The sequence below is a fragment of the Pleurodeles waltl genome, chromosome 11, assembly GCF_031143425.1.
Source record: "Pleurodeles waltl isolate 20211129_DDA chromosome 11, aPleWal1.hap1.20221129, whole genome shotgun sequence".
In the NCBI taxonomy this organism is placed as follows: Eukaryota; Metazoa; Chordata; class Amphibia; order Caudata; family Salamandridae; genus Pleurodeles; species Pleurodeles waltl.
The window spans coordinates 268,491,774-268,635,952 of record NC_090450.1 but is presented as its reverse complement, the minus strand read 5'-3'; the positions used below and the strand labels follow the sequence as shown (position 1 = coordinate 268,635,952).

The following is a 144,179-nucleotide window of genomic DNA, read 5'->3' as shown; positions in this document are numbered from 1 at the left end:
AGCCGGCTCCCTACATCCTGCGGGAGCCAGAATTGTTCCCGCAAGCAGGGAGCCGCTTGAAATAGCAGCTCCCTGCCTGGGGGAACAATGTTTTCATCGGTTTCCCTGCACCTATATTTGCATGCAGGGAAACGGATGAAAACTCCGCTTTTTGCAAGGAGGAACTGTTTGACAGCTCCCACTTGCAAAAAGTGGAGTTATATTTGGTTTTGCTTGGTGTGAGAAGCAAAAACAAATAGCTATGTTCCTAGGATGGGTACCCCGGGACAGAGCAGGAGCTGACTTTGGTGGGTGGTGGTCCCCAGGACCATCTATGGCTCCATGAGGGGAGCTGCGCAACCCCCTCCAACATTGTATTTGCCCTGGGGAGGTGGTGGTCCCCGGGTCCACAATAGACCCCTTCATTCTATTATTTTAGCCCCGGTGAGGTGGTGGTCCCTGGGGCTGCAATTTAATATTTGCCCTGGGGAGGTGGTGGTCACCATTACTTTAGGGAGCAGCATGGCTCCCTCACATACAATTCTATCTTTGCCCCAGGGAGGTGGTGATCCCTGGGGCTGCCGGTGGGCCATGCACCCCCTGCTACAGATTTTATTTAGCCCGGGGACGTGTAGGAGGCCATAGGACCTCCCCCACATCAAAACACTGTTTTGCTTGGGGGCGGTGGCAGTCCCCAAGGCTAATAGAAGCCTTAGGAGGAGGCCCCATGGGCCCCTATCCTTTTATAATGCCCCTGGGACCTGGCCTACCCAAGGGCTTCATTAAAACAAGCATGGGAGCCCACACTTGTTTTTTCTTGTTGATTTTTGACGGGTCCGCTGTGAAAACTAAAAAAAATGTTTTTTCCCTTTGGACCTTATGGGTCCCCAGGACCAGAGCTAACTGGTCAGGGTGTCCCTATCCAACCCATTTCTTATTTTTTTACCATTTTTTCTGGGAATCAGCTGAAGCTAAGTTCCAAGATGGCTGCCTACACTATTCTTGTTGAAGTGTTGGCAGTCAATCAGAACTCAGCACAAGATCGGTTGGCAGAGCCTTTGCATCCCTATATATATAAATTTATTATTTTTAAAAAATTCTCAAATGCTACTGAACAGATTTACACCAAATAAAAAAATGGTCACTTTCAGGGCCAAGAGCTGTCTTTCTGCCAAATTTGGTGTAAATCCATCCAGTGGTTCGGCCTCTATTCATGTTCAAAATCCTTATGGAAAAATTCATGGGGACCCTCCTTTTTTCTCAGCCCTAGCTTGACTGATCACCCTGAATTTTTCCAGACAGCAGCTGAAGTGATCATCATATTTTTTGTGACGATTTATCCACCAGTGCTTAGTTATTAGCAAAACAAAAAATGCTTTCTCTATAGAAACTATTTTCTAACTAGAGGCGACTGCCACTAGGTAAAATATATATACCCTGGCTCCTTTTGTTTTTTTCATCTTTTTTTCTGGGACTCGGCTGAAGCTGAGTCCCAACATGGCTGCCGACACTTCCTAGTTGAAGTGTTGGCCACCAATCAGATGTCAGCACAAGGGGGCTGCAAGTCTTTTGCATCTCTATTTACGCAAATTTGGATTTTCTTTAATTTCTCTAAAACTAGGGCTCATTCTGGACCAAGAGATACCTTTCTGTCAAATGTGCTGTAACTCCGACAAGTGGTTTGGGCGCTATAGCTGTTCAAAGCCCCAATGGAAAAATGCATAGGGAAAAGTTGTTTTGGGACTTTTTTCTCGGCCCCTGCTTGACGGATCACTTTGAAACTTTCCAGACAGATGTAGAAGTGAGAGTCGTACTTTTTTGGCAAAGTTTGTGAAGATTCAACAAATGGTGTCAAAGTTATTAGCGAAACAAAAAACAAAATTTTCTATGGAAACTAGGTCCTAACTCCTAGTCACGACCACTGACTTGTTTGGAACTATGCCTCAGGCATTCGCTCTATGGGCTGTCAATCATACTTCATCCAGACCACAGCATTTTACAAATGTTTAAGTGAAGCACTCTCCATAAAAAGATCATTATTGTACTTTTGAATATGGGCCAATATAAATAAAAATTGTCCTGTCTTTAAGCCACCACGCTTGCTGCATGAGGAGGACCAGTGTAGTGTGTCCCTCTCCTGCTGCTTCATTAGGCTGCTACTACTGCCGCCACTATTCTCACAGGACCTTCTGGCTGCTGCTGACTCCACACCATAGAAGACCAATGCAAGATGGCTTATAGACAGCAGTACACATGACTGGTAGATGTCTTGAAAACTCTTGACCCAAATCTAGCTACCCTCGGTAAACCTGCTATTGTTAAATGTGTTGTTCACTGAAGCTGTGCTCCCCCTTTCTGCCACTGCCATTGCAGCAGACGTCATAAAGCCTCTGGCTTCTAGTGGCAGGCTCAACAGTGTTGGTGGCAGTGATGTAGTTGTAATCTGAGTGCTGACCCTCATGTCACAGAAGTCGTCCATATGTGACAATTTATGCATTATCTTAAATCGAAGTGCTACTGGTTTGAAAGCAGAAAATGCACTGACATGTAATTCAAATGTGCATTCTTTTAAACCGTGGAGTTCGGCATAGGTGGTATTTGCATTAAATCAAATGGTAGAACGATTAGGGTGATGTTGTAATGCAGTTTTAGACTCAAAACCAATATTCTGTATTGAAACAATATTAAATTTCTAATGATTAATGATTTAAATATGTGTGCGGAAATAGGGAAAATTTTGTTCTACGTAATATTGACTGAAAAGTATTAACAGAGTTGTTCCATTTAAAGTTGCTGAAATGCATATACCAATGAAGAATTATTAATGTAGAAATTATAGTTTTCATATTTAAATGTATTTTATTTGATGTATTAATACGCTGTATTAAATCCACTTGTGTTAGCCTAATGAGGCCTGCTAATCCTGAATTTCGTGACCGTGTAGAGAATGCTGATTCATTTCTTCAGCATGATCTTTGTATCAGACTTTGTTCCCATGAGAAGACTAGCTTTGGTAATTGACCCCTATTGTTTTAGACACAGAGAGAAGTGCAACAATATTCTTGAATGTAGAACATCTTGAATCATGGACTGATATTATATACAATTGTTTCAAACTCATGTGGAGCCTCATGGATAGAAGATGTTATGACAGGCTTGGGAAAATATTTTTTCTGTTGCAGTTTGGAGTCATGTAATCGAATCCTAATGGATGATGCCCGTTCAGCATAATGTAGACTGTCACCTTTTGGGAATCAGAAAAGGTAAGTATGAACTTTGACATACCGATGACCATTCTGATGACCAGTTGGACTTTGGTCAGAGATTTCCAGAACCCTTGCAGATGAAGAACCCCGCTTGTTGCGCCCCTTGGAGAGGTAGTTTCCTCTCTGTTTTGCCCCTTGAATTGCCTTATTGAGACTTAGGGACGTTCTTCTTACCGCCTGCAGAAGACTCTAGATCAAGCTTCTGTCATGCTAATGCTTTCTCTTTTTACCTACCTTTTGCCCACCTTAGTTAGTAGCTTGTTGTCCGAGACTACCTTTTATCAAACCTTTTTTTGTCCTTTTTAGTTTTTTGCCTGCATTCTCCCCCCCCCCCCCCCCCCCACACATGTATTTCCCTGATCTGGAAAGCTGTAGTGTTTCCCCTGTGCCCAGCTAAATTATAACTCTGCTAAATTGAAATTGGGCTTGATGATTGTTAAACCTGAGCTACACTTGATTTCTGTATCTCAAATAATCTTCTCAATGTTTTGTACTCTTCTTATTGAATGTGTAGTTTTATTAATTTTAATTTGGCTGAACTTATTTCATTGTCTTGGGCAACCCTTGGTGATCCTTTACCTTTATAATTTTGTCTTGAGAATTGTCTACATGACTTTGAGCTTGAGTTTGTAATAAATAACTTAACTTTATTCCTGACTGAAGATTTCCTTCCATGGCCACATTGGTCATGGTGTGTAACTTAATTGGGTTTGTATTGAAATTTTGTTAGTGGGTCTACCACCCTATGCTGGGTCCAAAGATCCGTTGACTTTGAAGGGCATTAATTCCTGAGCAGCAGTTTCAGCATAACTGCCCAACATGTGGGCCTTGTCAGCACCAACAATATGGATGATCATGTTGGAATTGTGGTATTATTGTTGATTGATAGGTTATTTGGGGGATAATCATTTTTCTTTGGAACAAATTATGTTTTTGGCAATATTTGCTCTATCTACATTGTAAATTCAAATCATGACAAGTGTGCCATCCAAAAAATCTAAATTCACCTATATCCAGGACAGACGCCAAGATGCATGTGTGAAGGCTGCATGGCTATGTAAACACAGGTGTGTGTGGTTGTATTGGGAGTGTCACTCTTCACAGTGATAAGGAAAGAAACCTTGTGTGCACCCAGGCTTCCAGCATGAGGCCACTTTGTTGGTCACCGCTGGCTTAATTCTGCCATTCCCAATGCTCCTGGTGTTACTAATTTCCCTGTGTGCACTGCCTTACTATCTTTTAATATATTTCCAGCCTGCCAGGGTCAAAGATGAGTGGCTTGGGTCGAGCATCGGCAGCAGTTCTTGCCAAACAACTCAAAGCAGCTCTAATGGCACTTGCACGCACCAGTGATCAGCAACTTAAGATCTCAGGATGACTGCCCCTCCAACTTCTTGCATTCCACAAGGTGAGGGCAGTGCTTCATTTTGGTCCCTTCACGCAGATCAGCCATTCACCTATCGGGGCATTCTTAAGAGCCCCTTGCGCCACCAGAGCATCACTTTTAGTGACGCTCCCTCATGCTATGCACTGCACTGTATTTACACGTTGGTGTTAAGCCACTTTTTGTGGCTTAACACCACCTTGTAAATATGGCCCCTTCACACGCAGCACTTTGCGTAGAAGGGGAGTGCACTGGGTGTTGCCTTAGGGGTGAACTATGGTGCAAGGGTGATTGTGTTGGCGTGCGGCAGCAAATTTTGAGCTGGAGCAGGGAAAGACAGGAGTGCGCCGTATTATTGTAAATACAGTACATTCTGCGTTTTGAAAATGACGGTGTGCAACACTGCCAAATTTGGCACAGCCAGGTGCACCGTCATTTGCACTTCAATCTGGCCCATTGTGTTTTGAAATATACTTGTATATTTGTTTTAGTAATATGTGTTTTTAAACTCTGCCTTCACGTTCAGAGCCAATAATACCTTATATTTATGCTAATAAAATACTATTTTCATGTGATGTGGGTTAAATCTTAAACGCGATTCTAGACATGTTATGGGTTCGCCTGCATTCTAGAAAGCACACACAACATTCTATTAAAAGTATATATCAAAGTAAATTATTGTATAAGTGTCATTTTCTATTGGGAGCATACATTCCTCGTTTTTTGGTGGCAGAGTGTTGTTTTCTTCTTTTTATTTTTGTGAATGTACGTGCAATAAAAATATATTTAAAAAAAACAACTTTACACTTGCTATGGCTAGACCTACTGGCTTTGCCACTGTTTGGTAAGTTTAACATTTATAGTGCTGTACACCAAATGGAGGCAAATATTATGGCTTTGTTTTTCCTAAAACGCCTCTGGCAAGCCAAAAAGCTGAATAAGGTAATTTTCACTGTAAAAAAAACCCTTTGCTAAGCTTAGAGAAAGAGAAATACCCTACCGGTTGTAAAAATATACCGAGCCCAAGGCTTTTGAGTTACTTTGTAAGACACAGAACTGTGGGAAAACTGCAATCTATCCAAATTAGTCAAATCTGAAAATAAATGTATAAGATAGGTACTAAACATGCCAAAAAGTGCTCCCCTGATTCTCTTACGTTTGGAAGTTGGGTTGAAGAATTTAGCACGTCACTAATTTGCGCCCACTGTTGAATTGATGAGATTGTGGATTAATAACCAGTTCGAGCCTTACAAGAAGTTCTTCCTGTGTGGAACTTTGAGTTTTGTATAGTGATTGTAAACTACCTTGGTTTAGTTATGTAAAATCTTGGTTTTATCAATGAAACCTACAGGATGTTTGGGAAGTACTGAAACTATTACCAAGAAGTCAATAGCATTGGTAAATTCCAGATACTGGTCCCTGATAAATCGATCATGGGTCATTAACGGGCATCGTGGTGGGGAAGATTGTCATGAATAAAATTAGGCTGATGTTTGAACCCTTCCTCAATCTAATTGAGCCTGTGGCGGCAAGAACCTTATATATAACATTAGGGATCTTGCCAATAAACAGTTTTCGAAGAACATTGAGGGCTTTTCCAAAACATCGCATATGAGTGAGTTCTATCTGCAAGTAAGAAATCGGAAAAGAGACTCACTCGCTCTTCTCTTGCAATACATACCATCACATCAGGAGGAAACGGTTACTACCAATCTGTCGAAATGTGGCTATAAGATAGTATGAAAGTGTATACAGAATTTTAAAAACCGATAATAATTAATTGATTGTCTTTACAGTATCGTCATTTGTACACTCTGGTTGAGGGTTAAAACACTCCTAAGTAGACCATCTTAAGGGAAGTCTGTTTTATATTGTTTTGTCAAAAGTACTGTGATTTTATTGACTGTGTTTTACATGAATGCTGCAATGTGATTGGGGTAATTTTATATATGTGTGATGTTTACTGATCCATCTGTGAATCTCTGATTTTAATGTGATTGAATATATATTCATATATTGACGGATGCTTAAAATTTATAATGTTATTTATGTGAGCTGATTGTATGTTTTATGGGCTTTCACCCAGAAATATACATTTACTACTACCCTCCCACTGGCATTGCAATCCAAAAAGATAGCCCCTCTGCTAGCATTGCAGCACAGAGGACAAAGCAGAGAAAAAGAAATCCTCGACTAGAATTTCATGAGTGGAAGATGCACACAGAGCCAGTAATTCACAGGAATTGCGTCATCTGTAATGGAGAAGCGGGTTTCCCACAAGAGACAAGCACAATCCATAGTACACACGTGGCCAGTATGGATCCTACTTTCAGATGGCTTGGTAGTGCAGAAGCAGGTGATAGCATTGTCACACCAGTTGTGCTCTGAAGTGCTAACTCGAGTGCCCTACCAAGTAAACCACCCATGTTAGCCAGATCAGCAGGTCTTTCATGCCTTAGCCAGATCAGCAGGTCTTTCATGCCTCATCCCATTAGAAGTAAAGACGGGGATTTGGTGTGAGGGGTTGACTGCCATTGTCTCACTGCTGCATATGCAGCTGGACGTTTTTGATTTACTGAATCATGATAAAAAGAAAGAGGAGAAAAAAACAAAGGAAGTGGTTTGGAAAAGAAAGAAGTACAGAGCACTACCTGGATGCCCTCAGGGTCTTGGCTTGTTTTATTGTGGAATAGTTAATGTACTGTGAAGAAATTATTTGGGTGTGTGCATTCAAAATCTATGAGGTGCAAAGAACGTACACATATTATGCATGGCTATTTAATGTCTGAGGTATTTGCTTAAAAGTGCGGACTTGTTTGCAACAAGAATAAAATGGTGGCAGCCAGAGAGGGGATGCACCAAACCCACCCTTTCGGTAGAGTTTTTACAAGAACTGGTGACAACACCAAGCTATTTACCAATCAGAAAACCTAAAGGGGACAAAAGAAATATGCTGGAGGTTTGACAGAGGGAATGGTACATGGGGACCAGCCTGCAAATTCAAGCAGGTCTGAAGTTTTTGCGGGGCAGGTCAACTACTCATAAGTGATGGAAATTTAAGGTCAGAACATGCAAAAAAGAACATAGCAAACAACACACAACAGATCTTTGGCACCGAATGATGCTCTGCCCCATATGCACATCTAAGCTAAGGCAGTTATTGCATAAATATCATACTACGAAAGAGAGAAGCAGTCAATGGCTAGATAAACCGGAAATACTGCTCAGTGTCGTACAGCTCCTTTGATAAATCTGCTAAGTGCATCTGACTAATGTGCACTTTTTCCGAAGGAAGACATAGCATCCACCTTCTGACTGCTGCCTCTTCACCCGAATAACTTCCAATTGCTTGGACTGCAGTTTGAAAGGCAATACTTATTTGGCAAGTGCATGCCACTGAGTTGCTCAGTGTCATGCATACTTTGAAATGTTCAGCATCTCCGAGAGTGCACCGGGCTAATATTTCTTGGCTTAGAGTTAGACTCTGTTGCTGGGGCTTTTAGGCTTCTGCAGGATAAAGTCCGTGCTTTGAGCTCAGACGTAGACACAAAGGCCCTGATTACAATTTTGGCGGATGGACAACTCTGTCACAAAAGTGGCGGATATCCTGCCCACGGTTTTACATGTTCCATAGGATATAATGTAACTTGTAATACGGCAGACGGGATATCCGTCACTTTTGTGACATAGGCGGTCATTCTGACCACGGCGGGCGGCGGTCACCGCCTGCCATGCGGTCACCGGCAAATGGCCGCTCCGCGGTCAGGAGACCGCGGATGCCATTCTGGCTTTCCCGCTGGGCCGGCGGGCGACCGCCAAAAGGGCACCCGCCGGCCCAGCGGGAAAGACCCTGCAACAAGGAAGCCGGCTCCGAATGGAGCCGGCGGAGTTGCAGGGGTGCGACGGGTGCAGTGGCACCCGTCGCGATTTTCACTGTCTGCAAAGCAGACAGTGAAAATCTTTATGGGGCCCTGCTAGGGGGCCCCTGCACTGCCCATTCCAGTGGCATGGGCAGTGCAGGGGCCCCCAGGGGCCCCACGAGACCCGTTCCCGCCATCCTGGTTCTGGCGGTGAAAACCGCCAGAAACAGGCTGGCGGGAAGGGGGTCGGAATCCCCATGGCGGCGCTGCAAGCAGCGCCGCCATGGAGGATTCCCTGGGCCAGGGGAAAACCGGTGGGAAACCGCTGGTTCCCCTTTTCTGACCGCAGCTTTACAGCCGCGGTCAGAATGGCCCTGGAAGCACTGCCAGCCTGTTGGCGGTGCTTCCGTGGTCCCCGGCCCTGGCGGTCATGGACCGCCAGGGTCGGAATGACCCCCATAGTGTCCTATCCGCCAAGGTCATAATCAGGACCCATGTGCCAGGGGGAGAAGGTGACATTGAGGGAGGTGCAAGAGCTTTTGGGCAGGCTCAGCTTTGCCACCAAGGTCATCCTTACTGCCATGGTATTTCCAGAAGGCTGTGGCAGGGAGCTGCCAAGGAACACCACCAAATAAGGTTGGGCACGCGTGCGCCATGAGTCACTTGCATGGCAGACATTCTTAGCATAATTTAATGGCATATTCATATGGAAAAAACATGCTGGAGCTGTGCATAGAGGCAACAGGAAGAATGGAATTAAGGGTTTTGTTGGGCTCTGTTTGGTAAACCATGAGGGCCCGGTTGGATGGAAGGCTAGTGGCCTAACAAAGAACAGCACCATAGACGAGCTGGACCCTATTTTAGCTGCATTGAACATATTTACAATATTATGTACATAGCAAGATTTCAACTTGGAATAGGGCTTACTGAGTTAAGACAAGAAATGTAATGACAAACAAAGGTATAACAATTTATAGGTTGGTCCCATAATAGGTCAAAAAGCAAGTAATTGGTGCAGGATCACCTGACAGCCCTTGCACACCTTACATAAGTTAATCTGGGGTTTCAACCTATCTGAAAGCGGTCACGAAGGAACGGGGATGCATAGAGGCAACAAAAAAAGTTGAAAGGCGGCTCATTGAGTTTAGTAGTCATGTTGGTACCACAGGGAAGGAATTTTAAAACAGGTTTTGAAGTAGCCTCAATTAAGGCAACCTTCAGCACAGCATTTTTCCTGACCCTTAGGGTGTCTACACTGGTGCCCCTAACAAAAACAACAGAATGGGGCTCTTCCTTAAGGGCACTTGAGGTCTAAATGGGGGACAGTTGGGTGGTCCTACGAAACAGAACTTTCTAAGAAATAGCGAGGCATATTTAAGAGCCCCTAGCACCTCCTTGCACCACATTAGCATCATTTTTGTAAGCTAATGTAGCCCAACAAGGCCCAAATTGCTGCACCAGATTTACAAAGTGGCACAATGCATGCGCACGCCACTTTGTAACCCTTTGCGCCACTTTATGCCTGCTTCAGGGGGGGCGTTCCCTTGTTAGGGGGGCGAAGAAATGGAGCAAAGCAATCTTAAAGATTTCTTTGCATCATTGTTTTCTGCACTTTTAACACCTGCTTAGAGCAGGTGTTAAAGGGGCCATGCCATTGTTTTTAATGGGCTGCTTTTTACTGTTCATGGTTAGCACCAAAATTTTGGCGCTAACCCTTAACAGTACATCAATAGCGTCAGAAATTCTGACTCTATTGCCCCCTACCATGTGCCATGGTGCACTGTATTGTAAATACAGCGCCTGCATGGTGGCAGTAGGGGTGAGTAATGGGCTGCAACAAAAGTGGTGCTACATGTAATATAGCACCACTTTTCTCAAATCTGGCCCAGAACATCTAAGACAGATCAAGAAGGGGTGGACAAAATGACTAACCTGGTCATCCTTGCAACTCATGAGGACTACTAAATATGCCATCTTAAAGGACAGCTCAAGCCCCCGACTATTGTTGCATGAGGACAAAGAGATCATTAGAAGGCTCCAGTTCAGTTTCATCATTCACAGAGTGCTGCAATTTGATACCCGTTCTTTTAAGATAGGTGCCACAATTGCAGCAGTACAGCACAGGGACTCATGAATTTGAACTGTTGGAAAACTCTCAGAACACCTTTTGAAGGGCCACGGGGCATGCAGGGGTTACTGGGCCCAACTGTGGTGGTGAGGCCTTTTACTCCTGATGCCCCGGGTCCTGACCTATAAGCATCCTGATCATTACATACAACAATGCCCTAACGGGCAAGATCGACAAATTATTTATACATCATAAGGCAACATTGGTGAAAGCAAAAAAACTATTTATTCATATAAATATATATATATTCATTTATTTACTTATACATAAATATCAATTTAATATATTCATCCTATATGGACAGCCCATCTACTAAAACAACACACCGAAGGACAGATAGTGTGAGAAAAAGTGCTCAATTTTATAATAAAAATACATACTTTATTTCTAACACTACACATTCAAAGGCAGGGTAAGACATTTATAGACAACAACACATTCATCCCTTGAAGTCAGGGCTCTAGTGTTTGACTACAAACCCTGACTCACCTGCTCCTCGCGGTGTGGTCAGGGTAATTTTACATTCACTGGTGGCTGCATTAAGGGCGTGCTGACTAGTAAGGTGTTAGAAATGGGGTCTGTAGTCAGTAGTGGTTTGCACCCTGCCCAAGTAGGGACCCTCACTCTAGTCAGGGTAATGGCACACAGGGTAAGGGTACATAGCTAACCCCCTCAGTAGCTTAGCACGAGCATCCAAGCTTCTGTCAGAGGCAATGTGTTAAGTATTTGTACACACGCAGTAACACAGTGAAAACACCACAAAAGTACTCCACACCAGTTTAGAATAATAGCCAATATTTGTCCGAGTAAAACAAGACAGAAACGACAAAAATCCAACATCCACAATTAAAGATATCACTTTTTAAAGGTTAAAATGAGTCTTGGTCCATAGGAATCAATGGATATATGATTTTAGCACAAAGTACCGGAGATGCGTCAAAAACAAAGACGATGCAGGCCGCGGGGGAGGTGAGGTACCAAAAAAACAAAGTTATGTGTTGGTTCCCTACTGCCAGTGGTGGTGATTCATCGATTCTTTCCTCGCAGGTGAGGCGATGTGTTGGTTCCTTACTGGCAGGGGAGGTGATGCGTTGATTCTTTCCTCACAGGAAAGGTGATTCGTTGATTTCCGGACAAGCAGCCTCAGTTCCTTACTGTGATGCGTAGTCAATGAGAAATTGGTGCCTAGGGACGATGTATGGAAAATCCAGATGCGCTGTGAGAATGGAATTGCAGTAAAACAGGCGCTCATCCATTTTGCAGCCATGAGACAGGCTCTGCGTCGATTCTCCAGCTGCAGGACAGGTGCTGAGTCAGTTTTTCAGCATGGCGCAATGGTGCATGAATTGTCTCCTACAGGGCACCAGCTTACGCTTCCAAGGGCCCTTGGACTTGAGTTGGCCCACATGGCAAGTCAAGGTTCTCAGCAGAAGAGCCTAAGCATTTGCAAATTAAGTATTTGATGTCCCTGAGACTTCTAAACAGAAGGCAGGCTCTAATCAAGCTCTTGGAGAACCTTGGAAAGCAGGATGTAGAAAGCAAAGTCCAGTCCTTTAACTCCCAGGACAGAAGCAGCAGGCCAGTACAACAAAGCAACAGGCAGAGTGGTAGTCCCTCCTATAGCTTCCAGCTTTTCTTTCTGGCAGAATGTCCTCAGTCTAGAAGTGTTCTCACTCTATGGTGTCAGAGGTCCAGTACGCATACACATTTCTGTTTTTGAAATAGGCAAACCTCAAAGAGAAGTCTTTGTAGTACACACGACCCTGCCTTGGCACCAGTCACACTCGAGGGGTTTGGAGATTACTTTGTGTAAGAACAGGCACAGCCCTATTCAGGTGCAAGTGTCAGCTCCTCCCACCACTCTAGTTCAGGAAGACCCATCAGGAAATACAGGGCACTCCTCAGCTCCCTCTGTGTGACTGTCTAGAGTGAATTCATTCTAACTGTCATCATGAACCAGACGTGTATTCCACAGGCAGACAAAGGCGCAGAATGGTTAAGCAAGAAAATGCCCACTTTCTAAAAGTGGCATTTTCAAACTTACAATTCAAAAAACAACTTCACCAAAAGATGCATTTTAGATTGTGAGTTCAGGGACCCCAAACACCAGATCTCTATCTGCGCCCAATGGGAAATTACACTTAAAAGATATTTCAAGGCAATCTCAATGTTACCCTGTGGAAGAAATAGTCCTTGCAGTAGTGGAAAACTGTTAGAAATGGGGTCTTTGATTGGCAGTCAGGTTACCCCCTGTCAAAGCAAGGACCCTCACTCTACTTAGGGTAAGAGAATCACCTTCAGCTGACCCCCGCTCACCCCCTTGGTAGCTTGGCACGAGCAGTAGGCTTAACTTCAGAGTGCTAGGTGTAAAGTATTTGTACCAACACACACAGTAACTTAATGAAAATACTACAAAATGACACAACACAAGTTTAGAACAATAGAAAATATTTATCTAAACAAAACAAGACCAAAATGACAAAAATCCACCATACACAAATCAAGTTATCAATTAAAAAGCAAAACGAGTATTCATGTAGTTTTAAACACACACTAACACTGTTAGCATGAAAATGTACCTTGGGTGCTTCACAAATAACCTTGCACGGGCAAGTGTGCGTCAAAAAGGGCTTGCGATGCGTCAATTTCACTCACAAGCAAGACCTTGCGTTGTTTCTCCTTTCGTCGGGTCAGGTTGCGTCGTTTCTTCTCTCCGCAGGAAATCGATGCATCGATCCGGTCAGCACTCTCGGGTCTGGGCAGGCCTTGCGTTGTTTTTACACTCCCTGCGGTGCTTGCGTCAGAAATCCAGCCACACTATGATCCAAAAACCACGCAGCGCGGGTTGTGATCTCACCAGCCTCCGTCAGTGATGCTGCACGTTGTTTTTCCAGCTCCATGCATCGATTCTTCAGTCGCGTTGAAGGTGAGCATCAATTTTCAGCTGCGAAGCTGGGGGCATGTCGATTTTTCAGCCGCAGAACAGAGTTGCGTCGATCTTTTCCCCGCACGGCGTTCTGTGCATGGATTTCTTCCTCTTAGGCTCCCAGCTTCGCCTTTCAGGGTCCCAGGAACCGGATGGGCACCACTTGGCAGAGTAGGAGTCTCTCCAGAGGCTCCAGGTGCTGGCAGAGAGAAGTCTTTGCTGTCCCTGAGACTTCAAACAACAGGAGACAAGCTCTAAATCAAGCCCTTGGAGATCTTCATAAGAGGGAAGGCACACAAAGTACAGTCTTTGCCCTCATACTCTGGCGGAAGCAGCAACTGCAGGATAGCTCCACAAAGCACAGTCACAGGCAGGGCAGCTCTTCTTCCTCAGCTCTTCTCCAGGCAGAGGTTCCTCTTGGTTTCCAGAAGTGTTCTAAAGTCTGTGGTTTTGGGTGCCCTTCTTATACCCAATTTACCCTTTGAATTAGGCCTACTTCAAAGCAAAGTCTCTCTTGAATGTGAAATCCTGCCTTGCCCAGGCCAGGCCCCAGACACTCACCAGACACTCACCTGTGTGAGGGCAGACACAGCCCTTTCAGGTGTGAGTGACCACTCCTCCCCTCCCTCCCAGCCCAGATGGCTGATCAGGAAATGGAGACTACATCCCAGCTCCCTTTATGTCACTGTCTAGTGTGAGGTGCAACCAGCCCACATGTCAAACTGACTCAGACAGGGAATCCACAAACAGGCAGAGTCGCAGAAATGGTATAAGCAAGAAAATGCTCACTTTCTAAAAGTGCCATTTTCAAACACACAATCTTAAAATCAACTTTACTAAAAGATGTATTTTTAAATTGTGAGCTCAGAGACCCCAAACTCCACATGTCCATCCGCTCCCAAAGGGAATTTACACTTTAATCAGGTTTAAAGGTAGCCCCCATGTTAACCTATGAGAGGGACACGCCTTGCAAGAGTGAAAAGCGAATTTAGCAATATTTCACTGTTAGGAAATATAAAACACATTACTATATGTCCTACTATAACCATACACTGCACCCTGCCCTTGGTGCTACCTAGGGCCTACCTTAGGGGTGTCTTACATGTAAGAAAAGGGAAGGTTTAGGCCTGGCAGTTGGGTACACTTGCCAAGTTGAATTTACAGTTAAAACTGCACACACAGACACTGAAGTGGCAGGTCTGAGACATGATTACAGTGCTACTGATGTGGGTGGCACAACCAGTGCTGCAGGCCCACTAGTAGCATTTGATTTACAGGCCCTGGCACCTCTAGTGCACTTTACAAGGGACTTACTAGTAAATCAAATATGCCAATCATGGATAAACCAATCAACCATACAATTTACACAGAGATCATAGGCACTTTAGCATTGGTTAGCAGTTGTAAAGTGCTCAGAGTTGAAAAGCCAACAGAAACAGGTCAGAGAAAATAGGAGGCTGGAGGCAAAAAGATTGGGGATGACCCTGCATAAACATAAACGTCTAACAAAAACAAATTTAGCAGTATTTCAGTATCAGCACACCAGTACATGTCCTACCTTTTGCTTACACAACATCCTGCCCATGGGGCTGCCTTCGACCTATTTTAGGGATGACTTACGTGTAGCAAAAGGGAAGGTTTGAGCCTTGCAAGTGTGTGCACTTGCCAGGTTGAAATGGCAGTATACAACTGTCCACATAAACACTGCAGTGGTAGGCCTGAGACATGTTTACAGGGCTACTTGTGGGTGGCACAATCAGTGCTGCAGGCCCACTAGCACCATTTGATTTACATGTCCTGGGCACACATGGTGCACTATATACTGAGGACTTACTAGTAAATCTAATATGCCAATCATGGACAAACCAATCACCAATAAAATGTCGACAGAGAGCACTTGCACTTTAGCACTGGTCAGTAGTGGTAAAGTTCTCAGAGTCCTAAAGCCATCAAAAACAGGTCAGAAACAAAATAGAAGGAAGAAGGCAAACATTTGGGCATAACCCTGCAAAAAGTGCCAGGTCCAAGATAAATCTTAACTCAAGAATCCACTCTGACTTTTAGCAGTGAGTCCCCCGGGCCTGGTAGGCCCGTTGACAGCCTTAGCTGCTCCATCAGTCAGAACATTGGCAGTGTCACAGCAGGTGCCCTGTCTGTGGGTACTAACAAGGCTCCAGTCCTGCTCTGGAAGTGTAGCAGCACCCGACAAGCGCAGACTCTCTTCTGAGCCTGTGTGTCATCTCCAGCAACAATCAAAGGTGTTTCCATGCACATCCTGCATGGTAGGTTCTACACAAACAGGGAATGGGGGGCTGATGCCTATTGTCCTGATTTGGATCTCAGTGATGTGGTGATATCACCACAGCCTTCTTACTCAATCTATGGGGTCACATCAGGTGCAGTCCTCAATGCTCCTAATGACCTAGGAGTCATCAAGGATTCACAGTTTGTGGGCTTTGGCCTGATTCTCACAGCACAATTATTTATGGCTGCCTCTCCTAACATACAAGATTGCCAAACCACTGCCACCCAAGTGACTGCCACACCGCACGGCATTCTGTACCATGGCGGCCCATCGTGGCACAAGCGTTTGCTTCTTTGACCTAGCACAGGCTTTGACTCTCTTTATCAGGCAGTAACTACCACAGCAGCCCCTTCCGGTATAGAAGGTCACTGCAATAATGCAGCACCAGCTTTGATCTCAGCATATGGCACACTTTTCACAGCGTCTTCACAGCTTCCCTCTTCTAGAATGCTACGGGGTTGTCAGCTTGAATATGCACATGAGCTATGACCTGATCAGTGCAGCAGCTGTATCTTCACACCATGTACTGGGTGTCCACTCGGCAGAGCTTCCCATTGGAGATTGCTCCCTCCAACGCTCTCCTCTTCCTCACAGGGCACACTGGTCTTGGCAAGCAGGCAAGTGCAGGTGCTCCAGTCTCCAGATCAGGTGGTCTTTGTTTCCATGGGTGTTGTTCTCCTCTCAGCACTCAGCCTTGGCCTCCAGTCGTGGACTCAGTCCAAAGTCTGGCAGCACTTTCCCTCCTCACACAGCCCATCTGAATGCTTGGCAGATTAACATTTTTGGTCTCTCAACCTCCCCTGCTTATGGCCCATTTCCAGACCCCAAAAGTGATCTAGGGTCTTTGAAGTTTTACATTGGGGTTCTGCTTCTTTCGAATTACACACTCCTCTCCCTCTTCCTCTTGAAAAGCCATCGCTCACAGCATGCGAGATTGAAGCTGATAGTCTCATGACACAGGCCATGAAAGTGACTAGAGTTCACATCTGGATGTCAGCCCCAATGATATGTGCATCAAAAGGCTAATCTGGGGTTCCCAGCCCTATTTTGTATGATAGCCATATCAGCCCCATCTCCATCTTGAGATGTTTCCGGGCATCTTCCTCATGATCTCTCACTGAATCACATAACACCCTTTGAAGTCTACAGGGGGGCCTCACTCTCCCTCATCCAGTGTGTCCCCATCAGCTCACAGAAATGCAGCAATACAACAGTCTGTCTAGGGTGATTCCTCTACTTCCTCATGTCTTCACCAGGCAGGCCTGGTCTTCCCAAAATAGAACACAGGGTCCTCTTTTTATGTACTATTACAGGCACACTTGCACTCACTGTATGTACACAGCATGCACACTGCTCATCACTGTTACCTCCATGTATTGTGCCACCACAGACACTCCTACATTCAGTACACACATTTGTTCTGCACACAATGCTCAGTTCTGTAGCATTTCTGTGTTGCCACTTGCAGACGCACACTTGCAGCCAGCACACACATTCATCATGCATGGTGCACAACACCACACCTTTCATGTATTGTACTGCTAGCAGGTGCACATACACGAGTACATGCATTCACCTTAAACGCACTGCCCAGCACTACATCTGTCATGTACTGCACTCCTTGCTGGTACAGATATACCTAGCACATGCCTTTGCCATGCACGCACTGCACAGCACTGCTCTAAACCTCTACTGCACCCTTCCCTGACACAATACAATCAGTGCAAAATTTCCACCCCTGCACTGTGCAGCACTCTAAATCTATTGAAGTGGACCAAGGGTGAGTTAAGGACACAGCAGTGGACCTTTACAAAGTGAGTGTGTCTGTAGACCTCACTCCAGTGACACAGGTTAATGTGACCAGTTCATTCCTACTGATCACTACATGGTATGCTGCCATCACCATGCTTGTGCTGCCTCACTGCCGGTGAAGAAGGCAGCCTTACTCCACTATCAAGGTAGAATTTTAAGCACCCCTCCTGGCCCATCAAGACAGCAATTCATGAGACAGGCCTATGTCATGGTGCACACACACAAGATCCGTATTTGCCTATAACAACAGAAATCAGTATTAGGGATCAAAACAGCAGTATAGTTGGGCACTCAGGGCAGGGGTACATGTCCATTACCATGCAGAGGACTTTTCCATCCCAACACTAAAGTTTACACATCAGATCAGAAAATCGACATGCTTTAAGAAAGGGAATGTTTGCTAAGGCAGGACATGATTTACCTTAGGAGGTAAAGAAAATTGCAGGGAAAAGTCTGGTTTATCAGTCACTACTATATGTGTCGAAACATGACAATGGATAATGGAAGGACAGGCCTCTCTTACGCTGCCACAGACTTGATCTGGATGAGCTCACCAGGCATGAGAAAATCACAGTAAGTGGTTGAGGTGACAAATCAAGCAAAGAAGTGAACAAGGCCGGAGATCACCAGTATTCATTTAGGGACAATTAATTGGCTACTCTGGTTTGAAGATAGCCCTCAACAGAAGTGAAAAAACTGTCTCACAGCTGTAGCATATCTATTGGGTGCAGAAAAGTTAATATGGAAATCATCCTCAGGCAAGTTGGAGGGAGATGGTATCTCACGATGCAGTGGAATGGTCCAGAAGAAAATTAAAAATATTGCCATGGACAAACACTGCAGGAACATGGCCTTCAATGTCATCAGGGATGTACTCATTAATCTGAAAGCCCCACAGGACTATAGGAGAGGTGGGGTCCATCTGTCAGATAATGGCATGCAAAGGTACATCTGTAATACAGGGGGTGCCCTGGAACTTGGAGGTTGCAACTAGGTCAGTGCAGGAGCAGACTGTATAAGGGAATCCATAGATGGTTGACACTGCTCGGTGGCATGGAGGAAAAGACCGTAACCCTCTCCTAACCACAGACATCCTGGGAACAAATGATGGATTGTAGAGCACACCTTCAGCCTTAGCAGGCCTTGGGGTGCCAGAAAGAGGGCCAGCTCGGATGGAGGCTGTGAGCACCTCCTAAGGCACATACAGCCAAAGCAGGCCATAGGCCAGTCACCATGGACAAGCAATCAATTAGCAAGTTAAGTCAAGAACGAGTGAGGGAGTACCTAAAAAAAGGCCCTATAGTAGCCTCAAATTAGGGACGTGGAATGACCAACACTCCAAACTGGTAGAAAAATATTAAATTGTAAAGTATGACTCATTATTTTTTTTTAAGTGTGATAATCATTCACCTGCAAGCGAAATGCTAGTTTTTGTGTGTGAACCTATAATTCTAGGACCATGATAATCCAAAACAGTCCAACTAAGGTCCGTTGTCTCGTTAAAAAGGGGTTTATGCCCCGTGTGGCCTTAATGCAGGTCCATCATTTCTTATTGGAGACGCAAAGATATGGTGAGAACCTCACGTGGGAAGGGAGGGTGGTGCCTGTGAATAGTCTTTGTGGCGTTGCTCATTTTAAAGATGAAGGGGCGAACTGGTGTCAATGCTGATCAATTCTGCGCTGTCTCTAAGTTCGTTGTCGCGGGTTCTGAGGTGAACATGGTGCAAATCTGTAGTTGTGTCTTTGCCTTAAAGATTGTTAAGTGGAAGATGAAGTGCACATCTATGGTTGTTGCCTCTTTCGTATTAGAATGATAGGTCATAGTATGTTATCTTCCTTTTATGGTGATATTCCGTTTTATTATGGTATGCTATACCATGTTGCTATTTCTAAACTGTAACGATTGCCATTTCCTGTGTCTCTTTTGGTATCAGGGATGTATTTGTGTTTTAACTTTTGTTTATATGTGTTTTCTCTTTTTCTTGTCTCACTTCTGTATCTCTGCGTTTCTGCTTTACCTTGCAGTAGGAGGAAGGCCACTTTTCTGGACCTTTACTGTGAGAAATCCATCATGGTTTATGCTAGAATTGTACTCCCTCGTTACAAATGTTTCAGATTCGCAACGATTGATAAGAGTGAACCTGGGAACCAGTGAAAGCTGCAGAGGGTACCGCTGCACCAGAACCTAAACTCCTGCCACACGACTTCTAGTTTCTGTGTCACTGGAGAATCGTGAATAAAATATTTCTGAAACAATTACCCCGGTGCATCAGCTAATAACAAACAGCAAGTGTATCTAAAGAGGATCGGTTCGCACAGACGCTATGCAATGTTGAAATAAAACCTCCTTAATTCACCTAAGAACTATTATCAGACCTGCCAGCTCTCACATTGCCACCGTTTGTCACACGAAATCAGCTCCCTTGACACAGTAACACGAGGATATTACACAATAGAACACAAGGTAGGTTGGAAACGGGCGTTTTCTGTGTGTGTCTGTATATATATATATATATATATTTAAATATATATGTGTTTAATTTTTCATATATATGTGTGTGTGTGTGTGTGTGTGTGTGTGTGTGTGTGTGTGTTTATGTATATATATATATGTGTTTATATTATTTTTACATTTTAGAGTCGGTATACTTTTTGGGTGGTAAGGGGATTTGTAGGGTTTAGGGTGGGTATAGGTTTTTATATGGTAAGGTAATATGTAGGGTTTAAGGTAGGTATAGGTTTTTAGGTGGGAAGGGAAATTGTAGGGTTTAGAATGGGTATGGGTGTTTGGGAGGTAGGGGAAATTTTAGGGTTTAGGGTGGGTATGTGTTTTGGGGTGATAAAGGACATTTAGGTTTTAGGTTGGAAATGGGTTTCTGAGTGGCAAAGGATTTTTTTGGGTTTAATGTGAGTATTATTTTTTGGGTAGTAAGGGCATTTTTGGGATTTAGTGTGAATATAGGTTTTTGGGCGATAAGGGGATTTTTAGGGTTTAGAGTGGGTATAGGGTTTTGGGAGGTAACAGAATTTTTAGGGATTAGGGGAAGTATATGTTTTTGGGTGGTAAGGGAAATTTATGTTTTACGATGGGTATGGGTTTTTGGGTGGAAAGTGATTATGTAGGGTTTAGAGTGGGTATGAGGTTTTTGGGAGTAAGGGAATTTATAGGGTTTAGGGAGAGTATAGGTTTTTGGCTGGTAAGGGAATTTGTTGAGTTTGTGGTGGGTATGGATTTGGAGGTAGTAAGGGAAGTTTTAGGGTTTAGGGTTGTTATGGGTTTTTGTGGGTGTTGAGGGAATTTTGGGGTGGGAAAGGATATTTTTTAGGGTTCAGGGGTTATTGGTTAAAAGATGATTGTGTGTGTCTGTGTATATATATATATATATATATATATATATATATATATTTATATTGTTGAAATATATACATATCTTTACAACAGTTGCCTTTCCACAAAAAATTTAAGTATTTTACAAGTAAAAATAAACCCATTATATATGTGCGTGTCTGTGTGTGCATGTGTATACATAGGTTTACACTTACTTGTTAAATACTTACATTCCGTGCTAAAGGCTTTCGTTCCAAAGGCATATTCGTTTAAAAAAATCTTGTTGTAAAAGCCTTTCATTGTAAAGGCATTTTCGTTACAACGCTTGCGCTATAAAGCTATTCGTACTAATGGAATTCTGTATTACGTCATACATCCGCTAGAAATTCCAACACAGAGAGGGTTTCCAGCTCCCCTTCGGAGGTTCAGCAGAACCAGTATTTATTACGGATGTCGTAACCTCCAAAGGGCATTTGCCTTGTTATGGTGCAGGGGAGAAGTGTTGAAGCCCTGCCTCCTCTCCATGGAAATGTCTGCTCCGAAGCTCTTCTACAATTCATTAGATAATTCATGCCCAAGCCACTACCTATTCTTCTCACGTGGTGAAGTGTTTTTTGAAGTTGGCAGGTCTATAGTATTCACATTAAAAGTCCAGAATATTAATTTGTATTTGTCTTATATTTACAGCGTGAAATATAATTGCTTAGAAATCTAGGTTATTTGACTGCTTACTATAGAAAGGTGGCTTTCTTCTAGCCTGGTTACCCCCGTTTTTGACCTGTTTGTCAGTGTGTTTTTACTGCCTCACTTGGATCCTGCTGGTCAGGAGCCCAGTTCTCATAGTTTGTGGCCTATATGTAATTGTAATTGTAATTGTAATCGTATTTATATAGCGCTTACTACCCCTGACGAGGCGTCGAAGCGCTTTTCGATGAGTAGCACGCTACTCCGGTCCCCAACAAGAATTAGTGATGGATTAGTATAATTTAATAAGGAGTACAGTTTTAGTATTATTATGAGTTAATTTGAGTTGCGGATATGAGAGTTTGTTAGTTAGATTGACTGGAGTAATGGAGGGGTGGAGGAGGAAAGAAATCCAGAAGTGTTAATTGGGAGTTTATCCTTCATTTGCTCAATCCAAAGGCTTGAGATGAATAAAAGGGGGGCGGAGGGGAAAGAGGATGTGGAAGGGTTAGGGAGAGCATAGTAGCAGGGTGAGATGAATGCAGGAGAATTTAGTAGGGTTGTGTGGGAGGTCACAGAGGTAGAGTGAGGTTTGGTGAGTTAGATGTGGGGGTGGAGGGATGAGCTTAGGCAGAGATATTTAGGAGATGGAAGTGGTCGAAGGGATTTGGGATGAGTCCGAGTGAGAATGGAGGATAGTTTGATAGAGACATGACATAAGAGCGATGAGTAGATAAGTGTGATAAAAAGAGAGCAGAAATTCATAGAAACATGCCAGGCACAGAAACAACATATACACACACACACATGACTATACACACACATCTGCACATACAATACATAATTAGAAACATGGGTAAAAAATACTTAGTCGTCCATCCATCATCCTGGTAAAAAGGCGGGAACTCCCCCACCTACCTCGAGGGTGGACGGGGCGTGGCCCAGCGGGCGGAGCCCACAGGTGCTCCACAAAGGGAGAAACCCTCCACTCTGTGTCTCCAGCAGAGGAAGACAGAAACCGCGCGTCCCAGTCAGACACAGACCACGCTCCAGCACATCATCAGCTCACCTCCAGGAAGGATTCCAGATCCCCTCCGCCATGGGATCTCTGAGCGCACAGCCCCGCCCCGCCCCATCCCTGCTAAGCCCAAGAGCCAGGGTGGGCCGTCCTTTCCAGAAGGTGAGCTTCAACCGTGGCATCTGCCGCGTCCACATTGTACACTAGGGTACGTGATGGGCCACGGGGGCAAAACGTCTTCAGCAACCTTGTGTGCCCCCGGCAATGTCATTGCCACTAGTGCGTCCCCGCGGAGATGTCCTCGCGCCACTGCGCATCAACAACGCACCACGCGAGTCTGCGGCAAACGCAGTGGGGTCGCCTTGGAAAGCTGTCCATCATTCTGGCAAGAGGCGGGAATTCCCCTACCTACTTCGAGGGTTGACGGGGGGTGGCTCAGCGGGCGGAGCTTACAGGTGCTTCATAAAGGGAGAACCTTCTACTCTGTGTCTCCAGGAGAGGAAGATAGAAACCGCGCGTCACAGTCAGATACAGATTACGCTCCAGTACATCATCAGTTCACCTCCAGGAAGGATTCTGGATCTTCCTCTGCTATGGGATCTCTGAGCGCAAAGCCTTGCTTTATCTTTGCCAAGCCCGAGAGTTAGGGTGGCTTGTCCTTTCCAGAAGCTGATCTTCGACTGCGGCACCTGCTACGTTTATATTGGTAAGTGCTTCCTTTGAGGTTTAGTTTCTGTAAAATGAGCATCGTGGCCTACACAACCGGAGTATTTTCTACAAGTATGTCAGTAAGCGTTACCTAGCATGTTTTATATACCCTGTTTATATTGTACACTAGGGGTACGTGATGGGCCACGGGGTAAACGTCTCCAGCAACCTTGTGTGCCTTTGGCAATGTTATTGTTACTAGTGCGTCTTTGTGGAGATGTCCTCGTGCTTCTGCGCATCAACAACGCACCACCGGAATCGGCGGTAAACGCAGTGGGGTCGTTTTGGAAAGCTGTCCGTCATCCTGGCAAGAGGCGGGAATTCCCTACCTACTTCGAGGGTGGACGGGGCGTGGCTCAGCGGGCGGAGCTTACAGGTGCTTCATAAAGGGAGAACCTTCTACTCTGTGTCTCCAGGAGAGGAAGATAGAACCCGCGCGTCACAGTCAGATACAGACCACGCTCCAGTACACCATCAGTTCACCTCCAGGAAGGATTCTACATCTTTTTCTGCTATGGGATCTCTGAGCGCACAGCCTTGCTTTATCTTTGCCAAGCCCGAGAGTTAGGGTGGCTTGTCCTTTCCAGAAGCTGAGCTTCAACTGGGGCACCTGCTACGTTTATATTTGTAAGTGCTTCCTGTTGAGGTTTAGTTTCTGTAAAATGAGCATCGTGGCCTACACAACCGGAGTATTTTCTACGAGTATGTCAGTAAGCGTTACCTAGCATGTTTTATACACCCTGTTTATATTGTACACTAGGGGTACCTGATGGGCCACGGGGTAAAACGTCTCCAGCAACCTTGTGTGCCTTTGGCAATGTTATTGTTACTAGTGCGTCTTTGTGGAGATGTCCTCGTGCTTCTGCGCATCAACAACGCACCACCGGAAACGGCGGTAAAACGTAGTGGGGTCGTTTTGGAAAGCTGTCCATCATCCTGGTAAAAGGCGGGAATTCCTTTACCTACTTCGAGGGTGGACGGGGCGTGGCTCAGCGGGCGGAGCTTACAGGTGCTTCATAAAGGGAGAACCTTCTACTCTGTGTCTCCAGGATAGGAAGATAGAACCCACGCGTCACAGTCAGATACAGATTACGCTCCAGTACATCATCAGTTCACCTCCAGGAAGGACTCCAGATCTTCCTCTGCTATGGGATCTCTGAGCGCACAGCCGTGCTACATCCTTGCCAAGCCCAAGAGCCAGGGTGGCTTGTCCTTTCCAGAAGCTGAGCTTCGACTGCGGCACCTGCTACGTTTATATTGGTAAGTGCTTCCTTTGAGGTTTAGTTTCTGTAAAATGAGCATCGTGGCCTACACAACCGGAGTATTTTCTACGAGTATGTCAGTAAGCGTTACCTAGCATGTTTTATACACCCTGTTTATATTGTACACTAGGGGTACGTGATGGGCCACGGGGTAAACGTCTCCAGCAACCTTGTGTGCCTTTGGCAATGTTATTGTTACTAGTGCGTCTTTGTGGAGATGTCCTCGTGCTTCTGCGCATCAACAAACGCACCACCGGAATCGGCGGTAAACGCAGTGGGGTCGTTTTGGAAAGCTGTCCATCATCCTGGTAAAAGGCGGGAATTCCTTTACCTACTTCGAGGGTGGACGGGGCGTGGCTCAGCGGGCAGAGCTTACAGGTGCTTCATAAAGGGAGAACCTTCTACTCTGTGCCTCCAGGAGAGGAAGATAGAACCCGCGCGTCACAGTCAGATACAGATTACTCTCCAGTACATCATCAGTTCACCTCCAGGAAGGATTCTGGATCTTTTTTTGCTATGGGATCTCTGAGCGTACAGCCTTGCTTTATCTTTGCCAAGCCCGAGAGTTAGGGTGGCTTGTCCTTTCCAGAAGCTGAGCTTCAACTGGGGCACCTGCTACGTTTATATTGGTAAGTGTTTCCTGTTGAGGTTTAGTTTCTGTAAAAATGAGCATCGTGACCGAACCAACCGGAGTATTTTCTACGAGTATGTCAGTAAGCGTTACCTAGCATGTTTTATACGCCCCGTTTATATTGTACACTAGGGGTACCTGATGGGCCACGTGGTAAACGTCTCCAGCAACCTTGTGTGCCTTTGGCAATGTTATTGCTACAAGTGTGTCTCTGTGGAGATGTCCTCGTGCTTCTGTGCATCAACAACGCACCACCGGAATCGGCGGTAAACGCAGTGGGGTCGTTTTGGAAAGCTGTCCATCATCCTGGTAAAAGGCGGGAATTCCTTTACCTACTTCGATGGTGGACGGGCGTGGCTCAGCGGGCGGAGCTTACAGGTGCTTCATAAAGGGAGAACCTTCTACTGTGTGCCTCTAGGGGAGGAAGATAGAACCCGCGCGTCACAGTCAGATACTGATTACGCTCCAGTACATCATCAGTTCACCCCCAGGAAGGATTCTAGATCTTTTCTGCTATGGGATCTCTGAGCGCAGAGCCTTCCTTCATCTTTGCCCAGCCCAAGAGTTACGGTGGCTTGTCCTTTCCAGAAGCTGAGCTTCAACTGCGGCACCTGCTACGTTTATATTTGGAAGTGCTTCTTTTGAGGTTTAGTTTCTGTAAAAAATGCGCATCGTCGCCTACCCAACCGGGGTATTTTCTACGAGTATGTCAGTAAGCGTTACCTAGCATGTTTTATACGCCCCGTTTATATTGTACACTAAGGTTACGTGATGGGCCACGGGGTAAACGTCTCCAGCAATCTTGTGTGCCTTTGGCAATGTGATTGTTACTAGTGCGTTTTTGTGGAGATGTCCTCGTGCTTCTGCGCATCTACAACGCACCACCGGAATCGGCGGTAAACGCAGTGGGGTCGTTTTGGGAAAGCTGTCCATCATCCTGGTAAGAGGCGGGAATTCCTTTACCTACTTCGAGGGTGGACGGGGCGTGGCTCTGCGGGCGGATATTATAGGTGCTTTATGAAGGGAGAACCTTCTACTCTGTGTCTCCAGGAGAGGAAGATAGAACCCGCGCGTCACAGTCAGATACTGATTACGCTCCAGTACATCATCAGTTCACCTCCAGGAAGGATTCTAGATCATTTCTGTTATGGGATCTCTGAGCGCACAGCCGTGCTTTATCTTTGCCAAGCCCAAGAGTTAGGGTGGCTTGTCCTTTCCTGAAGCTGAGCTTCAACTGCGGCACCTGCTACGATTATAATTGCAAGTGCTTCCTTTGAGGTTTAGCCTCTGTAAAAGAGCATTGTGGCCTACCCAACCAGAGTATTTTCTACGAGTATGTTAGTAAGCGTAACCTAGCATGTTTTATACGCCCAGTTTATATTGTACACTAAGGGTACGTGATGGGCCACGGGGAAAAACGTCTCCATCAACCTTGTGTTCCTTTGGCAATGTGATTGTTACTAGTGCGTCTTTGTGGAGATGTCCTCGTGCTTCTGAGCATTAACAACGCACCACCGGAAACGGCGGTAAACGCATTGGGGTCGTTTTGGAAAAGCTGTCCATCATCCTGGTAAAAGGCGGGAAATTCCTTTACCTACTTCGAAGGTGGACGGGCGAGGCTCAGCGGGCGGAGCTTACAGGTGCTTTATAAAGGGAGAACCTTCTACTCTGTGTCTCCAGGAGAGGGAGATAGAACCTGCGCGTCACAGTCAGATACAGATTACGCTCTAGTACATCATCAGTTCACCTCCAGGAAGGATTCTAGATCTTTTTCTGCTATGGGATCTCTGGGCGCACAGCCTTGCTTTAGTTTCCAAAGAAACTATAAATCAATAGAAATATACATATAATCTGAAAAAAATAATTATCCCCATAGGCATATGCAGTTCATAGTTGTTTGAAAAAGGTGGTTATGAAGGAAAGAGCCAACTCTTGAGTAGTTTCCTGAAAACAAGAAAGTTATCTGTGGCTCTTATAGTTGGGGGTAATGAATTACATAGTTTGGCTGCTTGGACGGAGAAGGATGTACCACCTACAGTCTTTTTCTTGTATGGTGGTGTTCTAAGGCGGGGTGCCAGTCTTGAGCGGAGGGTTCTTTGTTGGATGTATTTGGTAATTTTCTTTCAGATGAAAAGCGGTCCTGTTCCATGTATAGCTTTGTGGGTGATACAAAGCAGCTTGAAAGTGCATCTTCTGGCAACGGGTAGCCAGTGTAGTGCTCTCACGGCAGGGGAGATGTGGGCTTGCGGCTTTATATGTAGTAGTAGCCTGGCTGCGGAATTCTGGATACGTTGTAGTTTTTTCATAACAGATAGAGATGATCCATGGTAGAGGCTATTGGCATAATCCAGTTTGGATAATACAAGTGAGATAGTAGCTTGCACCTTGTGTGGAAATCCGAGGTGAGGGAAAATGCGTCGTAAAGTCTTTAAGGTGATGAAGCTTGTGCGTGCTAATTTGTCTACTTGGGCATTCATAGTTAGTTTGGAATCCATGGTGATTCCTAGGTTTTTCACTTCCTTGGATAATTGAGGAGGTGGTCCGAGATCGTCAGGCCAGCCGCACAGAGGGTCATAATGTTTCCAGTCACCACATGTGAGTATTTCAGTTTTGGAGGTATTTAGTTTGAGATGGCTCCAGGTCATCCACTGATCAACGGCTCTGAGGCAACTGAAGATTTGAGAGTTTTCAATGTTTTTGGGGTCTTCTAATTGAAGTAGTATTTGTGTGTCATCTGCATAGTTGTAGCATGTGAGATGGAAATCATTGATCAGTTCTGGTAAAGATATCATGTAGATGTTAAAAAGCAAAGGTGAGATGATTGACCCTTGGGGGACCCCTGTTTTTGTGAGGTAGGGTTCGGATGAGAAGGGGGGTGAGTGGATGATATTTGTTCTTTTTTGGAGATAGGAAGTAATCCAGTCGAGCGCAATCCCTTGTATGCCGGCTTCGTGGAGTCTTTGAGTTAGGGTGTCATGGTCAACTGTATCAAAGGCAGCTGAGAGGTCCAAGAGAAGTAGTGCAGCAACTCCATTTCGGTCAACTGTGTTTTTAAGATCGTCCCAGATTGCCATGAGTGCCGATTCAGTACTTCTTCCTGGGCGGAATCCAGTTTGGAAGTCTGAAAGTATAGAGTTGTCTTCAATGAATTGTGACATCTGGGCGAATGCTGCTCTTTCTATCAATTTGCCCAGGAAAGGTCCATTTGTGATAGGTCTGTAGTTGTTTGGGTCTTGCGGGTCTAGATTTGTTTTCTTTAATAATGGTCGTATGTATGCCTTTTTCAGGTCTGTAGGAAAAGTTCCTGAAGTTAAAGAGTTGTTGATGATTCTTCTTACAGGTGTGGCAGCGGAAGTAGATAGCAGGATGTTCTTGAAGATCTGTGGTGGGCAAGGGTCAGAAGGGCAACCAGAAGGTCTGCTTGCTTTGACCAAATCCATAAATTCATCCTGGGATATTTGTTTGAAGGACTGTAGAGGTTGGGATGGTTTATTCTTAAAGGGTATTTTAGTAAAGGGGTTGGTGCTGATGGTTTTCTTCTGTTTTAAATAGGAGTCCAGTGTGTCTGCCTTGGTTGTGTAGTGAGTTGCCAATTTGTTTGTGAAATCTTGAGTGGTGGGATGACTTCCTTCCATGCATGTGGGTTTTCGAAATTCATTGAGAATTTTGTAAAATTCCTTGGTTGTAGATTGAGCATTTAGAATTCTGTCTGAGTAGTATCTTTTTTTAGCTTTTTTGATTGATGATTTGTATATCCTGTTAAGTTTGTGTAGCTGCAGTTTGTCTTGACTGTTGTTTGTTTTGAGCCAGGTCCGCTGCAACTTTCTGATTTGTTTTTTAATCTTTTTAAGTTCTGTGTTTCTCCAAGGTGTTGGTTTTCTTTTGTCATGTTTAGTTTTTCTAAGTGGTATTAGGACATCAAAAGCTTCCTGTAGCCACTCATAAAGTTTAGGTACAGAATTGATTGTATCTAGATCTGTCTTTGCTGTTAGTTGTGTTTCTAAGTGATCCAAATTGAGTTTTCTCCATGGTCGATAGGTGTATGTATGTAGGTGGTTGTGGGGTGTGTTGATTTGTGGAGTTGTCTGTCGTAAAGTTATCAGATGGTGGTCTGACCAGGTGGTTGGTGTGATGCTATGAATAGTAACAAGTTCAGGCTTAGCAAAAATGACATCTAGGATGTGACCAGCGATGTGTGTGGGATTGTGTACAATCTGATGTAGATTCAATGCGAGTAGGCCAGTGGTGATAGCTTTTGGATGGGGCATATTGGGTTTGTCAAACCAAATGTTTAGATCCCCAAGAATGCATAGATTGGAGTATAGTGTAATAAGCTTTGAGACTATGTCAAGAAAGGCATCTGGGAAAGTGGAGTTGTTAGGTGGAGGTCTGTAAAGGAGGAGAAAGTTACAGGTGGAAGTTGGAGTAGGGTGGCATCTGGTAAGGAGGGCTTCACAACCTTGTATGGAGATGTTGTCTGTTTTACTGAGGTTTATTGCCTGTTTGAATATAATAGCTAGTCCACCTCCTCTCTTGCCTATACGGTTTTGCGTGATGGTTTGATAGCCTGGAGGAAGGGCTTTGTGCAATACTGGTGCCATGTCATCTCCCAACCAGGTTTCCGTAATGAATAGTAAGTCAGGTTGTGTGTCTGTGAGCAGGTCGTAGATGTGGTGCTTGTTTTTTGAGAGTGATCGAGCATTTATGAGCTGGCAGTTTAGATAGGGTGTGTTAGTGGTAGTGTTGTTTTGTTTAGTAGAAGGGTAAGTAGTATAATGTGAGCTTGAAGCAGGAGTGTTGCTAGTTGTGTTGACTGTTTGAGGCTCACAATAGTCTTGCTTTTCAACATAGTGTTCCTCTTCCAGCAGGTTAAGGAGGCATTTTGTTGGGTCTGTGTGTGTGGGTGGTGAACTTGGTGGCTGAGAGAGCCATGAGGAGTGTAGTGTTTTTTGTAGGGTAGTTTTATTATGAAACAAACAAGGGGATGCGAGGTTGCTATGAGTGGCATGTTTTTTATTATGTTTGCGTTTGTTTAGTGTGGAAGGAGTATGGGTTAGGGGTGGGGGAGGAGCATGTGGATCATGATGTAAGGCTCTAAATTGTGCAATGGAGGAGAGGCGACTGAAAGAAGGTTGCTGGGATGGGGTGCTTGTGGTAGGTGTTTGTGAAGAGTGGGGGGGTAGGGGTGGAGATAGGGTGGAATTTGTATCCTGTGTGTAGTCTTGGGGGTGAGAGTGGGTATGATGAAGAGTGTAATGTAAGTTTGTGTTGCTTTGATGTGCTGATGTTTGTGGTTGGTATTGTTTTTGTGGAATGATGAGAGGGGTTATTGGTGTAGTTGTTTTTGGTGAGGGACTTGTATGCGAGTTAGTGCTGTTAAGTGCAATTTGAGTGTTAGATGGGGTGTTGATGTGTTTTGGAGATGAATGTATGAGGTGTATATGAGGTGATGGATGTGTGTCAGGGAGATAAGTATTAGTTGAGATTACTGGAAGAGGTAATATGTGTGGTGGAGTGAAATGTGGGAATTGTATGGTTGTGTGTAATTGGTGAGCAGAGGGGAAGAGTGTGTGTAGATGATGTGTTTGAAGGCAGGGTTTGGGCATTGTTATGAGTTCAGGCGGTCTGTGTGAAGCGAACAGCGGATAGTGTTTTTGGTTAGTATGTGTAGAGAGTGTGTATCTGGGAGACTGAAACTGAGAGAGTTGTATGTTGTAGTTTTGTATTGTGTGGGCGGTGGCAGGTAGTGTTAGTGGGAGGGGATAGAGTAGTGTTTGCTGTGAGTATGAAGGTGTTTGACTGTAATAGTTATGGGGTGTATGTGTATATGTGTTGTATGTAGGGTATTGTGTTGGGTGGTGGGGCAATGCATTATGTCTGTAATCAGTTTGTGATGCATGAGTTGGATAACTTTGCAGATAATGTGTTTGCATGTTGAGGGATGTGTTGGGGCAGAAACCATTTCTGGTGGAATGAGAATGGGAATTGGGCAGCATTTCTGGCCCTAGGCCCTAGTCCCTACCTGTCCCGAACAGACCCAAACAGACAGTTGCCCTTGTCCTCTCCGCCCTTTGCCTCGACGCCCGGGCTCAGACGCCCTGAATCCTAGCCTTTTATATCCCTACTGGCCAATAAGAAGCTGGTCCTAACCCTAGCCAATCCGATTTTTAAACCCTAATTTAGCCAATTAGTGGGAGACCCAGCCCTAATCACCAGTCACAGCCCTATTTCCTGACCCCCAATCACAGCCCCAGCCCTAGAACCAACAGCCAATCAGAATCCTAGCCCTATCCACCAATCATAAATGCATCCCTGGAGCTAGCAACCAATGAAACACCATCTCCCAAAAGAACCTATCATAACAGCATATGCAACAACCACGAGGAACCTATATAAGGAGCAAGTTAACTAAAGTCCAGTCCCTGGGGCCTGGGGGAGGCTACTGGTGCTCTATTCAGTATCTCCTTGGATACAGACAGGCTGAATCCACACTTTCAAGCTAGCAGAGTCTACTTTTCAGGTAAGGGGGAGATTGTTTAAGAGACAAACACTGCAATAGTTCTGGGCGCACACTCTAAAAATCGGGCTTTTTAAGGCAAAAAAGACAGGGGGGCAGACAGCTTTTAAGCACAATTTAAATCACACAAACAGATTAAAAAACAGTCTCCTAAAACCACACTCTGAAATATCTATGTAGTCTTTTTACTAAGAATAGGGGTGAAAAAAAGGGGGGCAGGGGGGGGGGGGGGAAGCCACTAAACTAGCAAGGGAATTCACACAGTCACAGCAAAAAACGATTTTGAAACAAACACCACTTTAAAAGAGGCCAAGCTGCCTGAAAAACACAGAGAGTCCACAGTAAAACAAACACTGTTTGAACAATTAATACTATTTGACTAGAAAATATCTTTGGGCTCCTTACCTAGGTTTCTTTGCAATCCTTGAACACTGGGCTGTATCAGGACACAGGAGAGAATGCACAGAGGAACACAAAATGAGTGTGTTTTACTGTGTTGTCAGTATGCTTGACTGTGTCACTGGAATTCTGCTAGCCAGAATTCCAGTGCTTATGCTCTCTTTGTTTAGTTTAGTGACCCCATATTCCAATTCAGATTGGCACACAGGATCCCCCTTATAAGTCCCTAGTATATGGTACCTAGGTACCTAGGGCATTGGGGTTCCAGGAAATCCTTATGGACTGCAGCATTTCTTTTGCCAACCATAAGGAGCTCATACAAACAGTCCTTCAGAACTGCCACTGCAGCCTGAGTGAAATAGTGCACACATTATTTCACAGCCATTTTCACTGCACCAGGTAACTTATAAATCACCTATATGTCTAACCTTCAGTTACTGAAGGCTAGGTGCAAAGTTACTGTGTGTGAGTGCACCGTTGTCCAGGGCCAATTTCCCAGACTTTGTGAGTGCGGGGACACCATTATAAGCGTGCACTACATATATGTCAATACATAAATGTAGCTTCACAATGGTAACTCCGAATATGGCCTTGTGAGCTGTCTAAGATTGTGAAATTGAACCACCAATCCAAATCTGGTATTGGGGGGCAATTCCATGCACCCTGCGGGCTCCACCATAGGCCCCCAGTACTGCCAATCCAGCTCTCTGAGGTTTCCAGTGCAGCCCCAACTGTTTCCACCTCACAGACAGGTTTCTGGCCTCCTGGGGGTTGAGCAGCTCAATTCCAGGAAGGCAGAACAATGCATTTACTTTAGGAGAGGGGTGTTACACCCTCTCCCATTGGAAATAGGTATTACTGGCATGGGAGGGGTATCCTCCCAGAGCCTCTGGAAATGCTTTGAAGAGCACAAACAGTGCCCTCCTTGCATAATCCAGTCTACATCGGTTCAGGGACCCCCAGTCCCTGCTCTGGCACTAAACTGGGCAAAGGAAAGGGGAGTGGGCCAGTCCCCTGTCCATCACCACCCCAGGGGTGGTACCCAGAGCTCCTCCTGAGTGTCCCTGGTGCTAGCCATCTTGGATTCCAAGGTGTGGCGACCCTGGGAGAATCTGAGTATGCTGGGCCAGCAGGTGACATCAGAGACCCCTCCTGATAGGTGCATACCTGGGTAGGTAGCCAGTCCCCCTCTCAGGGCTTTTTAGGGCCTCTCCTCTTGTTGTTTCCTCATATTCGGTTTGCAAGACTTTACCAGGACTACTCTCCATCCTCTGACCATCGGATCAACCGCACGCTGCTCGAGGAACCACTGTAACTGCAACAAAGTATCCAGGAAGGCTAGTGTGACATGAAACTTCAGCTTCAGCCAGCAACTGCAACAGTTTCCATGTTGTACACGCTCTGAAGACTGCCTATCTTCACCCTGCACCAGAAGAACTGAAGGAATCTCCCGTGGAGTGACGGAGTCACTTCCCTGCTTCAACAACGAACGGTAATCTGGGACTCCTCTCCTGGTAATGAGCGTGATCCTTGGAACACAGGTGGTGGACTGAAGTGATCGTGACTGTCCAAAGATCCAGCTGTCCAAATTTAGTGGAGGTAAGGGCTTGCCTTCCGGTGCCAGACAGTACCCCTGTGAGTTGTGTCCTCTGCAGCTTCTTGGGCTTCTGTGCACTTCTTCCAAAAGTTCTTCATGCACAGCGTAGCTCAGGTCCCCAGCACTCCATCGTCCGACGCTCATCTCCCTGAGTTGTTCTCTGGTATTGTGGAATCCCTCTGTGTAGTGCTGCACTTTGCAACTCCTTTGGCCCTGTGTCCTGGGAGTCCAGTGGGTGCTACCTGGTCTTCTGAGGGCTCTCTGAAGTGCTGAGAGCCCCCTCTGTCTCCTCAGTCTGTGTTGAGACCCCCAGGTCCCTCCTGGGTCCGGGAAGCTCCTCTTTGACGCAAAACGCGTTCTTGATTGAAGCAAGGCTGGTTGGCAGAATCAAGCGATGCAAACAGCCTGCATCCAACATCTCATCGTGAGACATCCCTTGCACTAGGCAGGACCCTGCAGCTATCTTCATTGGTGCATTTCTGTACTTTTATTCCAACCGGAGAATCCACTTTTGTACCTTCATCCAGGTTGGCAGGGGCTCCTGTTCTTCCTGGACTCTTCATCGGCTTCTGGACTTGGTCTCCTCTCTTCACAGGTCTTCAGGTCCAGGAATCCATCCTTGTTTTCTTTCAGTTTTGCTCGGTTCTTGTATAATCCTTTGACGCGACTTCTAGTGTGTGCTGAGGAAACCTGCTGTACTTTACTTGTGTCTTCCTGGGCTCTGGGATGTGGTACTTTACTTACCTTTGGGGTTTTCTTACACTCCAAGTGCCCCTCTACACACTACACTCTGGGGGGAATCCGACTTTCGAATTACACTATTTTAGTATATGGTTTGTGTTGCCCGGGACGGTTGCAATCTATTGTGTTTTTCACTGTTTGCACTATTCTATAACTGTTTACTTACCTGATTTTGGTTACTAGTGTATATATTGTGTAAGAATACTTACCTCCAGAAGGAGTTTTGCCTCAAAGATATTTTTGGCCTTGTGTCACTAAAATAAAGTACCTTTATTTTTGGTAACACTGAGTATTGTCTTTTATTGTGTATAAGTACTGTGTGACTATAGTGGTATTGCAAGTGCTTTGCATTTCTCTAGTTCAGCCTTGGCTGAACTACTACAACTACCCCTAGACAGCCAACGCTGCTAGACACTGCCCACATTTCACTAAGGTGGATCACTGGACCTGGTATAAGGTGTACAAACCAGGCCAGCTTCTCACACTTGGCTTTTAATGTGGTTTAGGGTTCTAAGGCCATATGCATTTGTCTGTCACCTCCAGGTGCCCCATGTTTATACTGCCAGCTCACCATGCTTCAGAGATGATCTACCAGGAAATGTGAGACGCTGCAGATTACTGCCTTTCGCCATCTATCCCACAGAGACACCAATACCTCTATTTGTCACAGCAGCCAGGCTCATTTTTTATAACCCTCTGTGGGATACTCAAGAGCCAGTGGGGTTGCTAAGAAAGGTTGTGAGGGTGTTAGAAAGGCAAACAGCCTACATTCTGTGGCACAACACAATATAATGCTTCCCTTGCAAATAAGATGAGGGCCCCCAAGTCTCCATAGCTCATAAATATTCTTTGGCCTTGAGCTGAAATGGGCCCTTTCCAAGGATTTGGGGATCCTTGTATGATTGCCTCCCACCCTGCACTGCAGAGGCTTTAGGGGACTGTGTTACACCTCTGGCAACATTCAGCTGTAGTATATATAAAGCTGCTTCCCACAGCTCTCGATGCTGGTCGAAAAAAACACTCAGAAACATTCATGTTCATGTTAATTTTTGTTTTTTATTAAGAAAACAACATATAAGTGGGACATAGCTAGTGCTAGCTTCTGCTCTGAAGCAACATTTAATTCTCAATGTGATAAAATAGCAGAGGGTCACAGTTCACCCATCACAGTGCAAGGCAGAGAAAGGCCAAGTTTTATTCACAGAGGGAAGACGCTTGTGTGGATTTATTTCATCAATGAAATAGTTTTTTTTTTTAGTTATTTACACAGGGGTAATAAGACTGCATAGGGACGAGACTTCACTCACATATGCACTGCATGGTGTTATATGCACTGGGGAAACAGGGCTGCATGGAGTTACTTGCATTGGAGAATGCATTGCATGAAGTTATATGCACAGAGAAAAGAGGACAACATGAAGTTACATGTGCAGGCAGGAAGGTCTGCATGGATTTACATGCACAAGAGAAAGAAGTTGCATGAAGTTATATGCACAGAGGGAAGAGACCTCCGTGGAGTCACCTGCACAGGAGAAAGGGCTTTATATAGTTGCATGCACGAGAAAAGAGGCCTCATTGGAGCAACATGCACAAGAGAAACAGTTGTATGAAGTTATATTCACAGAGGAAAAGGGTCACCATGGAGTTTCATGCACAGGGGAAAGGGCTGCATGATGCTATATGCACAGAGGAAAGAGGCTTCCATGAGTTACATGCACAGGCGAAAGGGCTCCATTGAATTAAATGCACATGGTAAAGAGGACCACATGGAGTTATGTGCATTGAGTAAATAGGGCTGCATGGAGTTGCCTGCACAAGCATGGATTTATATGCACAAGGGAAAGAGGACTGGGTGGAGTTATATGTACTGGGGAAATAGGGCTGTGCGGAGTTGCAGGCACAGGAGAAAAGGCTACATGGAGTTCAATGCACAAGGTAAACAAGGCTGCAATGGGGATGTGTGCAATGGAAAGACGCCTTATTGGAGTTACATGCACAGGCGAGTGCTGCATCATGTTATATGTAGAAGGAAAGAGGCTTCCATGAGTTACATGCATAGGCAAAAGGGCTGCATTAAGTTAAATGCACAAGGGAAAAAGGACTGCAGGGACTTATGAGTACTGGGGAAATAGGGCTGCATGGAATTATGAGTACTGGCAAAATAGGACTGCACAGAGTTATGAGTACTGGCGAAATAGGGCTGTATGGAGTTTCACGCACAGATGAAAGAGGCGTAGGAAGTTCTATGCACAGGGCAAATAGGACTGCATGAAGTTCTATGCACTGGGGAAAAAGAGATGCATGGAGCTACATGCAGAGGAGAAAGGGCTACATGGAGTTAAATGCACAAGTGAACCAGGACTACATAGGGTAATTCCCAAGGGAAAGACGCCTTCTTGAAGTTACATGCACAGTGGAAAGGGCTGCTGGAAGTTATATGCACTGAGGAAAGAGTACTGAAAGGAGCAACATTCACAGAGGAAAGAGGACTGCATGGAGTTACATGCAGAGGAGAGAGGACCCTATGGAATTCTATGCTCAAGAGGAGAACTGGGATACACAGTGGTATGTTCCACAGGATGAGTCTGGGTCTTATCTATTCATGGAGTAAAGGCCAATGTTACCTTAAATACCAAGGCCTTACTGTGACATAAGTCATGTACACAAGGAATGCAAAAATGCATAAAATGGTGTGCAGAGGGAATAGCTGGTTCAATAAAGCAACATAGACGTAGAATAACCTGCTGCCTGGAATAATATGCAAAAGGTACCCAAATCAACAAGAAGTAACAACAGAGAAGGGGTACTGGCATGTTTAGAGCTGCACAGAAAAATACCTGGCTGCATGGAGCCCCACACGCGGTGTATAAACATGTCTAGATAAAGATGTAGGGGCGGCACAGGGTAACATCCAAGGAGAGCCTTGGGTGTCATTTAGTTAATTACAAAGATGTACATTTTCATGGAGTAGAACATTTATAACACACAATGCTGCACTGACTTACATGCACACTGAATATGATCTGAAATTAAGTATTCATGGAGTACATGAAAGCATGTATTACATACACAATGCATATATGGCTAGAGAGAGATGTATACATAAGGCATAGGATTTAGAATTTGGCAGACAGGTATTCCACCACATATGTGACGGATAGCCAGTCTGCTTCATTACATGTGAACACAAATGTGACGGATATCCAATCCACCTTATTAAAATTACATTATTGCCTAATGCACGTGTAATAAGATGTCACATTCGTGACCCTGTAACTGTTCACCAAACTCTAAATCTGGCCATAGTCAAAGCATTCTGTGGGTGATTTGCGCGGTAGCTAGACCCCATCTTCACCTCTCCTACCCAGTAAAACCAAACTGTAACACGGTTGCAGAGTCGTTTTTGGCTTTCAGAAAAAAGCAATAGTTAGGCCCGTTGAGCCCAGGTAAAAGCATTCCCGCTGGTTTTGATGCAGGCAAAAAGCGCACATTCACTGGACTTCAACAGGTGAATTAAATGACGATGCAATGTGGATCAATGTCAGTCGATGCTGCATCTCCTAACGAAAGGTGGAGCTTCTGACGTGTCACAGGCATAGAAGTAATCTACCGAGGGCAGGGTGTTTTAGCCTTGTTTACGGGGTTGGTTTTCCGACTCTTGCCAGGACCTCTCTTCTCCTTACTCTTCTTGTTTCCCTTGCTGTGAGAAGACAAAAATGCAAACGAATATGAGAGGAGTGAGCCACAGTGCTGCAAAGATAATTTCTGCAGTGAATATAGTCTCTCAAACAGGTTTGTCCAAAAAACCCTTGCATGGTCCCCACAGTTGCACCTCGCATCAATCACACTCTGGTACATGGACACGAATACTGAATTCACCAAAACTTCAGTGGCAGCAGAAGTGACGTCACACACCCTTCGGCTGCCATAGCATTATATAGTTGGCTCATATGACCCCATTGTGCCTCCAGTAGAGTAGAAATTACAGAAATTAAATAGGGATCCTAGACCCCTTTCCACTTTCTGTTCTGAGTGCTGCATTCATGGCCACTGAGAACAAGAATAGCACTAGGGGTATCAAATGGCAAGTCTGAGGTAGTAGCCGTAAACCATAGCTATCTTAACTCGATGTTCAAACGACGGTATGGGTTATTTTGTATGGTCTAGGTTAGTTTAAAGGGCAGCACAACATCAGTATGATACAAGGTCCTGAAACAGGTTAATTGCCAATCCAACACTGAAAATCTTGTATGTGACTCATTGTGCCTCCCCCATAAAAGACAATGTGGGCTCCCAATGGATGCATATGTATCCAGGAATAGTTAATCAAAAGAAGTATTCCAATAAAATCGAACGCATTGGTTGGAGCCCTGACACAGGACTCAGATACCTCAAATAAATCAAAAATCTAGCTTCTGCCTCCCATGAAAGTGCAAATGCATCATTCCGTCTGAGTAACTTCCCCTCTGGCTTCATGCAGTGATGGTGGGTAGAATCACCCTTGTCTAGAAACATCAGTTCACAAAATTCCCACCCAACATATATGACTCTCACTTTGGATAGATGAAGAGCATACCCCACAGCGCCTTGAGCCCTGAGGGGTGAGTAGCATGGTATAAAAATTGATTGATTGATTGATTGATTGATACACCCACCCCCTAGGAACTTAATACAGTGTGAGATGCGAAAATGCATGCGTTTAAATGAAGCAGCAAGGGTAGGCCTGCATCCTTGGTACTTCCTCTTGTTGTGCCTTCAAGTCAAAGAGGACCACCTTTTCTACAGGTACAATTCAAAGGCATCTTCACCTGCAGATGTGGTGATTGCCCGACCTAGGAAATGGTCCTAGATTTGGCTGTGATGCTATGCCAGATTTCAGAGGCACCCACATTCAAGGATACATTCCACTAATAAACAAACTGCCACTGATCTTCCTCTTGAAGGTTCTTGATAAGACCTATGCACATTTTTTGTTACACCAGTCTAAATGTGTGCAATTTCCGAACTTTGCATTACCTGAAATGTGCAAAAGGTTCACCATTTCATATTATATGAAAGTTCATATAATTTCTGTACGGATGTTACAGGTCTGAGTAGACTGTAGATCACTGAACACCATGTTCTCCTCTAAACAATACATTTTTCCTCAAATCATTTTTGTGCATCACTACTATTGTGTGAGAAATAACTTTCTTAGAAACGTTATTTGAGATTTCAACGAAATGTATTTCATGTAATACAAGTCATTTTGCTAAAATAACTGCTATTTAACAAAAGAAAATTTGCAGATTCCACACATTCCTATTCCTAATGCCATGCAAAGCGGGGATCAGCACAACATCAGGCTTCTTTACGGTTGGTCTATTTTTCCATGTTGCAAGGTTTCCCATCCTGTGTGCACAGTGAACTGCCTCATAAATTGTTGTAGTTGCTGTGTTAATTATTTTCAACTGAACCTTGGACTTTAGTGCCAGAATGCACTGGCTTCTCAAGGAGAAAACTTCCAACTGGAAACATGGGACCTCATTTACAATAAACTGGTGCGTTGATCACGATGTGCCAGCTTGCTTGCACAACCCTGCACCACCCTAACAAAACTATGTAGCGCTGTATTTACAACACAGTGCACCATAGCGTTTGTTAGCACAGCTGCATCAAAATTTCTGACGCAGTTGTGGCACTTTGCTCCACTAGCATCAAAAATGTTGACAGTAGTCCAGCATAGCTCCGGGAGGCCCATATAAAACAGCCTAGCGTCACTTTAACACCAGCCCTTATGCATTAAAAAATGACGCTAGAATGACTAAGTGAAATCTTGTAGGTTTCATGTGCCATTCCAACGGGCCTCCTCGTGGGGGAACGCCTCCCTTGCATACATTATACGTGATGCAGGTATAATGTGGCTCAAGGGTTTACAGACGGGCACAATGGTCCCATAGAGCCAGTTTGTAAATAAGGCACAGGAGTGGGGGCTGTTCTGTGCACCGCAGTGTTATACAAATGATGCTACGGTGGCGTAAGGGGCTTGTAAATGAGCCCCATGGTATTCATGTGACATGGAACATTGTCACTGTATTGCATTAAACATTTGCAAAGTGGTCATTCTTTTGATAAGTTAAATCCATTATTACACAGCAGAATGGAGAACTGCTTAGAAGGAGCAGAAAAAAAGTTACCATGGTACTAGGAAAAAAATGAACCTAATGAAATCCTGCATTATCAGTAAATTCGTCACTCTAGGCATCTTGATTTGAACAGTGGATCCTCATCAGACATATGCTATTTGCCTTTCAATCTGTCACAATGGATTCTATGGGATATTGAGCCCAGCTACTGGTCGTAGTTCCAATGGTTTATGTATATTAAGAGAATTAATTCACAAGCTTCATTGATAATTAAAAAAGCACGCAATCCATTCCGGTGTTCTGAAGTCAACGAAAGGAGATATGACTCGCTTTATGAAATTTCTAAATAAACACATATTCAAAAGCTGATTTTCCCTGCCGTTATTGCAGCACCCAGGCATCTTCAAAACATGCAAAAATAGCATGCTTAGAAATTTTTGGAGTGGGAGGCCAATGGAGGCCAAAGAGATGAGGTGGGGGATCTCGCTGATGTGAAGAGAAGGCGTCTACACGGGGACATTTTGCGAACAGAAGGATTTGCCATGGCCAGGAGGATCCCACAGGATAACCTTTTGCATTGGGAGGGGACAGCCATTCCTCTGTTTACACATACCTCAAGGCCTTAACAATGCCTTTTACCCATGGCTCTTCTGGGCTGGCACACACATTGAACCGTTTCTTTGTATGAAAGCTGCAAAATAAAAAAATGGATATCAGCTCATGCAAAGCAAATTGCCCTCTTTCCCCAAACACAAACTGTCGATTTAACTTTAGACTCTATCAACCTCTGTGTTGGCTGTCATGAAAGCTGATTGGCTTCACAAACTCACATATCCGCGGCTCAAATTAACTCAATAATACTAAAACTGTACTCATCCTTCCCTATACTAATCCATCACTAATTCTTGTTGGGTTCCGGAGTAGCGTGCTAGTTGCCGAAAAGCGCTTCGACGGCTTGTCAGGGGTAGTAAGCGCTATATAAATACTATTACAATACAATACAATACAGTATATTTTTTCACCACATTCTAAGGTTGCAGGAGGTTGGAGAAAACCTTTCTTAACAGGGAGTGCTGTCCATCTACTCAAATTGGTTGCATGGATTAAAGTCATTTATGGGTCGCCATGGGCCACATCTGCAACCCCTGGCTTGTCCCTTGGGACCCCTAGCACTGCATTTGAAACCCCTTGCCTCAGAAGTGGCAATATCTGTGCCAGGAACACAGGGACAGCTACTTCCTTTTTGACAATGGTTGCATTTGTTGGGGCTAGTTTTTTTGTCAATTCTGTAGTACACTAATAGTGAATAATATAGCATTATTCACTATTAGTATAATAAAAAAAGAAATACAATTAGCTGGAATATGATCCACCCTGGCAGCTGAGATAAGTAAAACATGATTTTAAATGTATGTTGTGTGCATACTTGTGTGCATGAGTGTGCTTATGTGAGAAAGAGTATATCTATGTGTGGGTATGTGTAAGAATGTGTGTGTAACTGTAACAGTCAAATGGCGTGTGATGTCAATACCGCTATCTCTGGCTATTTGGTAAATTGACGTTCATGGTTGTATGTCAAAATATGAACCTCAGTAATTTTGACCTGCACAAATATGTCTCAATAATTTCAACTACCAGGATAACTGACAAAAATATAATGCTTGTCATACCATTGAAAAAGAATTATCCAATGAAGGTAATGATAGTAATTCTAAACTCAAAGGTGTGATCATTTTGTAAATAATAACTAAGCCACAATATTTATGTCAAACAATATTTTTGTTATCAGTATTCTGAATCACAACCATTGTCAAGATAAGCACGAGGAGGTATAGAATTACTATGAAGTTGATATTAGCCCAGAACGATATTAAAAGTGCAATGTTTTGGTAGAGCACTGCTCAGATCAATTACTGAAAAATTCTAAAACCGGCAGAATTTATATCAAAGCCCCTCAGACATCATTGTGCTTGGATCACATTGTAAGCTGTTCTTGAGAAACTGATAGCGCATAATTATAGATCCCCAACAGGGTCAGCATTTGTTAAACATGTTAATGCACTAATGGGTGAGTCTTTCCAATGCTTTATAGTGTGCATCAAAATGGTCTACCGCTCCTTGATGCACATCGATTCATGAAAATTTCAGGGGTATTGGAGATGAGATCATGTTCCCTTTGACACTCCCTCCCCCCACATGAGACCCCAAGACCCCCAGCAGTCTCCAGGCCACAGCTATTTGGCTACGAAATGGACAAGGAGTGCAAAGCACACAAAAAAATAGGTTCTTGAAGTTTGCTTTCTTTCCTTCCATTGCCTCCTTGAATCTGGGACCAGGGGCAGCAAAGGCAGTGCTAGTGATGCCAAATTCCAAGACTTGGGTAGCATCTGCTACGCCTGGCTTGCCCTAATTGACACTCCTTGCTTAAATTATCCTGACCTTTTTACTACAACATGCTTCATAAATCTATAGGAAATCCAGATAATTTGCCAAACTATTGTCTCTTATCTATACTACAGTTTTAGGGATAATGCTGAACTTTTGTGGTCTGGATATCAGTTCTCGGTTGAAGTAAAAACATGCACTGCTGAGAGACTATTGGTATATTTTTCACATTATCTGCAATCACGAATCCTACTATTCTCCACATTTTGGCTGACTCTCTTTGTGTGCTGAGTTAAGGAGGTTCCTGTCTGCTCGTCATTTATGACATTTTGGATATTTTTGACATGACCACAGTGTTCACGGATCTATCTTGTGGCTTTAGTGGGGCTGGGCTCGTTTGGTCTCCCTTCTCGACACCACGATTTCAGATGATGAGTGTGTGGGCAACAGGGTAGCTTTGAAACAGCATGGCACTCGGTTGCCTTCAGTTTTATTCTGACGCCTATGTTGCTAAATCTCTACATTGAGTCACAAGGAGTCTAGATTGGGTGTCTTCATTTACCAACATATGAGTGATACCCAATTATATTTAAAGGTCTGTCCGATTTAGGACAATAGGTACTCTTCCTGTGCATTAAGGACTGAAATTTGAGGCACTTTATTAACTTTGCCTCCATCGTGTGAGTGTTTGCTGCGTTATAGTGTTAGCACTGGGCTCTGGGCCAATTGTTCACACTACATAACAAAAGAACATTATAAAAACATAACTAGATCAGATGTTAACCCATTGTGCTCCCGCGTCCAAAACTTGGTCTGTAGTGGTGCCCTAAGGGAGGAGACCTAACGCATTCAGTGTATAGGAATCTGTAAATGCTCACTCACATGACTGCATCCATGTCACAGACATCGCTTGAGCTCTGGATGGTGACATTGCTGACTACCTTCAGCCGCAGGGGCTTCTTTGAGTAGGAGTCACAGCAATCCAGGTCACCTTGTGCTAAAATAAAATACAGATACATCTAAAATTGAGGTAAAGATAGTTAAACATCCACTTACCACTGACTCACCCTTTCAAACCTCTCACTTTGATTTAGAGTCACAGGATCCCCAGGGGACAGGAACAGCAGCATTGCTGATCATTTACAAGTAACTCTTGGTCAGCTATGCACTATATGTAATTCTTTCAAATACTTTTAGAGTGCTAAAGGCCACCAAGACCCCCTTCAAAGCGCATAAATATGGAAGATGGGAGCCAGCAGGGATAGAAGTGTGGAAAATGGGAGAAACGATGTAAAGGAGGGCAAAGAAATAAAAGGCATAGAAACTTGCAAAGGAGGGTGGGTTGAGGAAAAGTATAATATTGGGGAGACATCTATCTTAAGATCCTTTTTTAATCTACCCATTTATGACATATACCTTGGAATGTTGTACCCTAGAATATGTTTTTGCATTTCAATTAAATAATTTTCCATTTGCATATTTTGTTAAGGGATGCAAAGACACAAAGAGCATGATTTAGAGTCAGGCGTTACTTTATCACACACATGACAGAACTCAATTTTTCGCACAAAGAAGAATGAAAGACTAAGGGGCATATTTACAACCCCCTTGCACCTCCATGTGCCACCCTGAGATCATTTCTTTATGCTAAGGAGGAGTTAAGGAGGCCCCCACCATGCACCATTTTGCAAAGGCATGCACCATGCATTGCACCATTTTGTTACCCCTTGTGCCACATTATACCTGCGCCAGGTATAATGTATGCAAGGAGGGGAGGTTTCCCTGAAGTGAGGCCCAAATAAATTGGTGGGGTGAAATTTACAAGATTTCACAGTGACATTTTTTTTGTCATTTTAACACCTGCTCAGGGCAGGCATTAGCGTGACATTCCCATAATAACCTATGGGCCTCCCTGTGCTTTGCTGGACTAGCAGCACCATTTGACGTAAATCCAGCAAACCGCCACAATAGCATCATAAATTATGAAGCTATTGTGCTAACCCACGCCACGGTGCTCTATATAGTAAATACAGTGCTACCATGGTGATGTTAGGTGGGCGCTGTGCGACGGAAGAAAAGTGGTGCCTCCTAGCTGAGCGCCACTTTCTTGAAAATATGCCTGTGTTTCCCTTGCTAGGATTACAATTTGAGAACTGCAGATTACACCTAAAGTGGACAACAATCACTTAGAAGAAAGCTCAGAAAGGCATTTTTTCAGAAATAAAATTTGTAGTTACAGTGAACAAATCGGCATCTGAACTGGGTTTTCGCCTTCTGCCCCAGAAAATGGCAGTACTTTTAGCACAGTAACCCTTTTTCAGAAATAGTCAACTGAAATCAGAGGGAGGCAAGTTTTCATTTGTTCCAGTGCAGAATTAGTGAACAGCTCATAGTAGATCGGGAGTTAGTTCATGCAAATGGTACTTGTTGTAAAAGTCACATTTCTTTCCACTTTAAGTGTCTCATTGTCCGTGTTCGTCATGTAAGTGAACTATTTCAGTTAAGACTTTCTGTGCCACTTGGCCGAGGCAAATTGTAATCCTACTTCTCTGCGTGTGTGGTGTCCGGGGTTCTCCCCGGAAAAGATTAAGGGGCATATTTATACTCCGTTTGCGCCGAATTTGCGTCAAAAATCTTGACGCACATTCAGCGCAAACGTTGCCCCATATTTAAACCCTGACGCCCGAGCAGGCGCACAAGGAAAATGGCGCTATGTGTGTCAGTTTCTGGAAGCGGCACCCCGCCCTGCGTTAATGACATGCAGGGTAGGCGTTCCCGTCCAAAAACAGACGCACACAGCGGTGCGTCGTATTTATGCTTCCGTGCAAAAATGTCTCCCGCGCAGCAGGCGGGGAAAAAAAATGACGCAAAGCACGAATATCGTGAAATTTTAACGCCTGGGTCAGGGCAGGCGTTAAAATGGGGCAAACACACCTGTACTTAATCAGAACACACAGAACAAACAACAGAGCAGCAGAGCAGCAGAGCAGCAACAGGGAGACATGGAGGTGCTTTTTCTTCAGCGTGCACGTAGACGCAGAGCCCTGCAGCAACAACAGCAGCCACAACATCAACAGCAGGGACCCCAAAGACAGCGCAGAAGGCTGGAGAGGATATTCCGTCCAAGAACAACCCTGCATGGCCTCAGGGAACGAGACATCATCCAGAGGTACCGGTTGAACTGACAGGCCATTCAGCAGCTGCTGACAAATATTGAACAGCAGTTGGCCCCCACTTTAGTGACTCCCCGCACTATCCCAACCGAAACAAAGCTGCTTGCGTACTTCACCTGCTGGCAAGTGGCTCATTTCAGACAACTGGTGCCCTGGTTGGTGGAATATCACAACCATCTTTCTCCGCATTCCTGCCTAAAGTACTGGATGCCATCATTCGCCTGACACCCCGCCACATCTGCTTCCCTAACACACTGCAGATGCAGCAGGAAACTAAACAGGGGTTCTACGCCATCAGTGGCTTCCCGCACGTCCTTGGTGCAATTGACTGCACACACGTACGCCTTGTGCCACCTGCTGCGAGTGAACACCTCTACCGCAACAGGAAGCACACACATTCAATCAACGTGCAGGCCATAGTCGATCACCAAGGACTGATCAGCAACATTGTGGCTAAATATCCTGGGAGTGTACATGACGCATTCATCTTCCGTCACTCCACCATCAACCAACACTTCCAGGATGGACGGTATGGCAATGGACTACTTGTTGGTAAGGACAAAAAACAAAGTCATATACACACTGCTCAGAAACCCTCTAGGATAAACAACACATACACCACAATAGCAACACCTAGCCAGGAACACACTGAGGTACTCACATCACTAGCCATGTATCACAAGTCACCATTGAACCTCTCACACATTGGAATTTACTCTACAGCTTAGTGTGAAGACATTAATGACTGTGGTTGCCTAAATGTCACCTTGCAAATTGGAAGTCTCACAATAACCTGTACACTAATACAATGCATAAGTTTAAAGGTATGGGATGGCCTGGGTATGTTCATATGAACGTTTCTAATACACTTTCATGTTTCAACTCTACATGGAACTATCATCACACCCCTAGTGAGGACACACGGACACCTGTATCACAAGTCACAATGCAAGGGAGGGCACACTGTACTGGAGAAATTGCTAGTTGCATTTTCCAAATTCCTACATCTGGCCCCTAGTGTTGACATTTGATTCTGGCCCATGGGTTCAATCTTAGCACACAACTTATTCCAAATGCCATTGAGTGAGGAGTGTGATTGTTATCACATAGAATGACATATGTAGTGAAGTCAGTATGCAGAAGAGGTGCTGCCATGATGTCAAATGCCTTAGGTATGATTTGGATGAGTAGTTTAGGGTGATGCCATCCATCATGTAGAGACATGGATATGCTAGGTGTGATATGCCCTTATGTATGCATGTTTCACATGTACTTCCTCTGAGCCTTTCCGTGAACTATGTTGTGACAATTGCTGCAACCAATACATTTCTAGTAATGGACAAATGACCCATTGTGGTATTCCACCCAATGCAAATCCAAAACTAAATATTTGCCTTTTCTCTTCACAGCTGCAAACCTGAGTGCCGCAGATCGCAACCATTTTGAGCGCCGTGCGATGAGATACAGGCACATCCTGCAGGTGCAGTGTGGGTATCGGAGGATGGCCCGCAAGTACCATTCAGATCGGGCCTCCGGGGCGTGGTGGGCCACACCACAGGCTCCCCCTACAGTGCCACCAACAACCACCGACACCACATCCACCAGGTCTGCCCAAGTGGACCCAGCAACGGACCAAGCATCTTCCTCCAGACCTGGACCCAGCCGTGTGGTGGTAGCAGCACTGTCCCGTGGCCACACAACTCCTGCCACAACATCCACCTCCGCCGGCCCACAAACCAGCACAGACCCTCCTGTCGACCCAGCTGCCTTCCTGGCATTGTCCCGAAAATTGGACAAGTTGGTTAAAAAGGTGGACAACCTGAGGGAGGACATGAGTTATGTGAAAAAGAAGGTCCACTCCATCAGGCGCACACTACGGAGGGCAAATCTGTAGTACTTTTGCCCTCCTGAACTTTTACCCCTCCCCTCTCACCTATTTCCTATTTTATACTGTTAGATGGGTTTTGGGGGTTAGTTATAGGATAAGTATAGGTAATTAGCTTAGTTAGTGTTAGGGAAGAGGGTGGGGGGTCCTTATTCTTTCTATCTTATATTTTTGTGTGGGTGGGTGGGTGGGGGGCAATGTTGGGATTCCTGTTTTAAAAAAAAAAAAAAGAAATATATAATTATTAAAAAAATATTACCAAAAAAATATATGTTTGTTTAGGATAGTATAGTATGTGTGTAGGTTAGTAAGTGTTGTCCTGCATGTGTCTTGTCTCATAATGGTGGGTGGGGGGTTGATGTTTAGATCGTTTCGTTACATGTGTAGAGTAAGTTTAGCTTAGGTTAGTTAGGGACAGTTGTGGGTTAGTAGTAGTCAGGTTAGATTAGTGTAGGTTTACCTTTCCCTTAGATGCCTCTTTTATTACTTCATTGAAATAAAAATTTAGTTAACCCTTTACGTGATGCGTTAGGTGCTACATTATCATGGCCTTGACATCAGTGTAGCAGAATGTTTTAGTATGACATTTGTGTCCTATGCTCGCTATCCCCAGGATATTGAGGTTTAACATGCCAGCTACCCGTGTGCTAACTTGGTAAGTATCCACCATGTGGGAGACCCACCATTGGTAGTGTGCATTGATCATCAAGGTTTTGGGTTGGCATGTATCCTGCTTCACAAAGAGTGCTTCATGACTTGTTATTGTGGGTAAATAGATAGGTCGGACAGCAGTGTGAAGTTCAGGGAGATCTTTGTAGATGAGGAATTGTTCACACTCTTGTCTTGTTGCTGTCATTGCTGACCTACATCATGTGTGTACTGATTCAGCATGACTTTCCTTCATGGAAGTATACTCCGTAAGGGTGATTGATGCAGTGTAATTTGTTAATGATTCCTTACATTTTACAGCATTATTTCTTATTTAAGTATTGCATGGTGCCTACATTTCTCAGCCACCATTAGTTGTCTAGAATAGCTATAGATGGTGCATCATTCTGTCCAACACAGCATGATTGTGTGTGCTTAGTCCCTTCATCAGTTATTTTCCTCAGTATAGTAAGGCTATGATGCATTCCTGGCCACTGCACAGATGTTTCAGTATACATGAAATCAGGACAGTAGTATAGAGAATCGACATGGTTGCCACACAGCCAATTTGGAGTTATGTACTGCACAGTTGGAGTGTGAAATAACACAGAGACACAATAGGTGTGCAAGTGATATTTATTTATAGGTGCTGTAGTGCAAAATGTCCATTCACAATGTTAGCTGAGTCCGTGCAGGTGCATTCTTACAAGGTGATCCTACAGACGGGGTGTGGATGATGCTCCTGACATGCTGGGGTGATGTCACAGACAGTGCAGAGGAACAGGAATTGACAAATAGTAGGAGAGAGACATTCACTGGCAATGGGGACAAGTCATACAGTGGATTGCCAAACAGTCATTGAGTGTAGTTGTAGTGAGACTGGCATTTGTCAAAACGTAGGACCTTGGTCAGAGTAGGCCATGGTGCAGGGACTAGGGCTTCCGGGTACTCTTGCGTGTGAATGTTATCTGTTCCATGTCTTCTTCTTCTGATGTGTGTGTTGCCTGGTGTGTCCTTGTTGTTGTTGGTTGTGAAGGGGCAACACACACCTCAGTGTTAGAAGACATGGAGGCAGACATCCCGGGGCTGCTCCCTGTCGAGTTATGAAGGGCAGTACTGCAGCAAGGAGGGCCTGCTGGTTTTTCAGAATGTCAGCCACATCACGATGGTAGGCAGCCAGGTCGGCCCTGAGGGGTTCTATGTTGCATTCGTGCACACGTTGACTGGCTTGCAGTTGGAGTTGTTGTGTCAACTGGATGACAGCTGTGCAGATTTCCTTCTGTGTTTTTAAAAGTTCCTCCAAGAGCGATGTTCGGGCTTGCATTGCAGCTGCCTGATCAGCAGTTGACAACATGCACGAACGCACCCCCTCAAGGCTGGCTGCCATAGTTTGCATCCCCACCCGCACCTCCTTGGCCAGCTCCCGCTGGACCCCAACGACAGTTCTTTCAAAGCTGGTGCCAGTGTCGTCAGAGTCCTCAGCTGTGTTGGAGCTGGCAGGTCTTACAATTGGGGTGGCGGGTGGTTCTCCTGTGGTGGCTGCTTCTTCTGTGCCCCTCCTTGTGACTGAAGGTGGGGTTTGGAGGCTTTCAAGGACCATTTGAATGGTCTCTTGTGGGAGGTTTATGGGCTCGTCATCCATGTCATCAGGGAACTCATGGACAGGCATATCGGCAGGAGATCCGTGTTCCTCTGCAATGAAACAGGGTACAATTAGTGTGTCTGTGTTGTGACAATTTTGCACTAAGATACAAGCCCTGGTATGCCTTAACTTTGTGCTCTGTGTTTGTCTTGGTATCTTCTGTCCGTCATAGGGCATTGTTGTAGGCCCACCTGTGTGTCACATGTATGATATGGAGCTATCAGACATGTCTGCCAGATCGCCTCTAGGTGTTGCTTTGTAATTATTTAGGAATAGGCGTCTTTTGGTCCTACTCCTCCCTCGGTGTTTAACTATTGTTATGGAGGGACATTTTGTTGGGTGGGCTCTCATTATCCTACATGTGATTACTGGCTTTCTAGGCAGCAGGATAGCTAATGGTGTGGGGGACTAAGTCTGACCCACTTGTAAATAACTCTGTCACCCTGATATTTCATTTTGCTCAGACTAACTAGCAGTGCCTCTGGTCTCCCACATGAAAGGAATGTTTAGACATCCGAGCGCATGACATCTTTGGAACTTCTCAGGCAAGTCGTGGTCACTCAGATCCTACACTATTATGTCTTTTCCGGTATGTTACCATACACAAATGACAAAGGCAGTATTTGTATAATATGAGGTTTCATTGTATAACTGACTTGTAGAAATTGAGGTGTGAGCCACAATAACCCAAACAATACACACTGTTAGAATTGAAATAGTCTGCAGGAGAGTAATACATTAGTACACAGCTATCATGGTGCCTAACAGTTTCTACTCTCCCTCTGCTTGTTCTATGTATAGCACAGCATGTTAAGTTTGGAGCTTGCCTGTCTGAATCACAGGGGAGACATCATCCCTCATATCAGAGGAATGGGCTGTGATCTGGTTGTGCATCAGCAGCAAGGAAGGCAGCATCTAGTTGTGTTTCTCTGTTTGGAAACTCCCTCTTGCATATCTTGGGACAAGGAAGTGATTTTATAAGTCATATGTCATCGTGATGACAAAGTTTCCCTACGCAGGAATGCCAAACCTTAACCCCTACCACATCTATCAGCAACATACCAGACTGTATCCTTGACTGGGGCACAGAGTGAATATGTTCTGGCAAACTCCAGTGCAGAAGTAGGCAAAACAGTGTGATTTGACTAATTGACAACACCTTAGGACTGGCTATTTGCTAAATTAACTGATAGGAAGGGCAATGAGAATCATTTAGTGCAAAGTGCTCTGAGGCTCTTAGATGTGAGCAAATGAGTATAAGTACATTCAGGGTAAGATGCACAAAGGCCTCCAGCCTGAGGCTAATGCGCAAAGTATACGTTACACTTGCCACAATACACTTTGACTGACTGTGGGTGTTGTGACTGCCCTGCCAGCACACTTGCCTCTCAGGCCCTGCCCCATACACTTTTTATTCACATTGCATGAACTGTACATGTTACGTGGCATTACCTATGCATGTCAATGTTAGGATGTGGTATGGATGTAAACATTGTTGATGTTTGAAGATGATGTTGGGTCATGTGTGTCTTACTGGATTGGCCTGTTTATCGTATGAATGTCCTATTTGTTTGTCAGACTTTGCAGGTGTGTTTCAGTGACCAGTTGCCTGTGTCCCCTCCTCAATGTTGTTGTCTGAGCAGTATGACATTAGTGATGTAGCCTTGTTAGCCAGGCACGCGAGGGACCGTGACGTATGCAGCATGTGTGTGTTGTTAGTGCTGTGTGGCTCCTATTGCTGTTTACTTAGGCTTATGTATGTGTCAGGTATGGACATTCGGCATTTGAGTGTACTGGTGCCTTTGTCTTATTTCTGTGAATAGTTACGGATGTCATCCTCACCCCCTAATTTAGGTATGTATGTTCCATGGGGAGGTTCCTGCCATTTGGTACTATAGCTGCACAGAGTAGAGAGGTGTTATTGTCAACTGTTTTGGCAGTTACATTGCAGTTGTTGTTTTGCCTACTGCATTACTGATAGGGACCTAGTTGATGTAGGATAGATTTTGCAATACAAGTGCCTGGCTGTGGATTTGAGGTAGTGGCCTTCCTACCTGTCGCTGCTTTCCCTTGGCTCTATTGTTGTCATTACAGGATGTCCCCATGGGACTGTTGTTGTTGCTGTATTTTCTCGTGCCCCAGCTTCGGTCTGTGCTGGGCATGCCCCCCTGCCGTGCCCCTTTACCCATGCCACTTCATATATGTGCTGACTTACATGCATTGTGTAGTAGGTATCCCCCCCCCCTGCTTACAGTCCCCATTATTGCATTTGAATTCCCCATGCGACTTACCCTGCATGTGCGTTGTGTCGTGGTAGTCTGCGCTGTCCAGTCCTTGAATCCCTGTGACGATCTCCTCCGGGATGACGGCTGCGACCATCTCCTCCATGTGGTCCAGGTCCTCCTGTTGTGCTGGACTCCCCCCTCCAGTCTGCATTGCTGCCTTCCTGTTCCTGGCCATTTTCTCTTTTGTCCTACGTTTGCAGTCATGCCAGCGTTTCTTACACTCAGTGACTGTGCGGCGTTCTTCAGCCACACTGTTGATCTTGTCCACTAATTGTTTCCATATGGCCTCTCTCCTACTGAGTGGCAATTTAGAGGAGATGAAAAGTTGGTGCTGGTGTTCCGTCACCTCTTTCACCAGGATTTCCTGCTCCTCTTCACTGAAGCGACACTTTCTTTTTTTTTTTAAATGTCCTGGTTCCTGTATGGATCCTCCTGGCTGGTTCCTGGTCTGCTCTCATCCTCCTGGGGTCTGTTGTGGCATCTGGGATCCATTTTGGGTCTCCTCTGCTGACAGGGCAGATTTTGCGCAAAGGTTTAACGCAATAGCGTGAAGAAAACCAGCGCTTTCCGAATTGCGCTGTCGTAAATCGACCCACAGTGATGTGCGTCGCCTCTACGTTGGTTTCCTTTACGACAGACCGACGATGTGCCCGACGAAATAATGACTCCCACCTGTTGGTTGCGCCGCCGTACGTCAAAGTATAAATTTGACGCCCGCACGGCGCTTCAAAATGGCGTTAGACGGCGCAAATTTTTTTGACGCAAAACTGCGTTGGCGCAGTTTTGCGTCAAAAAGTATAAATATGGCCCTCAGCACGCCATCCGTCCCATTCCTCACAGGTACCACCCTCATGTTTATATCAGTAAAATCCAATTTAGGGGAAAATCTCCCTTCTGGCCATCAGAGGGCTGTCACACTAATAATGCAAATATCATCACTCTTATTTATTGAGATATTTACCTGGTACAGTACCTGTCCGAGTTTTGATTTTCAATGGACGCTGTAGTAGAGACCGGCGTGGACGTCTCAAGACAAGTCCATTCAGTTTTGTCGAGGCCACGTATTAGCTTATAGAATTGCTGGGAGGTAAAAGGTTTATTTTTTTCTGCGTGCTTGTCAGTCAGTAATAAGGTTTTTTTGTGTCCAACATGACTTTGACTTTGGAATAAACAAAATGATGTCTTGCGTGAATCTCTCAACTTCACGCACTGTGTGGTTGTAGGCAAAACTGTTTATATCTGAAAACGTACTAAATGAGATTGTATAGCTGGCGAAAGTAAAACATATGACAGTTTGGTCCAAGCGGACAGTTTATTTGCTCCGCTCTTGACACATGCGCAGCCAGTCGTAAACAGCGTTGTGTTGCTGTGTATGCTATTGTAACACGCACAGATTTACTTCTGCAAAACTCCCAGACTGCTTAGCAACAGATGCTTAGCAACCAGCGCTACGGTCAAACGCATCCATACACACGCATGTGTTAGTAAAAAAAGCTCTTAGAGTAAATGTACTCATTATTAAAGTTTTGTGTCCAGTCTGAAGGTCACATGTAGAACCGCTGGGGTCCACAAAGCATTCCACCCTCCACCCTTGAAACCGATAAAGCGAGCAGCGAGTTGGGTAATAATTAACACGTTGCTATTGAGAGAGCGTATTTGATATTACATATTACAGACGTGAAATGCTTATGATTAACAATGCTGCATTAAATAAAATATTCATTGAGACATATACATTAACATAAATGATTTTATGTGTGTAAACTAATGTCAACTATAAGAGATAATCGTTCAAACTGTGCCTACTAAAACGTATAAAACTGCATTCATTAGAACTCGTATATCTTAAAGTTAGCATGAGCCAAGCAAAGCTGTGTAGCTCTCATATTAAAAGCGTATTTTTCTGTCTCTTCAGTGTGCGGACTTGCAAACGACCATGACCCAGCTATTGTTCTTTCTGTATTTTGTTAGTAACATGAAGGAATTTTCTCATCCGCATGCTAGCATCTTTTAGTATAAAATGATGAGCTTCGAAACATTTATGGACACTTCCAAGGACAATGAGACGAGGGAAAGAGAACTTTTAACCTGAGACGTGTGCCAAGATGGTGAAGTAACCCCGGATATGCCACCTACGAAATGCCGATTATGAAGACCAATCAAAAGACAAGTTAATATCAAGAAATGACAAATGCATTCCTTAATGTATAATTTGATAGGTTAACAATGGTGGGGTGTATTGACTGACCAATAGAATTTTGTTGGAACAAATCAAGAGAAAGGGATAAAAACCCATGACAGGGAACAGACGACACAATTAGGTAGGGAATGATATCGATTACATCCCGAAACTCTGTCACACTATTTCGTGACTTGAGACTTAGACAAATCATCCTTGTCCATAGACTGCCCCTTACACTTTTCTCCTTATGAGGATAGTGTCTTGCCTTTAACTTAGATAGACTGACGACGATCTAACTGATGTCCTGAAGACGAAGACTGATCCTGAATGCTGACCTATTCAGAGGAGGGTAATTATAAAATTGCTAATGAAAATTCATTTATTTGCCTTTTCTTTCTAGGTACCAACTGCTGTATGTTTTTATTGGAGACCTTAGTTAGATGTTTTCCAAATTGGTGTTCAAAATTGTTTTGCATGAAGCCCAACATGCTAATGCTAATTAGAGGTTAGACGAGGTATTCATTCTGACTGACAAACTGACGTGACTGACGTGGTGCTATGCTGAACTAGTATTTTAGAAAGTTCGATGTGTTACAATCTGCTTATATCTATCTGATTGTCTATGCTATTGATCTTTGCATTATCGAAAGCTTACTGTGGTTGTCATCTTGTAATTGTGCTTATATGTTTCCTGGCTTTGAGATTGATGCTTTTACTCTTAGATTGTAAACAATAGGGAATAAAATTCATAAAACTCCATTAAGGTGTGGTTATTCGTGACTGAAAGGTCATGATTGCGCCGAAGGTTTATTAATGACTAAAGTAAGATATATTTTGGTGTTAACTATTGATAATGTTATTGACGCATTGATTGATATTTTGATCAGTTATCTCGTCCTACGGTGTCTCACCACTGGGCCCAAAGATTCATCGTCCTAAAACGAGTCCTGATGTGTATAAATTGACATAGACGGACGCGTTAACAGTTCTGGTAGCAGAGTACGGTTTGGCCCTTGGGGGCCCTAGGACGGAGTTTTCATTGTTTAATTGTTTTCTTGTGATAATGCAATCTGGAAAGATGATGAGTTGCTAGATTTGCCATGGGCTTTCCCGGGATCTCGGAGCCTGCCTAAATGAGTTGGGAATATTCTCGGCGCCATAGTATGTGTGGTTAGGGTCTCTTGCGCTTATTAAATCTTATGCACTTTGCAGGTGATTGTGAATATTTGAGTGCGATTAGGCCAAATTAAGTGTTGTTTAGAAGGAGTGGGCGTACTCCACAGCATGAGAGTAGGGAAGTCGGCGTACTTCATGTGAATGCAGCGCTTGTTGCTCAAAAATTATCCACGTGGTTGGTTGTTGTATACGGGCCTATTGAGGTCTAAGACTTCGGAGTATGATGTTAAAATGGTTTATGTTGTAATCTGTGTGGTTTAGTAGGTCAATCGGGCGTGGTTGACAAGTCAAGTTTCGAGTTATGATGCATGTGTGAAAACCTTCGATGGAGATTTGACAAGTTCTAAAGTGCACTAGAAGGAGTCATTGACAAGTCGAGAGTAGAATTTGCAGGTCGAATTCTGCTTGCGTATGAGGGAACTGAGAAGGAGAGAGTAGCGGCCGAGGCTTCAAGTGAAATCTCTGTAAAGTTCTGAAGCGAATGTATTACCCTTCCTGTAGTAAACCGGCAGATTTGTGTTGTCATTGAAGTGCTAGCAATAATTTGCATTAGTTTGTATGAGTTGTGAGGAGTTAGCAAGGTGTGGACAAGCCGCAAGACTTTGTCAGCTGCAGTGTGTGTGAGTGTGACGTCAGTGGTGCCGCGCTGGGATAGGTCAGATGTCGAGAGGGGTCGCGCACGGATTGGTTACTGTCCGTGAGAGACAATAGGTTGAGCAAAGGGTAGGTGAAGAGTGTCCTGGGAACAAAGCAGTTTTCTGAGTAAATATAAAATAAAATGAATTTTGTTAAGGCATTCAAAAGCGCTTTGAAAGGAGATGTGTATATCGTTGCAACTGATGGGGAACCTACACCACCTGAAGGTACACCAGCTTACACGGTTATGGAGGAAAAGGGTGTTGCACCGTGTTTATGGATAAAACAATGGCGCAAGCTAACAGAGAAAGAAGGGTGTCTAGCGTTTCCAGAACATGGAACATTTAATCAAAAGGTGTTAGAAAATTTGAGGTGGATGTTAAGTACGCAGAAACCACCTCCTCGACCGGCACAATATGAGGCTTTGGCAATTTGGGACCTGATGGCTCTTAAACATAGACAAGAAAGATTTCACAGAAGATTGACAAGGGCAGAAAAATCCTATGCAGAGGCTAGGTGGGATAATGAGAACAAAATGTAGAGACGAGGAATAGTGGATGGGTTAAAGCTGTTTCCGGCAATAACCCAGGGAGAGGAAACACAAGGAAAGAAAGCTTCTTGCAAAACTGACAAAGAACCAGGCAAACCCAAAGAGAATAAAAGATCTTGGGAAGAAGAGGACGATTCAGATGATGAGGCATTTATGGATAGATTGTTACATGATCGTCCGCCACCATATGCGGTGAACGACAGTACACCAAGCACTAGCTTGGATCCTGGGAACCAGACGAAAGAGAAGGGTGTTACTGATACAGTGCAGACTAGCGATACAGCTTTGATACAGAATGGTGTCAGTGTACCCACTGCACCAGACTCGCTCATACAGTTACAGCCTCGACCACAGATAAAAATAATTTATCCCGATGTTCCAGTACTCGAGACAACTACGAACTTGGTGGTACAACCAGACCCGATATATACAAAGCCAAGGTTAATGCAGATTGAGTCAACTCCACAGTTAGTGTCACAACCGCCACAACTGATACCTGGGTATAACCCAGTAGCGGGTCCTTTAAAAGAACCTGCACCAGGATTATTAGAGCAGACTTATGGTGTTGAAGCTCCAAGAAGCTTGGGAGCAGGCCAGACACCTGCCGCTATATCACTACCCATTACGGTTGGTCCCCCGGTGCCGTTATATGCACAGGTAGAAAACAAGGACATGTGAACAGGGAGTCATAACTCATGAAACGATAAGAGGAGGGCCTATTATAACTCCACAAATAATAGCCCAGAGAGGACAGGTTTGTGAACAATCAAGACCCTTAATGGACCTTAGTCCAATAGGAGCACCTCTTGAGGCAATGCGACAAGCAGGATTGGGAGTCCTGACTCCCCAAACTATGAGTACAAATACCTCATACACTCCAATGATACATGCAGGGAACATTTCACTGCAGGGTTTTACATTACAACAGTTAAATGAGTGGTTAGAGAAAACTTGCACATCACAAAAGACTACAGCGACTACAATCGAACCTGAGAAAGAAAAACACAATGAATACCTAAATATAGTACGACTAGGAGCAGAAGCTGCTGAATTGGTAGATGGAACAATGGGAGTAAATAGGTTGGAGTCTTACACTGAGGCAGAATTAAGGTACTTATGCCCTAAAATCACCAAAGAGGTAGGCAAAGTACACCAGAAATTAACGAATTTGGCAGACAAATACAATATCGACATTGGAAACACGAAACATTTGAAACGGAGTTACAGATTAGATTTTGACACAAAGGATTTTGAACACATGAGATCTGCAGGCATGAAGACACATTTGAAAGAGTTGCTGCAAAGCGCACAAATTTGGGGTGCACTAGAGAAATGGGAAGGCCGATGGGTAAAGAAGAGAGATAAGGGAAAAAGAGATAGTCCAGGATCTAATGAAACAACAGTCACACCAAATTTAGAGACAGTGAAAATCCTACCTATGAGATAAACAGCTGGTGGTGTTTTGGTGCATGTGCCTTGGTCCAGGGGAGACATTTTGTCCTTTACGAATGATTATCCTAGGTTAAGATAAAAACCGATTGAGTGGTATCAACAGACAGATAGATTCGTGAAGCTTGCGAAATGTCTCTGGGAAGACTTAAATACCTTGTTTGAGATTATTGTTCCTCCAGACTTGTGGCTCGAGTGTAAGAGAGGGGTAGATTGGCCCACAAAGGAACCAGCAAGGGATAAAGTGAATGGAGCACCTTCTGAAGAGGTGATGAAATATTATCATAAAGTAATTGAGTTTTTTAAACAAAAGGTGTCGCCGAAGGTGACCGATTGGCAGAAAATCAACCGGACCTCTCAAGAGGTTAAAGAGTCAATACATGCATATTATGAAAGGTTGTTAAAGGCATTCAAACATTACAGTGGTACTGAAACAATTGAGCCGAAGGACATGAATCATCTTGTGTTCAGATTCGTCGAAGGGCTGAGACCGGAGGTCAGCCAAATGATTAAAAATCATTTGATTTGTTGGCAAGCTAAACCGATTGATGAAGTATTACAGTACGCGAAATACTGTAGTGACGAAATTGAGTTAAAGCAGAAAAAGTTGAAGGAGAAGGTGATGGTGATGCAGATAAGGGCTGCACAGGCTGGAATACAGGGAAATGGTGTTCAGTAAATGATACAGCAACAACCGCATTTGAATGGTGTGTTCCAGGCACAGCCAAGAGGTAGAGGTCGAGGGTTTGTGAACCGTGGTTCGGACATGAATAATGTTGTTGTTCAAGGTGATGGTCAAGGAGTGAAAAAGATGTCACCATGCCATGCGTGCGGGGGCGTGGGACATTGGAAACGGGATTGTCCAAATATAAAGCAGGACGGTACAGTTCAGCAGAGTATTAATGCCGGTACACTGCAAAATCCACGAGGTCCAAGAATGAGACACCAGAATCAAAACTCTCAAAATAATTTGGTGCAAATGTCAGGGGTGCAACCTATGCAGCAAATGCAAATGCCGCGTTTCCAAACAGTGTCAGTACAACCAATACAACAGCAGATCCCCATGGTGCCTAGACAGCAAATGCAGTTACCCCTGGCTCCGATGGGACAGCAACAGGTGACGTTTCCTCAACAGGTCACAGGTCAGATAACAAATCAAAACAACACTGTACAACAATTCCCATTACGAGGTGAAAATGAGATGAATGAGGATTGGTCAGATGATAGCTCAGACAGTGAAGAGTGCAGACTCGCCGCATCCTTAGAGGTAGACCAGAGAGGCCCATATGTGGAGGGAAAAGTAATGGGCTACAAAGTCTCATTTTTAGTCGATACAGGAGCTACACGCTCTACGGTTCGCAGTGCAGAGGTACCAAGATTACCTCTCTCAGGGCGCACCATACGAGTGGTTGGTTTGGCTAATCAGTACCTGACTAATCCAATCACTGACCCAGTGCAGGTTGAAATCGGAAATTTCCAGGGCCTGCATAGATTTGTTGTATGCGACTCAAGCCCAGTATCCTTATTAGGAAGAGACTTATTATGCAAAACCAAATGTTCGATTACCTGTTCCAATGGTGGAATAGAAGTACAGACAAACAGTGATGATGAGGGAGATGAGGGTCAACTCATAGAAGAAGGAGGAGAGATGAATGAAGATTACCCTCTAATTACCCTTTTTCCAGTGTTTACCTTGATCGATCTACCTGCTGATCTGCAAGGATCGGTAACAGAGAAGGTGTGGGATTTGACTGGAAAGGAGGTTGGATTAATAAAGGGAGTAGGTCCAGTCAAGGTGCAGATAAAGCCGAATGCAGTGTTCCCACAAGTGTCACAATATCACATGACTCAGGATGTCCTTATTGAAGTGACACAGATAATTGCAGATTTTCTCAGACAGGGAGTTTTGAAAGAGGTCCTGAGCAGTCCGTGTAACTCTCCAATTATGGGTTTGAGAAAGCCCTGTGGGAAAGTTCGAATTGTGCAGGATTTGAGAAAAATAAACGAAATTGTGATAAAATGCTGCCCTGTGGTTCCCAACCCAGCGGTAATAATGTACCAGGTTCCTTGTGATGCTGAATGGTTTACCGTAGTAGACCTATCACAAGCGTTTTTCTCGATACCACTTCACGAAGACAGCCAGTTTTTGTTCAGTTTCAAATTCCTGGATAAGGTATACAGTTGGTGCAGAATTCCTCAGGGGTTTTCTGAGTCACCATCCATCTTCAATCAGATATTGAAGAAGGATTTGGAACCTCTTGTGCTGCCTTACAATTCGACTCTTGTACAGTACATTGATGATTTGTTGATTGCATCCAAAACCAAAGACAGCTGCAAATATGATACCATTGCCTTATTGAATAATTTAGGGAAAAACTGACATAAGGTGTCACCTAAAAAGCTGCAGTACTGTCAAAAAGAAGTGAAGTATTTGGGGCATCTGATTGAAAAAGGGTCCCGAAGAATATCAAAAGAGAGAATAACAGTTGTTTTACAAATGAATCCCCCAACAACAAAGAGAGATGTCAGGATGTTCTTGGGAATGGTGGGCTACTGTCGCCAGTGGATACCCAACTTCTCGATCATTTCAAAACCATTAACAAAACTGGCAGGAAAGGAAGTTAAGGATGAACCATACACAATCACATTGACAAAAGAAGAACTTGAGTCATTTCTAGAGCTGAAAGAATGCATGTGCAGGGCTCCAGCATTAGGAATGCCTGATTATGAGAAACCATTTTTGTTGTTCTGTCATGAACGTGATGCTTGTTCTTTGTCTGTTTTAACACAGGTCCATGGAGATGCAAATCTCCCTGTAGCATATTTTTCAGCTACTTTGGACCCTGTCGCAGCAGCCTTACCGGGTTGTTTGCGAGCAGTCGCAGCAGTTGGTCAAAGCCTTTCACAATGTGAGGGCATAGTCATGGGATACCCTTTGACAGTATTGGTTCCACATTCTGTTGAAATTCTGCTGACACGAACTAAGACACAACACATGACAAATGCACGACTTACCAAATATGAGACAATTATTCTGGGGTCACCTAATGTCACATTGAAAAGGTCCACTGTGCTGAACCCGGCAACTCTACTTCCCATTGAGAATACAGAAATAAAGGATGGGGAAGAGTTTGAACATGATTGTCTGGAGGTGACTGAGCTCAGTACCAAACCTCGCTCAGATATAAAAGATACCCAGTTAAAGGAAAACGATTACATTATGTTCGTTGATGGGTCCTGTCTAAGAGATTCAACAGGAACCTTGAGAGCTGGTTATGCAGTATGTACCATATCTGGTATAGTCGAGGCCTCCTGGCTCGAGAAAGTGTTTTCTGCACAAGTGGCAGAATTGATAGCTCTCACAAAAGCCTGCCATGCTGCTGTAAATCTGAAAGTCACAATCTATACAGACAGCAGATACGGATTTGGAATTGTACATGATTTTGGTCAACTCTGGTCACAGAGAGGGTTCATGACATCCTCTGGTTCACCAGTGAAAAATGGAGAACAAATAAGAGATTTGTTACATGCGATTCAGTTGCCTCTTGAAATTGCCGTGGTGAAGTGCAGTGCTCACACCAGATCACAAGATTTTGTGTCAATGGGGAATGGTTATGCAGACCAAGTTGCCAGATTTTGTGCATTGAACTGTATATCTTTTAAAGAGCAGTGGGAACTGTTACCACAACCTGAGAATGACACAACCTTAAGTCTAGCATTACGAGTGGTTGATACTTTAGACGAATTAAAGACATTACAAAGCCACGTTGGTAAGGAAGAAAAACGTTCCTGGCAGAAAATGCAGTGTGTACAAAGAGCAGACGATATTTGGGTATCAGGAGAGGGAAAACTAGTTTTGCCAAACAGTCTTCTGTCACAATTTGCCCAATTGTATCATGGGCAGGCACATTTAGGAAGAGATGCCATGATCAGATCATTTAAGATTGATTGGTTCAATCCAAAATTCAGACATGCCGCAGAAATTACTTGTCACAGGTGCGTCATTTGTCAACAGATGAACGCTGGAAAAGGAACTGTGGTAACTTTGAGCCACATTGGGAGAGCTGGTGGTCCATTTAATAAGATACAAATGGATTTCATTGAAATGCCTGTTTGCGGAGGTTTGAGATACGTGTTGGTGATTGCGTGTGTTTTTAGCCATTGGATTGAGGCATATCCCACACGTAGGAATGACAGTCTTACAGTTGCAAAACTACTACTCAGAGAATTAATACCCAGGTTCGGGTTTCCGGTTTCTATAGAATCAGATAGGGGAAGACACTTCGACAATGAGGTAATTAAACTTCTGTGTGCCGCACTCAACATTGAACAAAAGCTGCATTGTAGCTATCGCCCTGAAGCCTCAGGACTAGCCGAGCAGATGAATGGTACTTTTAAATCAAGAATAGCAAAAATGTGTGCAGCAACAAACATGAAGTGGCCAGATGCATTACCTCTAGTGCTGATGTCCATGAGAAACACTCCAGATAAGAAAACGGGATTGTCCCCACATGAAATCCTCATGGGCAGAGCAATGAGGTTACCGGCGGTACCTGCAAATGCACTAGTGAATATTACAGATGATATGGTGTTGGATTACTGCAAAAGTTTGGCTGACGTGATTCGCTCTTTCTCTCACCAGGTGGAAGCTAACACGTTACCACCAATCGGCGAACCAGGACACTCTCTGCAAGCTGGAGATTGGGTGGTTGTCAAGAAGCACGTAAGAAAATCGTGTCTTGAGCTGCGTTGGAAAGGGCCATATCAAGTGATATTGACGACCACTACTGCTGTGAAGTGTGCCGGGGTTCCCAACTGGATACATGCCAGCCATACAAAAAGGGTAGCATGTCCTGTTGAAGAGGAACTTGAAAATTCCGGTACAGCAACTTCAAGAGGAGAAGTCTCAGAGTCAGAGATCAGTCAAGAAAGATCTGAGACTACAGGAGAGCCCGCTGAGAACAGCCGTGTCCCTCAAACTATCAGTGAGTTCGAGAGAGGTGACGAAGTGCCAATCTCAGTGGAGGCAGCAGGAGAACAAAGACAAGGAGAGGTTCTCCCAGAAGCAGACGAATACAATTCAGAATCTGAATACAGTGTTGAACAAGGAGAGAGAGACGAAGAAGTGGCAAATTTAAATCAGAACGAATCAGAATCTCCTGAACAAGTTTCAAGCCTATCAGGAGAAAACACCATACTACAAGAGGAGGGTGCTGTCCAAGGTACTGAAGGGAAACGCCGAAGTAAGACGAACAGAGGTGACAATTGGCCAGACAAATCACACTTTAGAATAAGAGAAATAGCAAACGAAACAATAATAGAGGAAAGCAATACCTCACGAGCAGACGATCTGAGTGAAGAAGAACAGCAAGGAGAACGAAAATTAAAAAGAAAAAGAATAGCAAACAGAAGATATACCGGTCCTGAATGGGCATATGCTACAACCTCTGAATGGCAACAAGAATTCTTAGCATTCTGTTTTGATCGAGAAATACCAGGCCAGTACTACGGTACCTGAAGAATATACAACAAGAAAACTGAAGATAAAAGATCGAAATTGTGAAAGCTGAAAAATAATAATCAAGAATCTTAGAGAGAAAAAAAACTACCGGAAAGTGACATTAAACCTGGATTTGACTTATAGAAACCTGATTACGACAAGCTGCTAACCTGAATTGACGAAAAGGGTCCTGGAGTGAGTGAAGACGCTGCAAATTACGCAGAAAGAGTTTGCTGCCCAGAGTTGATTGTGATTCTGCTATTCTGATTCTATACAAACATGGCTTATAGTAACAAAGGAAGTAAAGTGTGTGGTTGGTTAGGACTTATGATAGGTGTTGTATGCGCAATAATGATTGTGGGAGTGATTGTGGGAATGCCATGGAGAGAGAGTGAAACTATTAATGCAACTTCAAAACCTGAGACTACTACTACAACTAATAAACTATCACCATGGGAGAAATTTGAGCAAGACACAAGACATCTGCATGAGGGAACTAATGCAAAAGGGGAGCTTTCTACTAATGTTTTCTATCGCTTACTAAATGAGTATGTGAAAACTATGAATGCGAAAGACTGTTATGTATGCACTAAAATTCCTTCATCTGTGCAGGAGGGAGTTACTTATCATAGCCTCCCTCTCACGTATGGGATCAGCTGTAGCTTGCTACTAACAAGATTTTATGATCAAGAGCATGTGCAATATTTGTATTCAAATTTAGACGTTGTGTTTTCTTTTGTGCCTGTTATTGCATTTTTAAATAAGCTAGCTAAAGAGCATGATATAAAATTAGTTAGAGGATTCTTTGAGCCAACACTAACATTTGGAACTGCTTATGCACATCGCAATAATTTAACATGCTTACTGTCTCCTGTAGAGAAAAGCTTTTTAGATCATAAGATGATAGACGCAAAGCATTAAAAGAAAGATTAGAAAAAGGTTTAGAAAAACGTACTTATGCAAATGATTATGCTTATACTGAAATCAAAACACAAGGCAAGTTAGCTATAGATGCATTACACGTAGGTAGACTCTGCATATATAGACCGAAATCTGATCAAGATAATTTGTTTGTGGGAACGAGTGAATGTAGGCATGTGTTTTTGTTTCAGAGCAAATGGACCTTTATGTTAAATGGACAAGACCCAGCGATTCCTGGAATCTATTACATCTGTGGGTTAAATGCATATTACCATCTCCCTAAGGGATGGTATGGGACATGTTATTTGGGAATAATATTCCCAAAGATTTACCAGATTGATGACTTAAAACAACTACTTAAAACGTCTGAATTACAACATGCCAGACAAAAACGAGAATCAGTGGCGGCTGTCATTGGTGAGATATTTGGAGCTATAATCCCTTCAGTGGGGGTTATCCTAAATTCTATGAAAATTCAAAAGTTGTCTACTATTGTGGATAACATGCTGACAAACTTTACAGGAGCTATACTTCTGATGGATACTGAACTTGCTGCGGAAAGAGCTATGACTCTTCAAAACCGGCTTGCTTTAGACATTCTTTTAGCAAAGAGTGGAGGTGTGTGCAAAATGCTTAATGAACGTCATTGCTGCTCATATATACCTGACAACAGTAAGAATATTAGAAGCATGCTTACTAACCTGACTAGAGATAGTACAGATTTAAAGGATCTAAAAGAACTTGGTGTTTGGGAGAAATTTGGAAAAGGAATTGCCCGAGTGGGAAGCTGGTTTACCAACATTTGGAATGGGGTACTTGAAAAAATCATGATGGGACTACTAATTGTTCTGATTTGTTTATTGGGATTTTGGGGAATATGCAAAATAAATGATAAAGTGAAAAGAAATTTGACTAAAAGAACCCAAAGAAACGAAGAAAGTGAAAGAGAGAAAATGTTCAATGAAATATGGGAAAGCTCACATAAAGGGCAGGATGTTGAAATGCGTATTATGCGCAAGGTGAAAAATTAAGACCAAAAAGATTTGTGATGACGAGCGTCATCAGAGGAGGGACTGAGAGAGCGTATTTGATATTACATATTACAGACGTGAAATGCTTATGATTAACAATGCTGCATTAAATAAAATATTCATTGAGACATATACATTAACATAAATGATTTTATGTGTGTAAACTAATGTCAACTATAAGAGATAATCGTTCAAACTGTGCCTACTAAAACGTATAAAACTGCATTCATTAGAACTCGTATATCTTAAAGTTAGCATGAGCCAAGCAAAGCTGTGTAGCTCTCATATTAAAAGCATATTTTTCTGTCTCTTCAGTGTGCGGACTTGCAAACGACCATGACCCAGCTATTATTCTTTCTGTATTTTGTTAGTAACATGAAGGAATTTTTTCATCCGCATGCTAGCATCTTTTAGTATAAAATGATGAGCTTCGAAACATTTATGGACACTTCCAAGGACAATGAGACGAGGGAAAGAGAACTTTTAACCTGAGACGTGTGCCAAGATGGTGAAGTAACCCCGGATATGCCACCTACGAAATGCCGATTATGAAGACCAATCAAAAGACAAGTTAATATCAAGAAATGACAAATGCATTACTTAATGTATAATTTGATAGGTTAACAATGTTGGGGTGCATTGACTGACCAATAGAATTTTGTTGGAACAAATCAAGAGAAAGGGATAAAAACCCATGACAGGGAACAGACGACACAATTAGGTAGGGAATGATATCGATTACATCCCGAAACTCTGTCACACTATTTCGTGACTTGAGACTTAGACAAATCATCCAAGTCCATAGACTGCCCCTTACACTTTTCTCCTTATGAGGAGAGTGTCTTGCCTTTAACTTAGATAGACTGACGGCGATCTAACTGATGTCCTGAAGACGAAGACTGATCCTGAATGCTGACCTATTCAGAGGAGGGTAATTATAAAATTGCTAATGAAAATTCATTTATTTGCCTTTTCTTTCTAGGTACCAACTGCTGTATGTTTTTATTAGAGACCTTAGTTAGATGTTTTCCAAATTGGTGTTCAAAATTGTTTTGCATGAAGCCCAACATGCTAATGCTAATTAGAGGTTAGACGAGGTATTCATTCTGACTGACAAACTGACGTGACTGACGTGGTGCTATGCTGAACTAGTATCTTAGAAAGTTCTATGTGTTACAATCTGCTTATATCTATCTGATTGTCTATGCTATTGATCTTTGCATTATCGAAAGCTTACTGTGGTTGTCATCTTGTAATTGTGCTTATATGTTTCCTGGCTTTGAGATTGATGCTTTTACTCTTGGATTGTAAACAATAGGGAATAAAATTCATAAAACTCCATTAAGGTGTGGTTATTCGTGACTGAAAGGTCATGATTGCACCGAAGGTTTATTAATGACTAAAGTAAGATATATTTTGGTGTTAACTATTGATAATGTTATTGACGTATTGATTGATATTTTGATCAGTTATCTCGTCCTACGGTGTCTCACCACTGGGCCCAAAGATTCATCGTCCTAAAACGAGTCCTGATGTGTATAAATTGACATAGACGGACGCGTTAACACTATTAAATCATGTTGCACAACCGCGGCTTTAACTGCTTTATTAAATCAAGTTGTGTTTATAATTACTCTTGCTATTTAATTGCCAATAATATAATTATTGTATTATTATCGTCATCATTACTATTATGGGTCCCCACAAACACATAGGACACTCTCCCCCAGATGTTAAGCTACCGGTATAGTCAAAAGCAACTCGAGGGCAGAGTACAGAGGCCTCACCAGTCATGTGATGTAATAAATAGAACGCACCCAGTTCAGATGAAAGAGAAGCTTTGACTTAACCTTAATACAATCAGTTTAAAAATATCAACTTACCAGCTGAGCCACCACAGTTGAGTTGCAACAACCCTAGAACGGCGCAGGAAGCTAAAACCAGACACCGGCTGTTTAAAGCTGTCATTGTTCGCGCTGGACTTTCGCACGGTCTGCCGAAGGCTGAAGGTCAGTGCTTAATTTGTGCTTGTTGTTTCCGGTGCTGAGCACCGGCACTTATTTGTGAGGGACGGGGCTTATTGTTATGCCTCAAGCATTTGCTGCGAGCACAAGACACATATGTGAAAGACGGAAGAAGGAAAAACTAAAAAGCGTCATAAAGGGAGAAAGTAGAAAGTTGCAGGATGAGCTGAAGGGGCAGGGGTGGCCCAAGGGAAAAGCGACCGCACCGAAGTGGGGGGGCGGGGCCCGTTAGGGGTCGGGGCCTTCAAGGCCCTGGGGCACTCCCCCTCTCTTTTTGCATTCTCGCCAGGTATCCATGGTATCGGCCACTTTTCCGCCCTCGCGCCTCGCGAGGTGTTGGGGGCGGAAGTTAGCTGGGGGCATGTAGTGAGGCCGACGTTCGTCGCTGGGGCTGTATCCGGCCGCCGCAAACCGGTGGGGGGCTATTTAAGAGCCCCCCCAAGAAGGCTAGTCCTTCTTTACCTGTGTGCGGCGGCCGGGACCTGCACAGCGACCCGCGATTGTAGTTGGAGTTGGTCGTACTTCGGCTGGAATTGGTTCCTGTTCCTCCTTTTTTCATCGTGATTGCGCAGGGAGCGGAGCATACCTGGTACAAAAAATCGGCGTTTAGCGAGGTGAGTAGCAACCTAGGCTGCGTAGTGCGCGTTGGAGTGCGAGCGCAGGAGAATCTTGGTAAAGGTGGGCCATCGCGTATTTGCAAGCGGGGTTAAATCAGGTCAGCTGTTAATAGTACACCGGCAAGAGCTTCTGTCTTTGGAGCTGTAGAATGCGGGTTTGTATCTCTGCGTCCGCTCCACATTCCTGTGATTCCGGGCAGGTTGCTGCTAACCATAATAAAATTGTCTTGGGTATTTTAAGCACGTCGCTAAAAATTAGCTTGGCTTAATTACGCGCGTCGTAAAGTAGGAAGATTAGCTCGGTAAGTCAAGCGTTGTGTTGTCTGTGCCTGAGGTCTTGTTAGCGTGGAAAAGCAACGGGGTCCCGGGGGCTGATGTAGCTGAAGCATCGCGCCTTTTTAACATAAGGCGGTTGTTTATTTATACAGCGGGGGTTTGGTTGAGCTTTTTTATTGACTTACGTCAAGGTTTACTGCCAATTTTAGGGGCCAATTGTGGGGGCAGGTATTTGCGCACGTGTTTTAATTTGTTTAGGTTGTTTAAATTTTAACAGTCACCCAGGTGCTTGTAAGCCCAGGGGTCGCGGTGTTTAGCACAGTTCACCGGACTAGGGGGCAAGGTTTCTTGAGAGGCTGAGCAGCTGCCTAGCTGCGCAATCTTGTTGCAGGGCTTGCGCAGATTTAGCCACAGGGCTTGGGGAGCTGCGTGGTGGCAAAATATTGCAAACTGGTTACCGAAAGTTAAGAATTCTCCGATTATTATTCCTTGTTTTGACTATTTGTTGCAATTTGCTTAAATTTACAGGCCCTTCAGGAAATACATTATAGGTAAAATATTTTCACTGGTACCTCAGAATCATTGTCTTCCTTACAGGCCAGCATGCCACCAAAGAGAGCTAGCACACAGAAAGGGTCACGTCGAGACCCCAAGTTATCCCAGCTCCTAAGATTAGTCTTACAGAAATTGGGGAGCGAGGACTCAACTGAGGTCACTGGGTCCCCTGAAGAGGAGGTGGGTAGGGTGAGGGGTACGCGCCCAAAACGATCCCATGTGGCCCCCAGTGCTGCCTTCCCCCCAGTTAAGCGCAGGAGGAATGGGAAGACGCTGGTGCCGGCATCCATCAACCTGACGCCTCCCACAGCAGTTAGTATGCCTGCACAGATTATCTTACCTGATACTCCGGCCCCGCCTGCGGTGCCACCCCCTGCGCTTCCCGCATCTTTCACGGACATCGCGGCTTCACCTGGCATGGGTGTGGAAGGGGTCCTAGCGGATATCCGAAAATCCTTGGCGGCCTTTGTAGGAGGCTGGACTGGCTTGTAGTGAGTACCAAGGGGTACTTGCACCAGGCCCAGTTATCCCTTATTAGTGTATAGGGTGTCTAGCAGCTTAGGCTGATAGATAATGGTAGCTTAGCAGAGCAGCTTAGGCTGAACTAGGAGACGTGTGAAGCTACTACAGTACCACTTAGTGTCATATGCACAATATCATAAGAAAACACAATACACAGTTATACTAAAAATAAAGGTACTTTATTTTTATGACAATATGCCAAAGTATCTTAGAGTGTACCCTCAGTGAGAGGATAGGAAATATACACAAGATATATATACACAATAGCAAAAATATGCAGTATAGTCTTAGAAAACAGTGCAAACCATGTATAGTTACAATAGGATGCAATGGGGAAACATAGGGATAGGGGCAACACAAACCATATACTCCAAAAGTGGAATGCGAACCACGAATGGACCCCAAACCTATGTGACCTTGTAGAGGGTCGCTGGGACTATTAGAAAATAGTGAGAGTTAGAAAAATAACCCTCCCCAAGACCCTGAAAAGTGAGTGCAAAGTGCACTAAAGTTCCCCTAAGGACAAAGAAGTCGTGTTAGAGGAATAATGCAGGAAAGACACAAACCAACAATGCAACAACTGTGGATTTCCAATCTAGGGTACCTGTGGAACAAGGGGACCAAGTCAAAAAGTCACAAGCAAGTCAGAGATGGGCAGATGCCCAGGAAATGCCAGATGTGGGTGCAAAGAAGCTTCTACTGGACAGAAGAAGCTGCGGTTTCTGCAGGAACGAAAAGGGCTAGAGACTTCCCCTTTGGTGGACGGATCCCTCTCGCCGTGGAGAGTCGTGCAAAAGTGTTTTCCCGCCGAAAGAACGCCAACAAGCCTTGCTAGCTGCAAATCGTACGGTTAGCGTTTTTGGACGCTGCTGTGGCCCTGGAGGGACCAGGAGGTCGCAAATTGGACCAGGAGAGAGAGGGGACGTCGAGCAAGACAAGGAGCCCTCTCAGCAGCAGGTAGCACCCGGAGAAGTGCCAGAAACGGGCACTACAAGGATGCGTGAAACGGTGCTCACCCGAAGTCGCACAAAGGAGTCCCACGTCGCCGGAGACCAACTTAGAACGTCGTGCAATGCAGGTTAGAGTGCCGTGGACCCAGGCTTGGCTGTGCACAAAGGATTTACGCCGGAAGTGCACAGGGGCCGGAGTAGCTGCAAAAGTCGCGGTTCCAAGCAATGCAGCCCAGCGAGGTGAGGCAAGGACTTACCTCCACCAAACTTGGACTGAAGAGTCACTGGACTGTGGGGGTCACTTGGACAGAGTCGCTGGATTCGAGGGACCTCGCTCGTCGTGCTGAGAGGAGACCCAAGGGACCGGTAATGCAGCTTTTTGGTGCCTGCGGTTGCAGGGGGAAGATTCCGGCGACCCACAGGAGATTTCTTCGGAGCTTCTGGTGCAGAGAGGAGGCAGACTACCCCCACAGCATGCACAAGCAGGAAAACAGTCGAGAAGGCGGCAGGATCAGCGTTACAGAGTTGCAGTAGTCGTCTTTGCTACTATGTTGCAGGTTTGCAGGCTTCCAGCACGGTCAGCAGTCGATTCCTTGGCAGAAGGTGAAGAGAGAGATGCAGAGGAACTCGGATGAGCTCTTGCATTCGTTATCTAAAGTTTCCCCAGAGACAGAGACCCTAAATAGCCAGAAAAGAGGGTTTGGCTACTTAGGAGAGAGGATAGGCTAGCAACACCTGAAGGAGCCTATCACAAGGAGTCTCTGACGTCACCTGGTGGCACTGGCCACTCAGAGCAGTCCAGTGTGCCAGCAGCACCTCTGTTTCCAAGATGGCAGAGGTCTGGAGCACACTGGAGGAGCTCTGGACACCTCCCAGGGGAGGTGCAGGTCAGGGGAGTGGTCACTCCCCTTTCCTTTGTCCAGTTTCGCGCCAGAGCAGGGCTAAGGGGTCCCCTGAACCGGTGTAGACTGGCTTATGCAGAATTGGGCACATCTGTGCCCAACAAAGCATTTCCAGAGGCTGGGGGAGGCTACTCCTCCCCTGCCTTCACACCATTTTCCAAAGGGAGAGGGTGTCACACCCTCTCTCAGAGGAAGTTCTTTGTTCTGCCATCCTGGGCCAGGCCTGGCTGGACCCCAGGAGGGCAGATGCCTGTCTGAGGGGTTGGCAGCAGCAGCAGCTGCAGTGAAACCCCAGGAAAGGCAGTTTGGCAGTACCAGGGTCTGTGCTACAGACCACTGGGATCATGGGATTGTGCCAACTATGCCAGGATGGCATAGAGGGGGCAATTCCATGATCATAGACATGTTACATGGCCATATTCAGAGTTACCATTGTGAAGCTACATATAGGTAGTGACCTATAGGTAGTGCACGCGTGTAATGGTGTCCCCGCACTCACAAAGTCCGGGGAATTGGCCCTGAACAATGTGGGGGCACCTTGGCTAGTGCCAGGGTGCCCTCACACTAAGTAACTTAGCACCCAACCTTTACCAGGTAAAGGTTAGACATATAGGTGACTTATAAGTTACTTAAGTGCAGTGTAAAATGGCTGTGAAATAACGTGGACGTTATTTCACTCAGGCTGCAGTGGCAGGCCTGTGTAAGAATTGTCAGAGCTCCCTATGGGTGGCAAAAGAAATGCTGCAGCCCATAGGGATCTCCTGGAACCCCAATACCCTGGGTACCTCAGTACCATATACTAGGGAATTATAAGGGTGTTCCAGTAAGCCAATGTAAATTGGTAAAATTGGTCACTAGCCTGTTAGTGACAATTTAGAAAGAAATGAGAGAGCATAACCACTGAGGTTCTGGTTAGCAGAGCCTCAGTGAGACAGTTAGGCACTACACAGGGAACACACACATATAGGCCACAAACTTATGAGCACTGGGGTCCTGACTAGCAGGGTCCCAGTGACACATAACAAACATACTGAAAACATAGGGTTTTCACTATGAGCACTGGGCCCTGGCTAGCAGGATCCCAGTGAGACAGTGAAAACACCCTGGCATACACTCACAAACAGGCCAAAAGTGGGGGTAACAAGGCTAGAAAGAGGCTACTTTCTCACACAACCCCCCCACAAACGAAGGACAATAAGGCTAACCTTGGCCAGTTGAGACTTTATTGTCTAAGTGGTGATAAGTAGAGAGTAGCTCTGCAATAGACTGGTTCCTCCCTTTATCATCCACTATATGGTTACTTCCCTGTGGGGATGTAAACCACCCTGTTTGAAGTTTTTTAGCTAAGCAACAATGTGAAGATGTATTTTCAGAGTTTCTATCAGTAAGTTTTAGTTTAGAGCAGTGGGAATTGTCCACTGAACCTATTTGTAGTGATGGAAATGCCAGACAGGGATGCTGTCTCAGAAAAGCCATAACTGGGCAAAAACTTTGTCCATATGGCTGGAAGAGAGAACAGGGATGCTGTTTTTCCTGGGTTGGAGCAGGGCAGGGATGCTGTCCTATGAGCTCCACACTAGGGCAGGGATGCTGTCCTAAGTGTTGTGAGGCAGTGCAGAGTTTCTGCACTAAAGTTTCTCTGGGAGGGTTGGAGGGATGCTCCATGTTAACTAAAATGGTGCTCTTTTTCTCACCAATGTTAGTTATCCCACAGAGAGGTACTTCTACCTCAGGGGGTACAGCTTTGCCAGCTGATGTTTCCCTTGGAACAGGTGCCACCCCAGGAGAGGTTTCTCCCACCACAGGAATGGTATCCTGAATGCTAGGGTGGTTAGGGGATACTGTGATACCCTTATTACCTGTTGATGGAGAGGGATCCTGAGTTTTCAGGCCTTCTCTCCTTTGCTTTTTCATTTCAGTAGAAATGAGAGGGAACAATTCCTCAGGGATGCCCAGCATGGCTGCATGGGCATAAAACTCTACATCAGCCCAACCTGAGGCCTCTAGGTCATTACCTAAGAGACAGTCTACAGGTAAGCTAGGTGATACCACCACCTGCTTAGGGCCAGTAACTCCACCCCAACTAAACTGAATTATAGCTAAGGGAAGAAACTTAGTGGAGTTATGGACATCCATAATCTTATACTGTTGTCCAATGATGTGTTGATCAGGGTGCACTAGGTTTTCAGTCACCAAGGTGATACTGGCACCTGTGTCCCTGTAGGCCAAGGCCTCAACACCATTTATTGAAACTGTCTGCCTGTACTTATCCATTGTAAGGGGACAAGCAGCCAGTGTGGCAAGGCCAATGCCACTAGGTGTGACAGAAACTGTATTGGGACTGACTACCCCAGTTTCTATGATGGACCCATAAGTGAACCCAACTACACCCTTTGCTTGACTGTTGCCAGCAGTCCCACCACTAGTACCACTACTGCTAGGGGCACTAGAGCTTGATGTATTAGTGGTGGTAGGCTCAGGGGGTTTACCTGGACAGGACTTATCCCCTGGCCTATGGCCTCTGTTTTTACACACAAAGCACCAAGGCTTTTTAAATTGTGTAGGTTGAGAAGAAGAGGAAGAATTTGTTTTATCCCCACCCACTGAACAGTGTTTAAGATTTGAAGTGGAATCTTTGGTTTTACCCTTATCCCCATGCTTATCTTGAGATTTTTCACCATCTTTCTTGTTGTTGTTCTCTTTGTCACCCCCTGTATGAACTTTTCTGTTCACCCTTGTTCTGACCCATTTGTCTGCCTTCTTTCCCAATTCTTGGGGAGAGGTCAGATCAGAGTCCACCAAGTACTGGTGCAACAAATCAGACACACAATTATTAAGAATATGCTCTCTCAGGATTAAGTTATACAGGCTGTCATAATCAGTAACTTTACTGCCATGTAACCACCCCTCCAAGGCCTTCACTGAATGGTCAATGAAATCAACCCAGTCTTGTGAAGACTCCTTTTTGGTCTCTCTGAACTTTATCCTGTATTGTTCAGTGGTTAAGCCATAACCATCCAGGAGTGCATTCTTAAGAACTGTAAAATTATTGGCATCACTTTCTTTCACAGTAAGGAGCCTATCCCTACCTTTTCCACTAAATGATAGCCATAGGATAGCAGCCCACTGCCTTTGAGGGACATCCTGTACAACACAGGCCCTCTCAAGTGCAGCAAACCACTTGTTAATGTCATCCCCCTCCTTATAAGGGGGAACTATCTTGTGCAGATTCCTGGAATCATGCTCTTTTACAGGATGACTATGGGGAATACTGCTGCTGCCACCATGGGTTTCAAAACCCAACTTCTGTCTTTCCTTTTCTAGTTCAAAAGACTGTCTATCGAAATCCAGCTGTTGCTTTTTAAGCTTCAGTCTGGTTTGTTCCACCCTCATCTTATTGAGTTCCCTCTCTAACATTCTGTCATCAGGGTTGGTGGGAGGGACATTCTTAGACACAGAGGTGTGATGGGAATGAACAGAAGGAGACCTGTCCCTTACAGAAGCCACCCTAACAGCTTGGCTAACAGAAACATCACTACCAGTATGGTGAGAATAAATGCTTTTGCTATGATGTGAGACAACACTATTTGTATTGTGTGGCTCTCCATCATTACCAACTATGCTAGACTGTCTAGTAATGGGCAGGCTAGGGAGTTTCTTTCCTACATCTTTTCCTGGGGTAGTCCCTGGATCAGATTGGGAACCATTTGCTACTTTTTCAACAGATGTGGCCCCTATGGCCTTATCTTGTTCTCTAAGCATGTTAAGCAATAATTCCAAGGAAGGATTCTTCCCTACACTCAAACCTCTCTCTATGCAGAGACTCCTTGCTCCTTTCCAGCTAAGGTGATCATATGCAAGTTTGGACAGATCAACATTTTGGCCTGTGCCAGACATTTTTAGAGAGAGTTAAAGTGATAGAAAAAGAGAAAAAAGTTTTCAGAACTTTTTAGAAAGACAGAAAAAAAAACTTTTTAAACTTTTAAGAACTTTTTGAAAGTTTAGAAGTACTTTTCAGCACTTAGAAAAGAGTGAAAAGAGGAAATGCAAAACTTTTTGGCTATGTGTATATACACTGACTTTGTTTTGTATATTTTTCTCTTATGAAAAGTACAATGACAAGAGTGGTAAGTAGTCTCAAAGCACTTATCCCACCGCTGCACAACCAATGTAGGAGGCTGGACTGGCTTGTAGTGAGTACCAAGGGGTACTTGCACCTTGCACCAGGCCCAGTTATCCCTTATTAGTGTATAGGGTGTCTAGCAGCTTAGGCTGATAGATAATGGTAGCTTAGCAGAGCAGCTTAGGCTGAACTAGGAGACGTGTGAAGCTACTACAGTACCACTTAGTGTCATATGCACAATATCATAAGAAAACACAATACACAGTTATACTAAAAATAAAGGTACTTTATTTTTATGACAATATGCCAAAGTATCTTGGAGTGTACCCTCAGTGAGAGGATAGGAAATATACACAAGATATATATACACAATAGCAAAAATATGCAGTATAGTCTTAGAAAACAGTGCAAACAATGTATAGTTACAATAGGATGCAATGGGGAAACATAGGGATAGGGGCAACACAAACCATATACTCCAAAAGTGGAATGCGAACCACGAATGGACCCCAAACCTATGTGACCTTGTAGAGGGTCGCTGGGACTATTAGAAAATAGTGAGAGTTAGAAAAATAACCCTCCCCAAGACCCTGAAAAGTGAGTGCAAAGTGCACTAAAGTTCCCCTAAGGACAAAGAAGTCGTGTTAGAGGAATAATGCAGGAAAGACACAAACCAACAATGCAACAACTGTGGATTTCCAATCTAGGGTACCTGTGGAACAAGGGGACCAAGTCCAAAAGTCACAAGCAAGTCGGAGATTGGCAGATGCCCAGGAAATGCCAGCTGTGGGTGCAAAGAAGCTTTTACTGGACAGAAGAAGCTGCGGTTTCTGCAGGAACGAAAAGGACTAGAGACTTTCCCTTTGGTGGACGGATCCCTCTTGCCGTGGAGAGTCGTGCAGAAGTGTTTTCCCGCCGAAAGAACGCCAACAAGCCTTGCTAGCTGCAAATCGTGCGGTTAGCGTTTTTGGACGCTGCTGTGGCTCTGGAGGGACCAGGAGGTCGCAAATTGGACCAGGAAAGAGAGGGGACGTCGAGCAAGACAAGGAGCCCTCTCAGCAGCAGGTAGCACCCGGAGAAGTGCCAGAAACGGGCACTACAAGGATGCGTGAAACGGTGCTCACCCGAAGTCGCACAAAGGAGTCCCACGTCGCCGGAGACCAACTTAGAACGTCGTGCAATGCAGGTTAGAGTGCCGTGGACCCAGGCTTGGCTGTGCACAAAGGATTTACGCCGGAAGTGCACAGGGGCCGGAGTAGCTGCAAAAGTCGCGGTTCCAAGCAATGCAGCCCAGCGAGGTGAGGCAAGGACTTACCTCCACCAAACTTGGACTGAAGAGTCACTGGACTGTGGGGGTCACTTGGACAGAGTCGCTGGATTCGAGGGACCTCGCTCGTCGTGCTGAGAGGAGACCCAAGGGACCGGTAATGCAGCTTTTTGGTGCCTGCGGTTGCAGGGGGAAGATTCCGGCGACCCACAGGAGATTTCTTCGGAGCTTCTGGTGCAGAGAGGAGGCAGACTACCCCCACAGCATGCACAAGCAGGAAAACAGTCGAGAAGGCGGCAGGATCAGCGTTACAGAGTTGCAGTAGTCGTCTTTGCTACTATGTTGCAGGTTTGCAGGCTTCCAGCACGGTCAGCAGTCGATTCCTTGGCAGAAGGTGAAGAGAGAGATGCAGAGGAACTCGGATGAGCTCTTGCATTCGTTATCTAAAGTTTCCCCAGAGACAGAGACCCTAAATAGCCAGAAAAGAGGGTTTGGCTACTTAGGAGAGAGGATAGGCTAGCAACACCTGAAGGAGCCTATCACAAGGAGTCTCTGACGTCACCTGGTGGCACTGGCCACTCAGAGCAGTCCAGTGTGCTAGCAGCACCTCTGTTTCCAAGATGGCAGAGGTCTGTAGCACACTGGAGGAGCTCTGGACACCTCCCAGGGGAGGTGCAGGTCAGGGGAGTGGTCACTCCCCTTTCCTTTGTCCAGTTTCGTGCCAGAGCAGGGCTAAGGGGTCCCCTGAACCGGTGTAGACTGGCTTATGCAGAATTGGGCACATCTGTGCCCAACAAAGCATTTCCAGAGGCTGGGGGAGGCTACTCCTCCCCTGCCTTCACACCATTTTCCAAAGGGAGAGGGTGTCACACCCTCTCTCAGAGGAAGTTCTTTGTTCTGCCATCCTGGGCCAGGCCTGGCTGGACCCCAGGAGGGCAGATGCCTGTCTGAGGGGTTGGCAGCAGCAGCAGCTGCAGTGAAACCCCAGGAAAGGCAGTTTGGCAGTACCAGGGTCTGTGCTACAGACCACTGGGATCATGGGATTGTGCCAACTATGCCAGGATGGCATAGAGGGGGCAATTCCATGATCATAGACATGTTACATGGCCATATTCAGAGTTACCATTGTGAAGCTACATATAGGTAGTGACCTATAGGTAGTGCACGCGTGTAATGGTGTCCCCGCACTCACAAAGTCCGGGGAATTGGCCCTGAACAATGTGGGGGCACCTTGGCTAGTGCCAGGGTGCCCTCACACTAAGTAACTTAGCACCCAACCTTTACCAGGTAAAGGTTAGACATATAGGTGACTTATAAGTTACTTAAGTGCAGTGTAAAATGGCTGTGAAATAACGTGGACGTTATTTCACTCAGGCTGCAGTGGCAGGCCTGTGTAAGAATTGTCAGAGCTCCCTATGGGTGGCAAAAGAAATGCTGCAGCCCATAGGGATCTCCTGGAACCCCAATACCCTGGGTACCTCAGTACCATATACTAGGGAATTATAAGGGTGTTCCAGTAAGCCAATGTAAATTGGTAAAATTGGTCACTAGCCTGTTAGTGACAATTTAGAAAGAAATGAGAGAGCATAACCACTGAGGTTCTGGTTAGAAGAGCCTCAGTGAGACAGTTAGGCACTACACAGGGAACACACACATATAGGCCACAAACTTATGAGCACTGGGGTCCTGACTAGCAGGGTCCCAGTGACACATAACAAACATATTGAAAACATCGGGTTTTCACTATGAGCACTGGGCCCTGGCTAGCAGGATCCCAGTGAGACAGTGAAAACACCCTGGCATACACTCACAAACAGGCCAAAAGTGGGGGTAACAAGGCTAGAAAGAGGCTACTTTCTCACAGCCTTGGCGCCCACAGCTCAGTCCGGGGCATCTCCCACTCCTTCCTCAGGGTTAGTAGCTCCCACGCCATTGGGTTCCCCGCCAGTGCGCTTGCCCGAACACCAGGCGCAGGACCAGAATCCTTCTAGGGTGGCGCTATTGGAGGTATCTAAGTTATTGGCTGGTATTAATGCGCCTACTATCACCGCACCACCACCTGCAGCACCGTGGGGGTTAAGTGACTCTTGGCAGAATACTGTTTCAGACCTCAAGCGTCAATTGGATTCACTGGTGGCAGCTCAGACTTCGAACCCTTTGCAGGCTTCAAACAGTAGCTCGAGTGCCGCCCCGGCTCCGAGCACTGGTCTCACCTCTCCCCCTGGGGTTCAAAACATCTTGCCCAGCGCCAGCAAGGCTCCAGATCAGGTCAACACTACTAAGGAAGGGGCTACAGACTCGTTACTATCCAGACCAGGTAAGCTGGCCACTCAAGTTAGTGCTGAATTGAAGGAGAAGATCTGGAAGGGGGAATTTGTGGAAATTTTTTCATTGATAAGGGCAAAAAGAAGGGAGGTAGAAGTAAAGGAGAAAGAAACTAAGTCATCCTCCTGTGGGGAAAGGAAGCCCAAAGTTGAGGAGAACATCACAAACTGGCTGTTTGGTTTTAACGTTTTTATGTCCGTCCTGTTAGAGAAAAAAACGGAGTTGGGCACCTCTTTGATTTATTACGCTAATAAGATTTTGAAAGCCCAACACACATATGAGGGAATGGCCTGGTTAGAATACGATAGAGATTTTCGTTGGGCTAAGGTTGAGGATCCATCCATCGGGTGGGATCAGACTGAGGTTAATGTCTGGCTCGAATGCGTTAACAACAAGGTCCCAGGGAAGCTGCCCTTTCGGCCTCAGTTGTCAGGTGAGAAGAAAGGGTCGTGCTGGGCTTTCAACAGAAAGATATGTACGCGTCCCGCAGGAACCTGCAAATTCAGACATAATTATTCCTTTTGCGGCCACCCCTCCCACCCTGAATCAAAGTGTATCAAGAAATCTAAAGAGTGGGAAAAAGACTCTAGTAAACCATCAAATTGAACACCCCCAGCCCTCCCCGATTAGGTTAGAGGCGTTACGCCCCTGGTTGCAGGCGTACCCTTCATTGGACTCAGCACTGGTACTTCTTCACAGTTTTTCCTTCGGCTTCCGTATTCCCGCCCCCAACGTTTCTCCTGTAAATCACTGTAGGAACCTAATATCTGCTTCCCAGAACACTGCAGTGGTAGCCAAAACATTAGAGAAGGAGAGGGCCCTGGGCAGGCTTGCCGGTCCTTTCAAACGCCCACCGCTAGCTGGTTTAGTGTGTTCCCCGTTGGGGGTGGTGCCTAAAAAAGATCCAGGACAGTTCAGACTGATTCACAATTTGTCGGCCCCTCGGGGGTCGTCGGTTAACGATGACATTGATCCCCCAGCTTTGCTCGGTCCGCTATGCATCAGTAGACAACGCGGTAGATAAAGTGAGGGCGTTGGGCCGGGGGGCTTTGTTGGCAAAAACCGACATTGAGTCAGCCTTTCGCCTGCTTCCCGTTCACCCCGACGACTACCACCTCTTGGGTTTCCAATTCCGGGGCAAATATTTTTATGACCAATGCATGCCCATGGGTTGTAATATATCATGCAGTTATTTTGAACAATTCAGCTCCTTTCTTCAATGGGTTTTTCTATGCGTACTGGACACCGCAAGATCATCCATTACTTAGATGACTTCCTGGTTCTGGGCCCCCCAAGTTCTGACAGGTGCAGGTGGGCCCTACGGGCATTGATCACTCTGTTTAAAGAATTTGGGGTACCTCTGGCACCGGATAAGACGGTCGGTCCTTCTACTTGCATCACTTTCCTGGGGATTGTAATCTACTCTATGGCAGGGGAGTGTCGCTTGCCTTTGGATAAGTTGCTGGCTTTTAAAGAGTCCATTCGTGCTGTGTTGTCCCAAGACAAGGTGACCCTGCACCAGTTGCAGGTTTTAGTGGGCCAGCTGAATTTTGCACTGAGAATTATCCCCATGGGCCGCCCCTTTTCCAGGTCAATAGCTCGCTCAATGGCGGGGCTGAGGGAAAAACATCACCACACTCATTTGTCTAGGGAAGTTAGGGACAACCTAAGGTTATGGGGCCTGTTTCTAAGGACTTTCAATGGGTCTGTCATCTGGCCACAAAAAGCAATACCCAACCCCACACTGGGCCTATACACTGATTCTGCAGGTAGCATAGGTTTTGGCGCAATTTTGGGCACATTATGGTGTAGGGCAGATTGGCCTGAAGAGTGGGTCGGGTGGGGGTGGACCAAGAATATAGCCTTCATGGAATTATTTCCAATTGTGGTCGCTGTAAACATCTGGGCAGAGGAATTAAAAAACAGGGTTGTAATTTTCTGGTCCGACAACATGGCTGTAGTAGAAGTTATTAACCGCCAAGGGACGTCATGCCCTTTGTCTTGCACCTGTTGAAACACCTGATTCTGGCTTGCCTTCAGCACAATATTACGTTCAAGGCGAAACATGTGCCCGGGGTCCATAACAATGCAGCTGACGCACTGTCTCGCTCATTAATGCAGGATTTTATGCGGTATCACCCTCAGGCGAGGGATAAGATGACGGAGTTCCCAGAATCTCTGTGGAAGATTGGTGCCCCACCCTCCCTGACCTAGTAGCAACATCCCTGGCGCCATGCACAAGAGCAGCTTATGAGAACAGTTTTTTCCTTTACAGGCAGTTTTTGCGGTCACAGCATATTGCGGATACATTCTCTGAGGCAGCAGTGGGGGTGTTTCTGCAACACTTACGAAATACAGGGCGCCCTGTGTCTTGCGCGAAGGCCTACTTGGCGGCGATACGCTTCTTTGCAAAAATACGCAATTTAGAGAGGCTACTTTAAGATAGGCTCTAGTGGGTTGGGCCTGGGGATCCCCAGGTAGCACAGATGCCAGGCGTCCCGTCACCACCCCTTTGTTGGAAAGAATCTTAAGGGCACTCCACGTAATCTGCTCTTCTCCGGCCGAGGCAGCACTATTCGCCGCGGCATTTGCTTTGGCCTTTTAAGGGGCTTTTCGCATCAGCGAGAAGGTGGGCTCTTCCAGGGGGGACCATTTCGGGGTTTACAGCAGAGAGACGTGCTGGTATGCGCCGGGCCACTATCCATAACGCTGCGCAAATCAAAGACGGACCAGCTCAAAAAAGGGATGCGCATCACGCTCTATGCGGCGCCTGGCTCCCGCTTATGCCCTGTGGCACTTACAAACAGTTATCTTGCGGTCCGTCCTGCTGCAGGCTCTCCGGCTTTGTTCATTCACCCCTGCGGAGACTGCCTTTCACGCTACCAGTTCTCGGAAGTCTTTAAGTTGTCCCTGAAAGCAATCGGGGTGGATCACAAAGGGTACTCATCCCATTAATTTAGAATAGGGGCAGCCACGGTAGCGGCGGCAGCTGGCCTTCCAGCGACCGCGGTAAAAAGCATAGGTCGATGGTCTTCGGAATGTTACAAGCGGTACATCAGGCCAGACTTGGTGTAATGGTAATTCAGATGCTTGGTGGTGATATCTCACACTCCTGTTTCTTTCCTTTCAGTCAAATGTCTCAACGCGTGGTCTGGGTTCTGGGGCATTCATTTGTTCATCGGGCGGCGTACCGGGTGCAAGAGCTCCGTGGGTCGAAGCCGACAGACATGCAGGGCGTGGCATTCCGCTGGTGCGGCATTGGTGGAGGAGGCAACACGCAATTACAGCATCTGGTCGATATGGCGAGAGGATGTGGAGGACTGCAGTCTCCGGATCTAATCATTATTCACTTGGGGGGCAAAGATTTAGTACGTTTAGGTCGTAAGGCCCTGAGGGAGACGGTATTCCTAGAAATCACTAGGGTGGCAAAGCAATTCCCAGGGGCAGCATTTGCCTGGTCACACATATGAACCGCGTCGGAAGTGGGGGCTGGGGATAAGATCTAGGACCATCAATGTGTCAGTACGCCGGCTTAACACTGAGATGGCAAAACTCTGCCCAGGCCCAGGGAGCCTATGGAACATCCCCCACAAACTGTTGAAGGGCACCCACATGTTTCACAAGGACCAGGTGCATCTATCTGATGAGGGAACCGATCAATTTATCCGTGACATGTGGGGTTTTGCCTGCAGCCTCTTTTTGGGGGGGGAGGTCGAAGGACCTTTTGGGCCCTGGTCGCCCTTGTGGCAGAAATTGAGATATAAATGTGACTAGAAACAATAGGAGGGGGTCCCCAAGGTGGGGCCCCCGGGAGGACATCTGGGATGGGATCCTGAAGTTCTGATCCAACCAGCGGATGTATACTCCAGATCAGGAGGTAAGAGACCTCAGATCGCGGGGGGAACATGGGGCTTCAGCTCTTGGCTCCCCCCATTACACCCCAGGGCTGATTGGTGTTTGGAGGGGGGCCGGAACCCGAGACATGAGGACAAGGTACTGTGTAGTCAGGGTAACCGCCCCTCCTACGGATACAGGTGAGACATGGGTCACCTGTGTGGTCCAATGGTAGTTCAGGACAGGAAGGGATCATGTCAGATTGATTTACGGTCACAATAAATTCTCGTTAACATGTAAATAAAATGTTTTCTTCAATGATTAACCTTTGGCACACTTCCTATGAACAGTTTTGCTTGATGAGTTATGAGATGTTTTGAAATATGTCTTTAAAAAATAAAATAACCTCTTCCAACGATAAGAACTTGTCGCTCTGTGTATTCCTGGCGGGGGGTGTGTGGGCTGTTTTGGAGACCACCGGATCCTAGGGAAAAGCGCCTGCACCGAAGTGGGAGGGCGTGGCCCGTTAGGGGTCGGGCCTCCAAGACCCTCGGGCACTCCCCCTCTCTTTTTGCATTCTCGCCAGGTATCCATGGTATCGGCTGCGTTTCCGCCCTCACGCCTCGCGAGGTGTTGGGGCAGAAGTTAGCAGGGGCTAGGTCGTGGGGCCGACGTTCGGGGCTGGGTCCGGCCGCCGCAAACCAGTGGGGGGCCATTTAAGAGCCCCCCCAAGAAGGCTAGTCCATCTTTACCTGTGTGCGGCGGCCGGGACCTGCGCAGCGACCTGCGATTGTCCCACCCACCCTCTCCTTTATATTAGCAGCTTTTGGAAGTAAGGTTTGGGAAATTGAGATATAAATGTGACTAGAAACAATAGGAGGGGGTCCCCAAGGTGGGGCCCCCGGGAGGACATCTGGGATGGGATCCTGAAGTTCTGAGCCAACCAGCGGAGATATACACCAGATCAGGGGGTAAGAGACCTCAGATCGCGGGGGAACATGGGGCTTCAGCTCTTGGCTCCCCCCATTACACCCCAGGGCTGATTGGTGTTTGGAGGGGGGGCGGAACCCGAAACATGAGGACAAGGTACGGTGTAGTCGGGGTAACCGCCCCTCCTACGGATACAGGTGAGACATGGGTCACCTGTGTGGTCCAATGGTGGTTCAGGACAGACAGGGATCCTGTCAGATTGATTTACGGTCACAATAAATTCTCGTTAATATGTAAGTAAAATGTTTTCTTAAATGATTAACCTTTGCCACACTTGCTATTAACAGTTTTGCTTGATGAGTTATGAGATGTTTTGAAATATGTCTTTAAGAAATAAAATAACCTCTTCCAACGATAAGAACTTGTCGCTCTGTGTATTCCTGGCGGGGGGAGTGTGGGCCGTTTTGGAGGCCTCCGGATCCTAATGGATTGAAGAGGCCCGAGATGGCTTCAGGATTACGCTGGCTCAGTATTCAGTGCTGGCAGATTTAATTACAGCAGTCTCGTGTTTAAGAGAAGGGCTTTGAGCACAGGCACCTTTTAATTTACAAATTAAGCACTGCTGAAGGTAGACACAGTTCACTCATGGGGACATTTTATACCTTCCAAAGATGATTTATTTTTCAGAGACTTGCTACGGGCCTTGCCTCCTCCACCAGGAAGAACAACTCTCTGAGGTTTCCCCTCATCGTTTATTCCCGAGTAATTTGTCTCTGGCCTGTGTAACCTGTTGGGATAGTCTTTTAGTCACCTGAAGTTCCTTCGGAGTGGCGTGGCTTGTGGCACTTGAGTACGCTCAGGGGAAGTACACGGCATTCGTCCGGTGGAAGAAATGGGAAGTGCTGTCTGGCTGATGATGATGTCACTCGTGCACCGATTACCACAGCTGGCTGCCATGCCCTTTTCTGCAGACGGGGGAGGTGTGGAAATTCCAAAGGGACTTCAGGACAAAGCTACTTCATTGTGATGTGAATGACCTCCAGATTTCAGAAACTATGCAGTAAGGACTTTGTTTGGGGCCACCTTGCAACATTAATGGAGTGATTACACAAAGTAATGCCTGGTGGTCCCTAGAGCCCCCCTTCAAGCCTCCCATGGTGCACTCTCAGGGGCAAGGTTAGTGTGTACTACTTCCCATGTAGCACACAATCAGTGCACCGGCTGATGGCTTGTTTGCCTTTGCATCTATCTATCTATCTATCTATCTATCTATCTTTACTGAAAAAAAAAAACGTCAAATTAAGTTAGGTGAAAATGTCGGAGCCAACATTAATGTTTTGAAGTTAAAAAATGCAGAAATTCATCATTTAATTAAATCTTGTTCCCTCACAATGAGGTGCTTATGACTTCACATATTACATCACTCATAACATGTTCTATAATATAAGTTATTACATCACTGATGACATCTCAAAAAATATCAATGATGACATCATAGGCCACATTGTTTTCTTATCCCACAGGAGTCCTCTGGGGTTGAAGCAAATATTGACAATTGTTTAAAAATCTTGGCCCTTAGGTGTGTCCCTCTGAGTCCCACTAAGGGGCCTAGGGAGGGCAGGGTATCCCTACTCAGTGCCCTTATAATATTTTTAGGTCGAGCGCCTGAGCACTCTGACGTGTTGAAATCTATCTGTGGGCTTTTAACTACACCCATCACTTTTACTCGTTCATGGGCTTGCCTTTCAAAAATCCTTTGTTATCATTGGTAAATGCTTTACGTTTGTCCCTCCTTGGGGCAGGTTTGTTACCGCCTTGGCCACTGACTCTGTTACATGGATAATTGCACGTGCACCAATATGTTTGACTGCAAGCAAACTTCTTTTTCCTTTTGTGTGTCTCCTTCGTGCTCATGCTCAAGGCGGCTGTGGCGCTTTGAATTGGTTTGCTTATGTCAGCTATTTACTTTCATTTTAAACTTATGTTGCAAGAAAAGTTCAGTTAAGAACAATTCTAATAGCTCTAACTCGAGCAAACGTGACACCCATTGCAGTGCCAATGCTTGTTTTTATTCGCATCAGAACAGGGTACTAATCTCAGAGGTCTGTAATGGCTACCAGCAGCATTTTTCTGCTGTTGCTGCCAGGCAATCAGAGCGCTTGCTCCAGCAGGAGTCTGACTGGCGCTGGAGTGAATTGGACCAAGAGAAATAAAGCTCCCTCAACCAATTAGAAAGCTCAATTTTTAAATTGCCGCTTCCGCAAGAGTTTTTCAAACCTCTTACTGACCAAACCAATCAGAAATACAAATATTTTTGACCCTTCATTTCTAAAAAAATACTGAATGGGTGTAAATCCAATCACAAAATATCAAAATATGTGGACCAAGATCTAGCTTCCTGCCAAATCTGGTGTAAATCCATTCAGCAGTTTTTACTGTAGCCCTACCTAAATAAGTTTATGGACAATGCATAGGGATTTTGCATTCTGGGAGCCCCCTTTTTTTGGCTCCCGCCTGACAGATCACCCCTAAACTTTCCATGGACATACGAAGTAAAAAGAGCACTTGTTAGAAAACGTTTTGCGTACATTAGCCAAACGGTGCCAAGGTTAGTAGCAGCCCAAAAAAAGTATTTCCTATGTAAATGCTGACCTGACCATTACTAACTATCTGTCTGTCTGTCTGTCTTTTTCAACAAAGAGAAACGCTGCACTCCCGGTGGTGAAGCAATTTGGTCTGAAAAGCGGTGAGCGTGTCAGCGTGAGGGGTAATGACCAAAACCATTAATATATATGTTGAACCGCAATTCCCAGTATGCCTCCATGTGAATAAAAGGAGGGCTAAAAGCAAACAATATATGCATGCAGATTATCACGACCTGTGGAAAACAAGAGTTTAAAGGCGTTGTGGTGTGTGTCATTACATCTAGCTGACCTTAACTAAATGAAGTTTGCCTAAAGCAACCACCCGGAGTGCAGCATTTCTCTTTGTTGAAAAATAATTAGGGGTTCTGGTCTTTACTCGTCACACTGGCACCAGCAGACAAGTGCACTGCTTTTCAGACCAAATTGCATCATATATATATATATATATATATATATATATATATAATATAGTCAGTTATCTCAAGTGACTTTAACTCGTGTCCTAAGGTAACTATAACTTGCACCCCTGCCATGCACAGAGATATTATCAATGATGTCAAATAAGATGTCAGGAATGATGTAGTATGTAGGGTAATTTACATAAAGAGTTTTATATAGCCCTGACAAGACCCAAGGTTAACATTGCCAAAGGCAATATTAGTCAACAACTAGCTAAAGTAAATAGAATAGAACCAGAAAATGACATTGAAAGAAAAATAACATATATAAATAGATTGGTGTATATATTCCCTTTAGCTGTCTGCGTTAGAGCCCAGAAGGTTAAGATGTCGATTGATAAGGAGATCCTTTAATTGTCTCTTAAAGCTCATAAAGGAGGGGTTAGTGCTGATATAAACTGGGAGGGAGTTCCAGATCTTGGAGGCATTGCCAGAGAAAGAGCATGCCAGGGCTTTTTGTTTATGCTTTTTGAGGGGAAATGAGAAGAAGGGTGCTGGTGCTGCCTAGATTTCTCACCTGGCCAGCTTTTATGATATTTCCTGCAAGGTTGGCTGGTTTATCAGTGTGAAGGACTTCGTGAGTGAAGCAAGCAGTTTTGTAGCAGCAATGAGCTTCAATCAGGAGCCACTTTAGATCTTTCAGTGAGGGCAGATGTGACTGACTTTAGATTCCGGTGACCATCCTTGCTGCTGCATTCAGTGTGGCTGTCTGGGTGGCAAAGTGAGATTTCACGGTGAGGGCATGGGTGCCCACAAACATTTTTCAGGGGGGGAGTCGCAGCATCCCAGACTGGTTCTGGTGTGCGCCGTGGCCATACTAGTGTAGGCAGCATACCACTGTGGTGGCCATAGTCTTACACTGCAGTGTGAGCCTGCACACCAGGCTGTACCTAAATCCTGGCGGGGGGGGGATGCGCCCCTGCCTTCTCCACCCCCCCCGTCAGACACACATGTGCGAGGGTGGCATTCCCATAATCCAGTCAGGACAGAACCAGAGCTTGCCTGGCAGTTTTGAGGTCATTTGGTTGGAGGAAGGGCTTGATTTTTTCAGGAGTTTTAGCTTGTAGAAGGCACCCTTCACTGTATTCTTTATGTGTGAGTTCATGTTCAGGCCTGGGTCTAGTGTGATCCCAGAGATTTGGCAGACACAACCAAAGACATATTGCAGTTTAGAGAATAGACACTCTTATACCTGGGGACTCTGTCCATTGTTTGACAGGAGAAGAATTTCAGTCTTGTGTTGAGTGTTTCAGTTGGTTGTGTAACAACTAGTTTTGGGCTTTTATGAGGGTGGCATTTCTCTGGTGAACATCATCTAATGAGGACATTTTCAGGTATAGCTGGGTGTCGTCTGCATTGAGGTGGTATGGAATGTCTGCTTGTTCGAGTATGACAGTGATGGGATCCATGTAGATATTGAAAAGTGCAGGTGGAACGACTGAGCGTTTGGTGGACACTCCAGGTTATATCAGTGTTTTTCAACCTTTTTAATGTTGTTCCTCCCTAATGGTGGGAAAAAAGGTAATCAGGCCCCCTCTTAGAATTTTTCACAATTATTCTATAAATTTGCCACTATTTAAACATGTCTAGACTTCTTTCAACATTGCACTTAAGTTCTGTAACCTTTTTAAAAGTGCAATAAAGGTTTTTCTGCTTAAAACAAAGCACTGTTACCTGCAAGATTCTTCTTTTGGCCAGGGTCTGGGTCCCCAGGGTTATATCATAGATTTCTGAAGTCAAGTTTTTTATTTTTATGTGTTAAGACAGTTATGTAGAAATGATGAGAACCATTGAAGAACCACACCGTCTGCTCCAATCAGTTTTTGAGGGAGTTCAGAAGAAGCTTGTGGTCGACAGTTCAAAGGCCTCTGATAGGGCAAGAAGGATAAGCAGGCAGCATTAGTCTGCACCCAGAGATTTGTGTATATCAGATATATTCAGTATAGCTGTTTCTGCGCTGCATCCTTTCCTGAAGCCCGATTGATGTGAGTCCAGTAGATTGTGGTGTCAATGTGTTGGCTGAGTTGGGTGAGAACACATTTCTCATGGATTTTTTCCAAAAATGGAAGGTTGGAGGTGGGCCTGAAGTTGTTGAGGTAATCCGGGTCAGAGTGCATTTTGTTTTTAGCAGTGGCATGACTTGACTTAGTTTGAAACAGTCCGGCATAACTCTGTTACTCAGGGAGCTGTTTATTATCTTGATCTAAAGAGGATTTAAGGCGTGATTGAGATTTTTTACCAGGGATGCTGGAAAGGAGTCTTTGAGGTGCAAAGGGGGCTTTGATTTCACATCTTAGAAATGTCCCCCTCCTTGAGTGAACTGAACACCTTCTAGCGCTTGGGCATTGTGGGGGACCATGGGATTTTGTTGCATCCAGTGATCTCAGAGAGAGTGACCCCTGCTTCGGTGTCTGAAGAGTGTGTAAGGAAATTGATTTTCTCTATTTTGGGGGGTGGATTTCCAGTGGAAGCCAGAGTGTGGCAGACAAGGGAAAGCCCACTCTTCATGATTTCATTTTGAAGAATTTAACACATTTAACAGTGTTATTGGAGACCTGAGTTTTTTTGGTTGGTTTGGAGGTTTATTCTTCGATGATGTTGAAAATCTCTTTTAGTCAGTTATTAGCATTATCTAGTGTGCCGCAGGAGAATGCAGCTTTTTATTTCATGAAGTGATTTTGTATTTCCTGCACTCCATTCTGAGCAGGTTAATATGGGTTATGAATGGATTTGTTGGCCAAAGGCTTTCTGAAGCTCTTAGATGCCTTCTTTCAGTGTTGAGGTCTTTGTTAAACCAAGATCTCAAGGTAGAGTGTATACCCATTTCAGTTTCAGAGGGGCTTCTTAGTCTAGTATAGCTGTCATCGTTGAGTTGTGGTGAGTCATAAGTTCATTCTTTGAGAGGTTATTGTTAGGGGTGGAAGCAGTGCCACCATTCTTTCTTCAAGATCTGACTTATGTTTCTAGACCATCGGAGAGTTTCCTGAGTACAGATTGGGTGTGGTTCCTCTTGGTTAATGTGGAACAGAATGATGTGGTGATCCGACCAGTCGACTGCAAGGATTTCCTCAATGGTTATCGCTGCGTTCCAGCATATAATGGTGTCAATGGTTGATCCTCTGTTATGAGTTTGGCCGTTAAAATGCTGGATAAGGTTTTTGTGGAGTAAGAGTTCATTCAAGAATTGGATTAGTGTGTTTTTCTTGTCACTCCAGTGGAGGTATAAGTCACCTAGGATTATGTTATTGGTGTTGGAGAGCGAACAGTGTGTTATTAGGTTTGATAGGTGTTCACCGAACGAGAGAATGTTGCTGGTCGGTGGTAAAGGAGGTGACATTTCATTATTTTATTGTTTTTCATCTTTATGTTGGTGCTAAGATATTAAAATGTGTTGTAGGTGAAGGTGTCAGCTTCTGCCATAGTGATGCTGTTCTTGTGAACCATGGTTATGCCACCACCGTGGTGATCCCCCCTCTGTTTTTTGATGATTGAAAACCCAGGAGGGGCTAGTAGGTCAAGAATTGGGTATGCAGATTCGTTGAGCCATGTTTCTGTGTTTAACGCAATATCAATGTCATGGTTCAGGATGGCTTCAGCCAGGTCTGTTGCATGCTTGGTTGCAGATCTGTAGTTAACGAGCATGCAGTAAGTATTTCTGCAGCTGTTGAGCTTCTGAGAGGGAGGGTGCTATGGGGATATTGATGTGGGGTGTTGGTGGCCAGGCTGTTCTTGGTGGGATGTGGTCTCTCTAGATTCCCTTGATCACCATGGATCATGGAGGTGGGGTTGTCTCTGTTTGGCATCAGGTCATATATTTTCGCTAGATCCGTTGCCTCACTCAGAGACATTTTGGGCTCGTTCTTTTCGGCCCTGAGCTTGATTGCTGAGAAGCATTGTGATTCAGCTGTATCTTCAACACCCGTAGCGGTTGTCTGGTGAAGCAGGTAGGGGAGAGGTGTGGGAATTGAGCATGCTCAGGATAGGTTTTGGGGTTAATTCGGATTTTGGTGATACCTTGCGTTACTTCCTCAAATTGACTTTCCATGTGAATTAGACGCTTATTTAGATCGATTGTGGACGGTTGGTTCAGCGAGGAGGGTGCAGATGTGTTTGGCTGCTGGTTGTTAGGTGTGGGTGTTCCCAACTTGAGGAGTGCATGTCAATGAGATTGTGATTCAAAATGCCACATGTATCTTTCTTTGTTCGGTCGGGTACAGTGAACTTGTTGTGTGGGCACCATTGTACTTTTCAGTCATCGGTTTGGTGAGGGCTGATGACAAATTATGCTATTCGTACTAATGGCATTCGGTACTCCGTCATACATCCGCTGGAAATTCCTGCACAGAGAGGGTATCCAGCTCCTCTTTGGAGGTTCAGCAGAACCAATATCTATTAAGGATTTTGTAACCTCCAAAGGGAACTAACCTTTTTATGGTGCAGGGAGAAGTGTCTAAGCCCTGCCTCCTCTCCATGGAAATATCTGCTCCGATGCTCTTCTATAACTCATTAGATAATTCATGCCCAAGCCACTACCTACTCTTTTCATGTGGTGAAGTGTTTTTGGAAGTTGGCAGGTCTATATTATTCACATTAAAAGACCAGAATATTAATTTGTGTTTGTCTTATATTTACAGCATGAAATATAATTGCTTAGAAATCTAGGTTATTTGACTGCTTGCTGTAGAAAGGTGGCTTTCTTCTAGCCTGGTTACCCCCATGTTTGACCTGTTTGTCAGTGTGTTTTTACTGTCTCACTGGGATCCTGCTGGGATCCTGCTGGTCAGGAGCCGAGTGCTCATAGTTTGTGGCCTACATGTCAGTGTGTTTTACTGTGTTGTCAGTATGCTTGACTGTGTCACTGGAATTCTGCTAACCAGAATTCTATTGCTTATGCTCTCTCTGCTTAGTTTAGTGACTCCATATTCCAATTCAGATTGGCACATTGGATCCTCCTTATAAGTCCCTAGTATATGGTACCAGGGCATTGGGGTTCCCGGAGATCCTTATGGGCTGCAGCATTTCTTTTGCCAACCATAAGGAGCTCATACAAACACTCCTTCAGAACTGCCACTGCAGCCTGAGTGAAATAGTGCTCACATTATTTCACAGCCATTTTCACTGCACCAGGTAACTTATAAATCACCTATATGTCTAACATTCAGTTACTGAAGGTTAGGTGCAAAGTTACTGTGTGTGAGGGCACCCATGCACTAGCAAAGGTGCCCCCACGTTTTCCAGGGACAATTTACAGGACTTTGTGAGTGCGGGGACACCATTATAAGCGTACACTATATATATGTCAATACACATATGTAGCTTCACAATGGTAGCTCCGAATATGGCCATGTGCGGTGTCTAAGATTGTGGAATTGAACCCCCAATCCAAATCTGGTATTGGGGGGCAATTCCATGCACCTTGGGGGCTCCACTTTAGGCCCCCAGTACTGCCAATCCAGCTCTCTGAGGTTTCCAGTGCATCCCCAGCTGTTGCCACCTCACAGACAGACAGGTTTCTGCCCTCCTGGGGGTTGAGCAGCTCAATCCCAGGAAGGCAGAACAATCCATTTCCTTTAGCAGAGGGGTGTTACACCCTCTCCCATTGAAAATATGTGTTACAGGCATGGGAGGAGTATCGTCCCAGAGCCTCTGGCAATGCTTTTAAAAGCACAAACAGTGCCCTCCTTGCATAATCCAGTCTACATCGGTTCAGGGACCCCCAGTCTCTGCTCTGGCGCTAAACTGGGCAAAGGAAAGGGGAGTGACTACTCCCCTGTCCATCACCACCCCAGGGGCGGGGTCCCAGAGCTCCTTCTGAGTGTCCCTGGGGCTAGCCATCTTGGATTCCAAGGTGTGGCGACCCTGGAAGGCTACTGTGACATGAAACTTCAGCTTCAGCCAGCAACTGCAACAGTTTCCATGTTGTGCACGCTCTGAGGACTGCCTGTCTTCACCCTGCACCAGAGGAACTGAAGGAATCTCCCGTAGAGTGACGGAGTCATTTCCGTTCTTCAGCAACGACTACCAGTACTCTGGGACTCCTCTCCTGTCAACGAGCGTGATCCCTGGAACACAAGTGGTGGACCGAAATGATCTGGACTGTCCAAAGGTCCAGCTGTCCAAATTTAATGGAGGTAAGGGTTTGCTTTCCAGTGCCAGACAGTGCCCCTGTGCGTCGTGTCCTCTGCAGCCTCTTGGGCTTCTGTGCACTTCTTCCAAAAGTTCTTCATGCACAGCGTAGCTCAGGTCCCCAGCACTCCATCCTGCAACGCTCATCTCCCTGAGTTGTTCTCTGGCGTTGTGGAATGCCTGTGTATAGTGCTGCGACTACTGCACTTTGCAACTCCTTTGTCCCTGTGTCCCGGGAGTTCCGTGGGTGCTACCTGGTCTTCTGAGGGCTCTCTGAAGTGCTGAGAGCCCCCTCTGTCTCCTCAGTCTGAGTTGAGACCCCCAGGCCCCTCCTGGGTCCGGGCAGCTCCTCTTTGACGCAAAACGTGTTCTTGCCTGAACCAAGGCTGGTTGGTAGAATCAAGTGATGCAAACAGCCTGCATCCAACGACTCATCGTGAAACATCTCTTGCACCAAGCAGGAACCTGCAGCTATCTTCTTTGGTGCATTTCTGTACTTTTCTTCCAACCGGAGAATCCACTTTTGTACCTTCATCCAGGTTAGCAGGGGCTCCTGTTCTTCCTGGACTCTTCATCGACTTCTGGACTTGGTCTCCTCTCTCCACAGGTCTTCAGGTCCAGGAATCCATCGTTATTTTTTTGCACTTTTGCACAGTTCTTGTATAATCCTTTACCACGACTTCTAGTGTGTGCTAGGGGAAACCTGCTGTACTTTACTCCTGTATTCCTGGGCTCTGAGAGGGGTACTTTAATTACCTTTGGGGTTTTCTTACACTCCAAGTGCCCCTCTACACACTACACTTGCCTGGGTAGAATCTGACTTTCGCATTACACTATTTTAATATATGGTTTGTGTTTCCCCAGGACCATTGCAATCTATTGTGTTTTTCACGGTTTGCACTATTCTATAACTGTTTACTTACCTGATTTTTGTTACTAGGGTATATATTGTGTAAGAATACTTACCTCCAGAAGGAGTTTTGCCTCAAAGATATTTTTGGCCTTGTGCCACTAAAATAAAGTACCTTTATTTTTGGTAACACTGAGTATTGTCTTTTATTGTGTATAAGTACTGTGTGACTATAGTGCTATTGCATGTGCTTTGCATGTCTCCTAGTTCAGCCTTGGCTGCTCTGCTACAGCTACCCCTAGACAGCCTAAGCTGCTAGACACTGCCTACATTTCACTAAGGTAGGTCACTGGACCTGGTATAAGGTGTACAAACCAGGCCAGCTTCTCACACTTGTCTTTTAATGTGATTTAAGGTTCTAAGGCCATATGCGTTTGTCTGTCATCTCCAGGTGCCCCATGTTTATACTGCCAGCCCACCTTGCTTCAGAGATGATCTACCAGGACATGTGAGACGCTGCAGATTACTGCCTTTCACCATCTATCCTATAGAGACACCAATACCTCTACTTGTCACAACAGCCAGGCTCATTTTATATAACCCTCTATGGGATACTCAAGAGCAAGCGGGGTGGCTAAGAAAGGTTGTGAGGGTGTTAGAAAGCCAAACAGCCTACATTCGGTGGCACAACGCAATATAATGCTTCCCTTGCAAATATGATGAGGGCCCCCAAGTCTCCATAGCTTATAGATATTCTTTGGCCTTGAGCTGAATCGGGCCCTATTAAAGGATTTGGGGATCCTTGTATGATTGCCTCCCACCCTGCACTGCAGAGGCTTTGGGGAACTGTGTTACGCCTCTGCCTACATGCAGCTGTAGTATATATAAAGCTGAGAGTGTCTGCTTCCCATACATGGATGCGGGTCGAAAAAAACACTCAGAAACATTAATGTTCATATTAATTTTTGTTTTTATTAGGAAAACAGCACGTAAGTGGGACATAGCTAGTGCTAGATTCTGCTCTGAAGCAACATTTAATTCTCAATGTGAGAAAATAGCAGAGGGTCACAGTTCACCCATCACAGTGCAAGGCAGAGAAAGGCCAAGTTTTATTCACAGAGGGAAGACGCTTGTGTGGATTTTTTTTTTTTTTTTTTTTAGTTATTTGCACAGGGGCAATAAAACTACATGGGACGAGACTTCACTCACATATGCACTGCATGGAGTTATATGCACTGCATGGAGTTACTTGCACTGGAGAATACATTGCATGAAGTTATATGCACAGAGGAAGGAGGACAACTTGAAGTTACATGTGCAGGCAGAAAGGTCTGCATGGATTTACATGCACAAGAGAAACAGTTGCATAAATTTATATGTACAGAGGGAAGAGACCTCCGTGGAGTCACCTGCACAGGAGAAAGGGCTTTATATAGTTATATGCACGAGACAAGAGGCCTCCTTGGAGCAACAGGCACAAGAGAAACAGTTGTATGAAGACATATTCACAGAGGAAAACGGTCACCATGGAGTTTCATGCACAAGAGAAAAGGCTACATGATGCTATATGTACAGAGGAAAGAAGCTTTCATGAGTTACATGCACAGGCGAAAGGGCTCCATTGAGTTAAATGCACATGATAAAGAGGACCACATGGGGTTATGTGCACTGAGTAAATAGGGCTGCATGGAGTTGCCTGCACAAGCATGGATTTATATGCACAAGGGAAAGAGGACTGGGTGGAGTTATATGTACTGGGGAAATAGGGCTGTGCCGAGTTGCAGGCACAGGAGGAAAGGCTACCTGGAGTTGAATGCACGAGGTAAACAGATCTGCAATGGGGATATGTGCAATGGAAAGACGCCTTATTGGAGTTACATGCACAGGCGAGTGCTGCATGATGTTATATGTAAAAGGAAAGAGAGTTCCATAAGTTACATGCACAGGCAAAAGGGCTGCATTGAGTTAAATGCACAAGGGGAAAAGGACTGCAGGGAGTTATGATTACTGGGGAAATAGGGCTGCATAGACGTATGAGTACTGGGGAATTTGGGCTGCATGGAGTTATGAGTACTGGGGAAATAGGGCTGCACAGAGTTATGAGTACGGGGGAAATAGGGCTGCACGGAGTTATGAGTCCTGGGGAAGTAGGGCTGCGTGGAGTTATGAGTACTGGGGAAATAGGGCTGCGTGGAGTTATGAGTACTGGAGAAATAGGGCTGCGTGGAGTTATGAGTACTGGGGAAATAGGGCTGCGTGGAGTTATGAGTACTGGAGAAATAGGGCTGCGTGGAGTTGCACACACAGGAGAAAGGGACATAGGACGTTCTATGCACAGGGCAAATAGGACTGCATAAAATTCCATGCACTGGGGAAATAGAGATGCATGGAGCTGCATGCACAGGAGAAAGGGCTACATGGAGTTAAATGCACAAGTGAAACAGGACTACATGGAGGAATGCCCAATGGAAAGACGCCTTCTTGGAGTTACATGCACAGTGGAAAGGGCTGCTGGAAGTTATATGCACTGAGGAAAGAGTACTGAAAGGAGCTACATTCACAGAGGAAAGAGGACTGCATGGAGTTACACGCACAGGAGAGAGGACCCTATGGAATTCTTTGCTCAAGAGTAGAAACGGGATACACAGAGGTATGTTCCACGGGGTGAGTCTGGGTCTTATCTATTCATGGAGTAAAGGCCAATGTTATCTTAAATACCAAGCGCTTACTGTGACTTAAGTCATGTACACAAGGAATGCAAAAATGCATACAATGGTGTGCAGAGGGAATAGCTGGTTCAATAAAGCAACATAGACGTAGAATAAACTGCTGCATGGAATAATATGCAAAAAGTACCCAAATCAAAAAGAAGTAACAACAGAGAAGGGGTACTGGCATGTTTAAAGCTGCACAGAAAAATACCTGGCTGCATGGAGCCCCACACGCAGTGTGTAAACATGTCTAGATAAAGATGTAGGGGCGGCACAGGGTAACATCCAAGGAGAGCCTTGGGTGTCATTTAGTTAATTACAAAGATGTACATTTTCATGGAGTAGAACATGTATAACACACAATGCTGCACTGACTTACATGTGCACTGAATATGATCTGAAATTAAGTATTCATGGAGTACATGAAAACATATATTACATACACAATGCATATATGGCTAGAGAGAGATGTATACATAAGGCATAGGGTTTAGAATTTGGCAGACAGGTACTCCACCACATATGTGACGAATAGCCAGTCTGCTTCATTACATGTGAACACAAACGTGACGGATATCCAATCCACCTTATTAAAATCACATTATTGCCTAATGCACGTTTAATAAGATGTCACATTCGTGACCCTGTAACTGTTCACCAAACTCTAAATCTGGCCATAGTCAAAGCATTCTGTGGGTGATTTGCGCGGTAGCTAGACCCCATCTTCACCTCTCCTACCCAGTAAAACCAAACTGTAACACGGTTGCAGAGTCGTTTTTGGCTTTCAGAAAAAAAGCAATAGTTAGGCCCGTTGAGCCCAGGTAAAAGCATTCCCGCTGGTTTTGATGCAGGCAAAAAGCGCACATTCACTGGACTTCAACAGGTGAATTAAATGACGATGCAATGTGGATCAATGTCAGTCGATGCTGCATCTCCTAAGGAAAGGTGAAGCTTCTGACGTGTCACAGGCATAGAAGTAATCTACTGAGAGCAGGGTGTTTTAGCCTTGTTTACGGGGGTTGGTTTTCCGACTTTTGCCAGGACCTCTCTTCCCCTTACTCTTCTTGTTTCCCTTGCTGTGAAAAGACAAAACACATGCAAACGAATATGAGAGGAGTGAGCCACAGTGCTGCAAAGATCATTTCTGCAGTTGATTTAGTCTCTCAAACAGGTTTGGTCCAAACACCCCTTGCATGGTCCCCACAGTTTCACCTCGCATCAATCACACTCTGGTACATGGACACGAATACTGAATTCACCAAAACTTCACTGGCAGCAGAAGTGACGTCACACACCCTTCGGCTGCCATAGCATTACATAGTTGGCTCATATGACCCCATTGTGCCTCCAGTAGAGTAGAAATTACAGAAATTAAATAGGGATCCTAGAGCCCTTTCCACTTTCTGTTCTGGGTGCTGCATTCATGGCCACTGAGAACAAGAGTAGCACTAGGGGTATCAAATGGCAAGTCTGAGGTAGTAGCCGTAACCATAGCTATCTTAACTCGATGTTCAAACGACGGTATGGGTTATTTTGTATGGTCTAGGTTAGTTTAAAGGGCAGAACAACATCAGTATGATACAAGGTCCTGAAACAGGTTAATTGCCAATCCAACACTGAAAATCTTGTATGTGACTCATTGTACCTCCCCCAAGAAAGACAATGTGGGCTCCCAATGGATGCATATGTATCCAGGAATAGTTCATCAAAAGAAGTATTCCAATAAAATCGAACGCATTGGTTGGAGCCTTGACACATGACTCAGATACCTCAAATAAATCAAAAATCTAGCTTCTGCCTCCCATGAAAGTGCAAATGCATCATTCCGTCTGAGTACCTTCCCCTCTGGCTTCATGCAGTGATGGTGGGTAGAATCACCTTTGTCTAGAAACATCAGTTCACAAAGTTCCCACCCAACATATATGACTCTCACTTTGGATAGATAAAGAGCATACCCCACAGCGCCTTGAGGGGTGAGTAGCGTGCTGGAAAAATTGATTGATACACCCACCCATTAGGAGCTTAATACAGTGTGAGATGCGAAAATGCATGCGTTTAAATGAAGCAGCAAGGGTAGGCCTGCATCCTTGGTACTTCCTCTTGTTGTGCCTTCAAGTCAAAGAGGACCACCTATTCTACAGGTACAATTCAAAGGCATCTTCATCTGCAGATGTTGTGAGTGCCCGACCTAGGAAATCGTTCTAGATTTGGCTGTGATGCTCTGCCAGATTTCAGAGGCACCCACATTCCACTAATAAACAAACTGCTGCTGATCTTCCTCTTGATGGTTCTTGATAAGACCTATGCACATTTTTTGTTACAACAGTCTAAATGTGTGCAATTTCCGAACTTTGCATTACATGAAATGTGGAAAAGGTTCACCATTTCATATAATATGAAAGTTCATATAATTTCTGTACGGATGTTACAGGTCTGAGTAGACTGTAGATCACTGAACACCATGTTCTCCTCTAAACAATACATTTTCTCCTCAAATCATTACTGTGCATCACTACTATTGTGCTAGAAACGTTATTTGAGATTCAAACGAAATGTGTTTCATGTAATACATGTCATTTTGCTAAAATAACTGCTATTTAACAAAGGAAAATTTGCAGATTCCACACATTCCTATTCCTAATGCCATGCAAAGCGGGGACCAGCACAACATCAGGCTTCTTTAGGGTTTGTCAATTTGTCCATGATGCAAGGTTTCCCGTCCTGTGTGCACAGTGAACTGGCTCATAAATTGTTGTAGTTGCTGTGTTGATTATTTTCAACTGAACCTTGGACTTTAGTGCCAGAATGCACTGGCTTCTCAAGGAGAAAGCTTCCAACTGGAAACATGGGACCTCATTTACAATAAACTGGTGCGTTGATCACGATGTGCCAGCTTGCTTGCGCAACCCTGCACCCCCCTAACGAAACTATGGTAGCGCTGTATTTACAACACAGTGCACCATAGCGTTTGTTAGCACAGCTGCATCAACATTTCTGACGCAGTTGTGGCACTTTGCTCCACTAGCATCAAAAATTTTGAGAGTAGTCCAGCAAAGCTCCGGGAGGCCCATATAAAACAGCCTAGCGGCACTTTAACACCAGCCCTTATGCATTAAAAAATGACGCTAGAATGACTAAGTGAAATCTTGTAGGTTTCATGTGCCATTCCAACGGGCCTCCTCGTGGGGGAACGCCTCCCTTGCATACATTATACCTGATGCAGGTATAATGTGGCTCAAGGGTTTACAAACGGGCACAATGGTCCCATAGAGCCAGTTTGTAAATAAGGAACAGGAGTGAGGGCTGTTCTGTGCACCGCAGTGTTAAACAAATGATGCTACGGTGGCGTATGGGGCTTGTAAATGAGCCCCATGGTGTCCATGTGACATGGAACATTGTCACTGTATTGCATTAAACATTTGCAAAGTGGTCATTCTTTTGATAAGTTAAATCCATTATTACACAGCAGAATGGAGAACTGCTTAGAAGGAGCAGCAAAAAAGTTACCATGGTACTAGGAAAAAAATTAACCTAATGAGATCCTGCATTGTCAGTAAATTCGTCACTCTAGGCGCATCAGACATATGCTGTTTGCCTTTCAATCTGTCACAATAAATTCTATGGCATATTGAACCCAGCTACTGGTCGTAGTTCCAATGGTTTATGTATATTAAGAGAATTAATTCACGAGCTTCATTGATAATTTAAAAAGCACGCAATCCATTCCGGTGTTCTGAAGTCAACGAAAGGAGATATGACTCGCTTTATGAAATTTCTAAATAAACACATATTCAAAAGCTGAATTTCCCTGCCGTTATTGCAGCACCCAAGACATCAAAACATGCAAAAATAGCATGCTTAGAAATTTTTGGAGTGGGAGGTCAATGGAGGCCAAAGAGATGAGGTGGGGGATCTCACTGATGTGATGAGAAGGCGTCTACACTGGGACATTTTGCGAACAGAAGGATTTGCCATGGTCAGGAGGATCCCATGTGATAACCTTTTGCATTGGGAGGGGACAGCCATTCCTCTGTTTACACATACCTCAAGGCCTTTACGATGCCTTTTACCCATGGCTCTTCTGGGTTGGCACACACATTGAACAGTTTCTTTGTATGAAAGCTGCAAAATAAAAAAATGGATATCAGCTCATGCAAAGCAAATTGCCCTCTTTCCCCAAACACAAACTGTTGATTTAACTTTAGACTCTATCAACCTCTGTGTTGGCTGTCATGAAAGCTGATTGGCTTCACAAACTCACATATCCGCGGCTCAAATTAACTCATTATAATACTAAAACTGTACTCATCTTTCCCTATACTAATCCATCACTAATTCTTGTTGGGTTCCGGAGTAGCGTGCTACTCGCCGACAAGCGCTTCAACGCCTCGTCAGGGGTAGTAAGCGCTATATAAATACTATTACAATACAATACAATACAGTATATTTTTTCACCACATTCTAAGGTTGCAGGAGGTTGGAGAAAACCTTTCTTAACAGGGAGTGCTGTCCATCTACTCAAATTGGTTGCATGGATTGAAGTCATTTATGGGTCGCCATGGGCCACATCTGAAACCCCTAGCTTGTCCCTTGGGACCCCTAGCACTGCATTTGAACCCCTTGCCTCAGAAGTGCCAATATCTGTGCCAGGAACACAGGGACAGCTGGTTCTTATTGACAATGGTTGTATTTGTTGGGGCTAGTTTTTTTGTCAATTCTGTAGTACACTAATAGTGAATAATGTAGCATTATTCAATATTAGTATAATAAAAAAGAAATACAATTAGCTGGAATATGATCCACCCCGGCAGCTGAGATAAGTAAAACATGATTTTAAATGTATGTTGTGTGCATACTTGTGTGCGTGAGTGTGCTTATGTGAGAAAGAGTATATCTATGTGTGGGTATGTGTAAGAATGTGTGTGTAACTGTAACAGTCAAATGGCGTGTGATGTCAATTCCGCTACCTCTGGCTATTTGGTAAATTGACGTTCATGGTTGTATGTCAAAATATGAACCTCAGCAATTTTGACCTGCACAAATAAGTCTCAATAATTTCAACTACCAGGATAACTGACAAAAATATTATGCTTGTCATACCATTGAAAAAGAGTTATCCAATGAATGTAATGATAGTAATTCTAAACTCAAAGGTGTGATCATTTTGTAAATAATAACTAGGCCACAATATCTATGTCAAACAATATGTTTGTTATCAGTATTCTGAATCACAACCATTGTCAAGATAAGCACGAGGAGGTATAGAATTACTATGAAGTTGATATTAGCCCAGAACGATATTAAAAGTGCAATGTTTTGGTAGAGCACTGCTCAGATCAATTACTGAAAAATTCTTAAACCGGCAGAATTTATATCAAAGCCCCTCAGACATCATTGTGCTTGGATCACATTGTAAGCTGTTCTTGAGAAACTGATAGTGCATAATTATAGATCCCCAACAGGGTCAGCATGTGTTAAACATGTTAATGCACTAATGGGTAAGTCTTTCCAATGCTTTATAGTGTGCATCAAAATGGTCTACCGCTCCTTGATGCACATTGATTCATGAAAATGTCAGGGGTATTAGAGATGAGATAATGTTCTCTTTGACACTCCCTCCCCCCACATAACACTCCAAGACCCCCAGCAGTCTCCAGGCCACAACTATTTGGCTACGAAATGGACAAGGAGTGCAAAGTACAAAAAAATAGGTTCTTGAAGTTTGCTTTCTTTCCTTCCATTGCCTCCTTGAATCTGGGACCAGGGGCAGCAAAGGCAGTGCTAGTGATGCCAAATTCCAAGACTTGGGTAGCAGCTGCTACGCCTGGCTTGCCCTAATTTACACTCCTTGCTTAAATTATCCTGAACTTTTTACTACAACATGCTTTATAAATCTATAGGAAATCCAGATAATTTGCCAAACTATTGTCTCTTATCTATACTACAGTTTTAGTGATAATGCTAAAGTTTTGTGGTCTGGATATCAGTTCTCGGTTGAAGAAAAAACATGCACTGCTGAGAGACTATTGGTATATTTTTCACATGATCTGCAATCACGAATCCCACTATTCTCCACATTTTGGCTGACTCTCTTTGTGTGCTGAGTTAAGGAGGTGCCTGTCTGCCCGTAATTTATGACCTTTTGGATATTTTTGACATGACCACAGTGCTCGCGGATCTATCTTGTGGCTTTAGTGGGGCTGGGCTCGTTTGGTCTCCCTTTTCAACACAACGATTTCAGATGATGAGGGTGTGGGCAACAGGCTAGCTTTGAAACAGCATGGCACTCGGTTGCCTTCAGTTTTATTCTGACGCCTATGTTGCTAAATCTCTACATTGAGTCACAAGGAGTCTAGATTGGGTGTCTTCATTTACCAACATATGAGTGATACCCAATTATATTTAAAGGTCTGTCCGATTTAGGACAATAGGTACTCTTCCTGTGCATTAAGGACTGAAATTTGAGACACTTTATTAACTTTGCCTCCATCGTGAGAGTTTTTGCTGCGTTATGGTGTTAGCACTGGGCTCTGGGCCAATTGTTCACACTACAAAACACAAGAAAATTATAAAAACATAACTAGATCAGATGTTAACCCATTGTGCTCCCCCGTCCAAAACTTGGTCTGTAGTGGTGCCCTAAGGGAGGAGACCTAACGCATTCAGTGTATAGGAATCTGTAAATGCTCACTCACATGACTGCATCCATGTCACAGACATCACTTGAGCTCTGGATGGTGAAATTGCTGACTACCTTCAGCCGCAGGGGCTTCTTTGAGTAGGAGTAACAGCATTCCAGGTCACCTTGTGCAAAAATAAAATACAGATACATCTAAAATTGAGGTAAAGATAGTTAAACATCCACTTACCACTTACTTACCCTTTCAAACCTCTCACTTTGATTTAGAGTCACAGGATCCCCAGGGGACAGGAACAGCAGCATTGCTGATCATTTAGAAGTAACTCTTGGTCAGCTATGCACTATATGTAATTCTTTCAAATAATTTTATAGTGCTAAAGGCCACCAAGACCCCCCTTCAAAACGCATAAATATGGAAGATGGGAGCCAGCAGGGATAGAAGTGTGGAAAATGGGAGAAACGATGTAAAGGAGGGCAAAGAAATAAAAGGCATAGGAACTTGCAAAGGAGGGTGGGTTGAGGAAAAGTATAATATTGGGGAGACATCTATCTTAAGATCCTTTTTTTAATCTACCCATTTATGGCATATACCTTGGAATGTTGTATCCTAGAATATGTTTTTGCATTTCAATTAAATAATTTTCCATTTGCATATTTTGTTAAGGGATGCAAAGACACAAAGACTATGATTTAGAGTCAGGCGTTACTTTATCACACACATGACAGAACTACATTTTTTGCACAAAGAAGAATGAAAGACTAAGGAGCATATTTACAACCCCCTTGCACTTCCTTGTGCCACCCTGACATCATTTCTTTATGCTAAGGAGGAGTTAAGGAGGCCCCCACCATGCACCATTTTGCAAAGGCATGCACCATGCATTGCACCAGTTTGTTACCACTTGCGCCACATTATACCTGCGCCAGGTATAATGTATGCAAGGAGGGGAGGTTCCCCTGAAGTGAGGCCAAAATAAATTGGTGGGGTGAAATTTCAAGATTTCACTGTGACATTTTATTTGTCATTTTTAACACCTGCTCAGGGCAGGCATTAGCGTGACGTTCCCATAATAACCTATGGGCCTCCCTGTGCTTTGGTGGACCAGCAGCACCTTTTATGACGCAAATCCAGCAAACTGCCACAATAGCATCATAAATTATGAAGCTATTGTGCTAACCCACGCCACGGTGCTCTATATAGTAAATACAGCGCTACCATGGTGATTTTAGGTGGGCGCAGTGCGACGGAAGAAAAGTGGTGCCTCCTAGCTGAGCGCCACTTTCTTGAAAATATGCCCGTGTTTCCCTTGCTAGGATTACAATTTGGGACCTGCAGATTACACCTAAAGTGGACAGCAATCACTTAGAAGAAAGCTCAGAAAAGCATTTTTTCAGAAATAAATGTGTAGTTACAGCGAACAAATCGGCGTCTGAACTGGGTTTTCGCCTTCTGCCCCAGAAAATGGCAGTACTTTTAGCACAGTAACCCTTTTTCAGAAATAGAGGGTGGCAAGTTTTCATTCGTTCCAGTGCAGAATAAGTGAACAGCTCATAGTAGATCGGGAGTTAGTTCATGCAAATGGTACTTGTTGTAAAAGTCACATTTCTTTCCACTTCAAGGCCCGTATTTATACTTTTTTAGCGCCGCAGTTGCGTAATTTTTTTGACGCAAAATCGGAGCAAACTTACAAAATACAATTGGCCCATATTCATACTTTTTGCTGCAAAACTGTGCCGGCGCAGTTTTGCGTCAAAAATAATACCGCCGGCTAACGTCATTTTGGTGCGGGCGTCATATTTATACTTTGATGCACGGCGGCGCAAATAACAGGTGGGAGTCTTTATTTTTGACGCACACCGCAGCGTCAAGTCGTAAAGGAAAACGACGTTAACGCGGCGGAAATGACTGTGGGTCGATTTATGACACCGCAAACCGAATATGCGCCTTTTTTTTACGCTATAGGGTAAAAAAAAAAACAGCAAACACAGCCATTTCACCAGAGGAGATCCAAAATGGATCCCAGACTCCACTAGAGACCCCAGGAAGATGACAGCAGACCAGGAACCAGCCAGGAGGACCCACACAAGAACCAGATCACTTTTAAGAAGAAAAGAAAGGCCCGCTTTAGTGCAGAGGATGCATGAAATTCTGGTTAAAGAGGTGACGGAACACCAGCACCAACTGTTTGTCACATCAAAGTTGCCAATCAGTAGGAGAGAGGCTATATGGCAACAAATTGTCGACAAGATTAACAGTGTGGCTGAAGTACGCAAAAAGTCATTGAGTGCAAGAAACGCTGGCATGACTGCAAACGCAGGACCAAGGAAAAGATGGCCAGGAACAGGAAGGCAGCACTGCAGATTGGAGGGGGGAGTCCAGCACACCAGGAGGCCCTGGACCACATGGAGGAGATGGTCGCAGCCGTCATCCCTGAGGAGATCGTCACAGGGATTCAAGGACAGGACAGTGCAGGCTACCAGGAGACAACACACATGCAGGGTAAGTCGCATGGGGAATTAAAATGCAAAAATGTTAACTGCAAGGAGTGGCATGGGTAAAGGGGCATGGCATTGGGGCATGGCCTGCACAGACAGAAGCTGGGCCAACGATGGAGCAAAGAGAAAGCCACGACAGGAGGGAAGGCCACTACGTCAAACTTACATCCTGGCACTCGTCAGCCAACATACCCCCTACATTAGCTAGGGCCCTATTAGCAATCCTCTAGCCAAACCGATAACTGCAATGTAACTGCGACAACATCTGCCACTACCACCTCTGATCTGTATGCAGCTCAAGTAGCCAATGGCAGTAACCTCCCCATGGATCATACAGACCTAAATTAGGGGGTGAGGATGACATCTGCAACAATCCCCAGAAACAAGACAAAGGCCCCAGTACTCTCAAAGTGCCCATAGTTGTCACAAACATCAGCCAAAGTAAACAACAATAGGAGCGACACAGCACTAAGGACACACCCATGCTGCATATGTCAGGGTCCATCCTGTGCCTGGGTAACAAGGCAACATCCCAAATGTCATACTGCTCAGACAACAGCATTGAGGAGGGGACACATGTAGCTGGTCAATGGAATACACCTGCACAGTCAGAGGAGGAAATAGGACACTGATACGACTATCAGGGCAATAAAATGCAACACACATTACCCAACATCAGCAAGACCCATTAACAATGTCAACATCCATATCGGATCATAACATTGCCATGCATAGGATATGCCACATGTCAATTACATTTAAGTCGATGTGAACGATCAGGGATTGGGGCAGGTCCAGATTGTTAAGTGTGCTGCCAGGGCCATCAGAACACCCACAGCCAGTGAAAGGTCTCACCATGAGAATGGATGTACACGGAGGGTCGAGTAGGAAAAGAAGGTGGCAATTCTCTATTTGGCTAAAATCAACACCTAGAGGCGATGAGGCTGACAAGTCTAATAACTCAATAACATACATGTGACACACAGGTGGGCCATAGGCCTGAAACAATGCCCATCTGAAGGACTGGAGATATTAACACAAAACAAGATCACAAAGTGAATTCATCAAACGGCAGGCAAGTCACATAAAAATTGCCACAACACAGACACACTAATTGTGCCCTGTTTCATTGCAGAGGAAGATGGATCTCCTGCCGATATGCCTGTCCCAGATTTCACTGATGACATGGATGACGAGCCGATAAACATTCCCCAGGAGACTATCCAAAAGGTCCTTGAAACCCTCCAGAACCCACCTTCTGTCACAAGGAGGAGCACAGAACAAGCAGCCATCGCAGAGGAACCACCCACCACCCCAATTGTAAGACCTGCCAGCTCCAATACAGCTGAGGACTCAGACAACACTGGCATCAGCTTTGGACTGTAGTTGGTGTACAGCGGGAGCTGGCCAAGGAGGTGCGGGTGGGGATGCAAAATATGGCAGCCAGTCTTGAGGGGGTGCGTTCGTGCATGATGTCATTTGCAGATCAGGCAGCATCTATGCAAGCCCTAACACCTATCTTGCAGGAACTGCAGAAAACCCAGAAGGAAATCAGCACAGCTGTAATACAGTTGACCCAACACCTACAACAGCAATCTTGGCAACGCTTCCACAAATGCAACATTGAACCCCTCAGGGCCATCGTGATGTGGCTGCTATTCTCAAGAACCAGCAGGCCCTCTTTGCAGCAGTACTGCCCTTAAGACCTTCACAGGGAGCAGCGACCAGGATGTCTGACTCCACGTCTTCTAACACTGAGGTGTGTGTTGCCCCTTCACAACCAACAACAACAAGGACAAAGCAGGCAACACACACATCAGAAGAAGAAAACATGGAACAGATCACATTCACAAGGAAAAGTACCCGGAAGCACTAGTTCCTGCCACATGGCCAACTATTAACAAAGTCCTGCGTTTTGAAACATGACAGTCTTACAACAACTGTACACAAGCACTGTTCTGCTAACCACTGTATATCTTGTCACCCACCCCAGTGATTGTCTCTCTCCTACTCATTGGCTAAGTCTGTCCCTCTGCACTGTCTGAAACAGCAACCCCAGCATGACAAAAGCATTTTGGTAAACCCTTGTGTTGGATCACAATGGAAGATATCACTATAATGGACTCACAATCATGGACAATGTACATATAGCACTACAGCACTTTTCAATAAATAGCACTTACACAACAAATCTGTCTCTGGGTAATGTGACATATCAACTGTGCAGTAGATAACTGAAATGTGCCTACTGTCAAATTACGTAGCTTGTCAACACAACTGTCCTGATATTATGTAGTTGGAGAAATCTGCACAGTGCCCATGATTGCATCATACTCTGCCCATCCTGAGGGAATAATCTGATGAAATGAGAAACCATACACCACCATGCTGTGTAGGACAGAAGAATGCTTCCTCAGGGGATAACTAAGTCATCAAATAGTGGCCGCAAAATGTTGTCACCATGCAAAAATAAAACAATAAACATGCCACACTAATCTAAGTGAATACAAATAAAACTGCACAAATGAAGGTGTCTGAGTTAACATACAAATAGGTAATCATGCCGAACTGTGTCACAAATGATGTATGAGGGTCATGAAGACAAGAATTCAAGATTGGCAATGAGAACTCATCTTATAAGGGTGTGCATGATCATCACACTGCAGTCAGACCTAAAACTGTTTCCCCAATATCAAGTCTAAAAGCACTGTTAGTGACTTTGAAAACACACTTATCAACAGAAACACATTGGGATCTATATTAACTGTGATTGGTGGTTGCAACAAAGGGTAGACACTTTGCAAGGTAGCTCTGGGGTAGCTGCCAATCGTACTGCTCAGTTGGGATTTGTTTGTAGCATAGGACACAGATGTTATAGTACAAAATTGATGTACACTGAACCCAAACCCACAATCAAGTACCATTCAACACATACTATTAAGGAGTAACCAAATATTTATTAAAAGCTAACCATAGATGAGGAAACTGAAGGAAAAATCTTACCTACCCTAATCTACCCTGACTACTCATTACCCACAACTGTCCCTAACTAACCTTAGCTACACTTACTAATCACATGTAACGAAACGTTCTAAACATCTACCCCCACCCCCCTTATGAGACGGGACACATTGAGGACAACACATACTAACCTAAACACATACTATACTATCCTAAATAAATATATATATATTTTTATTTTTTTTGGGGGGGGGGGTATTTTCTTTTTTTTTTTTTTACACACAAGAACCCCAACTTAGCCCCCCACCCACCCACCCACACATGTAATAAGTAAAAAAAGAAACAAGCAGGACCCCCCACCCCACACCCACTAACACTAACTAAACTAACAGCCTATACTAACCTAACACTAAGCCCCCTAAGCCCACTAACTATAAGAACAAGGAAAGAGGAGGGAGGGGAGAGTATCATGTTCATCAAATCAACTGTCTAGAGGTTGGCCCTTCGGAGGGTCCTCTTAATATCCTTGACCCGCCGTTTAATGTGCTGCATGTCCCGGCTCAGGTGGCTCACCTTGCGCAGCACTTTGTCCATCTTATGTTCAAGTCTATTGAAGGCTGCAGGGTCAACAGCTGGAGCAATGGCAGTCTGGGTACCGGTGGAGGAGGTCTGTGTGGGCGCGTCCTGCACCGGTGGCAATGCTGGGGCCAGGAAGTCCAGCAGATGTTGGATCAACAGTGGCAGCTGTGGGTGGGGCCACCTGGCTCTGATTGGTGGTTGTTTCTGTGGTGGCTGTGTTGGGCAAAGTAGGCCCACCCTGTGGGAAGGCTCGCCATGCCCCAGAGGCACGTTCATGGCGATATCGCAGGGCCATCCTCCGGAACCCCGACTCCACCAGCAGGATGTGCTGGTATCGCATGGCCCGGCGCTGAAATTCACGGACCTGGTCTGGAGTCATGTTAGCTGCTGTGAAGACAAATGCAGATATGCTACATTAGTAACTGCATTGTGTGAAACGGCACAGCAAGTTAATCTGACATTACATCTACTGTAACTTGTAACAGCTCATATCACGATACAGAGCATTGAATGTCCCTGAGGAAGTATATGGCAGGCCAGACAACAAAGGTGACATCACACAACGCACATCCATAACCTACAAGATGGGTAACAACTGGCTTTGACTTGCAATCTGAGTTCTGACAGTTATCATCTAAGAATCATGCTACATATCCTCCACCAAGAGCTGGGCTACAAATGTCAGTGTACGGAAAGCAAAACTAAAGCCACATGGTCTGCAAGTTGTAACTGGACTTTCCAGTATGGTACCAAGTGCCAAACCTGAGTGTATATACTAGTATGCAACCAAATCGTCACTTATTCACAGGTATGTGTAACATACTGGTAGCATCAGTACTAGGTACCCCATTCACAAACCCATGGCCGTGTTTGAGGGGGTGCAGTGGATACACAACTATAATTTGCCAACAACATGTACACCGAGGAGTGTATAGGCAACTCCACACATGTTTATCTCTACAGACACACCACAGGTAAGGTCTAGCTACAATTAGGAGTCAGCAAACCCTAGAGCACTCATAGGGTCAGACATGTCAGGAAATGCAGAACTTAGTACACAACATATACTTCCAGTGAGGCCTGACTTACATCAGACACAGAGTTGCTAGAACACCCATGATCATGAATTGCATGCACACCTAGGCCATTACACTCAGGTTCCACAGACTTGATGCACTACATGTGGAAGTACATGCTGCTAGGAGGTTCTACCTACTGTTTCAAACTTACGTAGGTAAATAGGGAAGCAGATGTCTATTGGAAAGCTATTAGCTCTACCAATCTTAGAGAATGTGGGTTTGACAGGCTGACTAAATAGGGGCTGACTTCCATTGCGACTCTTGGTGATACAAGTGTCATACACATGACTATCCCCTGTACTCAAAGTGGGGCCTACAGGGATGTCCTACAATCCCTACATGATACCATTGGATACGCATTGGCAAACTCAAAACATGTGAGAACTGCATTCCCTCTCATGGAACAAGTGAAAAGCTTGCCCAACGCATCACACCTTGCTATGCGTCCAACTCACACGAGTCCATAACCAGCAAACACAACAGATAACAGACATATCAACACTTACTGGAGTGGTCGGGGTCCTCAAATGTTGCCACCTCTCTCACAGAGTAGGGTGCCGGTCCACCTGTAAGGTATGGAAGGAAGAAATGTGCTCAAAATCTGTGCACAGTGCAACAATTTCATAATCATTTACAATGTGTAGGCTGAATAAGGACATGGCATCCATTCAGACATGATGGTACTGCATCTGATATTTCACAGCCAACTTGTACCTAGCATGGGTCTCATGTGACAGTTACACACATATCTGCACACATACATTTTCCCTAACTATCATGTGGTTGCAAACTTGCCCCATAATTGGTGAGCAGTAAAAAATATGGAGTGTAATCGTCTCATCATGTGCATCCAAGAGAAACATCCAACGCCTGGTTACTTGAGGACTGTATTACCAGTCAAACATGCCTTGTGGCCATGACACATTTATTGCACATAGGCCCAATGTACAGAGGGAGGGGCAGGGACTCCTGTAAGCCATCCTGTTGTTACAGTATAGTAAATTGATGTAGCCCAGCTATGGTGATTTGCACCAACCATGGAGATGTGAAGCCATGTGCATACACTTGGACTGCCATCCATATTTGGATTGTGGCTCAACTAATTCCAACAAACATCTTAAGATGTTAGCTGAGGGCACCTTACACCTTTTCACAATGTTTTCAAATTATGAACTGACATGTATCCAAAAAGATCAAGAAACACAATAATCCCACACATTCATAGTACTTCTGTGAACGCTTTCCTTCCACACTCACCAGACTAACATGAGACCAATGTCTGAGCCACTTTGCTATTATCAATTGACGTGAAGGCAGCACTCATTTTCAACATCATATAGTGATTCTAAAGTCAGTCTAGCAAATGCGTCAACATAGTTGGCCTAAATGTTGGTACATCTGTACTTCTCTGTCAATAGTACCCTATATAGACATGATTGGCTCCTATTTTGTTAGCTGTGCTGACAAAAAGGCCGCACCAATTTCCTTCATGGTAAAGTTACCTGTAAGTTTGCTGAGCACGTGCTACCTGACAGCTAGCAATTGTGATCCTTGCCATAGTGCCTCAATGATCCCCTTATATTTCCCCAGCATTACACACAGTCATCAAGTTAGCTGGCAGACATTGCACTAATCCCCTGATGTCACTACAGAGCATTTAATCGTGCACATTAACAATAGTCGTACTCACCAACAGTGCCACCAATCATGATTCCCAGGTGGTCCTGCTCCCTGGTGATGAGGTCAGCCCACCGGTGCTTCAGCTGGTGGTCACTCCTCTGGCTGGCATACACACGCTGCAGGTGATGCAGCACCTTTCCCCACCGGATTCTGCGCGCCTCTGGCGGATACCCCTGTATGACCCTGCCCCCTGCCTGGATCATGAGCGGCAAGAAATGTGTCACCAGCCAGAGGAAGCCCGCCAACTCCTCTTCCCCCATCCTGCCAAGACGTGGCCTACCAGACATGCTCATAGATGAAGATAAGGAATAGGGGTAAAAGAAATAGAAAGGGGAAAAGGGTGAAAGTAGAGGTAAAAAGACAGAAAAAAAGTAAACCTAAACACTAAAAGAGCCCAACTATCCCCAAACTAACACTACCCACAACAGACTCCCAACAAATTAGAAATACACAAGATAAATGGACAAACGTAGACAAAACACAGTACTACAGTATACACAAACAATATTTATTTCACAAAAGGACTTTACAGATAGCACACAGGACAAATACAGCACAAAATCTCTGGACAACACTCTCTACACAGCCACACAGTCTAGAAGGTTCATAGACTGCAAAGTGACCCACTGTACATGATCTGTAAACAGGATATCCTTTTACATCACTTCCTGTATGAAAAGTCCCACCTTTTTCACGTTATGCGTAATTTTTCTTTGCACAAAACTGTATTTGCGTCATTTGTTTTGACGCACAGACGTGAATATTAACCCGCATCCACATAATGATACATGGACTGTACAAATATCTGGATGCGGCTAAATTTCACTCTTGTGCGTCAAAAAAAATGACGCAAATACAGTTTTGGTAAACAAAAAATGACGCACAACATTAGGGATGTCAAAATTACAGTGCATTAACTGGTTTGGGGCATTTTTACTTGTTTTTTGATTATTTTACATTTGGAACACATCAGAGATTGGCTAATTGAAGACAGTATGGTGTTGATTGTGTATGTTCACATGTGTGACATCATACTGCAGCGGAACATCATCCACTACACCCTTCACAGTATTTTTACAGTTGGCTGATGTCATAGATGGTCATAAGTGTGGCCTACATATATGTGTGGCACAAATTGTGCATGTTTGTCATAAGGAGAGGATAGCATTGTGACGCACATATGTACAATACCTAAATTCCTTTGGCTCAAAGTGTGTGCTTTAACAACTAATGTATTGGTTGACCAAGTGTGTGTGTATCACATGAAGCATAATTGTACATATGGTTGTATGAATGTGACGTCCATGTGTCCAATCCTGAGATGCAAGTCAAATTTAAAATGAGAAAGGGCATATGTTAGTCATACATGTAACAACACCTGTAAAGTATACTTCCAAGTTTTAGGGTCACGTAGACACCACATGTGACATAGCATGCACCAGATGGATGGCAGACGCGTGTTCATGTCAATGGTCGACATTTTCTACATCCTATGTCCTAGAGTATTGGTAAGAGCTTCCTAGGCACTAGTTGATGAATCCCACAGTGAGTAATACACATGCATTGAGGAAGTGGGTACCATGCTGTTTGCACAGACAAACAAGGGTCAATCTCATATGTATGATGACACCACAGTTGAGGCCACAGAAGTGACCCTCAACTATCAAGTGGCTGTGGTGGACCAGCATACAAGACAGCACGTGTCCACATATTTCCAGTGATCAATTGCACATAGGTGTCTTGTTCATGTGTGTGGTCCAATGATGATCCTGTAGATTGTTTGGGGTGTAATTTGTTACAGTTCGGACCAGGACTCATCATGAGTCAGTGGCAGCTATTCCTGTAACTACTGAGTATCCTTTGTTGATCAATGTGAGTAAAGTAGATGTGGACATGTGAACCAACATGTGGATGGTCCCACCCTGTCACTAAAGACGTGTGATGAGATAGTCAACAGGGCAACCTTGGTGTGCTGAGTGAGATAATGTCTCAATTGCCATGTTCTGGCAGGTGTCATTACAACATTTGTACACAGGTTGGCCTCTGCACTTCCCACTGCATCTGGGAACATCATAGCCTCTGTGCTGGTTATTCTTGCAGCTATTCACCACACACGACCCATCACTATGTTGTGCGCACTGTGATGCTGTGTGTGAACTGTCATGGTCCTGACATTTGTATTATTCATGGACATTATCAGAGGTTGCTGGTTGTGCTGAAAGCCCCGTACCCAATCCCTGCCTATGACCCTGGGACACTGTCACACTTGGTCATTCATGCATATATGCAACCCAGACAAGGGATGGGCAATGAATTTTGCATTTCCAAGAGGATGTAACTCAAATGGTACAGTTAAAAGGCAGGTGATGCTATACAACGTATTTGGGTATGAATGGAAAAAGCCCATGCCCAATGCCCCCTGATGAATGGGAGGTTTGCTTACACATGTGTGGTACATATGTAGACACAGGGATACTTTAGTGTGACGCACAGACAGTTGCCAGTCATGCTGACAGAATGCAAGGTGATTTAGGAGCCAGCTACTGGACAAGTTACATAATCAGTGGTCTGACTGAGACTGTTTGGAGGACAAAGTAGACAGTTGAAATGTCAAACTGTGTACGTCCTGTGTTTTTGAAGGTGACAAATGAACCCAAGGGCTGTGTTACCAGGCTTAATTAGTATCAATGGTTGACGGTGTATTCGACATAATGGCAGCTCGTATGCTGATCCAGGCATCATCAGGGGCAGTGCTTTTTGAAATGGGTGGTGTGCATAGAGGTGATCACAGGTGTGGGCTGCATCTGTTTCTCACCAGTCCTGTAGGTGAGACTTGCATTCTAAGGGCCAACAGACATTTTCACAAGGGGAAGCAATCTACATGTGCTAACAGGGCTTTGAAACTAGCAGACAGTGTATAAAGTGACCTGACGTCCATGCAGTCAGATGTTATATGACAATGGCATACCTTAGGAAAGGGTGTAGCACACTGGTTTGCTAATGTAGGTCTGTGTGTGTAGAGGAGGTATTTTCAGGGTACATATCTTAGTATTCCAGGGACCTCTTCCGACAGGTGGGTTGTGACCATGTGCATGGGTGTGTCAGGAGTTAGGAAATGGGCTGACGTGCATGGAATGTCATGTGCGCAATGCATGTCATATGTGTGGCAATTGTGCTGTCCATGTTCTGCTTCTATGGAACTCTAGTCACAGATAGTCCTTGCAAATATTGGATGCAGTTGGACTAACTGCTGTCAAGGGTCTGGTCAGACATTCCTGTTAGTGATGCCAAAGCACATTGACTGCCTCATGTATGAGGCTTGTTTTCCCCTTATTGAGTGATGGTGTCATAGTTGTGTGCCATATGCTGCGTTGGACCTTGCTTTCAACATGTTTGTGTGAAATAGTTGTGGTCCTCTGCTATTGGCCTTCAAAGGAGATATGTACATGATATATGTCATTAAGAGTGTGTGTGTATGTGACCATTGTATGTTAGGCATCACAATAGCTCTGGGATGTTCCGTGTCCTACTCAGTATCTCAGCAGTGCTCCATGAGGCAACACTCTTATTCTGATAAGTATAGATGAAGGTGTGCAAAAAGGAATAGCCAGACCATGATATGGTGATAAGAATAGGTGTTTATTTAAATTAGTTAACTAAAGGGGTGAAGGTGATCATATTCAGAAGAAATTATTTACAATCTGTTGCCGCCTGCGTATACCAGCAGCTGTGTTCTGTAGTTCCCCCTCCTGTTACAGGCCAGAATCCTCCTCTTCCTCCTCTTCAGGCATGTGTGGCTCTGGTTCCAGGAGGGGAATGTTTCTTTTGATACAAATGTTGTGCAATATTGCACATGTGAGGATGATCCTACAGACCATCTCGGGGGAATATAGGAGGCTACCACCAGTGATGCAGAGGCAGCGGAACCTTGACTTGAGGATGACGAAGGTCCGCTCGACAATGCTACGTGTCCTCCTATGGGCGTCGTCGTATGCACGCTCTGCAGAAGTACTTGGGTTGCCAAATGGTGTCATAATCCATGGCTGGATGCCATACCCCTGATCAGCTGCAAGAGAAAATGAATGGGATCATGTTGATGTAGCTGGCACTATTGAAAAGACCTTTCATGGCAGTAGTTGTCTTGTGTTGTCTGTGACTCTTTTGTGTACAAATGTGACATCCTGTGCTTGTAGGCTGTACCATCTGCATTGTGTTGTTTCCTTGGCTGAATGAGTGTTTGTCTGCTAACCGTTTGTCAGCAGTATGTTTTGGGATTTGCAGTACAGTGCGCCCTCCCTAGCATTGTGACTTGTGATACAGGTGTCCGTATGTCTTCACTGGGGGTGAGATGATAGTTCCATGCAGAGTTAAAATTGAAAGTGTTGTTAACACGTTCATATCAAAGTACCCTGGACATCCCATACCTTGAAACTTATGCAATGTATTAATGTAAAGGTCATTGGGACACTTACAATTTGCAAGGTGACATTTAGGCAACCACACTCATTGACGTCTTCACATTAGGCTGTACAGTAATTTTCAATGTGTGACAGGTTCAATGGTGACTTAAGAAACATGGCTAGTGATGTCACGACCTCAGTGTGTTCCTGTTGACATGTTGCTGTTGTGTGTATGTGTTGTGTGCGCTAGAGGGTTGCTGTGCAGTGAGTATATAAGCAGGTTTTTGTACTTACCAACAAGTAGTCCATTGCCATACCGTCCATCCTGGAAGTGTTGATTGATGGTGCAGTGACGGAAGATGTATGAGTCATGTACACTCCCAGGATATTTAGCCACGATGTTGGTGATCAATCCCTGGTGATCGACTATGGCCTGCACATTGATGGAATGTGTGTGCTTCCTGTTGCGGTAGAGGTGTTCAGTTGCTGCAGGTGGCACAAGGCGTACATGTGTGCAGTCGATTGCACCAAGGACGTGTGCGAAGCCACTCATTGCGTAGAACCCCTGTTTTGTTTCCTGCTGCTTCTGCAGTGTGTTAGGGAAGCAGATGTAGTAGGGTGTCAGTCGAATGATGGCATCCAGTACTTTGGACAAAAAGGCGGAGAATGATGGTTGTGATATTCCACCAACCAGGGCACCAGTTGTTTGGAAAGAGCCACTTGCCAGCATGTGAAGTACGGCAAGCAGCTTTGTTTCTGTTGGGATGGTGCGGGGTGTCACCAAAGTGGGGGCCAACTGCTGTTCAATGTTGCGCAGCAGCTGCTGAATGGCCTGCCAGTTCAACCGGTACCTCTGTATGATGTCGTGTTCCCTGAGGCCCTGAAGGGTTGTTCTTGGGCGGAATATCCTCTCCTGCCTTCTGCGCTGCCTTTGGGGTCCCTGCTGGTGTTGTTGTAGCTGCTGTTGTTTCTGCTGGGCTCTGCGTCTGCGTGCACGCTGGATTAGAATCACCTCCATGGCTCCCTGTTGCTGCTCTGCTGCTCTGCTGTTTGTTCTGTGTGTTCTGATTAAATACAGGTGTGTTTGCCCCATTTTAAGGCCTGCCCTGACCCAGGCGTTAATTTTTTACGCAAATCGGGCTGTGCGTCATTTTCTGGCTCCGCCTCCCGGCCGTGCGTCATTTTTGCCCAAAAGCATAAATACGACGCACAGCCGTTTAAGCCATTTTTTGGACGGGAACGCCTACCTTGAATATAATTAACGCAAGGCGGGTTGCCGCATCCAAAAAATTACGCATTTTGTCATCCGCAGGCTTGGGCGTCAACGTTTAAATACGGGGCAACGTTTGCGCTGATTGTGCGTCAAAAGTTTTGACGCACAATCGCCACAGACGGAGTATAAATATGCCCCAATTGTATTTTGTAAGTTTGCGCCGATTTTGCGTCAGAAAAAGACGCAAATGCGGCGCTAAAAAAGTATAAATACGGGCCTAAGTGTCTCATTGGCAGTGTTCGCCATGTAAGTGAATTGACTATTTCAATTAAGACTCTCTGTGCCACTTGACCGAGGCAAATTGTAGTCCTACTTCTCTGCTTGTGTGTTGTCCAGGGTTTTCCCCGGAAAAGATTACGCACGCCATCCGTCCCATTCCTCACAGGTATCGCCCTCATGTTTATATCAGTAAAATCCAATTTAGGTGCAAATCTCCCTTCTGACCATCAGAGGGCAGACTGTCACACTAATGATGTAAATATCATCACTCTTGTTTATTGAGATATTTACCCTGTACAGTACCTGTCCGAGTTTTGATTTTCAATGGACGCTGTAGTAGAGACCGGCGTGGAAGTCTCAAGACAAGTCCATTCAGTTTTGTCGAGGTCACGTATTAGCTTATAGAATTGCTGGGAGGTAAAAGGTTTATTTTTTTCTGCGTGCTTGTCAGTCAGTAATAAGGTTTTTTTTGTGGCCAAAATGACTTTGACTTTGGAATAAACAAAATGATGTTTTGCGTGAATCTCTCAACTTCACGCACTGTGTGGTTGTAGCCAAATTGTTTATATCTGAAAACGTACTAAATGAGATCGTATAGCTGGCGAAAGTAAAACATATGACATTTTGGTCCAAGCGGACAGTTTATTTGCTCCGCTCTTGACACATGCGCAGCCAGTCGTAAACAGCGTTGTGTTGCTGTGTATGCTACTGTAACAAGGCAGGCAGAAGCACGCTCAGCCTCCCACACGCACAGATTTACTTCTGCAAAACTCCCAGACTGCTTAGCAACAGATGCTTAGCAACAAGCGCTACGGTCAAACGCATCCATACACACGCATATGTCAATAGAAAAGCTCTTAGAGTAAAGGTACTCACTATTAAATGTTTGTGTCTAGTTTGAAGGTCGCATGTAAAACCTCTGGGGTCCACAAAGCATTCCACCGTCCACCCTTGAAACCGATAAAGCGAGCAGCGAGTTGGGTAATAATTAACACGTTGCTATTACATCATGTTGCACAACAGCGGCTTTAACTGCCTTATTAAATCAAGTTGTGTTTATAATTACTCTTGCTATTTATTTGCCAATAATATAATTACTGTATTATTATCGTCATCATTACTATTATGGGTCCCTACAAACATAGGACACTCTCCCCCAGATGTTAAGCTACCGGTATAGTCAAAAGCAACTCGGGGGCAGAGTACAGAGGTTTCGTCAGTGATTTGATATAATAAATAGAACGCACCCAGTTCAGATTAAAGAGAAGGTTTGACTTAACCTTAATACAATCAGTTTAAAAATATCAATTTACCAGCTGAGCCACCACAATTATGTTGCAACAACCCTAGAACGATGCACGAAGCTAAAACCAGACGCCGGCTGTTTAAAGCTGTCATTGTTCGCCCTTTGTGCTTGTTGTTTCCGGTGCTGAGCACCGGCACTTATTTGTGAGGGCCGGGGCTTATTCTTATGCCTCATATGTGAAAGACGGAAGAAGGAAAAACTGAAAAGCGTCATAAAAGGAGAAAGTAGAACGTTGCAGGATGAGCTGAAGGGGCGCGGGTGGCCGTAAATGGATTGAAGAGGCCCGAGATGGCTTCAGGATTACGCTGCCTCAGTATTCAGTGCTGGCAGATTTAATTACAGCAGCCTCGTGTTTAAGAGAAGGGCTTTGAGCACTGGCACCTCTTAATTTACAAATTAAGCACTGCTGAAGGTAGACACAGTTCACTCATGGGGACATTTTATACCTTCCAAAGATGATTTTTTTTTCAGAGACTTGCTATGGCCCTTGCCTCCTCCGCCAGGAAGAACAACTCTCGTGTGGTGGGGGTTTCCCCTCATCGTTTATTCCCGAGTAATTTGTCTCTGGCCCGTGTAACCTGTTGGGATTGTTTTTTAGGGCCAGATGTAGCAAGGCATTAGCGCCTCGCAAACGGCGAAAAACGCCGTTTGCGAGGCACTAATGCCCGCACGCGATGCAGAAACGCATTTTGTGAGTCGGAACCGACTCGCAAAATGCGTTTCCGACTCGCAAATAGGAAGGGGTGTTCCCTTCCTATTTGCGACTCGCACCGCGATGTAAGTTGATTTGCGACCAATCAACTCGCAGTTACCATCCACTTGAAGTGGATGGTAACTCATTCGCAAACAGGAAGGGGTCCCCATGGGGACCCCTTCCCCTTTGTGAATGATCACAAAATTATTTTTTCAGAGCAGGCAGTGGTCCTATGGACCACTACCTACTCTGAAAAAACCCGAAATAAAAGGTTTCGGTATTTTTTTCTATGTGCTGCTCGTTTTCCTTTAAGGAAAACGGGCTGCAGATAGAAAAAAAACCACTGCTTTATTTAAAAGCAGTCACGGACATGGTGGGCTGCTGTCTCCAGCAGGCCACCATCCCCGTGAGTGCCCAGACTCGCTATGGGGTCGCAAACTGCGACCCACCTCATTAATATTAATGAGGTGGGTCTTTGCTACCCCATAGCGAGTCGCAGAGGGTGTCTTAGACACCTTTCTGCATAGCAAATTGCGAGTTGCAATTTGCGAGTCGCTCGGACTCGCAAATTGCAAGTCGCAATTTGCTGTCTACCTACATCTGGCCCTTAGTCACCTGTAGTTCCTTCGGAGTGGCTCGGCGTGTGGCACTTGAATACACTCAGGGGAAGTACACGGCATTCGTCCAGTGGAAGGAATGGGAAGTGCTGTCGTCTGATGATGATGTCACTTGTGCACCGATTACCACAGCCGGCTACCACGACCTTTTCTGCAGACGGGGAGGTGTGGAAATTCCAAAGGGACTTCAGGACAAAGCTACTTCATTGTGATGTGAATGACCTCCAGCTTTCAGAAACTATGCAGTAAGGACTTTGTTTGGGGCTACCGTGCAACATTAATGGAGTGATTACACAAAGTAATGCCTGGTGGTCCGTAGAGCCCCCCTTCAAGCCTCCCATGGTGCACTCTCAGGGGCAAAGTTAGTGTGTACTACTTCCCATGTAGCACACAATCAGTGCACCAACTGATGGCTTGTTTGCCTTTCTATCTATCTATCTATCTATCTATCTATCTATCTATCTATCTATCTACCTATCTATCTATCTCTCTATCTATCTATCTATCTTTACTGAAAAAAACAAACGTTAAAGTAACATTATAGTTAGGTGAAAATGTCAGAGCCAACATTAATGTTTTGAAGTTAAAAAATGCAGAAATTCATCATTTAATTAAATCTTGTTCCCTCACAATGAGGTGCTTATGACTTCACATATTACATCACTCATAACATGTTCTATGATATAAGTTATTACATCACTGATGACATCTCAAATAATATCAATGATGACATCTAGGCCACATCGTTTTCTTATCCCACAGGCGTCCTCTGGGGTTGAAGCAAATATTGACAATTGTTTAAAAATCTTGGCCCTTAGGTGTGTCCCTCTGAGTTCCGCTAAGGGGCCTAGGGAGGGCAGGGTATCCCTACTCTGTCCCCTTATAATATTTTTAGGTCGAGCGCGTGAGCACTCTGACGTGTTGAAATCTATCTGTGGGCTTTTAACTACACCCATCACTTTTACTCGTTCATGGGCTTGCCTTTCAAAAATCCTTTGTTATCATTGGTAAATGCTTTACGTTTGTCCCTCCTTGGGGCAGGTTTGTTACCGCCTTGGCCATCGACTCTGTTACATGGATAATTGCACGTGTACCAATACGTTTGACTGCAAGCAAACTTCTTTTTCCTTTTGTGTGTCTCCTTCGTGCTCATGCTCAAGGCAGCCGCGGCGCTTTGAATTGGTTTGCTTATGTCAGCTATTTACTTTCATTTTAAACTTATGTTGCAAGAAAAGTTCAGTTAAGAATTTACAATTTTAATAGCTCTAACTCGAGCAAACATGACACCCATTGCAATGCAAATGCTTGTTTTTATTCACTTCAGCTTCAGCATCAGCATCAGAACAGGGTACTAGTCTCACAGTTCTGTAATGGCTACCAGCAGCATTTTTCTGCTGTTGCTGCCAGGCAATCAGAGCGCTTGCTCCCGCAGGAGTCTGACTGGCGCTGGAGTGAATTGGACCAAGAGAAATAAAGCTCCCTCAACCAATTAGAAAGCTCAATTTTTAAATTGCCGCTTCCGCAAGAGTTTTTCAAACCTCTTACTGACCCAACCAATTAGAAATACAAATATTTTTGACCCTTCATTTCTAAAAAAAATACTGAATGGATTTACACCCAATCACAAAAAAACAAAATATGTGGACCAAGATCTAGCTTCCTGCCAAATCTGGTGTAAATCCATTCAGCAGTTTTGACTGTAGCCCTACCTAAATAAGTTTATGGACAATGCATGGGGATTTTGCATTCTGGAAGCCCCCTATTTTTTGGCTCCCGCCTGACAGATCACCCCTAAACTTTCCATGGACAAACGAAGCAAAAAGAGCACTTGTTAGAAAAAGTTTTGCGGACATTCGCCAAACGGTGCCAAGGTTATTAGCAGCACAAAAAAAGTATTTCCTATGGAAATGCTGACCTGACCATTTCTATCTATCTATCTATCTATCTATCTATCTATCTATCTATCTATCTATCTATCTATCTATCTATCTATCTATCTATCTTTTTCAACAAAGAGAAACGCTGCACTCCCGGTGGTGAAGCAATTTGGTCTGAAAAGCGGTGAGCGTGTCTGCTGCTGTCAGCGTGAGGGGTAATGACCAAAACCATTAATATATATGTTGAACCGCAATTCCCAGTATGCCTCCATGCGGATAAAAGGAGGGCTAAAAGCAAACAATATATGCATGCAGATTATCACCACCTGAGGAAAACGAGAGTTTAAAGGCGTTGTGGTGTGTGTCATTACATCAAGCTGACTTGAAATAAATGAAGTTTGCCAAAGCAACCACCGGGAGTGCAGCATTTCTCTTTGTTGAAAAATAATTAGGGGTTTTGGTTTTTACTCCTCACACTGGCACCAGCAGACAAGTGCACTTCTTTTCAGACCAAATTGCTTCAATTATATATATATATATATATATATATATATATATATATATATATATATTATAGTTAGTTATCTCAAGTGCCATGCACAGAGATATTATCAATGATGTCAAATAAGATGTCAGGAGTGATGTAGTATGTAGGGTAATTTATATAAAGAGTTTTAAATAGCCCTGACAAGACCCGAGGTTAACATTGCCAAAGGCAATATCAGTCAACAATTAGCTAAAGTAAATAGAATAGAACCAGAAAATGACATTGAAAGAAAAATAACATATATAAATAGATTGGTGTATATATTCCCTTTAGCTGTCTGCGTTAGTGCCCAGAAGGTTATGTCGATTGATAAGGAGATCCTTTAATTGTCTCTTAAAGCTCATAAAGGAGGGGCTAGTGCTGATATAAACTGGGAGGGAGTTCCAGATCTTGGAGGCATTGCCAGAGAAAGAGCATGCCAGGGCTTTTTGTTTATGCTTTTTGAGGGGAAATGAGAAGAAGGGTGCTGGTGCTGCCTAGATTTCTCACCTGGCCAGCTTTTATGATATTTCCTGCAAGGTTGGCTGGTTTATCAGTGAGAAGGACTTTGTGAGTGAAGCAAGCAGTTTTGTAGCAGCAATGAGCTTCAATCAGGAGCCACTTTAGATCTTTCAGTGAGGGGAGATGTGACTGTCTTTAGATTCCGGTGACCATCCTTGCTGCTGCATTCAGTGTGGCTGTCTGGGGGGCAAAGTGAGATTTCACGGTGAGGGCATGGGTGCCCACAAACTTATTTTCAGGGGGGGAGTCACAGCATCCCAGACTGGTTCTGGTGGGCGCCGTGGCCATACTAGTGTAGGCAGCATACCACTGTGGTGGCCATAGTCTTAACCTGCAGTGTGAGCCTGCACACCAGGCTGTACCTAAATCCTGGGGGGGGGGGATGCGCCCCTGCCTTCTCCACCCCCCGTCAGACACCCATGTGCGAGGGTGGCATTCCCATAATCCAGTCAGGACAGAACCAGAGATTGCCTGGCAGTTTTTAGGTCATTTGGCTGGAGGAAGGGCTTGATTGTTTCAGGAGTTTTAGTTTGTAGAAGGCACCCTTCACTGTATTCTTTATGTGTGAGTTCATGTTCAGGCCTGTGTCCAGTGTGATCCCAGAGATTTGGCAGACACAACCAAAGACATATTGCAGTTTAGAGCAATAATGGAATGTAGACACTCTTATACCTGGGGACTCTGTCCATTGTTTGACAGGAGAAGAATTTCAGTCTTGTCTTGAGTGTTTCAGTTGGTAGTGCAACAACTAGTTTTGGGCTTTTATGAGGGTGGCATTTCTCTGGTGAACATCATCTAATGAGGACATTTTCAGGTATAGCTGGGTGTCGTCTGCATTGAGGTGGTATGGAATGTCTGCTTGTTCGAGTATGACAGTGATGGGATCCATGTAGATAGTGAAAAGTGTAGGTGGAACGACTGAGCGTTTGGTGGACACTCCAGGTTATATCAGTGTTTTTCAAACTTTTTAATGTTGCTCCTCCCTAATGGCGGGAAAAATGGTAATCAGGCCCCCTCTTAGAATTTTTCACAATTATTCTATAAATTTGCCACTATTTAAACATGTCTAGACTTCCTTAAACATTGCAGTTAAGTTCTGTAACCTTTTTAAAAGTGCAATAAACGTCTTTCTGCTTAAAACAAAGCACTGTTACCTGCAAGATGCTTCTTTTGGCCAGGGTCTGGGGCTTCCCCTGGGATAACTTGAGACCCCCCTATGGGGGCCCGCCCCCCAGTTTGAAGACCCTGGGGTTATATCATAGATTTCTGAAGTAAAGTTTTTTATTTTTATGTGTTGAGAAAGTTATGTAGAAATGATGAAAGCCATTGAAGAACCACAAGGTCTGCTCCAATCAGTTTTTGAGGGAGTTCAGAAGAAGCTTGTGGTCGACAGTTCAAAGGCCTCTGATAGGTCAAGAAGGATAAGCAGGCAGCATTAGTCTGCACCCAGAGATTTGTGTATATCAGATATATTCAGTATAGCTGTTTCTGTGCTGCATCCTTTCCTGAAGCCCGATTGATGTGAGTCCAGTAGATTGTGGTGTCAATGTGTTGGCTGAGCTGGGTGAGAACACATTTTTCAACGATTTTTTCCAGAAAGGGAAGGTTGGAGATGGGCCTGAAGTTGTTGAGGTAATCCGGGTCAGAGTGCATTTTGTTTTTAGCAGTGGCATGACTTGCCTTTGTTTGAAACAGTCCGGCATAACTCTGTTACTCAGGGAGCTGTTTATTATCTTGATCGAAAGAGGATTTAAGGCGTGATTGAGATTTTTTACCAGGGAGGCTGTAAAGGGGTCTTCGAGGTGCAAGGGGGGCTTTGATTTCACATCTTAAAAATGTCCTCTCCTGTACTTTTCTTCCAACCGGAGAATCCACTTTTGTACCTTCATCCAGGTTAGCAGGGTCTCCTGTTCTTCCTGGATTCTTCGTCGACTTCTGGACTTGGTCTCCTCTCTCCACAGGTCTTCAGGTCCAGGAATCGATCGTTAATTTTTTGCACTTTTGCACAGTTCTTGTATAATCCTTTACCACGACTTCTAGTGTGTGCTGGGGAAACCTGCTGTACTTTACTCCTGTATTCCTGGGCTCTGAGAGGGGGTACTTTACTTACCTTTGGGGTTTTCTTACACTCCAAGCGCCCCTCTACACACTACACTTGCCTGGGCAGAATCTGACTTTCGCATTACACTATTTTAATATATGGTTTTTGTTGCCCCAGGACCATTGCAATCTATTGTGTTTTTCACTGTTTGCACTATTCTATGACTGTTTACTTACCTGATTTTGGTTACTAGTGTATATATTGTGTAAGAATACTTACCTCCAGAAGGAGTATTGCCTCGAAGATATTTTTGGCCTTGTGTCACTAAAATAAAGTACCTTTATTTTTGGTAACACTGAGTATTGTCTTTTATTGTGTATAAGTACTGTGTGAATATGGTAGTATTGCAAGAGCTTTGCATGTCTCCTAGTGCAGCCGTGGCTGCTCTGCTACAGCTACCGCTAAACAGCCTAAGCTGCTAGACACTATCTACATTTCACTAAGGTGGATCACTGGACCTGGTATAAGGTGTAAAAACCAGGCCAGCTTCTCATACTTGCCTTTTAATGTGGTTTAAGGTTCTATGGCCATATGCGTTTGTCTGTCATCTCCAGGTGCCCCATGTTTATACTGCCAGCCCACCTTGCTTCAGAGATGATCTACCAGGACATGTGAGACGCTGCAGATTACTGCCTTTCACCATCTATCCTATAGAGACACCAATACCTCTACTTGTCACAACAGCCAGGCTCATTTTATATAACCCTCTATGGGATACTCAAGAGCAAGCGGGGTGGCTAAGAAAGGTTGTGAGGGTGTTAGAAAGCCAAACAGCCTACATTCTGTGGCACAACGCAATATAATGCTTCCCTTGCAAATATGATGAGGGCCCCCAAGTCTCCATAGCTTATAGATATGCTTTGGCCTTGAGCTGAATCAGGCCCTATTAAAGGATTTGGGGATCCTTGTATGATTGCCTCCCACCCTGCACTGCAGAGGCTTTGGGGGCCTGTGTTACGCCTCTGCCTAAATACAGCTGTAGTATATATAAAGTTGAGAGTGTCTGCTTCCCATACATGGATGCGGGTCAAAAAAAACACTCAGAAACATTAATGTTCATATTAATTTTTGTTTTTATTAGGAAAACAACACGTAAGTGGGACATAGCTAGTGCTAGCTTCTGCTCTGAAGCAACATTTAATTCTCAATGTGAGAAAATAGCAGAGGGTCACAGTTCGCCCATCACAGTGCAAGGCAGAGAAAGGCCAAGTTTTTCTCACAGAGGGAATAGGCTTGTGTGGATTTATTTCATCGCTGAAATAGTTTTTTTATTTTTAGTTATTTGCACAGGGGTAATAAAACTGCATGGGGACGAGACTTCACTCACATATGCACTGCATGGTGTTATATGCACTGCATGGAGTTACTTGCATTGGAGAATACATTGCATGAAGTTATATGCACAGAGGAAAGAGGACAACTTGAAGTTACATGTGCAGGCAGAAAGGTCTACATGGATATACATGCACAGGAGAAACAGTTGCATAAAGTTATATGTACAGAGGGAAGAGACCACCGTGGAGTCACCTGCACAGGAGAAAGGGCTTTATATAGTTATATACACGAGACAAGAGGCCTCCTTGGAGCAACAGGCACAAGAGAAACAGTTGCATGAAGACACATTCACAGATGAATAGGCTTTCGTGAGTTACATGCACAAGCGAAAAGGCTCAATTGAGTTAAATGCACATGGTAAAGAGGACCACATGGGGTTATGTGCATTGAGTAAATAGGGCTGCATGGAGTTGCCTGCACAAGCATGGATTTATATGCACAAGTGAAAGAGGACTGGGTGGAGTTATATGTACTGGGGAAATAGGGCTGTGCCGAGTGGCAGGCACAGGAGAAAAGGCTACCTGGAGTTGAATGCATGAGGTAAACAGGACTGCAATGGGGAGATGTGCAATGGAAAGACGCCTTATTGGAGTTACATGCACAGGCAAGTGCTGAATGATGTTATATGTACAAAGGAAAGAGGGTTCCATGAGTTACATGCACAGACAAAAAGGGCTGCATTGAGTTAAATGCACAAGGGGGGAGTTATGAGTACTGGGGAAATAGGGCTGCATTGACTTATGAGTACTGGGGAATTGTGGCTGCATGGAGTTATGAGTACTGGGGAAATAGGGCTGCACAGAGTTATGAGTACTGGGGAAATACGGCTGCATGGAGTTATGAGTACTGAGGAAGTAGGGCTGCGTGGAGTTATGATTACTGGGGAAATAGGGCTGCATAGACTTATGAGTACTGGGGAATTTGGGCTGCATGGAGTTATGAGTACTGGGGAAATAGGGCTGCACAGAGTTATGAGTACTGGGGAAATAGGGCTGCATGGAGTAATGAGTACTGGGGAAATAGGGCTTCGTGGAGTTATGAGTACTGGGGAAGTAGGGCTGCGTGGAGTTATGAGTACTGGGGAAATAGGGCTGCGTGGAGTTATGAGTACTGGAGAAATAGGGCTGCGTGGAGTTGCACGCACAGGAGAAAGAGACATAGGAAGTTCTATGCACAGGGCAAATAGGACTGCATGAAGTTCTATGCACTGGGGAAATAGAGATGCATGGAGCTGCATGCACAGAAGAAAGGGCTACATGGAGTTAAATGCACAAGTGAAACAGGACTACATGGAGGAATGCCCAATCGAAAGGCGCCTTCTTGGAGTTACATGCACAGTGGAAAGGGCTGCTGGAAGTTATATGCACTGAGGAAAGAGTACTGAAAGGAGCTACATTCACAGAGGAAAGAGGACTGCATGGAGTTACACGCACAGGAGAGAGGACCCTATGGAATTCTATGCTCAAGAGTAGAACCGGGATACACAGAGGTATGTTCCACGGGGTGAGTCTGGGTCTTATCTATTCATGGAGTAAAGGCCAATGTTATCTTAAATACCAAGCGCTTACTGTGACTTAAGTCATGTACACAAGGAATGCAAAAATGCATACAATGGTGTGCAGAGGGAATAGCTGGTTCAATAAAGCAACATAGACGTAGAATAAACTGCTGCATGGAATAATATGCAAAAAGTACCCAAATCAAAAAGAAGTAACAACAGAGAAGGGGTACTGGCATGTTTAAAGCTGCACAGAAAAATACCTGGCTGCATGGAGCCCCACACGCAGTGTGTAAACATGTCTAGATAAAGATGTAGGGGCGGCACAGGGTAACATCCAAGGAGAGCCTTGGGTGTCATTTAGTTAATTACAAAGATGTACATTTTCATGGAGTAGAACATGTATAACACACAATGCTGCACTGACTTACATGCACACTGAATATGATCTGAAATTAAGTATTCATGAAGTACATGAAAACATGTGTTACATTCACAATGCATACATGGCTAGAGAGAGATGTATACATAAGGCATAGGATTTAGAATTTGGCAGACGGGTACTCCACCACATATGTGATGGATAGCCAGTCTGCTTTATTACATGTGAACACAAATGTGACGGATATCCAATCCACCTTATTAAAATTACATTATTGCCTAATGCACGTGTAATAAGATGTCACATTCGTGACCCTGTAACTGTTCACCAAACTCTAAATCTGGCCATAGTCAAAGCATTCTGTGGGTGATTTGCGCGGTAGCTAGACCCCATCTTCACCTCTCCTGCCCAGTAAAACCAAACTGTAACACGGTTGCAGAGTCATATTTGGCTTTCAGAAAAAAGCAACAGTTAGGCCCGTTGAGCCCAGGTAAAAGCATTCGCGCTGGTTTTGATGCAGGCAAAAAGCGCACATTCACTGGTCTTCAACAGGTGAATTAAATGACGATGCAATGTGGATCAATGTCAGTCGATGCTGCATCTCCTAACGAAAGGTGGAGCTTCTGACGTGTCACAGGCATAGAAGTAATCTACCGAGGGCAGGGTGTTTTAGCCTTGTTTACGGGGGTTGGTTTTCCGACTCTTGCCAGGACCTCTCTTCCCCTTACTCTTCTTGTTTCCCTTGCTGTGAGAAGACAAAACACATGCAAACGAATATGAGAGGAGTGAGCCACAGTGCTGCAAAGATCATTTCTGCAGTGAATTTAGTCTCTCAAACAGGTTTGGTCCAAACACCCCTTGCATGGTCCCCACAGTTGCACCTGGAACACTCTGGAACATGGACACGAATACTGAATTCCCCAAAACTTCCCTGGTAGCAGAAGTGACATCACACACCCTTCGGCTGCCATAGCATTGTATAGTTGGCTCACATGACCTCATTGTGCCTCCAGTAAAGTAGAACTAACAGAAATTAAATAGGGATCCTAGACCCCTTTCCACTGGCCACTGAGAACAAGATTAGCACTAGGGGTATCAAATGGCAAGTCTGAGGTAGTAGCCGTAAACCATAGCTATCTTAACTCGATGTTCAAACGACGATATGGGTTATTTTGTATGGTCTAGGTTAGTTTAAAGGGCAGCACAACATCAGTATGATACAAGGTCCTGAAACAGGTTAATTGCCAATCCAACTCTGAAAATCTTGTATGTGACTCATTGTGCCTCCCCCAAAAAAGACAATGTGGGCTCCCAGTGGATGCATATGTATCCAGGAATAGTTAATCAAAAGAAGTATTCCAATAAAACCGAACGCATTGGTTGGAGCCCTGACACAGGACTCAGATACCTCAAATAAATAAAAAATCTAGCTTCTGCCTCCCATGAAAGTGCAAATGCATCATTCCGTCTGAGTAACTTCCCCTCTGGCTTCATGCAGTGATGGTGGGTAGAATCACCCTTGTCTAGAAACATCAGTTCACAAAGTTCCCACCCAACATATATGACTCTCACTTTGGATAGATAAAGAGCGCACCCCACAGCGCCTTGAGCCCTGAGGGGTGAGTAGCGTGCTATAAAAATTGATTGGTTGATGATTGATTGATACACCCACCCCTTAGGACCTTAATACAGTGTGAGATGCGAAAATACATGCGTTTAAATGAAGCAGCAAGGGTAAGCCTGCATCCTTGGTACTTCCTCTTGTTGTGCCTTCAAGTCAAAGAGGACCACCTTTTCTACAGGTACAATTCAAAGGCCTCTTCATCTGCAGGTGTTGTGAGTGCCCGACCTAGGAAATGGTCCTAGATTTGGCTGTGATGCAATGCCAGATTTCAGAGGCACCCACATTCAAGGATACATTCCACTAATAAACAAACTGCCACTGATCTTCCTCTTGATGGTTCTTGATAAGACCGATGCACATTTTTTGTTACACCAGTCTAAATTTGTACAGTTTCCGAACTTTGCATTACATGAAATGTGCAAAAGGTTCACCATTTCTTATAATATGAAAGTTCATATAATTTCTGTACGTATGTTACAGGTCTGAGAAGATTGTAGATCACTGAACACCATGTTCTCCTCTAAACAATACATTTTCTCCTCAAATCATTATTGTGCATCACTACTATTGTGTGAGAAATAACTTTCTTAGAAACGTTATTTGAGATTCCAACGAAATGTATTTCATGTAATACATGTCATTTTGCTAAAATAACTGCTATTTAACAAAAGAAAATGTGCAGATTCCACACATTCCTACTCATGCAAAGCGGGGATCAGCACAACATCAGGCTTCGTTAGGGTTTGTCTATTTTTCCATGATGCAAGGTTTCCCGTCCTGTGTGCACAGTGAACTGCCTCATAAATTGTTGTAGTTGCTGTGTTAATTATTTTCAACTGAACCTTGGACTTTAGTGCCAGAATGCACTGGCTTCTCAAGGAGAAAGCTTCCAACTGGAAACATGGGACCTCATTTACAATAAACTGGTGCATCAATCACGATTTGCAGCTTGCTTGCGCAACCCTGAACCCCCCTAACGAAACCATGGTGGCGTTGTATTTACAACACAGTGCACCATAGCGTTCGTTAGCACAGCTGCATCAGAATTTCTGACACAGTTGTGGCACTTTGCTCGACTAGCATCAAAATTGTTGACAGTAGTCCAGCAAAGCTCGGGGAGGCCCATATAAAACTGCCTAGCGTCACTTTAACACCTGCCCTTAAGCATTAAAAAATGACGCTAGAATGACGCAGTGAAATCTTGTAGACATCACTGTGCCATTCCAACGGGCCTCCTCGTGGGGCAACGCCTCCCTTGCATACATTATACCTGATGCAGATATAATGTGGCACAAGGGTTTACAAACGGGCACAATGGTCCCATAGCGCCAGTTTGTAAATAAGGAACAGGAGTTGGGGCTGTTCTGTGCACTGCAGTGTTAAACAAATGATGCTACGGTGGTGTAAGGGGCTTGTAAATGAGCCCCATGGTGTCCATGTGACATGGAACATTGTCACTGTATTGCATTAAAAATGTGCTAAGTGGTCATTCTTTTGATACGTTAAATCCAATATTACATCCATTTCTGTACTGCAGAAAACATTCTTAACCATGTAATACCCACAGCAGAATGGAGAGCTGCTTAGAAGGAGCAGCAAAAAAGTTACTATGGTACTAGGAAAAAAATGAACCTAATGAAACCATGCACTGTCAGTAAATTCGTCACTCTAGGTGTCTTGATTTGGACAGTGGATCCTCATCAGACATATGCTATTTGCCTTTCAATCTGTCACAATGGATTCTATGGGATATTGAGCCCAGCTACTGGTCGTAGTTCCAATGGTTTAGGTATATTAAGAGAATTAATTCACGAGCTTCATTGATAATTAAAAAAGCACACACTCAATTCCGGTGTTTTGAAGTCAACAAAAGGAGATATGACTCGCTTTATGAAATTTCTAAATAAACACATATTCAAAAGCTGATTTTCCCTGCCGTTCTTGCAGCACCCAGGCATCTTCAAAACATGCAAAAATAGCATACTTAGAAATTTTTGGAGTGGGAGGCCAATGGAGGCCAAAGAGATGAGGTGGGGATCTCGCTGATGTGAAGAGAAGGCGTCTACACGGGGACGTTTTGCAAACAGAAGGATTTGCCATGGTCAGGAGGATCCCACGTGATAACCTTTTGCATTGGGAGGGGACAGCCATTCCTCTGTTTATACATACCTCAAGGCCTTAACAATGCCTTTTACCCATGGCTCTTCTGGGTTGGCACACACATTGAACCGTTTCTTTGTATGAAAGCTGCAAAATAAAAAATTGGATATCAACTCATGCAAATTAAATTGTCCTCTTTCCCCAAACACAAACTGTTGATTTAATTTTAGACTCTATGTTGTTGTCTATCATGAAAGCTGATTGGCTTCACAAACTCTCATATCCGCAGCTCAAATTAACCCATAATAATAATAAAACTGTACTCATATTTCCCTATACTAATCCATCACTAATTCTTGGTGGGTTCCGGAGTAGCGTGCTACTCGCCGAAAAGTGCTTCGACGCCTCGTCAGGGGTAGTAAGCGCTATATAAATACTATTACAATACAATACAATACAGTATATTTTTTCACCACATTCTAAGGTTGCAGGAGGTTGGAGAAAACCTTTCTTAACAGGGAGTGCTGTCCATCTGTTCAAATTGGTTGCATGGATTGAAGTCATTTATGGGTCGCCATGGGCCACATCTGCAACCCCTGGCTTGTCCCTTGGGACCCCTAGCACTGCATTTGAAACCCCTTGCCTCAGAAGTGGCAAAATCTGTGCCAGGAACACAGGGACAGCTCGTTCTTATTGACAATGGTTGCATTTGTTGGGGCTAGTTTTTTTGTCAATTCTGTAGTACACTAATAGTGAATAATATGGCATTATTCACTATTAGTATAATAAAAAAAGAAATTAGCTGGAATATGATCCACACTGGCAGCTGAGATAAGTAAAACATGATTTTAAATGTATGTTGTGTGCATACTTGTGTGCGTGAGTGTGCTTATGTGAGAAAGAGTACATCTATGTGTGGGTATGTGCAAGAATGTGTGTGTGACTGTAACAGTCAAATGGCGTGTGATGTCAATTCCGCTACCTCTGGCTATTTGGTAAATTGACGTTCATGGTTGTATGTCAAAATATGAACCTCAGTAATTTTGATCTGCACAAATATGTCTCAATAATTTCAACTACCAGGATAACTGACAAAAATATAATGCTTGTCATACCATTCAAAAAGAATTATCCAATGAAGGTAATGATAGTAATTCTAAACTCAAAGGTGTGATCATTTTGTAAATAATAACTAGGCCACAATATTTATGTCAAACAATATTTTTGTTATCAGTATTCTGAATCACAACCATTGTCAAGATAAGCACGAGGAGGTATAGAATTACTATGAAGTTGATATTAGCCCAGAACAATATTAAAAGTGCAATGTTTTGGTAGAGCACTGCTCAGATCAATTACTGAAAAATTCTTAAACCGGCAGAATTTATATCAAAGCCCCTCAGACATCATTGTGCTTGGATCACATTGTAAGCTGTTCTTGAGAAACTGATAGTGCATAATTATAGATCCCCAACAGGGTCAGCATATGTTAAACATGTTAATACACTAATAAGGGAGTCTTTCCAATGCTTTATAGTGTGCATCAAAATGGTCTACCGCTCCTTGATGCACATGGATTCATGAAATTTTCAAGGGTATTGGACATGAGAGCATGTTCCCTTTGACACTCCCTCTCCCCACATGACACCCCAAGACCCCCAGCAGTCTCCAGTCCACAGCTATTTGGCTACGAAATGGACAAGGAGTGCAAAGTACAAAAATAAATAGGTTCTTGAAGTTTGCTTTCTTTCCTTCCATTGCCTCCTTGATTCTGGGACCAGGGGCAGCAAAGGCAGTGCTAGTGATGCCAAATTCCAAGACTTGGGTAGCAGCTGCTACGCCTGGCTTGCCCTAATGTACACTCCTGGCTTAAATTAAATTATCCTGACCTTTTTACTACAACATGCTTTATAAATCTATAGGAAATCCAGATAATTTGCCAAACTATTGTCTCTTATCTATACTACAGTTTGAGGGATAATGCTGAACTTTTGTGGTCTGGATAGCAGCTCTCGGTTGAAGAAAAAACATGCACTGCTGAGAGACTATTAGTATATTTTTCACATTATCTGCAACCACGAATCCTACTATTCTCCACATTTTGGCTGACTCTCTTTGTGTGCTGAGTTAAGGAGGTGCCTGTCTGCTCGTCATTTATGACCTTTTGGATATTTTTGACATGACCACAGTGCTCGCGGATCTATCTTGTGGCTTTAGTGGGGCTGGGCTCGTTTGGTCGCCCTTTTCGACACAACGATTTCAGATGATGAGGGTGTGGGCAACAGGCTAGCTTTGAAACAGCATGGCACTCGGTTGCCTTCAATTTTATTCTGACGCCTATGTTGCTAAATCTCTACATTGAGTCACAAGGAGTCTAGATTGGGTGTCTTCATTTACCAACATATGAGTGATACCCAATTATATTTCAAGGTCTGTCCGATATAGGACAATAGGTACTCTTCCTGTGCATTAAGGACTGAAATTTGAGACACTTTATTAACTATGCCTCCATCGTGAGAGTGTTTGGTGCGTTATGGTGTTAGCACTGGGCTCTGGGCCAATTGTTCACACTACAAAACACAAGAAAATTATAAAAACATAACTAGATCAGATGTTAACCTATTGTGCTCCCCCGTCCAAAACTTGGTCTGTAGTGGTGCCCTAAGGTAGGAGAAGTAACCCGTTCAGTGTATAGGAATTTGTAAATGCTCACTCACATGACTGCATCCATGTCACAGACATCGCTCGAGCTCTGGATGGTGAAATTGCTGACTACCTTCAGCCGCAGGGGCTTCTTTGAGTAGGAGGTACAGCAATCCAGGTCACCTTGTGCAAAAATAAAATACAGATACATCTAAAATTGAGGTAAAGATAGTTAAACATCCACTTACCACTGACTCACCCTTTCAAACCTCTCACTTTGATTTAGTCTCACAGGATCCCCAGGGGACAGGAACAGCAGCATTGCTGATCATTTACAAGTAACTCTTGGTCAGCTATGCACTATATGTAATTCTTTCAAATACTTTTAGAGTGCTAAAGGCCACCAAGACCCCCCTTCAAAGCGCATAAATATGGAAGATGGGAGCCAGCAGGGATAGAAGTGTGGAAAATGGGAGGATCGATGTAAAGGAGGGCAAAGAAATAAAAGGCATAGAAACTTGCAAAGGAGGGTGGGTTGAGGAAAAGTATAATATTGGGGAGACATCTATCTTAAGATCCTTTTTTAATCTACCCATTTATGACATATACCTTAGAATGTTGTACCCTAGAATATGTTTATGCATTTCAATTAAATAATTTTCCATTTGCATATTTTGTTAAGGGATGCAAAGACACAAAGAGCATGATTTAGAGTCAGGTGTTACTTCATCACACACATGACAGACTAAATTTTTCGCACAAAGAAGAATGAAAGACTAAGGGGCATATTTACAAGCCCCTTGCACCTCCTTGTGCCACCCTGACATCACTTCTTTATGCTAAGGAGGAGTTAAGGAGGCCCCCACCATGCACCATTTTGCAAAGGCATGCACCATGCATTGCACCATTTTGTTACCCTTGCGCCACATTATACCTGCGCCAGGTATAATGTATGCAAGGAGGGGAGGTTTCCCTGAAGTGAGGCACAAATAAATTGGTGAGGTGAGATTTATAAGATTTCGCTGTGACTTTTTGTTGTCATTTTTAACACCTGCTCAGGGCAGGCATTAGCGTGACATTCCCATAATAACCTATCGGCCTCCCTGTGCTTTGCTGGACTAGCAGCACCATTTATGGCACAAACCCAGCAAACCGCCACAATAGCATCATAAATTATGAAGCTATTGTGCTAACCCACGCCACGGTGCTCTATATAGTAAATACAGCGCTACCATGGTGATGTTAGGTGGGCGCTGTGCGACGGAAGAAAAGTGGTGCCTCCTAGCTGAGCGCCACTTTCTTGAAAATATGCCTGAGTTTCCCTTGCTAAGATTACAATTTGAGACTTCGAAGAAAGCCCAGAAAGGCATTTTTTCAGAAATAAAATGTGTAGTTACAGGGAACAAATCGGCATCAGAACTGGGTTTTCGCCTTCTGCCCCAGAAAATGGCAGTACTTTTAGCACAGTAACCCTTTTTCAGAAATGGTCAACTGAAATCAGAGGGAGGCAAGTTTTCATTTGTTCCAGTGCAGAATTAGTGAACAGCTCATAGTAGATCGGGAGTTAGTTCATGCAAATCGTACTTGTTGTAAAAGTCACATTTCTTTCCACTTTAAGTGTCTCATTGTCCGTGTTCGCCATGTAAGTGAACTATTTCAGTTAAGACTTTCTGTGCCACTTGGCGGAGGCAAATTGTAGTCCTACTTCTCTGCGTGTCCAGGGTTCTCCCCGGAAAAGATTAAGCACGCCATCCGTCCCATTCCTCACAGGTTTCATCACCCTCATGTTTATATCAGTAAAATCCAATTTAGGTGCAAATCTCCCTTCTGACCATCAGAGGGCAGACTGTCACACTAATGATGTAAATATCATCACTCTTGTTTATTGAGATATTTACCCTGTACAGTACCTGTCCGAGTTTTGATTTTCAATGGACGCTGTAGTAGAGACCGGCGTGGAAGTCTCAAGACAAGTCCATTCAGTTTTGTCGAGGTCACGTATTAGCTTATAGAATTGCTGGGAGGTAAAAGGTTTATTTTTTTCTGCGTGCTTGTCAGTCAGTAATAAGGTTTTTTTGTGGCCAAAATGACTTTGACTTTGGAGTAAACAAAATAGTAATTTGCTTGAATCTCTCAACTTCACGCACTGTGTGGTTGTAGGCAAAAGTGTTTATATCTGAAAACGTACTAAATTAGATCGTATAGCTGACGAAAGCAAAACATATGGCAATTTGTTCCAAGCGGACAGTTTATTTGCTCCGTTCTTGACACATGCGCAGCCAGTCGTATACAGCGTTGTGTTGCTGTGTATGCTACTGTAACACGCACAGATTTACTTCTGCAAAACTCCCAGACTGCTTAGCAACAGATGCTTAGCAACAAGCGCTACGGTCAAACGCATCCCGACACACGCCTATGTTAGTAAAAAAAGCTCTTAGAGTAAATGTACTCATTATTAAAGTTTTGTGTCCAGTCTGAAGGTCACATGTAGAACCGCTGGGGTCTACAAAGCATTCCACCCTCCACCCTTGAAACCGATAAAGCGAGCAGCGAGTCGGGTAATAAATAACACGTTGCTATTAAATCATGTTGCACAACCGCGGCTTTAACTGCTTTATTAAATCAAGTTGTGTTTATAATTACTCTTGCTATTTAATTGCCAATAATATAATTACTGTATTATTATCGTCATCATCACTGTTATGGGTCCCTACAAACACACAGGACACTGTCCCCCAGATGTTAAGCTACCGGTATAGTCAAAAGCAACTCGAGGACAGAGTACAGAGGTTTCGTCAGTGATGTGATGTAATAAATAGAACGCACCCAGTTCAGATGAAAGAGAATCTTTGATTTAACCTTAATACAATCAGTTTAAAAATATCAACTTACCAGCTGAACCACCACAATTGAGTTGTAACAACCCTAGAACGATGCACGAAGCTAAAACCAGACGCCGGCTGTTTAAAGCTGTCATTGTTCGCGCTGGACTCTCGCACGGTCTGCCGAAGGCTGAAGGTAGACACAGTTCACTCATGCTTTGAAGCGGGGACATTTTATACCTTCCAAAGTTGTTTTTTTTCAGAGTCTTGCTCCGGCCCTTCTCCTCCCCCGCCAGGACGCACAACTCTCGTGCGGTGGGGATTTCCCCTCATCGTTTGTCCCCGAGTAATTTGCACTGGCTCGTGTAACCTGTTGGGATTGTTTTTAGTCACCTGTAGTTTCTTCGGAGTGGCGCGGCTTGTGGCACTTGAGTACGCTCACGGGAAGTACATGGCATTCGTCCAGTGGAAGGAATGGGAAGTGATGTCCGGTTGATGATGATGTCACTCGTGCACCGATTACCACAGCCGACTGCCATGCCCTTTTCTGCAGACGGGGGAGGTGTGGAAATTCCAAAGGGACTTCAGGACAAAGCTACTTCAGTGTGATGTGAATGACCGCCAGCTTTCAGAAACTATGCAGTTACGACCTTGTTTGGGGCCACCGTGCAACATTAATTGATTGATTACACAAAGTAATGCCTGGTGGTCCCTGGAACCCCCCTTTAAGCCTCCCATGGTGCACTCTCAGGGGCAAAGTGTGTGTGTACCACTTCCCATGTAGCACACAATCAGTGCACCGCCTGATGGCTTATTTGCCTTTGCGTCTATCTATCTATCTATCTATCTATCTATCTATCTATCTATCTATCTATCTACATTGAAAAAAACAAACGTTAAAGTAACATTATAGTTAGGTGAATATGTCAGAGACAAAATTAATGTTTTGAAGTTAAAAAATGCAGAAATTCATAATTTAATTAAATCTTGTTCCCTCACAATGCAGTGCTTATGACTTCACATATTACATCACTCATAACATGTTCTATGATATAATTTATGACATCACTGATGACATCTCAAATAATCTCAATGATGACATCATAGGCCGCCATTGTTTTCTTATCCCACTGGAATTCCTCTAGGGTTGAAGCAAATATTGACAATTTTTTAAAAATCTTAACCCTTAGGTGTGTCCCTCTGAGTCCCACCAAGGGGCCCAGGGAGGGCGGGGTATTCCTACTCTGTCCCCTTATAAAAATTTTAGGTCGAGCGCGTGAGCACTCTGACGTGTTGAAATCTATCTGTGGGCTTTTAAGCACACCCATCACTTTTACTCATTCATGGGCTTGCCTTTCAAAAATCCTTTGTTATCATTGGTAAATACTTAACGTTTGTCACTCCTTGGGGCAGTTTTGTTACCACCTTGGCCATCAACTCTATTACATGGATAATTGCACGCGGCCAATATGTTTAACTGCAAGCAAACTTCTTTTTCCTTTTGTGTGTCTCCTTCGTGCTCATGCTCAAGGCGGCCGTGGCGCTTTGAATTGGTTTGCTTATGTCAACTGATTACTTTCATTTTCAATTTATGTCGCAAGAAAAGTTCAGTTAGAAATTTACAATTCTAATAGCTCTAACTTGAGCAAACGTGACACCAATTGCAATGCAAATGCTTGTTTTTATTCACTTCAGCTTCAGCATCAGCATCAGAACAGGGTACTAGTCTCAGAGTTCTGTAATGGCTACCAGCAGTATTTTTCTGCTGTTGCTGCCAGCCAATCAGAGCGCTTGCTCCCGCAGGAGTCTGACTGGCGCTGGAGTGAATTGGACCAAGAGAAATAAAGCTCCCTTGACCAATTAGAAAGCTCAATTTTTAAATTGCCGCTTCCGCAAGAGTTTCTTCAACCTCTTACTGACCCAACCAATCAGAAATACAAATATTTTTGACCCTTCATTTAAAAAAAAAAAATACTGAATGGATTTACACCCAATCACAAAAAATCAAAATCTGTTGACGAAGATCTAGCTTCCTGCCAAATTTGGTGTATTCCATTCAGCAGTTTTTACTGTAGCCCTACCTAAATAAGTTTATGGACAATGCATTGGGATTTTGCATTCTGGGAGCCCCCTTTTTTGGCTCCCACCTGACAGATCACCCCTAAACATTTCATGCACAAACAAGGCAAAAAGAGCACTTATTAGAAAAAGTTTTGTGGAGATTCGCCAAACGGTGCCATGGTTATTAGCACAAAAATTAATTTCCTATGGAAATGCTGACCTAACTATACCTACCCAGTGGCAACTGCCTCTGGGTAAAATCTATCTATCTATCTATCTATCTATCTATCTATCTATCTATCTATCTATCTATCTATCTATCTATCTATCTATCTATCTATCTATCTATCTATCTATCTATCTATCTTTTTCAACAAAGAGAAACGCTGCACTCCTGGTGGTGAAGCAATTTGGTCTGAAAAGCAGTGAGCGTGTCTGTTGGTGCCAGCGTGAGGGGTAAAGACCAAAACCCTTAATATATATGTCGAACCACAATTCCCAGTATGCCTCCATGTGGATAAAAGGAGGGCTAAAAAGCAAACAATATATGCATGCAGATTATCACCACCCGAGGAAGACGAGAGTTTAAACGCATTGTGGTGTGTGTCATTACATCAAGCTGACTTGAAATAAATGAAGTTTGCCTAAAGCAACCACCGGGAGTGCAGCATTTCTCTTTGTTGAAAAATAATTAGGGATTTTGGTGTTTACTCCTCACACTGGCACCAGCAGACAAGCGCACTGCTTTTCAGACCAAATTGCTTCAATTATATACATACATATATATATATATAATAGTTAGTTTTCTCAAGTAACTTTAACTCGTGCCCTAAGGTAACTATAACAGGCGCCCCTGCACTGAGATATTATCAATGATGTCAAATAGGATGTCAGGAGTGATGTAATATGTAGGGTAAATCATATAAAGAGTTTTATATAGCCCTGCCAAGACCCAAAGGTAACATTGTCAAAGGCAATATTAGTCAACAATTAGCTAAAGTAAATAGAATAGAACCAGAAAATCACCTTGAAAGAAAAATAACATATATAAATAGATTGGGGTATATTTTTCTTTTAGCTGTCTGCGTTAGAGCCCAGAGGGTTAAGATGTCGATTGATAAGGAGATCCTTTAAGGAGGGTTTAGTCCTGATATAAACTGGGAGGGAGTTCCAGATCTTGGGGGCATTGCCTGAGAAAGAGCATGCCAAGGCTTTTTGTTTATGCTTTTTGAGGGGAAATGAGAAGAAGGGTGCTGGTGCTGCCTAGATTTCTTGTCTGGCCAGCTTTTATGATATTTTCTGCTAGGTTGGCTGGTTTATCAGTGTGAAGGACTTTGTGAGTGAAGCAAGCAGTTTTTTAGCAGCAATGAGCTTCAATCGGGAGCCACTTTTGATCTTTCAGTGAGGGGAGATGTAGCTGTGTCTTTAGATTCTGGTGACCATCCTTGCTGCTGCATTTAGTGTGGCTGTCTGGGGAGCAAAGTGAGATTTCACGGTGAGGGCATGGGTGCCCGCAAATTTCTTTTCAGGGGGGCGTCGCAGCATCCCAGACTGGTTTTGGCAGGCGCCGTGGCCATACTAGTGCAGGCAGCATACCACTGTGGTGGCCGTAGTCTTACACTGCACTGTGAGCCAGCACACCAGGCTGTACCTAAATCCTGGGGGGGGGGGGAAGCGCCCCTGCCTTCCCCCTCCACAGTCGGACACCCATGTGCCAGGGTGGCATTCCCATAATCCAGTCTGGACAAAACCAGAGCTTGCGTGGTAGTTTTGAGGTCATTTGATAGGAGGAAGTGCTTGATTTTTTCAGGAGTTTTAGCTTGTAGAAGGCACCATTCACTGTATTCTTTTGCATATATTGCAGTTTAGAGCATTAATGGAATGTAGACACTGTTATACCTGGGGGACTCTGTCCAATGTTGGACAGGAGAAGAATTTCAGTCTTGTCTTGTGTGTTTCAGTTGGTTGTATAACAACTAGTTTTGGGCTTTTATGAGGGTGGCATTTCCCCGGCGAACATCATCGAGTGAGGACATTTTCAGGTATAGCTGGGTGTCGAATGCATTGAGTTGGTATGGAATGTCGGCTTGTTCGAATATGATAGTAATGGGATCCATGTAGATATTGAAAAGTGTAGGTAGAACGACTGAGCGTTTGGTGGACACTCCAGGTTATATCATAGGTTATATCAATGGTTTTCAAACTTTTTAATGTTGTTCCTCCCTAATGGGGGGGGGGGAAGGTAATCAGGCCCCCTCTTAGAATTTTTCACAATTATTCTATACATTTGGCAATATTTAAACATGTCTAGGCTTATTTAAACATTACAGTTAAGTTCTGTTACCTTTTTAAAAGTGCAATAAACATTTTTCTGCTTAAAACAAAGCACTGTTACCTGCAAGATGCTTCTTTTGGTCAGAATCTGGGGCTACCCCTTGGATCACTTGAGACCACCCTAGGGCCGCCCCCCCCCCAGTTTGAAGACCCCGGGGTTATATCATAGATTTCTGAAGTCAAGTTTTTTATTTTATTTGTTGAGACAGTTGTGTAGAAATGATGAGAACCATTGCAGAACCACACCGTCTGCTCCAATCAGTTTTTGAGGGAGTTCAGAAGAAGCTTGTGGTCGACAGTTCAAAGTCCTCCGATAGGTCAAGAAGGATAAGCAGGCAGCATTAGTCTGCATCCAGAGATTTGTGTATATCAGATATATTCAGTATAGCTGTTTCTGTGCTGCATCCTTTCCTGAAGCCCGATTGATGTGAGTCCAGCAGATTGTTGGTGTCAATGTGTTGGCTGAGTTGGGTGAGAACACATTTCTCAAGGATTTTTGCCAGGAAGGGAAGGTTGGAGATGGGTCTGAAGTTGTTGATGTAATCCGGGTCAAAGTGCATTTTGTTTTTAGCAGTGACATGACTTGACCTAGTTTGAAACAGTCTGGCATAACTGTGTTACTCAGGGAGCTGTTTATTATCTTAATCCATAGAGGGTTTAAGGCATGATTGAGATTTTTCACCAGGGAGGCTGGAAAGGGGTCTTCAAAGTGCAAGGAGGGCTTTGATTTCACAAAGCTCCCTCCTTGAGTGAACTGAACACCTTCCAGCGCTTGGGCATTGTGGGGGACCATGGGATTTTGTTGCATCCAGTGATCTCAGGGAGAGTGACCCCTGCTTTGGTGTCTGAAGAGTGTGCAGGGAGATTAATTATCCCCATTTTGGGGGGTGGATTTCCAGTGGGTGCCAGAGTGTGGCAGATAAGGGAAAGCCCCCTCTTCATGATTTCATCTTGAAGAATTTAACAAATTTAACAGTGTTATTGGAGACCTGAGTTTCTTTTGGCTGGTTTGGAGGTTTATTGTTTGACGATGTTGAAAATCTCTTTGAGCCAGTTATTAGCATTATCTAGTGCGCCGCAGAAGAAGGCAGCTTTTTATTTCATGAAGTGATTTTGTATTTCCTGAGCTCCATTCTGAGCAGGTTAATATGGGTTATGAATG

The 144,179-nt window shown here is 44.5% G+C and overlaps 1 protein-coding gene across 4 annotated transcripts; it reads right to left on the bottom strand.

The window, feature by feature from the left end:
* Positions 1-35,581: 35,581 nt before the first annotated feature.
* LOC138265636 (C-C motif chemokine 20-like) lies at positions 35,582-139,055 on the bottom strand. 4 transcript variants are annotated; one of them, XM_069213524.1, is made up of 4 exons: positions 138,693-139,055; positions 43,938-44,052; positions 41,284-41,361; positions 35,582-38,245 (listed from the first exon to the last, which is right to left on the bottom strand). In XM_069213524.1, exons 1-4 carry the CDS (start codon positions 138,853-138,855, stop codon positions 38,152-38,154), a joined length of 450 nt encoding a protein of 149 aa, XP_069069625.1. In that variant the 5' UTR covers positions 138,856-139,055; the 3' UTR covers positions 35,582-38,151. The 4 variants fall into 4 exon arrangements, with proteins under 4 accessions (XP_069069625.1, XP_069069629.1, XP_069069627.1 ...); XM_069213528.1 differs by lacking the exon at positions 138,693-139,055 and adding an exon at positions 68,017-68,489; XM_069213526.1 differs by lacking the exons at positions 35,582-38,245; positions 41,284-41,361; positions 43,938-44,052 and adding exons at positions 127,274-130,178; positions 133,227-133,304; positions 135,875-135,991 and having other exon boundaries at positions 138,695-139,053.
* Positions 139,056-144,179: the final 5,124 nt, after the last annotated feature.

Excerpts from the sequence above, each read along its gene's own strand:
- LOC138265636 (XM_069213524.1), bottom strand. The coding sequence starts at position 138,855 with ATGTCCCCGCTTCAAAGCATGAGTGAACTGTGTCTACCTTCAGCCTTC. Across the intron at positions 44,053-138,692 it reads CAATTGTGGTGGTTCAGCTG|CACAAGGTGACCTGGATTGC; the intron begins GTAAGTTGATAT and ends ATTTTATTTTAG. Across the intron at positions 38,246-41,283 it reads GGCATTGTTAAGGCCTTGAG|CAAGGGAAACAAGAAGAGTA; the intron begins GTATGTGTAAAC and ends GTCTTCTCACAG.